Source organism: Dermochelys coriacea, chromosome 1 (genome assembly GCF_009764565.3).
Source record: "Dermochelys coriacea isolate rDerCor1 chromosome 1, rDerCor1.pri.v4, whole genome shotgun sequence".
Taxonomy (NCBI): Eukaryota; Metazoa; Chordata; order Testudines; family Dermochelyidae; genus Dermochelys; species Dermochelys coriacea.
In genome coordinates this window covers 229,693,740-229,798,493 of record NC_050068.2, presented here as the reverse complement: position 1 = coordinate 229,798,493, position 104,754 = coordinate 229,693,740, and the positions used below count along the sequence as shown (strand labels likewise).

Here is a 104,754-nt window from a genome sequence, read left to right as displayed (position 1 = left end):
TCCATCAGTCTAAAAATAAATTGTTTAAGATTGATTGAAGAAGCCTATATATTTTACAAAACTCAGTTCAATCATTGTAGCTTTAGTAATTCAAAAGCAAAATGCCCCTTATTCCTAATTTGCTCTTTGTTCAGTTCAGGGAAGGAGGCTAGATACTGATGTTCAAATTTTCAAATGTGTACAATTTAGATGCACACTTCTCCAACTGTAAATATGCAAGATAAAATTACGTGCGTGTATATAAGGTATGCCCACTGGCAACCCCACCTTGTATGTGTGTATGCGGTAATTTGTGTGTCTACACTGCACACTTGTGAAAATGCCTGTTTGAAAATATGGATCCTGTTCTTTTGTGTGCATGGGTGTGTTAATTATAAAACAATAAAATAATAACAAAAGCTTCTGAGTCCTGATAGCACTTGACTTAAATCTACCAGTTTTGCCTGAGATTGGGATTGTAGTTAAAAATAAATGGCAGTAACATGTGAAGTGAACTAGAAATATTTTTCACACATGAATATATGAAACAATACAAAATAAACTACAACCAAGGAAGAAAACAATGTGAGTATTAAGGTCTGCACTCAAGCCCAGATCCAAATAATACAGTGATATGCAGTTCTAAATTCACAGTTGCATTAGAAGTTATATATCACAGCTTATAGTTGGAGTGTTTCATATGATTTTTAAAATAATTATTCACACGATTTTATACTATTTTTGTGGAATATTAGTATATTAATTCTTAAGTCAAAATAAAATGAACTATCTTAGGTGCTTTTAATGCACCCCTTACTATTATATTATTTATAATAATTTCCATTTCAGGCCTGATCCTACTCCTGCTGAGGTTCATGGATTTCAGCGGGAGCAGAATTAGGCTCCTCCATAGCACCTTACTTCCAAAGATAAGCAAGCATGTTAATTAAACATCACAGCATCTTGAGAGAGAGCCTCTCTGTACCCAAGTGATTTGCTCAAGGTCATGCAGTGAGTGCCAGAGCTAAGGCAGGCCTCCAAAATCCTGACTTCCAGCCCCCTGCCAGACTCTCTAGGCAACTCTCCCTCCCCAAATCAGTATTGTGATAGGTTTGTTTGCTCTAGAGAACTACTGTGTCTGTATCTAACTTCAATGAGCAGTACAAATCAAAGCCCCATCCTCCTACCAAAAGTGTACACACAATTTACAAAACTATATTTTGTAAAGCTTTTAAACACAATTAGCCGCACTCTCCTTTATGCTCTGCCAAACTCACGGTTCCAGTGAGTCTTTCTTTTATTTCATGATACCTTTAAAAGTCTGTTTCTCTCTTTAATTAAATTATAGTGTCTTTGTTTATGGAAATGTTTATTCTCAGCTGCAGTGATTAAATATACAAACTTCCTCACTTTTCTCTATTTTTATACCACTTGAGGGTAGAATTCTCTGAGCCTGATTGGAGGTTTAAAAGGTCATGACTCCTGTTTCATCCATCTGTTTGGATACATCTACACATGCTAAAACACATGCTAAAACAGAATGTAGCTGTGGCAGTATGAATGGTGGGAGGGGCTAGCTGCCCCCAAGTGCTGTGCCCATCAGACACTAAATACATATGATGGCAGCTAGCTCCTTGTGCTGCTCATGATGTTGTGGCTACATTCTCTTTTTAAACATACTAGCTCAATGAGAATGTCTCCTCAAACTGAGAATCACACCCCCAGCTCAAAGTGTAGCTATACCCATCGTGTAACCCACTAGTGGTGTGTCACAGGTTCCCCCCAGAGCCCTGTCCACAGAGAATCTGAGGCCATTCCAGCCTCACTTTGTCTCTCTAGCACAAGCTGTAACAACTCATGCTTTTAGCTCTGGTGGCCTCAGGTTCAATCCTCAATGTTTTGGCCAAGGTGGCAGCCATCACATTAGCACAAAGAATAATGATAAAGAAAACTGTTTCCGTATGCGACCAAAAAACAAGAACAGTAAAATTACTAAGGAATATATAAAGGGGGCTAAACACTAGATAAAGTATGAGTTTTCAGCCACATTGAGAAAATTCCTCCAAAGAATATAAAAAGGTCAGGTACAATCAGAAACAAGATATCAAAATTCTCACTTATACATAAATATGTAGCCCATGTTATGGCAGAAGGATGTTTTTGTAAGAAAATGAAGAATAAGTTAAAATGGCATCCTTTTATTTCTTATTTATAATACTTTGCACCAAAGACCTCAAAGAACTTTACACACATTTATTACTAAATCCAGACTACTAATGCTGGCTGACATTTTTGTTCAATATTGTTTTCAATGAAAAATTACCATTTTTCATATAGAAAAACGTTGAATTTTTTTTTCCAAAATGTTGTGATCCCCCTCCCCCCACAAAAAAATTCAGTATTGCCAGTTCAAAGTGTTCATAAATGAGATTGGCTTAAAAATCATGAGATTTTTAAAAATAAGTTTTGGATTCTTTTTATTTACCTTCTTCATGGAGTAATAGTAATAGGATGAAATTTAATAGTGAGAAGTGTAAGGTTATGCATTTAGGGATTAATAACAAGAATTTTAGTTATAAGCTGGGGACACATCAATTAGAAGTAACGGAGGAGAAGAAGGACCTTGGGGTATTGTTTGATCAGACGATGGCTATGAGTCGCCAATGTGATATGGCCGTGAAAAAAGCTAATGCGGTCTTGGGATGCATCAGGAGAGGTATTTCCAGGAGAGATAAGGAGGTTTTAGTACCATTATACAAGGCACTGGTGAGACCTCACCTGGAATACTGTGTGCAGTTCTGGTCTCCCATGTTTAAGAAGGATGGAACAGGTACAGAGAAGGGCTACTAGGATGATCCGAGGAATGGAAAACTTGTCTTATGAAAGGAGACTCAAGGAGCTTGGCTTGTTTAGCCTAACTAAAAGAAGGTTGAGGGGAGATATGATTGCTCTCTATAAATATATCAGAGGGATAAATACAGGAGAGGGAGAGGAATTATTTCAGCTCAGTACCAATGTGGACACAAGAACAAATGGATATAAACTGGTCATTGGGAAGTTTAGACTTGAAATTAGATAAAGGTTCTAACCATCAGAGGCGAGAAGTTTTGGAATAGCCTTCCAAGGGAAGCAGTGGGGGCAAAAGACCTATCTGGCTTTAAGATTAAACTCGATAAATTTATGGAGGAGATGGTATGATGGGATAACATGATTCTGGTAATTAATTGATCTTTAAATATTCATGGTAAATAGGCCTAATGGCCTGTTAGATGGGGTTGGAACTGAGTTACCCAGGAAAGAATTTTCTGTAGTATCTGGCTGGTGAATCTTGCCCATATGCTCAGGGCTTAGCTGATCGCCATATTTGGGGTCGGGAAGGAATTTTCCTCCAGGGCAGATTGGAAGAGGCCCTGGAGGTTTTTCGCCTTCCTCTGTAGCATGCGTCACGGGTCACTTGCTGGAGGATTCTCTGCTCCTTGAAGTCTTTAAACCACAATTTGAGGACTTCAATAGCTCAGACATAGGTGAGAGGTTTTTCGCATGAGTGGATAGGTGAGATTCTGTGGCCTGCGTTGTGCAGGAGGTCAGACTAGATGATCATAATGGTCCCTTCTGACCTTAGTATCTATGAATCTATTTTGAGCTGTTTGAGTTGGCATTTTTAAGCTTCTCTCCACAAAGCAAGAAGTCTAGAAACTTATCATTTTAAAAATGAAAATTGAGATCATCATGTAATCACGTTTCCAAGAGCTGAGGCTTTTAAAAAGTGCAAGATATCGTAAAATTTGAGATACCATTACAAGATTTAGCAAAACTGAAGATTCTACCTATGAGGGCTGTTCCTCAGGGGGTGTAGAGCTACCATCAAAGCTCTCATGTCACCTTCCTTCCAAGCCACTGGTGTAGGAGGCATGGCTGAGGGATGGGACAGGACATGGATAGAGTGTCCTTCCCATACCCTGGTAATCTCTGGCTGCTAGAACATCCAGTTGGCGCTGTTGGTAGCTTGTGTCAATTTTCGCACCTCTCAGGCATGATTTTATTTACTAGGTGGACTTACGTGGTAGTTGGAGGTTCCCTCAATTGGGTCAGAGGGATATAATGGGCATCTTTGCTCCACCCCACTGACCACTAGCAGACAATCTAGCCCAAAATCCTTTTCCAGTTAACTCATTTAATAAATTGCCCAGTAACTTAGCAAATGATCAAAAGGACCAGTGTTGCTGGGTGAACTGGGTAACCATTATTCAGAAGTAATTAATAGTTTTTTTTATTTGGAAACAGTACTAAGTTCTTTTTTAATTCACTATATTTCTCTCTCCAGTGAATGCAGCCATGCCATTACAAGAAAGACTGCTTTGATGTTTACCTGAGCTAAAAGAATACTATTCCTCAATCTTACCATAGAAGACAAGTAATAATTAGAAAAAAAATACTGTGTGAAGAACAAATGATTAATAACAAAAACAGTATTGCATCTGTTGTTAAAATACTGAGATAAAATAAGACTAGACTTATACCATCCCAGTTTTCTTTACAAATGGCATGGATTTAAGACTTTGATTAATCTCTTATTTGGCTTTATCACTGGCTCTTTAAAGAATATTTTTGCCAGTTCATGTTCTGGAAAACAAGGATTTTTTTAAAAAATCCTGCCATAACAAAATTAAAACAACAAAGGTATTTCTGTATGCATCTTTTAATAATACAAGTATCAAACATATCAAATGTAATGTACTATCATGTATGCCTCTCTCCAGATGAAGACTTCAAAGGTTGTGCTTTGACATAGGGCAAGTTTGTTGGGGGCAGAGACAGGGGGAATATTTTTTGGAGAAGTAGCATGATCCAGAGGATAAAACACTGGACTGGGTGTCAGGAGACCTTGGTTCAGTTCCTGGCTCTGATATGTAATCAGACATTTTACCCTTCTCTGCCTCTGTTTCTCTCCTCCCACCCCTTTGCCTAGCTAGAATGTGAGCTCCCACAATGTGTATGCACAGCGCCTAGAGCAATGGAGCCCCAATCTTCTTTGAGGCCTCTAAGCACTACTACAATACAAATAAATAATAAAAATCTTATTCTGCACTCAACCCAGGGAGAATATCTCAAAAACCACTGTACGAGAATGCAAAACAACTCTTTACCCATTCCTTTTTTGTTCTGCCAAAACCACAAACAAAGCAAAAATAAAGGTAAAAATAGCTTTTAGCTTTACATTCCTATTAGAACTTTGATGGCAACCACAAACAATGGATTATATATATACACACTTTTCTTTCCAGCTAATAAAATAAACCATTCAATCCTTTTCAACAGACTATATATTCCAAACATATTTCATGTACATTTAAAATACTGGTTATTTCCCCAATCACATTAATTTCCTTTTTAAAAAGCTACAGTAAATAAACCTAATAGTACCTTGGAACTCCTATGGTACCTTTCATCCAAAGATCTCACAGCACTTACCACACATTTATTAATTTAGCATCACACCTGTAAGTAGTAGATTAGCATTACTATCTTTATTTTTCATGTAGGTAAGCTGAGGCACAGAATGGTTATATGACTTTTAACAAATCACTGGGAGTATTAACACTGATTTAAGAATGCATCATTGGTAGAGCTGGGCATAGAACTCTGGAGTCCTGACTCACAACCCCTTGCACAACACTGGCTTCCTTAGCAGGTTTATAGAATTTAAAAAATCAGGGTAAGGATAAGTGCTGTTGTTTTTTCACGTGCCAGTGTAGAGCTCTGGGAAGTAATGAAACAAAATTAAGCATAGGCATAAAGAAAAATGTTAATAATTAAACAAATTAAGGAAGCTATCAATTATCTCCTGTTACACACAGAGTTCAATATGAATTGTGTCTATAAAAATTCTCTGTTAAAGCAACACTTTAGAGAATTTTAATTCATAGTGTGAACTGTTTTCTGGCAAACAAAATTTGTTCAGTGAACGTGTGTTCTTTAAAGGTTTATTTTGTCACCTCTTCTTCTAGATTTACTATTATTGTAGTCTCTCAAAGGTCACAGTCAGGACCATCTCCCCACTGTGTTGGGCACTTCAGAAATTCATAGGAAGAGACAGTCCTTGCCCCAGAGAGCTTACACCTTATCCCTCCCACAAACTTGCCTCCTTCTTAAACCCAGTATTGGAAATGCTAATCTCTTTATTCTCCATATTTGGCCAAAGCTAGATCTGGAATTAATTATAGCCACTCGCAGTTAAATCCAAACAACATGAAGGTTACAATATATGAGTAGACCTTTGTTGTGTCTTACATTGGATCCTATTACTAGCTGTGAATTTTGATGTACTTACACTTTAACTCAAGCTTATAATTAGAAAATGGAAGGTTTTATAATGTAATTATCATTTCATGCAAATGACGGAAACTACTCAAATCTTTTTCCCTTCCGAAGAAATGCTCTTACTTATGGGGTTTTTTTCTTCTGTCGCTGAGCCCCTAGTTCATGACTTTGAAATGATTTACATCAAAGATACTTAATGATTCTTCCTATTTCCAGATACATTACCCTTGTACCCCTTTTACTTTGTGGTTTGAATAATGCCCAAGTTTCCACATCTGAAGTGAGTCTCATGTTTCTCTTTTCTTTTTGTTCAGTCTTTGTTTATAAAGTGCCCAAAATTATTGGCAAATTGATTCAAACCACATGAGCCCAGGAGAACCTTAACAGAGTGTCCAATTCCTGCATTTAGATATGCTATTAAGGCACCCACATTTCTAAATTGGACTCTCATGTATCAATTAGTATTTGTTGAGCACTGACAGTATGCTTCACTTTGTACAAAACAGAGGCAGAGATGAATTCCGTCATAAGAAACTTTTGTTCTAAAATTCTAGTTTCTTTCTAAATATATGCAACTATACTTTAAATTATATAGCACCGAGTTGCTGAAACCCTTTATTGTATCAACTGTTAGAAATTCTTGAGAGCATTTTGCACACAAAATTTTACGCATGCTAATAAGAAATACCAATTCCTTTGCATTTCTGTTATTTATTATTTCTGTAGGTGGTGTTCTAGACAAATAAAAAGACAGGTTTCTGCTCTAAGGATCTTGCACTCTGAGAACTTGATCCTGTAAATATTTATTAGCAAGCATAGGCTTACTTCCATGAGTAACTCCATTGAAGCAAGCACTATACCTAGTAGATTTAAAGTAGTGAAGACAAAGCACAGCCAAGGATGGCAAACAAAGTAAGATGGTGGGGGTTGGGAAACTGCAAGCATTGCAACTGTAGAAGAATATATACACATATTGTTAATTCCTTTTTTCTTTTGGAAGTACTCTACTTTAAAGGAGCAAAGTCCAGCAACAGAACAGAAGAAGCGGAGTGAATATTAGGAGAAGTTGTTGGAAGGCTAAAAGAAAGAAGTGTCTTGAGGAAGGATTTGAAGGCAAATAAGGTATGGCATGGGATCAAGGAGAATATTCTAGGCACAGGCGTGGTTTAAGAAAAGTTGCAGAGACCTGCAGAGGAGTGACAAGCCACACTGCTCTGGCAGAACACAGGGTGTGAGCTGGGGAATAACTCGGAGATGATATATAGGAAGGCACAGAGCTGGTATTGCTCTAAAGGTAAGAATGAAGAGTTTAAATACGATGTGGAATGAGATAAGAAGCCAATGCAGAGATTCAAAGGTGAGGTGTGGGTGATTGGAGGAGTAACACCACTGGAGTGATAGGCAAGAAAAAAGACATTTGCTGATATCACTGTGGATAGATTGGAGAGGAAAGATGCAAGAATCCTGAAGGTCAAAGAGGAGCAGGTTGTCATAGTTAAAGCAAGAGGTGAGCTGGGTAAGAACCAGTATTTTAGCAACAGAGATGAAGAAGAAAGGACTTACTGTGGAGATCTTCTAGAGAAATAAACAAAGATCTAGCAGCAGCAGGGATGTGGTGGGGAAAAGAAAAGGCAGTTCAGGCATGACATTCAAGTTGTGAGCCTGTATGGCTAGTTTGGTATCTATTTATCTGAGAGTCTCTCTGTCTGTGGGTTAATATCCTAATCGTGATCAGCAGAGGCATCTGTGCCACCTCAGGTTAAATGGGAGGAAGTAGTTGGTAGAGTGTTCTCTTTGACTTAGGGGTGCATTTGTCATAAAGATTTGTTAATCTTCTTTTAGGCATGACAAACCCCACCTTTGTTTGTGGTCACTTGGGGTTGGGGAAGGGTTGATTTGAGGGGTTTAAATGTAGGTAGATGGCCAGCTGCTTGAATTTGTGTATTGAATCCAGTAACCTGAATTTCTGTACTTATTGCTGCTATTTAAGGGATATGAAATTTGGTGCAATAAAATTCTACAGAAATTAATATGCAAACAAAAAGATGAGAGTGGTGGAACTATCAGCTTTGACAACAAAGGGAGACAGAGGCTTTTGGGGAAAAGTTGAAAATACCGAGTTCCATTTTAGCTCAATTTGGTATGAGCTGGTAACTAGACATCCAGCATGGAAGTTCAAACAAACAGTTATAGATGCTAGACTGATAGCAGAGGGAAAGGTCAGGGGAATGTGAGGTAGATATGGGAGCCATTGGTAAAGAGTTGGCAATTAAAGCCATGGGAGTGAATGAGGTAATCCAGTAAAAGAGCATATAGGAAAAACAGGAGGGAGACCAAGGACCCAGAGTGACACCTGGGATGGAGAGGAACCACTGAGTAAGAAGATAAAAGAGCATTCAGGAAGAAGGGACAATAATCAATCAAACCCAATACAAAGAAAGTCCAGGGAGGAGAGGGTCAAAGAGGAGTAAAATGCTGGCTCTTCTGAAGACTGCAGCAAGATCAGGGAGAATTAGCACAGAGAGCGAGCTCCTTGCTCTTGACCAGAAGCAGGACATTAGTAGGTCTCAGCAGAGTGGAGGGAATGGAAGCCATATTGCATAGGATATCTGAACTAGAGCAGTGAAAACTGAGGCAGGAAGAGCAGACTGCACGTTCAAGACACTTGGGACTGCAGAGGGAATGAAAGATAAAAGAGTGAAAAAGGTGGGAAGTGATAAGGTTGATGCAAAACCTAGATTAGAAAGGGGAACACATCAAAATAATAAGGGCTCATTTTTAGGTATAATTTGCAGCAATGTAAAAGCAACATTTGTCTGTAGAGCAATTCTTCAAACAAAAATAAAAGCCAAATCATATTCCCACCTTGCCCTCTCCCTTGAAGTTATTCATTTGTGAAACTATACAAGGTCAGGTATGAGAAAAGTGTAACGGTTAAAAACTGATGCACTGGGTTTGCTGTTAAAAGACATACAATTTTCAAGACTGTTAGGGTCATTCAGTATGTGTTGTAAGCATTTTCTCTTGTAGTACAATATAAATAACAATACCTTACCCACCCACATATAGTATGTTTAACATGTGTTGAAGACAAATTGATTCAGTAAATTCTCTTGTCATGGAAAATAGTGAGAACAACATGTTGATGACATTGAAACCATAAAAGATTATATTTTGAAATGTTCCAACATCTTTGGATGTTCTGTGATTAGTTCTGTGATTCTAACATCACTGGCATGAGATTCCTATTTTTCAAGCTTAATAGTATCCTCTTCCATGTTTTTTCTTACAATGTAAACAAAAATATTCCTATTTTGGACTTTTCTGTGTTGTCTATCCCAATTACACAACCTTACTGTGTGGAGTCCAGTTCTGCCTGTACCTATGTTTTTCCCCTGCCTACTTTAAGATGAAAAAAGCCATTCTTTTTGTGTCCAAAAATGAAAAAATATTTTCATCCCCAGAGTAGTCTTGCAGGCAAGTTACACATAAATACATAACACTAGCCTTGGTCTGAAAATGGGATCTTCCAATTTATGAAGGACAATCACTCACTAATACTGCCCCTCATACTTGGGAGGAGCTTCCCCCATGAACATCCACAAAACTACCTTATTGTCCTCCTTAAAACTCTTCTTTGCCATAATGCCTACAAAAAACCTGACAACAGCTAGAGAGTTAGTGTGATGAAACCACTGACTCTCATGCTGATCATTGTTGCCTTGTTCCTTGGTACTCCCCTATCTGTATCTACCTGCTGTCTCATCTTCTACTTACTTTTTAAGCTCATTGGGGCATGTTTTTGTTCTGTATTTGCCTAGCACCTAGAGCAATGGATCCTGATCCATGACTGAGGCTTCTAAGCAGTACCACAATACAACTAATAATAATACTAATGCCCTTGTTTATTTTAATAAGCCACAAAAGCAGTCTAGTAAGCCTGTATGTAGAGCTGTGAAAAACCCATTTAATTCAGTGTGAGTGGGTTTTGCAATCTTAAACCAGTGGATTTTTTTTGTACCCATCTGAACTCTGTTGGGTTCGCTTGGCATTTCAGATTCATATAGAACCAAAATTATAGGATCAACCTATATGAACCCTGGTGAGTTTTGTCACAATTGCTTTTTCAATCCTCAGCTATTCACTTTTCTTCTAGCAGGCCCCAGAACTCCCACCTCTTATCTTTGAAGTATTTTGAGAGAGTTCAGGTGGAGTGACTTCAATCCTTCTCCTGTTCCAACCTGTTCATAAAAGGACAGCTGCTCCATCCTTCTCCCTACCGCACAAACAGAAGTTCAGGGAACACAAAGTGGCTTGGCTTAGGGTTTTATTGTGGGCCTTCCATATAACTACATACCTGTGTAAGGAAAAGACATCCTGTGTAAGTCAAAGGGAGCTACTGAATGCTCAGCACTTTTCAAGATCAGGCAGCTGCCTCAATAGGAATTTAGGGCCCTGATTTTAGGCTTCTATTTTTTTTTTAAGTCTCTGCCTGTGTCAATAGTTAAGCCTTTAGCCTTCACATGTGCGGAAGCACTATGCAGACAGAATGAAAGTCATACAAAAAGCTGGAAGAAAAGCAGTACAAAGATTTTAAAGTTCTTGATTAAAATCCTGGCTGTCAATGGGAGCTTTGCTATTGAGCTCAATGGGGCCAGGATTTCAGAGTTTGAGTTGGAGCAATGAGCTGAGATAATCACTTGATAGGGATTAAATGCAACCATATGATACATGTAGCTTGGCACAACAACTTCTACAACTGCCAGAATGCAGTGGGATTGACTGGCCAGTTTCCTCTTCTGGTCTAGATGGTCTATGAGTTGTGAATGTGAACAGGGACAATATCTGGTGCTTCTAATGTATATTATTTTTAAAAAAATGTCTAAAAGACATGCCTGCTCATTTATTTAGGTCTTCTTAAAATATATCCTGTGCCCATAACGTATCTGCACTTACTATAGAGAGTGGCTGTGAGTTGATAGCCTCTACCAGGAATATGAAAGATCTGCCCTGTCTGGGGAAATTTGCCCGAGTTTTGTAGAGAGCTTATTTATTCCCAGACAGGTATTATTATTATTATTTTTTTAAAACACACATATAGGGTAAAATCCTGCTGGTGTATTGGGAGAGGTTCAAAGGAAGGATTCTCTTCCCTTTCTCTCCCACTGCACCCCACTCACATCCAACACAGCATTACCCTGATTACTGGAAGGGGGAGCTGGCTATCTCAGCTGGTGGTGTTCCACAGTTGTAATGGGAGCAGGTGGGGAGAGGGAAGGGCAAAAGGCAAAAGCAGTCAGCAGCTGCCTTTAGCAGCAGCTTCTAGGGGATTTAGAGGACCACAAGTTGCTCCTTTTTGGAGCAATAGTAAGAGTGCGACTAAATATGTTACCTGAATCATGCTACCACTATAATGGCTCCTAGTCCTTCTACTCAGCTGCTATCCCTCTCTACTTATCTTATTGTATGTCATGTTTCTACTTGTGTTAGCTAAGCGCCTCTGCCTGGGTACCTGTGGTTAAAGCAGGAGATTCTTAGGTCAGTGATTCTCAGACTAGTTCACAAAGCAACAGCATGTTTCAGAATAGCAGCCGTGTTAGTCTGTATCTGCAAAAAGAACAGGAATATTTGTGGCACCTTAGAGACTAACAAATTTATTAGAGCATAAGCTTTTGTGGGCTACAACCCACTTCATCGGATGCATAGAATGGAACATATAGTAAGAAGAGATATATATATATATATATATATATACACACATACAGATAAGTTGGAAGTTGCCATACAAACTGTGAGAGGCTAATTAGTTAAGATGAGCTATTATCAGCAGGAGAAAAAAAAACTTTTGTAGTGATAATCAAGATGGCCCATTGAGACAGTTGACAAGAAGGTGTGAGAATACTTAACATAGGGAAATAGATTCAATATGTGTAATGACCCAGCCACTCCAAGTCTCTATTCAAACCCAAGTTAATGGTATCTAGTTTGCATATTAATTCAAGTTCAGCAGTTTCTCTCCTTGGAGTCTGTTTTTGAAGCTTTTCTGTTGCAAAATTGCCACCCTTAAGTCTTTTACTGAGTGGCCAGAGAGGTTGAAGTGTTCTTCTACTAGTTTTTGAATGTTATGATTCCTGATGTCAGATTTGTGTCCATTTATTCTTTTGCATAGAGACTGTCTGGTTTGGCCAATGTACATGGCAGAGGGGCATTGCTGGCACATATCACATTGGTAGATGTGCAGGGGAACGAGCCCCTGATGGTGTGGCCAATGTGATTAGGTCCTGTGATGGTGTCACTTGAATAAATATGTGGACAGAGTTGGCATTGGGCTTTGTTGCAAGGATAGGTTCCTGGGTTAGTATTTTTGCTGTGTGGTTGCTGGAAAGTATTTGCTTCAGGTTGGGGGGCTGTCTGTAAGCGAGGACTGGTCTGTCTCCCAAGATCTGTGAGAGTGAGGGATCATTTTTCAGAATAGGTTGTAAATCTGTGATGATGCACTGGAGAGGTTTTAGTTGGGGGCTGAAGGTGACAGCTAGTGGCGTTCTGTTATTTTCTTTGTTGGGCCTGTCCTGTATTAGGTGACTTCTGGGTACTCTTCTGGCTCTGTCAATCTGCTTTTTCACTTCAGCAGGTGGGTATTGTAGTTGTAGGAATGCATGATAGAGATCTTGTAGATGTTTGTCTCTGTCTGAGGGATTGGAGCAAATGCGGTTGTATCTTAGAGCTTGGCTGTAGACAATGGATAGTGTGGTGTGTCCTGAATGGAAGCTGGAGGCATGTAGGTAAGTATAGCGGTCCGTAGGTTTCCGGTATAGGGTGGTGTTTATGTGACCATTGCTTATTAGCATAGTGGTGTCCAGGAAATGGACTGCTTGTGTGGATTGGTCTAGCCTGAGGTTGATGGTGGGATGGAAATTGTTGAAATCATGGTGGAATTCCTCAAGGGCTTCTTTTCCATGGGTCTAGATGATGAAGATGTCATCAATGTAATGCAAGTAGAGTAGGGGCATTAGGGGACGAGAGCTAAGGAAGCATTGTTCTAAGTCAACAGCAGGTGCCATAGAAAGCTCCTTTTGTCAAACTGATGAAGAACCTATCAGTCCTCAAGCAGCCATTCTTCTGTCTACATGTAGCCTACTCCAGAATTCTTAAAACAAGTTTTTTGTTTTTTTTTAAGTGAATGTGTAAAGCAAGGCTCACATACTATGGTCTGCATACCCTTTCTTGGGTTCCCCACAAATACACAAAATCACACAGCACATTCAACATTCCCTTCCTGGAATATTAACAAAACATCATTCAAATCTCCCAGCCCTCTTCCACAAATGCCACACTTTCTTTCTAAGACTCTCTCTTTCCTATGGTCTTTCCCAGCAGAGGTTTCTACTCCTGCTCCCTGCATGCACCTACCAGGAGTTCCACCTGAGTAGGACAATAGGCCTCCTCCATAGCCTGACCCTAGGCCTCTTCTCCATCCATGCAGGCTCCTTTTCACAGGAAGTGTCAACGTAGGGCTGCAATCAATCACTTGACTTGAGGCACTGGGAAATTTTATGACATGTATATTAAATTATATCTTGTGAAAAACAAAGGGCACAAGGATAAGAGGTATTTAAGATATTTTTGAAGCCTGATGTTGAGGTATCTGTTTATTATTATTTCAAAAAGTCTCCAACTACTCAGTTAACAACACTTCCCACTTATACAGTGCCTTTTATAGGAGGATCTCAAAAGGCCTTTACAATCACTGATTGATTCACAACGCCCGTGAAGTAGGGTATTATAATTATACCCATTTTACAGATGGTGGGGTGATAGGTAGAGATGTTAAGGTCAAAAATGGGTGGCCATTCTTGAAAATTTTGTCTTTAATGATTTGCCCAGAAAGTCACACAAATTAGTAGCAGAGCCATGAACAGAAGGGAGTAGTCTTAACTCAGCCTTTTGCTCTAATCTCAAGACAGGCATTCCCTTATCTGTGAGTTTCCTGGTCGTTATGGGTTAATATGACTATATTGTGTGCTTCTGTGGTTTAATTGTTATGGTATTAGGGTAAGTAAAATAAAGCTGCAGCATTTCTTTTGCCATATTAGTGCAGTTTAATTACATTTGGGAAAGGCGAAGAGGAGAGTGGGAGCTTGCCAGCATTAATGCTGTCTGTCATTCACAGCCCATTGATGACAAGGAGTTGAAAGCTTGGCAGTTACTCTCGTAATCAGCAACCTGGCTGATGACGAATGGAAAAGATTATGTGAACTATCCAAAAAGGGGCTGGGGGAAGTTCTCAAAAGAAAAAAACAAAAGAACAAAGGGGGAGGAGGGACCCAAATCCAACACTAAACCCTTTGTGTACACTTTACATGAAAGACACTTGACAAAATAGTTGTAGTATTCAATGAAAAATTCCATTAGAAACTATAGCTAATGTAGGACCCACATTCCTAAAAATACAAGTACAAATATTAACAGTTGTTTGTTGCTAAAAGTAATTTGGAAATATACATTTTTCCTAACTGAAGAATATATCTTATTGATGAAAAATACAACTTGCCAATAATACGGATGGTCTTGCCTCATTTTTATTTTTTCATTGCATTAGCAGAGGAATCTATAGAGCCTTTCAAAAATATAGCTCCTGGTTTTCTGAGATGAGAATGAATACTGTTATTTCCTTTCATTAATAATGACACAAAATAGGCAACCATCTGCTGCTCCGGGTACCTCTGACATTATGTTAAATAATACAAAAAGCCCACAGCAAAGCTCAAGAAAAACTCCAGCAAGACATAACCCCCTACAAAACCCCCTGGAGAGGATTTTCTCCACCAAAAGTCTGTGCCTGATTAATAATCACCCTCATCATACCTTTGTTTATGGTGTTTGTCTGGGTAAATGAGGAGAATAGATTCCACTGTGGTTGTGGTTTATCAGGTACAGTGGATGATTTGGGATTTTTCTGCTTCATTTGTCATAATCTAAGTGTAATAATACTTGGCCATCCCCTTTTACTGCACCTTGTAAAAATGTCAGCCACCTCTCACGTGCCACTTCTTGGCCTGGGTTGTCTTTGTGCCACCCTTCCTCAGTTTCTCCTCCACGCAAGCTTCTCAAATACTCCACAAAGGTTTACGTCCAGTAACACCACTGTTTCTTGGGATTTCATTTCTTACTTTATTTTTGAGTTTATTTTATGTTATCTTCCACTCCAACTCCAAGCTGGGCACAGTCCCTCCTCCCTGAAGGCCTGCCTTCCTTCTTACCCAGCACTCATTAGACTGGAGTTCAACCTTCTCCACAAGTCTCTGCTGCTATCTTCCCCTAGCTGACCCAAGGCCCTAGAAAGAGCTTCCTTACTCTCTTTAGTATTTGCAGGAACTATCACTACACATTTGTAGTGCCTTGTCTTTCCAATGCTTTTTCTTATCTACTATAGGCCTGACTAGGTCCCCTGACCTTCATTCTCCCTACCTGGAGTAGCAAGTTAAACTGTTCATAGGTGGACTGAGGCCCATCTCCCAGTAAGAGGCCAGTCATCCTGTGACACACCTCCATGATAAATATCGTGCTTGCTTGTTGGAGCTGCTGTCATGTAGTTACTACGGATACTGAGTATTCCAGACAACTTTATATAATTGTTCTGTGGGATCCTAGATGCATGCCATTCAAGTTGTAGCACAGATTATTTTTTCTTGTGCTTGGTTAGGCAGGAGGCCTTACAATACTCACAATTACTTTACCACGGTTACTTAGAAATAAGTGCCTGATTATGTATAATTTTTTTATGTAGATCATATGCTACTCAGATACCATGTCACCTGTTGTGTCTTGTACAATGCCAGAGACAGAATTGGAGCAGAAATAACACACAGGTTTTCAATAGTAACGATTAGCAGTTGAGGTCAATTTGATGTTTATGAGTGGATAATGTTGGTTGTGCCAGACTTTGTAAAGGGAAATTCTATATCATACAATGGAAGGGATATAATACTACTATCTACAGTTCATGGATACCTATTTAGAATCCAGTCTATCTGGGTCTTCACACTACATGGAGTATAAATACTAGGACAGATGGAACAGAAGTCCCATTAGTTGAAAAAGGCAGTCCAAGTTTTCAGTAGAGCAGCCTATGATAATAAGAATGAGGCGACTTCCAAATTTAGTGTATGGTATTGACTATATATTTATTATAACACTTTGCAAATATTTTATATACAAGAGATCTCCTTAGAAATTCTTGTGGAATATTTTAGCCACTCTGCAAACCCTTTTATAAATCTACCAGTATAAAAAAAATCCAGGGTAATCTTGCATATTCTTGTGACAGTGGTATTCTCCCGCTGCCTAGAAAACACTCCCTTAGTTACTATAAGATGGCGAGGGATATTCATTATGATTCACTGAAGGTTAATGTGATAAAAAGTTACAAAATACAGCCCCAGTTCTCAAAGTTGATGCACACAGATGGGTCCTGGTGCCTGCACTGAGCCTATCTGCATAGTTCAGCTTGCAGGACTGGGGAATACCAGTTTAGCAGTGAATAGGTAGATGTTTGAGATCATCAGACAAGGAAAATATTTTGGAAAAATGTTTGTGTCCATTTTCCATCAAAATCTCATTTTCATTGACATTTTCTGACCTGTTCTCTAGTACTTGCATTCTGCTTCAGTGAAACTAGGCAACGTTTCCAATCAATTTATTTAATGATCTGCTTGGAGTTTTCATTGCAAGACAGGTAAAATACTAAGCAAAGGAAGTCAGTAAGTCTCCCTATCTTGCAATGTGGGTACAAACCAGCTCAAAGGGACAACTGTTTCCTCATTCTGCCTCTCCACTGCTCCCCAAATGTGACTCTACAGATCTCAAAAGTCATGATTTTTCCATTCTCCATTTAGTGCTTTCCAAACATCCTCTTATGGAAAATCCCTACAGAATGTAATGGGGATGAAGTGAATAGGGTTCTATAGAATTTATTTTCAAAAAACAACATAAAATATATTCAGAATGACAGTTTCTAAATATTTCTTAGCTGTCCAATAGAATTCTATAGCAATTTGTGATTCTCTATTAAAATCTAAAGGCCAATACAAAAACAAAGAAAAGGTATTTAATCTAATATAAAATGATGTTAGAATTGTTCCCTATGGTCCCATCTGTTGCATCATTTCCTGCAAACATTACCTCATCTTAATCTCCCTCCATTTGCCTTCCTGTGCAATATGGGAAGGCCTTCATTAGTAGTAGTTTGGACAGGAGTTATACCAGGAGACTCCAGACATCACACCTTGCACAACAGGGAACTCTCATGTTTGCTGTCTGTTTCAGTTGTGTCTCCCTTTCTCCACACTGTGTCCTCAAGAAGCTAAGTCCTCTTTCTGCTGGCTCTTCTCCAGAATATGCCACTCCTGCCATCTGATTAGATTTGATCCCTACACTGGCTAATCACCATGGCATTAGACAGTGCCACGGGGGAGGGTTCTGCACATAAGCCACCACCAGCGAGCTCAGACAGAGAGACGACTAGAGCGTCTTCAGTTCAGTATCACCAGTCTTTAAATTGCAAGAGAATCCAGCAGCACGACTGGACAAAGACAGAAAAATTGCTCTGACATGGGATGTTCCACTCATTGTGGGGACAACTGAAAGGCAGCCAGAACATTTTGATCTACAGTTAAAAATTAGTTAGAAAATGCAGACTTGTTAACTCCCATCATCTCTTATTTTATGACTGACCCAAATCAAAATATTTTGAAGCTGGACTATGGTTTTGTTGACACGAAAGAATGATCCCATACACTCTTAAACAAAGGATGCAACTATAAGAATGCTGCTTTTGGTGGGACACAACTGAGAATACCAGTTCAGGACAAATTGCTTATAGCAGGGCAGTCACAGCCCCAGGCTGGTGGTTCTCCACCTCTAAGGCACACCAAACCAGCCAAACAGAGAGGACTTCGGTCTCAGCCCACTGGCTAACCATAAGTCATACAAGCAATTCCCTTAGAGACTCCAGTTTTCCAGTATCACCACCAGTGCCACTCATTATGGGGATGAATGGTTATGAAAACAATACCCCAGTAAAAGAAAAAAAGGTTCTCTCGATCCCGAAGGACCAAGCCCCAGACCCATGTCAATATAGAAGTGAGATCTTACCCACAAATCACGCTGTTGCCAATCCTTTAGAATCTAAAGGTTTATTTAGAGAAAGAAAGAAATATAAATGAGAGTTAAAACTGGTTAAATGGAATCAATTACATACAGTAATGGCAAAGTTCTTGGTTCAGGCTTGTAGCAGTGATAAAATAAACTGCAGGTTCAAATCAAGTCTCTGGAATACATCCACAGCTGGGATGGATCATTCAGTCCTTTGCTCAGAGCTTCAGTTTGCAGCAAGTTTCCTCCAGAAGTAAGAAGCAGGACTGAAGACAAAACGGAGGGGTTTCCAGGGTATTTTATATTCTTTGCCTTGTGGAAGAACACCCCTTTGTTCTTACTGTGGAAAATCGCAGCAGCAAGATGGTGTTTGGAGTCACATGGGCAAGTCACATGTCCATGCATGACTCAGTTTGCAGGCAGCAGCCATTGCTCACATAGTATCTTGAACATTCCCAGGAAGATTTCTTATGTGGATTGGAGTCTCCCAAGGTCCATTGTCAAGTGTTTCTTGATTGGGCACTCAATTTGAAAATTCCTTTCTCAAGAAGCTGACCAAATGCTTCACTAATGGTATTCACAAACACATTGAGATACAAGTACATAGCTAATATTCATAACTTCAGCTACAAAAATGGTACACACATACAGATAGCATAATTATAACCAGCAAATCATAACCTCTTCTAGGCACCTCACACAACAACCTTTGTACAATATTTGCTGCAAGTATATGACAGTGGTTGCAATAATGATCTATATGGTCACAGTTCATGTCAATAACATAACAGCAACAAAATATCGCTTTTTGTTTGGTTTTGATCCATTAAGTGTAAATATCTGGCAGATACCAAATCTGAAACTAGATATGACAGCAACATTACAGGGAGGGAGCTGGTTGGCAGAAGGGGATTATGTGGCTGAGGAAGGAAAAGAGATGTGCAGTCGGTAAAGGATTTAGGGATGTGGAAGTGGGTGGAGGGAGGGAGGGTAGCAGAACAGTGGTGGTTGCAGATCCCAGAAGCACCACTGGCTACCCACATTTGACTACAGACTGTCATTCATCACTATACTAATACTCCTGTATCCCATTCTGCAATGGCACGTTGGTGACAGAAGCCTGCATCCTTTGTTTACTTAATAAATATCCTTACTTATTATAATGCAATGAACTAAATAAAACTATTCATAAAATATTGTCAATTAACAAAACAGACAACCCAGCCAGAAAAAACAACTTTACAAAAATAAAGTGATGCACTGCTCCACCACTTCTCTCTCTATCCCTGCTGATCTTATGAACTTCTTGTTTTGCACAACTGTTTTCCTTTAGATAAGTACATCTTTCTGTATCATATGAAATTCTTCAGTTTTTGTCTTTTGCTGCATAAATAACATGTCCATATGTTGCAATTTCTGCTGTCAATAATAATTATTTAAAAATAGGATATAAAAGCTTCTCCACCTTCAAGGATCAATCTCTTTGCATAACCTAGGGCAATTGCAGTTCATTTTTAAAAAAGCTTTGTAGCCCCATGAATTAAATGAAAATCATATAGCAAATGTATATGTAAATGACTTATTGGGTAACAGATCAACCTAGAATATTTCTAGAGCTTTTGACCATAATTTTCTACTAGGATATTAATAATAGATAATGATACTTAGAACTTGTATAGAACTTTTTCTAAATATCTTAGTGTCTTTCAAAAAGTTACACATTACTCATATTTTACAGATGCGGAAATGGAGCAACCAAATACCCAAAGATTTTCAAAAATGGGTGTCTAAAGTTAGGTTTCAGAGTAGCAGCCGTGTTAGTCTGTATTCGTAAAAAGAAAAGGAGTACTTGTGGCACCTTAGAAACTAACAAATTTATTTGAGCATAAGCTCACAGCTCACTTCATCGGTTTTTCCACTGAATGCATCCAATCAAGAACTGAGCACCCAACAGTTCCCAGGACGGACTCAGCACTCTTGAAAATCAGCCCACTTCTTTACTTAGGAAGGAACTGTTTAAAAAATTTTAGCCCCAATATTTACTAATTATTCCCACATAGCTACCATACATCATTGCCCAGTAGGCCACATTTGAACCAGTGCACAGGTATCCAATGTATCCTTGGAGGGGTTTGAATTATTTCAGCTTAGAATTACAGGAGAATTTAAGAGTTATGAACACCTCAGGAATGGAGGTTGTTCATAACTCAGAAATATGCTATAGTTGTTCTTTCAAAAACTTACAACTGAACATTGACTTAATACAACTTTGAAACTTTACTATGCAGAAGAAAAATGCTGCTTTTAATCATCTTAATTTAAATGAAACAAGCACTGACAGTTTCTTTACCCTGTCAATTTTTCTTACCTTTCCCTTTATTTTTTAGTAGTTTACATTTAACACAGTACTGTACTGTATTTGAGGGTTTTTTTTTGTTTTGTTTGCTTGTTTGTTTTTGTCTCTGCTGCTACCTGATTGCATACTTCTGGTTCCAAATGAGGTGTATAATTGACTGGTCAATTCATAATTCCGAGTTTTTATTGTACTAGAACAGTAGTTCTCAAACTGTTGTACTGGTTACCCCTTTCACATAGCAAGCCTCTGTGTGCTACCCTCTCCCTTTTAAATTAAAAACACTTCTTTACATATTTAACACCACTATAAATGCTGGAGGCAAAGTGGGGATTGGGGTGGAGGCTGACAGCTCACGACCCCCCATGTAATAACCTCGTGACCCCCTAAGGGGTCCCAACCCCGTTTGAGAATCCCTGTACTAGAAGATTGTGTATCATAGCCCTTCATATGCTTATAATAATTAGTCGCATCCGATGAAGTGAGCTGTAGCTCACGAAAGCTTATGCTCTAATAAATTTGTTAGTCTCTAAGGTGCCACAAGTACTCCTTTTCTTTTCTCTCCTCTATGTATTCATTTAACTTTCATGCTCTCTAGCTATAATATCATATGATAGGATCATTAATATATCATAGTGTGTTCCTGGCCTGATTTTGAAATTAGCAGGAGCTGTGCATGTTTAGTACCTTTGAAAGCCATGGCACTAGCAGTTTGGGGCAGAGACCTTGTCTCATCTTGTTCAGTGGTGCTGTATAAATATTTTACATTTTGTATACCGTCTTTCCCCCACTAAGAACTGCTAAGTGCCTCTCAGGAGGCACCACTGAAACACAGTCACCCCTAAGGTGGCAAGATAGCAACTATTCTACTTGGCTCACCCCAGCAAAGGAGGGAAATTCTGGCCAAAGATACCAGGAGAAATCACAGTGTTCATATGCCTCTTACTTTTTTAAAATGTCATGAAAGGAACACTGGATATTTTTGCATTTGCCAGAGCTGATAGCAGGTACTTTTTAGCCTTGAATAAGTGTCAAATCATCATCCTAAAGCTGCACAAAGGGCATGTGTGCGGGAAGGTGGGGGAGCTCTATTCATTCCCTCTGAAGGGACTGGCCACTGTCGGAAGAGGATTCTGGGCAAGATGGATCATTGGTCTCACCCAGTATGGACGTTCTTATGGGCTCGGGTGGGAATCCTGACCCTAGTCAATGCCCAGGGACCACCCAGCGCAGGGTTGCAGGGAGAAGCAGGGCTCAGACAGTCTCAGCCTGGGACAGGACTGCTGAGAAAGTCCCCAACAACATAGACAGGTTTCAGAGTAGCAGCCGTGTTAGTCTGTATTCGCAAAAAGAAAAGGAGGACTTGTGGCACCTTAGAGACTAACAAATTTATTAGAGCATAAGCTTTCGTGATGTAAATTTGTTAGTCTCTAGGGTGCCACAAGTACTCCTTTTCTTTTTGCAACAACATAGAGAGGGTCAGGGGATTCCCACTCCCTAAGGCTCCCAAACCAGCCAGAGAGAGGGGCACTGGGACACAGAGGGTTCCCCTTCCCACCCCTAAAGCAGTGGCACCACGGAGCACCAGTGGTAGCTGCCCAGCTCCTGTGATCACCAAAAGCAGCCCAAGGTTAGGGGCCCCTCATGCAGGAGGGGGCCGGGTGCGGGGGCTGAGAGCCCTAAACCATCCCATCCCCGGGAGACCTCCCCACACCAGGTGGGAAGGGAGGGGGGCTCTGACTCTCCCTCCACCCAGAGCACTGGGGCCGAGCAGTGGCCACCCCCCAGTCTCCGGCGCTGCAGCGGGGAGAGGCGGGCTGGCGCGGGGCGCAGCCAGCGCGGGAAGGGAGGGAGGAATCCCCGGCCCCCCCCCCAAGGGGAAGCGGGGGAGGGGAGGCTGGGCTGCCGGAGAAGGAGACGGTGGCTCGCAAAACAATAATAATACAATAATAATAATAATAATAAATGCTGCCTCTTCACGGCAGCCCTGGTGGGGAGGGTAAGTCTCGGGGGGGGGCTCTCCCCTGCAGGGACGGGGGCGGATCCTTGCAGCCCCCTCTACGCGTGCGGCGCTGGGGGGGCTTCGCCGCAGCGCTCTTCCCCCTGGTGCAAGGCGGGTGGCCAGGGGCAGCCAGGCGCCAAGGCTCCGGCTCCCTCCGCGGGTGGGGAGCCGGGCTGGGGGGGGGGGCTCGGTGCGCCGCCGCGCGAGCGTCTGGAAACTCCCCCGCCGCCAAGCGCGTCAGGGGCTGGCTTCTCCCAACCAGGCTGCCCCGTGGGCTGCTCCGGGCTCCCTTCAAACAAACAAACATTTGCCCCAGAGCGAGCGCGGGAGGAGGCAGCCGGCCGCGGGGGCGGGGGCGGGGGCTCGGCGCTTCCCGGCCCGGGAGAGGAAGAGGAGGACGAAGAGGAGGGAAAGCAGCTGCAATCCTCTCGGCTCCCCTTCCCCTGCCTCGGCGCGGCTCTGCTGATGCTCGGCTGGTGGGAAGGGCCGGCTGAAGGTAAGGACTGGCACTCCGCGCGCCGAGAAGGGCTCGCTCGCTGCCTGGGTTGCCCGGGATCCAGAGGGGTTGCGAGGAGCCCTTCCCACCTGTGCTCCAGTCTCCTAATGTCACCTTGGAAGTTACTTTGTTTGCAGAGTTCCCGCGGAGGCTCCTCAGGGCAGCCTGGGCATTGCACCACCTCTCCTCTGGAGCCAGAGACGCTGGGGTGGGGCTGGACTTCGCTGGGGAGTGGCGCGTTGGGGGGGGGGGGCTTTCAGGGTCAGTCTCTTCACCCCCTTTTCAAATATCCCCAGCCGCCCGCGGCAGAACCCCCCAGATGTCACGGCAGTGCTCACTTTGTCCGTGCCCTCACCTTTGAGGGGCAAAACGAAGGGCTGGGGGAGGTTGAATGGTTTCCTTTGTGGTGGGAGAGGCTTTAGTGACCTTCCAAAGTTTTGTTCCAGCGGGAAGGCGTTCTCTAAGTTTTCCAGAAATTAGGCTGTTTCTGGCATCATCTATTCTGTTAGACGGTTGTGGTTTGGTATCCAATCTTACACACTATATTCTTGTATAAGCGGTGGGGGGGGGGGGAGACAGAAAAAATGGACAGTTGGAGATTTGGATGCTTAGCTACTTTAAACTTTTGAGGCTTTATTAATAACTGTATTTTATATGTTGCAATTGTACATAACTTTATTGATGAATATAGCATAGTCACTATAGGACACGGTGTATGTGTGGATTATATATAAAATTAAATCAGGAAAATAAAAAAAATGGTTTAAATAAATTGTACTGTCTCCTAAGGTTTAAAACATTCCATCACTGCTTGGCAAGATCGATAGTTGAAGATGCACTTGCTATGCACAATCCTGACTTCACTACGCCATAGTTAAAAGGGGTCTGCTAACGATTATACTATTAATATTCTTTTCCAACTTCAGTAAAAGTTAAATAAATGTAACAAGTGATTCATTTATAATATGGTCTAAAACTGTTTTTGGTATTGTGGATAAATCAGTAACTGCTCAAGATTATTAAACTATGAAAGTGGCTACTGCTGACATTTACTAACGGTATTTCCAAAAGATTTTACTATGTAGTTTAAATACAAGTTTGCATCCTAAATTTATGTACCCAAAATAGGCTTTTGACCCCTATGAGAAGAATATATCTTTTGAGAAAAGTATTTAAGGGGCCATTATATCCTGCAGTGGAGTACTAGCTTGTAATAAAACCCATGAATAATAAACTGTGTTTCATGGTGCCAGACACACTGGCAGTGTGTTGCATGCATAATACTTTTTGAATTGTTATTTTACATATGGATTTTCTTGGCATTCTTATATGTATTATAAATGCATTAATTGATGGGCACACATTAGTTATGCTGTAATTCAGCCATGGATTTATTGGGTATTATCTGGCTTTGCTGTTGTGATTTATTTCATTTGTCTCAGAGGGCAAAAAATCTTGATTGAGCACCCTTGTAATTTTTATCTTTCTGTGAATGTTCATTATATATACATACACCATTCCCTCGTTAGGTTTTATTAGAAGTAGAATAACCATTTTAAAAAATGCCTACATAAGTTCACACATAGAAAAATGCCCATTTTCAAGATATACAAATGTGATTGATAGATTAGAGCAAATCTATAATACATGTTTTAGAACCTTCCATTAAGATGCAATTTTAAAAATATTTGAAATGGTGTTATCTTATGAACATATGAAAATGCAATATGTGTATATAGTTGGCATTCTAGTCTTATTTACACAGGTTGTGCTTTTTTATTTAACTCTGAATGTTCAATGTGGGAGCTATTGGTATCAGTGTAAAGAGGGCTAGCGGTCTGAAAGCACACCACCTTTTTTGATGCTTCAGCCTCTTGAGAGAAATAGTTCCCCTAACAGTGTGGTTTTGTAGGAATATCTGTTGTGATACGCTGAGGAGTTTCTCTCAAAAGTTACAAAATAATTGTCTGCTCCTACTCCTGTGGAAATATTTGGGAACAGAATTGGGCTCTGTGTTCCAAATTGGACTCACCTGAGTAGTTCCACTGGTTTTGGCCCTCGTATTTCAGTAGAAGATACGGAGTTATGTGAAGAAGTCACTATGGGCACAGTTCTGCAACACTGAAGTCAATAGGAGTTTAGCCATTGAATTATACGGGAAAATGATTAAACTCTGTGATACCAGATTACTATTTAATCCATTTATCAAAACAGTTCCTGTTTTCAGACAGATGAATCAATAATAAATAGTAAACAAAGAAAAACTGTACTCCATTCATCAAAACAGGTCCTGTTTCCAGACAAAACAATAATAATTAGTGAACAAAGAAAAATAGTGTATAGTGAGAATTTTAATACTCAGAACATTAATAACAATGTTCATCCAAATTATTAGCAATAATAATAAAAAAGAAATCCATAAAGGCCATTTTCCAGACCTTGCTTTGACAGAAGCTAAGGATGAAGGGCCAGATTCAGAGGCGATACGTAAGGTAGTGTAAATGAGACTCCCTTACACATATTGTACTGATACTGGTGTCTGAACTGGAAGAGACAGAACGTGATTATGTTAAAGTAGGGTGAGGGCTACTTGCATGTTCTGGACCTTATACTGTTAGACTCTGAATGGAGTGCACACATGAATAGATTTGGGTGTAAGGATGTCTGACTGAGTGCAAGGGATGTGGTACCACTCTACATATTATTTCTGAATTTGATATGGAGTTTTTATGTTAACCCTCAATATTCTGGATTATGTCTATCAGAAATGTTAAGCATGCATCCGATGAAGTGAGCTGTAGCTCACGAAAGCTTATGCTCAACAAAATTTTTTAGTCTGTAAGGTGCCACAAGTACTCCTTTTCCTTTGCGGATACAGACTAACACGGCTGCTACTCTGAAACCAAGCATTTTTTTTGTGCATGTAGGAGAGGGAGTTCTCAAAGTTCATTTTCTCCGCTTTATTCCCTGTCAAAAGCCTATACTTTGGATCTAATGTTCTTCTAGGTAAAATAGTTGTGAATTTACTGCTTGTGAAAGATAAGAGTGGAAGTGGAGTCCTGCAACTGTTTCTGTGTAGAACAGATACAGTATGGACAGTAGCAGAACTGTTCTGCTAATGAATATCCAGCTGGTGCTGCAGGGACCACTTTAGAGGAGTAAAGGAGTTTATTCTTTGTCTATTCACTCCTTGACCTCCTTGTTCAAATTGTCAACAAATGTGTCAGATGTGATGTGTTACCAGAAGTTATGTTAGTACTACCAGCTAACCCTCACTATGTAACTTCCAGTAACAGCTAATCTGGAATGGATTCATTACACTGACTACATGTAAAATGCTTAATTTCCCCATTCAGTCACTGAAATCAGTGACTTCACTGGGAGCAGGATGGGCCCTTAATGTTCTTTCAACATACTCTATTGTATTTAATTAGATAGGTACTTATTAGAATTAATATGGTAAGGATGGGTCAGGATTTCCATTAAAATGCCTATTTTTAGGGTATTGGTCTGTATATTTCAACTGTAAATATTTGCTCTGATTGAAGCTTGTCTTGTATTTTTTTAGCTTATGAATTAATTATTATTAATAACAAGGTTACTGTCAATGGTATAAATATATTTTTAAAAGCTACATTTTCTGCAGAATCTGTCCTTCCTGACCTCCTACCCCAATTCCTTTTCTATAGACCTAGTCCAACTCCTCTTAAGGCCAATGAAAGTCTTACTATTCAGCCAGAGACTGAATCTAGCAGAGCAGCTGCAGAAGCAGTGGTCAACGGACACCGATATTTTCTACAGTTTTGACAGGATTTTCTCTGGTCTGTGCTGATTGGCTGTTTGCTCCAACCCCCTCCAGTTTCTTCACCTCAGTGTTACTCCATGCTTGCCCATCTTACCTTCCATCCCTTCCTTCCTTCTCACCTGCTCTGTCCCTGTAACCTCTCTCCCTTCCCCATGTCTTCTCTGTAACAGCTAATCCCTTCCTATCCGCTCCCCTTTCCCCAGACCCATGTAAAAGAACTAATGTGGCATTACTGACTAAGCTTTTTGGGGAAGGGACTGTTGACTGCTCTATGTTTGTACAGTGCCTAGCACAGTTGCCTAGTGCCAACCCCTGATCTGGGTTGGTTCCTAGCTAGAGCTATAATAAACATAATTATTATTAATAATACCAGTGACTTCAGTGGATGCCCAAACACACAAGTTCTACTTACTGGTTCTACAGTCATAAACTAACAAATTATTTTCTCAGAATTATATATAGCACCTGATCTTGAGAGTCCTTTCTTACATGAGTAACCCCATTAACTTCAGTGGGATTTGTCATTCCTCACTTGAGGAAGGAGTTGGGGGATTGGATTGCTACTCAGCCATGCTGGTACACATAAGGAATATACAAAACGGCCACCTAAATTTCAGCTTCAGTTTATTACACTTGTGTATGTGTATTAGAAATCAGTGCCCCAGCTCCGCTTCCTTAGATGCATTCACTGAGGATTTCCTTCATGCATAGCTCTCTCCTCTCTGACATGGAAGACAAGAAGGCTAAGCTGCATCTGCATCCTCCCCTCTCCTGTGGGCCTTATGGAGGGCACCATGTGAATCTGGAGTTTGTTCAGAGGGAAAGGGGGAGGATTGGGAGGAGCCCAGAAGCTAATACACATTTGGTCCAGCCCAAGGAGGCTTTCTGGAGAAGATAATATGGTCTGAGCCCATAATATATTTTCCCTGGTAGAAGTCCTGTAGTGCAGCTCCTGTGTAAACACAGGGTCTTTGTACAGATGGGTGTGGCTTCCAGCAGATCCCTGGGGATCTGACAAGTTTGGGGCTGATCCCATGGCTTTTTCTATAGGAAAATCCTAGTACCCCATTCCTTTCACCCCTAATAGGGATGATATGAGGGGATTTCTGTGGAGATTTCCTCCTTCCAAAGGTTTTACCACTGGAGGGGATGACCCTATCAGTACAGAGAAATGCTATGTTTTAAAAAAACGTTTCATTTTAGATTATTTAAAAAAAAATACTGCCAGCACCTTAGGTTATTAATCTGAGAATTTTAAAATTCTACTTTACTTTTTCCCATTTAAACTCTGTTCTTACTTTTTTGCATTTCACGTACTTTGACCAATAGAAATAGACTGGTCAGTTTTACTCTCTAATTCTCTTGCATGAACACAATGCTGCAGTGTTTGGGTTGTCAACACTGAATTTGAATGCTTAAATACAAACAAATGTAACTGAACACTTGAAAATTATAGCATTTCTATTAATAGTAGGCTTTGTAACATTCCTATCTTAATGTTGGTATGAGGGAGATAGGTGAAACTACCAGATAATGTCTCTTCAGTGGCTTATAGGTGCCATATTCTACCGTCAGATATGTGTGCACGACTTAGTGGAACAAGTTCTGCTTGCTTTACTCTTGTAAGTAGTCCCACTGAAGTCAGTTGTGTTACTTGTGTGAATAAGGCAAACAGGGTTTGGCCCATTGGGAATTGTATATATGTATGTTTAGAGGCCAGAATTTGCCCAATTGTGCATCATATAACCCACATGATGCAGTGTCTGGATGAAGACTATCAAAAGATGGCTGAGAACAGAGCTTTTCAACTGTGAGTTTAAACCAGACATTCCAAATATTAGTTTGTTGCATGAATGTTTTAACACTTGTAAATTTCTCAAATATAAAATATTTTGTTTTTTAAACGTACCTTAATTGCTGGATAAAATGACAAACCAAATTTCAGAGTGAAGTGTAGAATTAAATAATCACAGTACTAAACTGCTGATGCTTTCATGGCTTTTATATATGTACAGTTATTTTTTCTTTAAACTGGGTATTGACTTGGTTTATCATTTTTTTTAAATTCAGATCCTTAACTTCCAGTAATGATATCATGAAGTTTGATGAATATTAGGAGAGGAAAAAGAGATTTTTAAGAGTAATGGAAGAGCTTTGCAGCTTTTATGTATGTATATAAACTTTTTTTGACTAGATTTACTTACATAGATTAGCTACCACTAATTTATTTTGGGATTAATATAAATAACCTTAAACCAAAACTGTTTATTTTTCTGAAAAAGGACTTGGTTTATACTGTAAGAAAATGTGGCCACTTTAGTACTTTACTCAAGTATGATATGCTGGATACATTTAGTCAAGATCTAATGTAGGATTATAATAATTTATTTAGTCTCAATAAACGTCTTCTCTTTGCTCAGTACATTTGTGTGTGCAAACACTGTAATATTCTTATCTCCAAGATGTACTGGGTGCTCATGATATATTGTAAAATAGAGCCTCTTCAGGGTCTGAAGTGAAAAAAGAAGTATTATGTGCTGCATTTGTGTTTTTAGAATGAAAAGAATAAGTGAGCAAGTACTTGTGTACCCCAGGACATGATCCAGTAAGTTGTACTGTTAATAATTTAAAAATGAAACAAATTTTTGTAAAATGAAGAACAAGCAACTACAATTTTGTGGGTGTTGGAATAAGAGAATTAGAAAGCGCGATCATGTAGTTATAATTCAAAATGATACATACTAAAAGGTTTCTGAGCGGTAAACGTATTAAATCGGTATAGCTATTAGATTACTTAGGTGAAGTATTTTAATATTCAGTGTATTCTGACTGCATTCATCTTCCTTCCTTGTCTGCCTGTCTGTCCAAAGGACTGTCCAGAATTGTGGCATACAATAAGTAAAACATTTCTATTGATGAAATTCAGTAGAAATAGGCAAGGAGGTATAGTTTAAAAAGGAGATAGACTTTAATGTATCTTATTTCCTCCTTTTATATCTATTTACAATATGCATATAATCTTTTTTTGTGACAGTTTCACCCAACAATTGCTTCAGTGCTCTTTAAAACTAAAATAATGACAATACTTACTTGTATGTGTGATCAGTGGAGGAAAACTAATTTGAAGAAAATTAATTTCAGTAAAGGATTTTTTTTACCCAGTACATGACAGGTAGTTATAAGCAGCAAGACATAATATTGGGTTTTGGTTTTTTTTTAGGTAAGGGGAAAATAATTTGAATTTTTAAAAAATGGCTGAGGTAGTTAAAGTGAAATAAGAGGTCTCATTGAGTCACCAAAGCACATTTTTCCACATTATAAATCAGACATTATTCAAAGCAGTTCAGATCTGTGGAAACAAATTATGGGCTTGATGAGATGGTAAATCCTGCTAGATCATGAGGATGACATCACGCCAATAAACGATCAAAATCCACCATTGAGAAGTGATGTTTAAAAAGAGGGATGCTAGAGATCTATTTCAGTTAGACATGCTCCTGAATCAAAGGACTTTGAGTCTAAGGCCTGGCCTACACTTAAAATTTAGGTTGACATAGCTGTGATGCTCAGGGGAGTAAAAAATCCACACCCTGAGCAATGTAGCTATGCCAACCTAGCTGCCAGTGTAGGTAGAGTTAGGTCAATGGAAGAATGCTTTTGTCAACCTAGCTACCATAGGTTGGGGAGATGGTGTACCTGCACCCCTTCTGTTGGTGTACACTGCATCTACACCACAGGATAAAGCCAGCATAGCTACAGTTATATCCTAAGGGATCAGAGCATAGAAGTATATCCTCTGATTGACAGTTGAGGACTGTGAAACCTGTGATAGAGCAATTTCTAAATTATTACACTATACAACTTTTGTGCCATCTCATGACTTCTCAGTGGCATTCCCAGTGGAGAGAGATCCTTGTTACAAAAAATCACCATAATTAGTACCCTTCTTAGCAGTTACACCAAAGAGGTCATAGAATGAATGGGAATGGTGTCTGAACTACCCTTCTTACCCTCAATAAGGGGTCTCTCCAGGCAGGCTTGAGATACAAAGGTGATTCAGGGAAGCTTGCAGAGGACTTCAGTGTGCAAGGCTGTCACCCTGGCACCTTTCAGCAGCATTAAATTGACATCTTAAAAAGTTAATGGTGCCATTTAATGTAGTGCTTCTGTACCTAAAATGGGGTTAGGTTTCTAAATAGAACTTTTAGATCACTAATTCATAACATAGAAATCTTTGGGGAGCTTGCGGGGGGGGGGGGGGAACACCTTAAATGACACTACAGATTATAACTTAAATATCCCCGAGGAATCTATTTTCCTTTCAGCATTCTTTCTGAACTGTCATTGACACTAATGGCAGGTACATAATGCGTTCACATTGGGAAAAGTAGACTTTTAAGTGCATATTTCAGTGCTACACATTATAGTCTTAGTTCAGAAAATGTACATTTTAAAAAGTTACCTAAATATGCATTTATACAACAAACTACTGGCTCACAGGGAGCACTTGACGCCTAATGGTTCCAGAAGTACATTTGTACAGAACATGATCAGCCTCAACAGCTACCAGCCTCTAATGGCCATTTAATCAAGCTACCTTTGTTTTAAAGTCCATAAATAGGCTGAGAACATTTGATCTTTTATCTTAAGGTAAATTCAAACCAATCAGAAGAGACTGTTCAGTAGTCGTGATTTGCCAGCATTTTTGTCATTATTTGTCTTAGCAAATAAACAAACAAAACAAGAACATATTCCTTTGAAACAGTTTTTAATTGCAAACTTTCCTATAGAAGAACATCTATCCAGTTCCTGGTGGCAGAACTGAGAGCAGCAAAATGGTCCTATTTACCAGTTTGTCAGGATTATGTTAACATTATAAGTTGGGGGGAAACCTATTAGAGCATCCAGTCTATTTCTCACATTAAATGAAGTAGATTCATAGCTTCATAGATACTAAGGTCAGAAGGGACCATTCTGATCATCTAGTCCGACCTCCTGCACAGCGCAGGCCACAGAATCTCACCTACCCACTCCTGCGAAAAACCTCACCTATGTCTGAGCTATTGAAGTCCTTAAATCATGGTTTAAAGACTTCAAGGAGCAGAGACGCCTCCCTCAAGTCACCCATGCCCCATGCTACAGAACAAGGCGAAAAACCTCCAGGGCCTCTCCAATCTGCCCTGGAGGAAAATTCCTTCCCAACCCCAAATATGGCGATCAGCTAAACCCTGAGCATATGGGCAAGATTCACCAGCCAGATACTACAGAAAATTTTTTCCTGGGTAACTCAGATCTCATCCATCTAATATCCCATCTCAGGGGATTAGTCCTATTTACCCTGAATATTTAAAGATCAATTACTTACCAAAATCCCATTATCCCATCATACCATCTCCTCCGTAAACTTATCGAGTAGAATCTTAAAACCAGATAGATCTTTTGCCCCCACTGCTTCCCTTGGAAGGCTATTCCAAAACTTCACTCCTCTGGTGGTTAGAAACCTTCGTCTAATTTCAAGTCTAAACTTCCTGGTGGCCAGTTTATACCCATTTGTTCTTGTGTCCACATTGGTACTGAGCTGAAATAATTCCTCTCCCTCTCCTGTATTTATCCCTCTGATATATTTATAGAGAGCAATCATATCTCCCCTCAACCTTCTTTTAGTTAGGCTAAACAAGCCAAGCTCCTTAAGTCTCCTCTCATAAGACAAGTTTTCCATTCCTCGGATCATCCTAGTAGCCCTTCTCTGTACCTGCTCCAGTTTGAATTCATCCTTTTTAAACATGGGAGACCAGAACTGCACATAGTATTCTAGGGAAGGTCTCACCAGTGCCTTGTATAATGGTACTAAAACCTCCTTATCCCTACTGGAAATGCCTCTCCTGATGCATCCCAAAACCGCATTAGCTTTTTTCACAGCCATATCACATTGGCAGCTCATAGTCATCCTATGATCAACCAATACTCCAAGGTCCTTCTCCTCTTCCGTTACTTCTAATTGATGCGTCCCCAACTTATAACTAAAATTCTTGTTATTAATCCCTAAATGCATAACCTTACACTTCTCACTATTAAATTTCATCCTATTACTATTACTCCAGTTTACAAGGTCATCCAGATCCTCCTGTATAATATCCCGATCCTTCTCTGAATTGGCAATACCTCCGAGCTTTGTATCATCTGCAAACTTTATTAGCACACTCCCACTTCTTGTGCCAAGGTCAGTAATAAAAAGATTAAATAAGATTGGTCCCAAAACCGATCCCTGAGCAACTCCACTGGTAACCTCCCTCCAACCTGACAGTTCTCCTTTCAGTAGGACCCGTTGTAGTCTCCCCTTTAACCAATTCCTTATCCACCTTTTGATGTTCATATTGATCCCCATCTTCTCCAATTTAACTAATAATTCCCCATGTGGCACGGTATCAAATGCCTTACTGAAATCTAGGTAAATTAGATCCACTGCATTTCCTTTATCTAAAAAATCTGTTACTTTTTCAAAAAAGGAGATTAGGTTGGTTTGGCACGATCTACCTTTTGTAAAACCATGTTGTATTTTGTCCCATTTACCATTGACTTCAATGTCCTTAACTAATTTCTCCTTCAAAATTTTTTCCAGGACCTTGCATGCTACATATGTCAAACTAACTGGCCTGTAGTTACCCGGATCACTTTTTTTCCTTTCTTAAAAATAGGAACTATATTAGCAATTCTCCAATCATTCGGTACTACTCCTGAGTTTACAGATTCATTAAAAATTCTTGCTAATGGGCTTGCAATTTCAGGTGCCAATTCCTTTAATATTCTTGGATGGAGATTATCTGGGCCCCCCGATTTAGTCCCATTAAGCTGATTGAGTTTCGCTTCTACCTCAGATATGGTAATATCTACCTCCATATCCTCATTCCCATTTGTCATGCTACCATTATCCCTAAGATCCTCTTTAGCCTTATTAAAGACTGAGGCAAAGTATTTGTTTAGATATTGGGCCATACCTAGATTATCTTTAACCTCCACTCCATCCTCAGTGTTTAGCGGCCTCACTTCTTCTTTCTTAATTTTCTTCTTATTTATATGGCTATAGAACCTTTTGCTATTGGTTTTAATTCCCTTTGCAAGGTCCAACTCTACTCGACTTTTAGACTTAGTCTCACTTTATCCCTACATGTTCTGACCTCAATTAGGTAGCTTTCCTTGCTGATCTCTCCCATCTTCCACTCCCTGTATGGTTTCTGCTTCTTCTTAATCACCTCTCTAAGATGCTTGCTCATCCAGCTTGGTCTACAACTCCTTCCTATGAATTTTTTCCCCTTTCTTGGGATACAGGCTTCCGATAGCTTCTGCAGCTTTGATTTAAAGTAATCCCAGGCCTCCTCTACCTTTAGATCCATAAGTTCTTCAGTCCAATCCACTTCCCTAACTAATTTCCTTAATTTTTGAAAGTCAGCCCTTTTGAAATCAAAAACCCTAGTTGCAGATTTATTTTTGTTAATCCTTCCATTTAGTTTGAACTGCATTAGCTCATGATCACTTGAGCCAAGATTGTCCCCTACAACCATTTCTTCTATGAGGTCCTTGCTACTTCACCAAAATTAAATCTAAAATGGCATCCCCTCTAGTCGGTTCAGCAACTACTTGATGAAGGAATCCATCAGCTATCGCATCTAGGAAAATCTGAGCCCTATTATTATTACTAGCACTGGTCCTCCAGTCTATATCTGGGAAGTTAAAGTCTCCCATGATCATGCAGTTTCCATTAGTATTTACTTTATTAAAAACATTAAAAAGGGCTCTATCCATATCCAGATTAGATCCCGGAGGTCTATAGCACATCCCAAGCACTATTGTAGGAGAGGCTTTACTAGTTATCCTCCCCAATGTAATTTTTGCCCAGACGGACTCTGTCTTATCCATTGCATCGCTTCTTATTTCTTTACATTCTACCTCATCATTGATATACAATGCTACTCCACCACCTTTACCTTTGTTTCTGTCTTTCCTAAACAGCACATACCCTTCAAAGTAATTGTTTCTTTACTGATAGCACTAGATTCCTTTAATGCTGGACTATCTCCATCAACCCATCCCTTGTTTAAAACAAAAACATACTAGAGTATTTTATAATAATGGATTCAAATGCTACATCTTACAGTAATGTTACTGTGATAGTTGGCACTCTTACTGTAGAACACTCCGTTGCACTGGATTTTTCTAAAAATAAGGTTTTTGCTTCCTTATCTTAAGTAACTTGCTTCTATTCTTGAGACAAACTCAATGAGAGCAGTTTTGCCTGCGGTGCAGAGGAAGATTTGAACTCTTCACCAAGCGCTATTGAGTTTATTTACTCCATGTATTTGCACCATAAGCAGCAACACTGTATTACTGTACTATCTATCATGAACTCTCATACACTTCTTTAAGAGAATGTATTGTGTTTCTAAGCACCTCTTTCCCTGAAATATGTGGTTCACTCTTTTAAAGCTGCATGGAAATGCCTTCATCTCCTCTCCGTTTGTTACTGCACTTTCTTTCTCAATTGCATCTCCGAATCCCAGTTCTTCAGACTCTCCATGAACAAACTCTAGCCTACATCACATATCTTCTCTCTGTCTACACTGTTCCCACTCATCTACCACTGGGCTTGTCTCTCTTGCTCTTCACATTACCTCATTACTGTTGGTGCAAGAGCTGCAACTGCTCCTCTGCAGCTCTTATGATCTGGAATAGCCATCATATGTTTCTCTGCCTCATTGACTTCTTATGTATTTGCAAAGCTCATCTCACAATACATCTCTTCTTCACACTTTTATTTCTTAATTTCTATCGTCTGCTTATATTATTTTATTTTAACAACCTACCAGTAAATATTACTTAAAATGACAACTACTGTACTTAAGCCATGGTGGATTTGGATCCAGGCTCTTGTCCAGTAGCTGGGAAGGTTATGAGAATGTCTCAAAACAGATGTTTGTCATGGGATTGACAAAAAATAGGTGGTGGTGGGGACTGTCGCACAGAGAACAGAGTAAGTTAGTTGAGGAACAATGGACAGGGAAAGATAGGAATTGGAGGAAGAACAAAAGGCAGAAAAAGAATCAGAGTGGGGATGGGGGAAGGGAGATTAAAGTGAAATGTTGGTTTGCAGTGGAAAAAGTGAAGGAGAAAGAGGTTAAATTAAACAAAGGAAAGATAACTCATGCAAAAGATGGACTGGAATTATTTTGTTTGGTACCTATACAAGAGAATATTGGGATGACATTAAGAAAGGAAAATTTTAGGGCTGAAAAAAAAATCAGGAAAACGCCATACAATGAGTTCTGTAAGGCCCCAGTTCAGCAGGGGATTTAAGAATGTGCCTAATTTCAAGTAGATGAGTTGTCCCATTGCAGAATAATCTCCGAGTGGAAGTGGTGGAATTCCTATTGAAGGCAGTGGGAAAACATCCATTTAGTACAGTGGTTTTGGATCAGACCTTTGGGGACATTTAAAAGTAAACTGGATAAAGTCCTAGAAAAATAACTGTGCAGAGAACATTCCTACGCTGGTAAGAAGATGGATAGATCATTTAATAGAATCATAAATGTTGGAGATTGAAAAACAACTAACATCCAGGATTGTGATTTTTATTTTAATATTCATATTCATAAAATCTTTTTTACATTTCTCTGTATCTCCCTGGCAGCCATCCCATAGCTCCATAAGTCTGGGGGAAGAGAGTGGTTAGCATATTGTTGCTGTGGGGATTTGAGTCCTAGTGCTGTATGTTAGTAGTGTTGGGCATGTGATTTTAAAACTTACACGGTACAGCTGCAGGTAATTATTTTCCTACTGCATGTCACACCCTGTTTTGGGTTATGGGGGAAATTTCAAATTATTTTTAAAAAATCTTAAGGAATGTTGTAAAGGAAAATAAAGGGGAGTCAGTTTGGATAGCAGTCAGGCTGGAGGGAGACAGCTTGTTCTCTCAGTCACCAAGAATGTTAGCAGCCAGCCAGCCACTTATTCAGCAAGGCATCAAGAGAGTGAAAGGTAAGGATCAAAGACATTTGTGTATATTGCTGACAGTAGCTTCATCTGTTGAATTAATATTGTTAGTTATGTACTGTGGTTATATTGTTCTGATTTCTGTTTAGGACTAGTTGTTCATGTGATTGCTAGCTATTTTATTTTTAGATCCAGATCCAGCTTTTTGGTTCCCTTTCCTATCCTGGACAATTTGTATGTCTCCAGGGTGGACATTGTATGGCTGTCACTTGGTAGAGGGCTCAGTAGTGCTATGATAACATAATTTTTTCCTCTCAAGTGAGATATGCTGGCTTCTCATTTTCTGCCTGTTTACAGGGTGACCATCATGCTGAGTGTCTCTGGCTAGCATCCATGCAGGCTGGCTTAGTGCTGTGATTCACAGGCTCTCCCATGTGTGAAGACACTGGATCCTCACTTATGAAAACCCTTCTACAGTAAGTGCTATCAGAGCAGTATATTTGGTACACTGTTCTCAGTGTTTGGGAACAAAGTGTAACGAATTCTACCAAAAGCAGCTAACGTTAGTGGAATTAGCAAGTGCTATTGTCCACCTTGTCCAGCGAGGAGGAAGTAGTTAGTGCATCTAACTCGGAATGAGGATTCCTGGTGTCTAGGACTGGTTCTGCCAATGATTCTCTATGTGACCTTAGGTAAATCATTCAGGCCAGGATTTTCAAAAATAAGAGCCTAAAGTTAAGCATATTTAGTCATATTTTCAAAAGTTCTGAGCACCCAGCAGCTCTCACTAAGGTCAGTGGAGCTTTTGGATGCTCAGCAATTTTCAGGATCAGGCAGGTACTTAAATATTGATTTAGGAGCCCAACTTTAGGCTCCTAGTTTTGAAAATATTTGTCTCAGCCTCACTGTAACCTTGGGTTAGCCATTTGTAAAATGGGGGAAAAATTTTACACACCTCATCAGGGTCTGGTTGAAACTTAATGCTTTATAAAATATTGCAAGACCCTTTTGTAGACCCTTTGGAATTTCAAATTGCTAATTGTGCTGAATTTAATTCTAAAAATCACTATTTATATTAGTTGACTTCAAACAGATATCTGTTTATTCAGAGCAGCTGGTCCAAGATAAAATCTCTGACTTTGACATGCATGGTCCATATGAACTTCTTTGAAAATGCACCATTTTGCATACAATGCTTCTAGGTCAAGACGTCATATCTGCCATTTGAATCTTTTAGGGCTTGTCTATACTACTGGGACTATACTGGCAAGCTATGCTGCCATAACCCCATAGCGTAGGCATAGCCTACAGTGACAGGTAGCATTCTTCCATTGATCTAGTTGCATGTACACTAGGAGTTAGGCCCGCATAGCTATGGCACTCAGGTGTGTGGATTTTTCCTCTTCTTGGGCAAAGTAGCTAAGTCAACCTAAATTTTAAGTGTAGATCAGGCCTTATTTCTTAAGTCCAAAATGTGTACTCTGTTATTCTTACAAGGATCATTCTTCTCTTCCCTCTTCCTGCTTTCAAGCACTTCCATTCTGCTGCCTGTTCCATAACATGCACACAGCATCTGACAGTGTTTAAAATTCAAAATTTCCTTGGCTGTTTTTCTATTATTTCCTTACCAATTATTTCTAATGGAGTCAAGAAGAAATATGCTCTTTTTCTTAAATTCTCAGGCTATGTCCCTATGTCCCTGTAGGTTGGTAATGACAGCAAGTTATCATAATTTTACAGCCCATGTAATGAAATGAACTAAAGGTCTCATCCCAGTTTCACAGAAGACAAACTTCCACCTTACAAAAACTAATTCCAGATTTGGCACCCAGGTAGGCAGTCTTAATAGCTAGGCAAAGGACTGAGCGATTACAGACCGTGAACTGCCTTCCCATCATGTTTTTAGGTGGTTCCGTTAGAGTGGAACTGAGATACATTGACCATGTCTGTGAGATACTTGCAGAACCACTGCCCAGAGACTGCATATATTAAATGATAATTATTTTATAATGTAATATTTGTAAAATTAGTTCCTTTGAAGCAAAGTATTTTTTCAATAAGTAAACAAAAACTAACAATCTCATAAAAGAGCCTTACTTTTATTGTCAATTATGAAATAGTTTATTAAAACTGGGAGTAGGGGAGGAAGGGGATGGGATAGACAAAAAGCTAAATTAATTTACTTTCTGCTATTTTCAATGGTTACTTTTAGCATTTCAGTCAGTTTCACTTCCCAAACAATCATTGCTGTTGTTTTAGAGTTGGATACATTGTGAGGAGTATCCAAAATGGTTTCAATTGATTTTCTTTTTAAAACGTAATTAAAACATTTTTATTGGTATAAGGCTGTGAAACACCTCATTTTCCAATGAATCCTCTATCTGGGGCCTAAACTACCTCACAGTAGGATATGAAGTATGATAGGTGGAGCAGTAGCACTTTGAGCTTTCATATCTGGACTAGGAGACCCTTTAGAAATTACTACAAAATCAGGCATAATATAATGAAATGTGAATGGGAAACCCATTTTGATACCCATTTCTTAGTATCACTTGACCACACATACCTTTCATGAATGCCACAGCACTACTGAAAAACAGGCCTTAAACTGGTGATTTTTAATTAACTTAAAAATTTGTTGCATTTTAGTCATTCAGAGACAGTCAATTGAACATTTTTGAAGGGGGCTATGATATAAATATTCACTAATACAATGGCAGGGGGAGTAAATAATTGTGTTGACACAACCTTAAAATTGACATACCAATACTGCATGGTGCTAGATTTGTGTTTAAAAGTCTTAACTATTTGAACATGTTGTGCCATGTGTTCTTTTGCAAGTGTCCCTCCCCTGCAAACTCAGACTAAAATATATTCATCAAGTTACTGAGTTGGAAAGATTTGTAATGAGTTCTTTGCGCTGTAAGTGTTCCCCCACCCCCTTTAAATCTTCATCTGACATTAAATAAAGCAAATACAAAACAGATTAACTGTCAAACGGTTATGCTCCATCTCTTCAATCTTTTAGGCTTCAGAAGGGGAGCACGTTGATGAGGTAAGGAGACGACATGGTCTTCTTCCGTCGATGTAGAAAGATAGCACAGATTGTCTGAAAAAGCTGTACTGCACAGTGCAAGCATGGCTTTCGCCCAGTCGCACATTATGGCCGCTAGAAGGCATCAACACAGTAGACTCATAATTGAAGTGGATGAGTACAGCTCAAACCCCACACAGGCGTTCACGTTCTACAACATTAACCAGGGACGTTTTCAGCCCCCACATGTGCAAATGTAAGTATTATAGTTTTGTTATTGCTCTAACACAGCCTTCAGAATTGTTATTGCCTTGTCAATGTGGTATTTGATGGACCAGTCAGAGAACAATGGTTTGCTGTCTTTCTAATAATAATTACTGATACAATTCAGTCCATTGGGGAAGCATAGGTACTTTTTTAAAGGATAGAAGAGGAATCACTATGCAAGCACAATTTGGTCTTTATAAAAAGAAAAAAACAACAAGCAATGTAATTAATCTAAGAGGTTTCATATAGATAATATTTTCCACAGTTTTAGAAGCATTCATCAGCTTTGTGAACTCGTATTATCAACTTGCATCACATGTAAATAGCTGTTGAAATACCAAGACATTATTCAGAATAAACATTCTCCTGTTGCTTGGTTAGCTGTATTACCACTTTGTACTACCAAAAAGAAAAAAAAAAGACAGCAACAAATAAAATAGTGTGGGTACCCATCCAACAGCCTACTTTAATACCAGCATGTGAAAGATATGGAGTGTTTAAAGAGTAATTTAAAATAATGTTTGTTTTTGACTTTTTATATATAATGATGACATCAGTAAAGTTAACTGTTCTAAATGGTGATTTACTTTTAATGTCCAGTGTAGGATCATAATTACAAAATGAAACCTGCCATAAAGTTGAGAGCCAGAAGGAAGAGCAAACTGTTAAGCCATTACAAGTAAATTAAGTATATAAATCCATTGAAAAATATTTTATAGGAAATAAAAATGAACATATTTTATTCTATTATTTAAAAAGAGAATCGATCTTGTATTTTGATCAGAGAATTGATTTTCATTTAAAAAAAAACTTTTTACTTTAGCAGAACTGAATAAATTGGCTTAGTTTCATCCACTACATTTAATACATTTTGGTAATTTCTAAACATAGGGAATGAGCCATTTAAAAAAAAAACCATGAGTGGATAGTATGTATCTTTTCAGTGATATTTTACATGCAAATTGTAGTATAAATTGTACACTATAGAAAGGAAACCTAAAGGCTAATGTGGACACATGCCTGCATGTGGGTGGAGTTAGATTATGTAAACACCATTCTCTGGAGCAGGTTTTTGTTATATATGCCAATTACAATAGGGTCCTGACCCATAGCTGGGGCTTTTACGTAGTGTCCCAATACAAATAACAAATAAAACAAATATAATATCTGCGTCAGGGAACATCTTTTGTTTGCAGAGCTGGCAAATGGTAACAGAAAACAAAAACAAAAAAATTGATTCATAAATATTTTGGCAAACGGAAGTGCCAAGTTCAGATCTCTGAGATTTGTGGGCATATTATTCATTATTTGTGCATATTCAGACAGCCACTGGGCATTCATGAATACGTTTGCCAATCCCAAAAGTTGCATATATGTGTTTTCATCACAAAATTTGGGTTGGAAATTAGTTATTCATTTTTAGCCATTTGCTACTCATTATTCTCTTGTTTAATGTAGCAATCACCCAGCCAGTGAGTGAATACAATAGCATGTGACTTTGGTGATCCACCACACAACACGGTGCATACTCTAAAGGGAGCAGTTCACAAACAAGCCAGTCTCTGAAAATTGTTCCCCAAAAGTGTTCAACACGCATGAATAATTAATGCATTTGAAAAACGTTCATGCAAACCAGAAAATGGGCTAAGTTGTAACAAATAATATTTATAACAGTAGGTTGACCAACTCTATTTGTCTAGACAGTAGAAATCTTGAAGAATTTGTGTGAATATCTACAGTATTTATATTGTTCTTGGCTTTTACAAATTAACAGAATGGAGAGAAATGTAATCTTGCATCCCTTTTATGCCCATAAATATTATGAGTGAAATCCTGGCCCCATTGAAATCAATAGTAGCTGTTCCATTGACTTCAGCAGGGCCAGGATTTCACCTTATTAGTGACTTTTATGCTTCAAAATCCCTAGTTTAGTGATGTTGCAAGGAGTAACGAATAAACCCCATATAAACTTACCCCCAAACTTTCCATAAATGCTTTTCTCCTCAGTGCTTTTGGCTCTCCTCCAAAGGCTCTTCTGACTTCAATCTTACAGCTAGTATACGGTTTTTCTGGTGCTCAGTGCTGTCTTACACTCCCTGTCTTACCTTAACTACACTATCCAGGAGTATTCCCAACTTCTCACAGCATTTTCCTGGCTCCATCTTTCTTTCCTGTTCCTCTGTTGCGAGGTGCTTTGGATTGCCACAGTTGGCAAATGTATTTTATTATTACGATAATTGTCATCTACTGTTTGTTAAGCACTGATAATGCAATCAGAGCTGTAGAAGACATAAATCATGACAGTCGTCCCCTGAAGATTTAAGGTGTTGATCCTGGCTGTATGCAGGCAAACCTCTGCTTCTGTATGAAACCCCACTGAAGCCCTGTGTATATACCAACCTCCAGCAACAACTGTTGTCCTGAAATTTTAGCTTTGCTTTTCAATTTATATGCTATTAAAAAAAAACATAGACCATAAGGGCCTCATTCTTCTCTTTCCCTTACTCACAGTGCAAGCAGTTCATTGGACATCAATGGAGCTACTCAGAGCGTCAGGTGTTGCTCAAGGACATCAGTCTCAGGCCTTAAGAAATTGTGTCCTACAATACAATTAAATGTGTTTATGTGAAACCTGACATACTTTTGCACTGTTGTACTGCAAAAGCAATTCACACATCCTTAATGTGTGCATATTTTTGTGACGCTGTGATCTGTATTTCATTTATTTATCATATTTGTTTATATCCAATACATTTTTGGCCCTTTGTACAAGATTTTAAAGCAATACATACCTTGGCTGACCAGTCTGAATCAGGAAAATGCTTCCCACAAAATAAAGTTCTAAATTGTACACAAGGAAAAGCATACGTATTGTGTGCTGCATACCTTGCCGTTTTAAGTCTGTTGTGTTTTCATTCAACTTCAGAGGAGGACCATGTGAAATTTAGATTACTATTTGATGCACAAGTTACTGCTGTTCCCCTTGGCTTTGTTCCAGTGATAGGAGAGAGCGAAGAGGCATATTTAAGGGATGCACTTCATGAGCTACACTGAAAACCCAGCAATGTAAATTCATATCAGCACATTTTATTTATTTTGTACAAATACATGAGAACCCTGGGAAAGGTACATTATTTTTCTGGCTACCTTCTTCTGCAGTTGAGAAGTATCCATAATTTAAAACTGCATAATGGAGAGGTGCCCATATTGGAGAGTTAGGAATGGGGAGAGCAAAAGTTTGGAAGTCAGAGATATAAGATCTCAAGTTTCTGCTTTTATGCATGTTTCATGCTCCAACTTTTGGCCTCGCTTCTGGTCACTTTTTGTTGAAAAATTGACGAGGTGTAAAACTTTAGGAAGCTTGGGCTTAATACTTCCTGCTGTACAGCACTTGAATTAAATAGTTATTACTCCCTGGATTTAGTAAAGTGGAAAAAAAAACTTTTGAAAAGTTATGACTTTTGCTAGAACCTGCCCATAGATGTAATGATTTTTAAAAAGACATACCCGCCCCCCAAAAAGTATAGAAAAATAGTATAACAAAGAGAATTTGCTCATACATTAGCTTTTTAATCTGTTTTATAAGTGGTAAAGGATTTACCACTTATAATTTTTTTAAGTGTTGTTTAATCATTTGAACAGGACTCTCTCTATTCCTGGTTGTCTCGCTAACGTCTACCACTGACTACATGAACTTACCAGGTCACGTAACATCCATGCCTCAGTTTGCTCATCTGTAAAATGGATATAATTCTTATCTGTCCCATGTTGTGAAGATTAACTTATGTTTGTAAAACAATTTGAGATCCTCTGAAAGCTTTTCCCATAAACACCAACCTGTTAGCATTAATAATGCTAACATTATTAGGGGGGATATGGTAGAGGTATATAAAATCATGAGTGGTAAGGAGAAAGTGAATAAGGAAAAGTTATTTACTTGCTCCTGTAATACAAGAACTAGGGGCCACCAAATGAAATTAATGGGTAGCAGATTTAAAACCAATAAAAGGAAGTTCTTCACTCAGCGCACAGTCAATCTGTGGAACTCCTTGCCTGAGGAGGTTGTGAAGGCAAGGACTATAACAGGGTTTAAAAGAGAGCTGGATAAATTCATGGAGGTTAAGTCCATTAATGGCTATTAGCCAGGATGGGTAGGGAACATTGTCCCTAGCCTCTGTTTGTCAGAGGGTGAAGATGGATGGCAGGAGAGAGATCACTAGATCATTACCTGTTAGGTTCACTCCCTCTGGGGCACCTGGCATTGGCTGCTGTCGGTAGACAGGATACTGGGCTGGATGGACCTATGATCTAACCCAGTATGGCCATTCTTATGTTCTTATAATAATAAAGATCTATAACTTTAATTTTTCCTAATTAAATTTTTTAAATTGAGCCAGGAAAGAAGCAGATCAGATGGGGAAAGATCCAAATTATACATAACACTGAACTAAATTAATGTTCTAGTCATTTAAGACAAATGTTTACAAAACTAAATTAATATAAAACTATAATTCTCTTTGAGATTTTACTGATATTAATAAAGCTCTTGGATTTCTGTTTTTTTCCACCAAAATTACCCCCACTGAAATTGCAGCTATGGTACAGTTACACATACATACATCTATATATTGTAATGAAATGTGTTGAGGGTGAAGGAATTTAATGAGTTGCAAATAAGTATATTTCATGCAGCAGATTTGTTTTCTCTGCCTTCCTTACCTAAATCATGAGGAAGCGTCAAAAGTGGGTCAAATAATTTCTTTTCCTCAGTTTTGAGTCTTGAAATTGGGCACTATACAATGCAGCACCACTCCTTACTGCATCTGATTTACTTAGTATAATTAAGCCCAGAAAGTTACCACAATTGTCCTGACAATAGTATGGTTAGAATGTGCATTTGCAGCAGCTGTCAGTAGAGTTCTTATCGGCTGGTGCATTAACACACTGAACCATATCTCCAAAATGCTTTAATTAAATTTGTTGGAATTTTATAACCTGCAGAAAAAATATGATTTGGAAAAGGCATTTAAATGTATTTATATATGTGATAAAATGTTTCTCTCAGTATAGTGTGCAATCTTATTTAAACGATGAACACAGGATGGTATTCTTATTTTGAAATTGGAAATGCCTTTGTTTTATTTGTAAGTGTCTGAAATATGACAATAACATTGAAACAATCCCTTTTCTATAATCTCTTTCAACTAATACATGTACCCAGACAATATTTAAAGCATTATCATGTGAACTCCAAAATTCTTACACCTTCTATTAATTCTGTGAGTTTCTTCTAATAAGTGACTTTCACCACACAGATCCAGAATACGTCATCTTTAGTAACACTGAAAACTGTATTGGAATTGCAAAGTAAATACTAAAAAGGTTATATAGTCAACTCTATTTTATAACCTTCTCCTGATGCATTTCCCATAGGGTGGATCCTGTGCCCCATGATGCCCCCAAACCTCCAGGATATACCCGATTTGTCTGTATTTCTGACACTCACTCAAGAACTGATCCAATCCAAATGCCCTATGGAGATGTTTTAATACATGCTGGTGACTTCACTGAACTGGGACTTCCTAGCGAAGTTAAAAAATTCAATGAATGGTTAGGTAAGTATCAGATTAGCTGCCGTTTCGGAAGTAAACATGATTTAATGAATGTATCAACCCTCTCTGCCTCCTAGTAAAACATTGTGCACTCAGGAATGATGAATATTAATTTCTTTGTGTTTGAATGGTAATATTTAGAATTTGGATTTTTAAAAATATTGTGCTCTTTCCAGCTGAGCAAATGAGATTCACGTTATCATTCATCCATTCTGCCTTTCTACTCTTAAGCGGGGGAAAATGTACAATACACAACTTTTGGCATTAGCTGCAATTTAAGTCACTGGGCCTTTTATGATTTGCATAAGAACTCTTACGTACATTGTTATGACTTTCCCTCCCCATAAAAAGTTGTGGTGAGAAAAGCATTTGTCTGTTTAACCCCGGAGGCTGATAGTTTTTCTGTCTGAGGCTCAGCTGCACCGCAGCAATGAATTCCAAACAAAGCAAAACACGTGTCTGTGGTTGCTGTCTTGGATGTGGCAGACCAGATGTAGATGCCTTCTGTAGGCAACTGTTGGCATTGATCGCTGAAATTCTGTTCCACTGGGCAGGCAAGTGGTGATTTACGTGCACTTCTACAATGTTATGTATGTGCTTAAAAAAAAAATTACAGTGGAAATTGGAAAGAGTTCGCTGCTTCCAGAGAAAAATCATGGTCTGTGTTTTTGTTGTGCTGGTGCTCTGATTTAGCATAAACACGGATTTTTGTTTCTGATATTTGTTTATCAAAATTTTGTGGGTCGGGTGAGTGGCTTTAAAAAAATACATGCAATACACATTTTAAGGGGCTGTGCTTTTTTCTTTAATTTATATTTTCCTGTGTTTTCCTGTCTTCTTAACTACTTGCTATGGCATTTCCCACTTTGGAATTGGCTAGGAATCAGGCACAAAGCTGACAGTTAGAAGCACGGAGACTGAGATGCAATAAGAAAAATGTCAGGCTTTCTAGTTCAAAAAAATATTTACAAGCAAACCTGTACCCTAATTTTGGCAGGCTCATGCTAATAAATATTGATTTGACTCTGGAAGACCAATAATATGTCTAACAAAATAATTAAGAAAAAAAAAAGTTAACAATGCAGTAAGGTGGAAACATACACACAAAAGCATTGTCATTTGCAATGAAATCTGTAACAGTACCTTCCACTCAATCTTTCTGTGCCGAAGCATTACAGGACAATAGGACACTCTTACAACACTAAGCAATGTTCAATTCCACTCTGAGTCTTCACACTATATTGCAATAATATACAAACATTAGTGCACAAAAACTGTTCCAAACCCCATGGTTATCTGTTGTACACAAAATCAATATTTACCCAGTAGTGTGGAAGGGAAGCGATATTAGAGCATTGTTAGTCAGCAGAGAAAGGGACTGTATGTCTGAGTTGCTGCTGAGCTCCTGTCTACCTGATAGGCTGCCGGGCCTCCTACATGATACTACCCCAGCTGTGAACAGCAGAAGTCCTCAAGCTGAAATCCCCTCAGTTTATAGGTTATAGGTGAGGGAGTTGTTGGCAGGGCCTTCTTCATGATGGCCTCGTGAATGGAATTGTTTTTCTTCTTGCTCCAAAATAGTCTGAGAATTTGCTGATCCTTAAGGCTTGCTGCCAAGATGATCTCTCTGAATGGTCACTTGGAGAGGATTGAGGTGTGGGGGGCATGAGATTTCAAGTTATGGGTTTTTGTGGGGCTGGGTTGGTTGTTGGATTCCTAAGGAGTGGTGTCCTTTTGTATATGAGAATGTTTTGCTTGTTATGCTTGTAATAGTTGTTTGTTGTTGAAGGGACTGGTGTTGTTTTTTCTGGATTTATATTTTAAATCTTTGTCAAGCTGTCTAGAGCATTTGAATAGGTGGGTGTTTTTATGTGTTTAATTTAAATAAATAAATAAAATGAAAACTCATCCATTTTCTTTGAAAACCTGCTGTACTTTACCTTCCTTATTGACTAATGCATCTAGAACCATTAGAGCTTCTTCCTTTCCCCAGCCACCTCCTTCTCCTCTTCTCTTCCTCTTCCATCTTGCTAATTTCTTCCCCCCAAAAAATATAAAAAAATTGACACCATCTGGCAAGAGCATTCACCCTCTGACATCTTTCCTGCTCACTCCCAGACTGCATTCTCTCCTTCATCCTAGTCTCAGCTCTCCCTTTACCTTCATTCTCTCTATTTTGGCTCTATCCCCTCAGCCTTCAAACATATGACAGTTTCCTCTATCCTTAGAAAGCCTTCCCTTGCTCACCTGCTTTTCAAACTACAGCTCCGTGTCCCACCTTCTCTTCATGTCCACATTTCTTGTGTGCGATGCTGGCTGCCACTCTTCAATTTCTTCTCTCGTACTCTTTTGGATCCCCGGCATTCTGCCTATATCCTCCTCTCAGTCTTTCTGAGGTCACCTGACCAAATTCTGTGGCTGCTTCTCCATTTTCTCCACATCAAATTCAGGCTCTCTGTCTTTGATGTCAAGTATATTTTACTTTAAAAGCACTGACTTTAATAGAACTTAAGCTAATGCTGAAAGTTGAACATGTGCTTAGGTGCTATGCAAAATAGAGCAGACCTAAAGCCCTTTCTCTCTTTCTTCAAGCTTGTTTTTTTTCTTTTTCTGATACTGTTACCTCTGTTTTCCTCTCTTTGTCCCAGTCTCTTCCGTGAGCTCATTTTTCTTGAAACACTCTGAGCCCAAAGTGCATTTGGATTTCAGAAGGTTCCGAATTTGAAATACCGTGGATGGGGTCGTGGGGACACAAGACCATTGAGCTTTCGGATGCCATCATAAGGAATGGATTGGAAGAAGACTTGAGCATATGCTATATTTTCAGTATGCCCCACACACTGATGTCACTTTAAGCATTTGAAAATAATCCAGAGCCCTTCTGCCTAGATATTATTCATCAATATATAATGCAGGATGGTTAAGTTGGATCTTATCCTTGAATACTGGGGACATGCTGTGCTGTGGTTATCCCCTGCACTCAGTCTTCTCACTGTTTGTATTTTATTAATTTATTTTTATCTGGCACCCAAAATGCATGAGGTGTTTTATAGAACAAACACAAAAACATCGTCTTTGCCTGTAGTGCAGCCATCAGATTAGACATGCAACTCCCTCCCCCACCCCAACCATACATTCTTTAATGATAGTATTGGAAAAGATCTGTGTGGTTTGCTCCAGCCTGCATGAATATTTCCAAATGTTATATACTCCAAGGCTCTAGAGCACAACATGGTTCTGAGTTACACTTATGACATTTGAGCTAAATGTTCAATCTGACGCTCCAGTTCTACACCCACTTGTGTGACTGTGTATGTGGAGCATTGTACTCTTGTGTGTAGATGTAAAAGATTACTTAATTATGCTGCACATTTTCTAATGTTCCTAGCTTCATTATTTCTGAATGAAATTTCCTTAAATGTGTCAGAGGCTTTCTTCTTCTTTGAGGAATAAGTTCATGCCAAATTTGAAATAAAGCTTAGAGTTACAGTGCAAAAATGAAACACACCTGGAACATTTAATTGGTGACAACCACCATTTTATTCTTATTTTCAAATCGCAAAAATGGAGAAGCAGAATTTTATCAAACTTCTCAACACAAATTCACTTCAGGGCTGCGATTTCCCATATGAAATTTCACCACAAAGGGCCAAATTTTTCCCACTGAAAATTGACATCACCTGAAAATAGTTTTGGAATGAAAATGCCTATTTGAACAGAATTATACCAATATTCTACATTGCTATAATTATACACTGTTGATGATTGTTATAGCATTGCTATTTATATAAAAATCAGCTAATTTTGATCGCTAGTCAGTATCCCTGTTGTTTTAAGATACAAATCTTCGTCAAAGAAAACAATCTTAGTGTCAGGTCCTTTCTAAAATGGAAACTTCTGCAGTGATGGTAGATATTTTCCTTCTTGTTTTAACAGGTATATTTTAGGATGCAATAATATTCATATTTAAGACAGCTTTAAATGGTGGCAAAGAAGAAAGAAATTCATCTGTCCTGAGCAGCAAAAGAAATTAGAATTTACAAAGTGTAGTCTTGCCATTTTGACCATCAGTAATTATACTATTTTTATGTTAATGTAGAAACCCCTTGAAAGGGATGTTTAAGTTCTAATTATCTATTTACAAAAGAATGGCTTTGGAAAGGCAGTGAGAAACACTGAGCTGTATAGGGATTTAGAACAGATGTCATTTTAAAAAGACTAGGCATATAAAAAAAATAGTTGGTTTTCATTGCACTTCTTTAACAAACAGTGTCCCAGATTCTTGGCTACAACTGAGGAGCACACAGCATAGGTCAGGAGAGAAGGGTGCAAAGATGAATTTATAGTCTCTCACAGGTCTGGGCTGCCTGTGCTGGGCCAGTCCTTTGGCCTAACTTAGGGCAGCCTGAGGACTTCTGTAAATTACACTAGCTGCCAGTAGCCTCAAGAGCCAACAAGGCAGTTGGGGATCACCAGAGTGTAAGGAAGCTGAGCTAGATCACTTTCTTCCACCCACACCTCCTGTGCTGGCAGCGGGGAGCATATGATGTAGGTGCTGCTATATTAGAGGATCTCCCCCGCTATACTAGTCATCCTCCCAAGGCTGGCTGCACCAACTTAGGGCCATTTGTACCACTGCAGTTTGAAATGTGGGTCAGTGTCCATTCCACAGCTGTGGAATTGCTAAAGTCAAAATTATCATTCCTCCTGTTGTAGGAACTGCAGAATGACTCCTATTTCCATAATACCCCAATGGCATGGCTTCACCCCACCCCCTTTTGTCTAAAAATTAGTTCTATCATTACAAACTGTGGGTCTGATTCTGGCCTCATAAGTTTTACCCCAGTGTTTAACTGTTGGCTTTAGTGGAGTTTTTCTTGAAGGCAGTGAGGTCTGGAGGCATAAAGGCAGGATTGGGAGGCAAGAGGTCCAGAATCTAATTCTGACATGGCTGTGACCTTTGGCTAGAATTTTCACTAAGGGAGCTAGGCACCCAAATCCCATGCCGTAGGAACTGGGCACCTAACTCCGTTAGATCCCTTTGAAAATCACAGGCTCTGTCTTGTTCCCCATTTGTAAAATAGGGACAATAATACCTAGCCATATGCCTCACAGAGATGTTAATTAGTGACTGTTTATACAGTGCTTTGAACATATACCATAACACATTATACATAAATGTAAAACATTATTATTAGTGGTGTGCATATACTGACATAGTACCAACCCTTTTGTAGTCTTCCCATTGAGAAGATGAGCTGTTGGGGACACTGAGGATTATTTTGCAGGATCTGAATTGGAGACAGTATCAAATTGTGATGAAATCCCTGTAGTAAATGTGAAGTGATTATTTACTGTTACTTTTTTATACAGTTCTCTGTGTCCTGTCCTTTCATTGTCCCTCAGATATATACTTTATTTTAAAAGGTAAAAAAAAGTTACTGTAGAATTTTTTCATCCCCATTAAGAATTTTTAAGGTTGTTTTTTAATGGTAGAATCAGGAATAGAATTTCATACTGTAGCTTAAATATAAAGAAAATGCTCTTACAGACTAAAATTCATCCAGTGGCTTAGGGGCTGAACTATACTGCACAATGACTCCTGTACGTAGGAGGGCAGTGCATTGGTTCTGCATAGGCAGAGGTGGTTTAAAGCAGGAACCAAGGATCTGCAAATGAAGGTCCGAGACTGAAAGGCGGTCCATTTTCCGTTAGAAAGAAATTTGTTCAATTACTAAACATGTAACAGAATATCCTGGATTATATGCTTGAATATTAGCAGATTTTTTTTCTAACATATGTTCCTAGTTTTATTTATCTATATCAATGTATTTAAAGAATTCCCATTTTGCAAATACAGCAGTGAAAAATAGTGTATTTATTTGTTATTTTAGTGTTTGATTTAATTGCTGACTTTTATGTTGCAGAAATGGCTAGATCTAACAGTTTACAAATGACTTGAGGAGGAGCGTTGATTTACAATGTTGTTCAAGATTATACACCATATAAAAAAGTATGTTAATGTAAATTTCCCAGACATCAGCCAAGTGTTTAAACACAGAACTGTCAAAGAGATGCTAAAAAAGCAATCTGAGACTGTTATACAGTCTTTTTACTATATCACTCACTGCTATATTCTAAAAGGTTGAAATGAGAGGGGGGAACATTAAGTGGGCATTTATAGGATTGTCACTGCTTTTAGAGAATACTAAAAATTCTGCTTAGCACAATACCCAGAGACAAGCAAAGCACAGCTGCTGTTAGGAGTTTTCATATATCTTGTTGAAGTTGCATGGGGATGCAATTGTAAGTCTGTATGTTTTGTTAAATAAAGTGGGTAAATGGTAAAGACTCCTAACTTTTTAGTACAAGAGAAGTCTGGAGTGTAAAAGCTATGCATTTGCTTTTGGATTATTTGCAGTATTTTATCTAATTTAAGAAGCAAATGCATTGCCAAAGGATGATTCAACTTTAAATACTTATACAAAGTCCATTTACAGATAACTCTGAGACAGTGAAATAGAAAATGAAAGTCCAAGGGTTTTTTAGTATTTTCTGATATGCAGTCTGTATTTCAAGTGACAGTGAACCAGCACTTCAGGTAATTCTTTAAAAATGATCTTCCCTATAAAAGGGGCCCACTGTGGTTTGAAAATTGGGAATTGCTATAATAATTTTTTATTGGCACATAAAAATTTGAAGTTCAGTTGATTTCCTTAATTAGTAATCTACTGTAATGAAAGAAAGAAACAAAAATATTATTAGTTAATCAAATATATATACATACACATACAGTAGAACCTCAGAGTTACGAACACCAGAATTATGAACTGACCGGTCAACCATACACCTCCTTTGGAACTGGAAGTACATAATCAGGCAGCAGCAGAGACAAAAAAAAAAACAGCAAATACAGTATTGTATTAAATGTAAACTATTAATAAAAGGGAAAGTTTGAAAAAGATTTGACAAGGAAAGGAAACTGTTTCTTTGCTTGTTTCATTTAAATTGAAATGGTTAAAAGGAGCATTTTTCTTCTGCATAGTAAAGTTTCAAAGCTGTATTAAGTCAATGTTCAGTTGTAAACTTTTGAAAGAACAATCACAATGTTTTGTTCAGAGTTATGAATGTTTCAGAGTTACAAACAACCTCCATTCCTGAGGTGTTTGTAACTCTGAGGTTCTCTTCTATTACCAAGGCTATTATAAATTTTTTGCACTAAGCGAACAAAGAATAAGATACTTTTTGATGAACTTTTGCCAGAACTGAAAAACAAGTATTTACTTGAGACAATGTGTAAAGGTCATTTGGGGAGGTCGGGGGGGGTGACAGTTTTTTTCAGCTACACATGAATCAAATATGATCACCCAGATTTTTAAGTATCAAGTCCCAGTAGTCTAATAGGAAAGTTTGTGGTAATATCTGTTTATAAAAAGTTCTTCTCTTATAGAAACTGCTTGGCTTAGGTCCAGGCCAGTGTTCCTCCAACATATTTTTGTGTGTGCGGGGAAGGAAGAAATGAGAAACAGGGAGGAAAAGAGAGGGGAGGAGGGGAATAGGGAAGTGTTGAGTTCTTATCCCCACCATAAACCAGTGGCATTGCAAGTGGCTGAGGGAAAAGGAAGCATTGAGCCCCACCTTCCAGGGTGGGAGGCCCTGGAAGTGGCCTGGGGAGAAGATGCTCTAGAGCCCAGTAGCTGAAATTAGAACGGTTTGAAATTCAAAATTTCCATTTTACACAAAATTTCAACATTTCAGAATTTGTTTTAATTTCAAATTTGATTAAAACCAAATATTGTGGATATTTAGTTAACAGAAAATTCTGAAAAAAATTGTTTTGAAAATTTCATTTAAGAAAAAATTAAAAATTTAATTTCAAAACAAAATTTTGAATTTTTTCTTACATTTTTTCCCATGGGAAATTTGTCAGAAATTAATATAATTTCGCACACAAAAATTGGTTTAATTGAAACAGTATTTTCAGATGGAAAACCATTTTGATAAAGGCCATGTTTATACATACAGCACTGCAGCGGCGCAGCTGAATCAATATAACCTCACTGCTGCAGCACATGTGGTGAAGACGCTCTATGCTGACAGAAGAACAGTCTCCCATTGGCATTAAAAAAAAACACCTCCGTGAGAGGCAGAAGCTAAGTCAGCAGAAGCTCTTCCACTGACATTGCGCTGTGTGCACGAGCACTTATGTCGGTGTAATTTGTGTTGCTCGGGGGGGGCTAGTTTATTCACATCCCTGAGTGACATAAATTATGCCAACATAGGCTGTACTGTAGACATAGCCTAAAATTTTGTTACCAACTCTAGCTAGAATTTTCCCTGCATAGTATATTGTTTTCCAGCAGGGAGCAGCTATACATGTGCATCTTCGGGGGGAGTCTTTGGAAGTTTTGCAGACCAGAATAAGCAGTCATAAGAATATATAGTTTCCCAAAATTCCAGACTTCCTTCTTTTCCTTTAGCATTAAATACATCTGTAAGTCACACTGGACATGTGTATGTTACGTTATGGCATTCCTGAATGGCATATCTGTTTCTTATGTGCTCTCATATGCCTTATACTCTCAATGGGAGCTATAGTTTGTACTGCATCCATATGCAGAATTCCCATGAGAGCAGTGTATGGTCTCAAATTTGTTTGCACACACACAGCTAGCTCCCTTTCCATCCCAGGTCTGCTGCTTCCCTATTAGCAGAGCCAAACACTAATACCAATGTTTTTAAAAGCAACTAGGTATACAAGAAACTTTTACTGCACTAAGTAGAATGTATAAATTCTTCCTATTAAATTGCTTCTCTGCAGTGGAGTTATTCTGTTAAAGAGAGAGTATTTTCAATGACAATAACTTTTCAACTTGTTTTCCTCAAATGTTGCATCTCTGATTATGACATTAATATAAACTCATTTACATTAGTTATTGGTGAAAATAGTAAAAAGGCTGTGAAATGACATAATGAATCATGTTCTGCCCCATCGTGGGGGGATAGACTGGAGGACCTCTTGAAATCCTTTCCACCCCTATGTTGCTATGATTCATCAAAGCTTTTAAAATTTCAGAAAATTCCATGCAGAATTGTCAATATATTTAAGATAAATATTAATTTCTAAATGATCTGTTGGTCAAATGAGAAATAGTACTCATAACTTTAAATGAGAATTAGTCTAATTTTCAGCATTTCAGGTTTTTAAAAATTCTTTCTTTGTTGTTTTTCAGATAACCCTCGTATATAGTACATAACTACATAAAAATAACAGTGAAGGAAAATAACCGTGTAACAAGAAATCCATCCAAAGATTTTAGGGGCTTGCTTCAGGATAATCTAAGTACTAAACATATGTAGGCAAAAAAGTTGCTGATTTAATGTAATGGTTAATGTGTAAATATATTGCACGAGTGAGCTTTGATGTTTGCCAAGAGCTCAGACCTGCAGTATAGGGCATTCAAGAGGCACTCAGTACCTCGCAGGGTTGAGCTTATGTTGCCTGATTCTGTTCCTACTAAAATCAGTAGGCATTTTGCCATTGACTTCAAAGGTAGGAGCATCAGGCCCACAGGGCAGAGAAATTCGTACAGTGCTCCGAAAATAGCATAGGACTGAGAAAATCTCTGTATCTGCAGTAAACTGAGCACTGTTGTGTAGTGAGCATGATAAGATCAAGGCAGAAAAGAACCACAGTAATATAGAACCATATTCTGCAGCCCTGAGAATGGTCCAGTGCTTCTGTCTGTCACAAATTATATTCACATTCCTATGGATTCAACCCTAATCAATCAGATACAAATGAAGACCCTGATTTTTCAAAGACTTATGCATGCACTTAAATTTACACCCTGTGAGTAGTCAGTATGACAAGTTAAGCATGTTCATAAGTCTTTGCAGGATCAGGATTTAAAGATTTTGTTAGAAGGTAACAAAAATGTGGAGAAAAAAACTGCCAAAAATCAGCTATTTTTGCTGTTTTCTATACAATGGCCCTCTTAATTTAAGTGAAAAGAGGGTATGAAGGGTGCTGGGGCGGGGGGGAGAAGGGGGTGGAGATAAAAAGGGGGAATAGATTTAGCAAGTTCCAGCTTGGTATGGAATGAAAGAAACAAAGAAAGCTGAGCTGCAAACTCATCAAAAACAGAGCTGTTAATTGAAAAGCTGACAGACCTGTAACTACAGCAGAGATTCTGGCCGCCACTATAATAAATGTAACTGTACGTTTAGAGTAATTTGCTAATTTGCCTAAGTAACACCCACAGACAGCAACATGACATAAATACATTAGCGGAAGCAACAACTATAACCAGCTCATACAGATTCTTGGCTAGTAGATAGATGGATCAGATGAGCTGGAAAAGAGTTAGAAAATAGAATAGAAATGGAATTGTTAACAAAACTATGGCATGCAATTTTCTTCAGTATTTGTCAAAGGCAATGGTATTGCTGTATCATACTTGTGAATGCCTAGACATACTGTAATACTTATGTTACATTATCAGCCTGTGTGTGTATGTGATATATGGACATGTGTTAGACATTCTGCAGAATGTTAAGCGCTTCAAGAATTGGAAATAAAAATATTTTAATTTAAAAAAATGCTTAAAATAAGTAATTGACTCTCCAGCATTCATCATCTAAATGTACTAGAAAATCATAAATCAGAAAAGTGTTTCTGCTAAGGAATCTGCCATTGGGGAATTGCATTTATGGTCCACAGGAAAGAATTGAATATTGGTATAATATTAACATAAAAACAGAGTACAAAACTTATTTTTAATGTTAGCTCAGCATTCCAAAATGTACTGAAACGCAACATCCTGGTATCCTATTTTTAAATTTGCTGAAAAAAACAGGTAATACTAAGTGTAAATGCTGATTTTTCTTAAAAAATAAAATAAAATAAAATAAAAATCCTATTGGTAATGGGCTATTGACTCAGAGCCGAAGTTCAGTCAGAGCATGTCATCAGTATGATGTATAGCTGTGTTGGCTATGGGAGTTTGAACATGGTGAGCCTCCTCTGTATGTTTTCACTGCTGTTTCCTGCACTAAGGAGCAAATCCTGCTCCCAGTACTGTGGTTATGGAAGGCTATGCTGCAGAACGGGTACAGCTCTGCTGTTCAGGCTTGAAGAGTCGGCACATAAGGTGCTTGTGCCGTAGCTCTGTGGGACACTCAGCATATCACTGTGGAGTAAGAATGTATCATCTCATAGGTGAGGGGATGATGGATTTGCCATTGGTCATCAGGTAGTGCACTGTTTCTGGTCATCTTCCTCCCCCTCCCTGCTGACATAGGTCAGAGGCTGGTATTGCAGCCACGGAGCAGCTTCACTGTCAGTCCATGACCTGGAGGGGAAGAATCTTTCTATCTCTAATCTCTGAGGTGACGCTTTGTGTTCAGGAGTGGACTTGTGGCTAAGTGCTTGATTTCACCCAGTGCATCCACCCCACTTCAGTGCCTGTGTAGATAGGGCAAGCATATGGGATATGTTCTGCTGGGTACTCGTGTGCATTTGTGCTTACAGAGCACTCAGTGTCGCATTATTTTCTAGAGCCTCTTCTGTGTTTTGCCAGCATCCTTATATTGCTGGCGTGACTGTGCTGCCTGTGGGAGCCAGCTGAGGTCACTCAATCAGGGTGAACTGCAGACAGAATGGGGCAAACAAATCCCAAACGCTGGTGGATATTCCAATACTTAGATTTACCAAGCCAGCACAAAACAGCTTCTATAGCACCTCCCTGGTTACTCAGAAGTCCAAATAATGCAGTTCCCTAAAAGTATCCAGCCTCAGGCCTCCATCCAGACACACATGTCAAACATATGATGATAAATTCTGAAAATCTTATTTCATTATATAAAGAAAAGATTCTCCTGACCCCAAAGGACGAAGCCCCAGACCCAGGTCAAATAATAACTTAGATCTAACCCCAAATACACGCTTATAGTCAATTCTTATTGACTAAACTAAAATTTATGAAAAAAGAAGAGAGAGAGTGTGTCGGTTAAAAGATGAATGTACATACAGACTTGAGTTCAATTCCTGAGGTTCAGATACATAGCAGAGATGAGCTTGTAGTTGCCAAAAGTCCTTTTAGAAATAGTCCATAGGTGACAGTTCAATGTCCATATTCAGGGCGACTTCAGTCAGTGACTGGGGATCTCAATCCTTATGGCTTAAGGTTTCCCCCTCTTGAAACCCAAAGCAGATCTGAGATGAAGAAGGATCGTGTCCCAAGGTCTTTATACATTTCCAGCAGCCTTTTGGCCTGAGAATACAATAGGCTTGACTTTCCTTCTTCCAAACATCATGGCAATTAGCACAGGATAATTTATCCATTAAACAGTTTGGATACAGGTTATCACAACCTTCAAAGAGACATAGACAATAATAAATCCCATAAAGAAAAGGAGTACTTGTGGCACCTTAGAGACTAACAAATTTATTCGAGCATAAGCTTTCGTGAGCTACAGCTCATTTCTTTGGATGCATCATGAAAGCTCATGCTCAAATAAATTTGTTAGTCTCTAAGGTGCCACAAGTACTCCTTTTCTTTTTGCAAATACAGACTAACACGGCTGCTACTCTGAAATAAATCCCATGTGGATATATTTTATTCCTCAGTCCTACCCATGCCAACTTTTATGCCACTTTATTTAGATGTGGTGATTGGTATCACCCGTTACTTTTGCTCTGAATTGGGCTCGGAGTTATCAGTGAAGTTTTATATAATGTTACCTTGTCAGATTTTTGGGGGGATTAAAAACCACTAGGTTTTTGTGGATTTAGTTAACTACCATGCATTTGCAGTGAAGTCATTCCCCTTCCCTCCCCCCCACCGCCCAACCTACCTTCACTAGTACAAAAGCAATGTTAGGTCCTGCCCATATTCTGTCTGGAAGCAGCCTTATTCAATGTTTTCCTCTTCCTTATGTATCTTTTAGTCTCCTCTTTGTCCTCTGTAGACACATTCCGAAGGTTTGTGTTAGGGTCCCTCAGGTGATCCTTGCTTTCAAGTACAGGGTCCAGCTGATAATCACTTGGAGTCAGGTAGGAATTTTTCTGTTGTAGTGCTGCTGCTCAGGAGTTTGTGTGTGAGAGAGAGTTTGTGGGCAGAGGAATTAGGGATTCTTGCTGTCCTGTGGTATATACGGTAAGGATCAACACTCAGAGCTAGGATAATATTGAACACTCTTCACTGTGTATGATGAGTTCACTGCTTTGACTGTTATCTTGTTAGCATTCTTCATTTGCAAGCACTCACAAAATTTTCCTAGTAGGCAGAAGTTTTCTACGCTACATTGATCTTAGCTTTTTGCAATTTTATTGTTGCAGCTTTGAGGGTAAGTGGCCCCCTGTGGTTGTTTTAACCCCTTTCCCAAAACTTGGACAGAGGTTTGAAAATGGGTAGGGCTAAAGGCTATGGGGGAAGGCAAATCAGGCACAGATACAAAGGATCCCAATAGGTAAGTATGAGCCCTATCTTGGTTGAAGGTTTGGCTTCTGGAGTGTTGCAAAGGAGGTCTATTAGTCTGGCAGAAGCTTTGGACGTGTAAGGCGTCTTTACTATGAAATGATATTTAAGCACTAGCAGGTGGCAGGAAATTTAGAGGTGGTGTTTTTTTAATAAGGATTATGATCAGTGGCTTTTATACCCAAACATTTGTCTGAGAGTTTTATTGTAATCATGACAAGTGGAAGCTGTAACCAATGGTAAGTAAATACCATGCATAGGTGTGCATAATTTTTTTAAAAATATTAAATAGTTAAGGCAGAGTCATCACACTACTTCCATGTATATAAAGAGTCAAATTCTGCTATTGGAAAGGTGCATGTCACTACCATTGAAGTCAATGGTAGTTATGTTCACACATCTCAGGGCAGAATTTGGTTGTTTCAGATGTGTAAGAATGTTGTGTGGTACTGTTTTGTGTTTCTTGTTTCTTTTATTCAGTTTTCAGAAACTGAAATATAACTGAAGTTTGTTGTTGTTTTTCACTATTTTAGGTAGCCTGCCATATGAATACAAGATTGTGATAGCAGGAAATCATGAATTGACCTTTGACCAAGAGTTCATGGCAGACTTAATCAAGCAGGACTTTTACTATTTTCCCTCTGTGTCTAAGCTGAAACCAGAGAGCTATGAAAATGTGCAGTCTCTTCTAACAAATTGCATCTATCTTCAAGACTCTGAAGTGACGGTGAGGGGGTTCAGAATATATGGCTCTCCTTGGTAAGCAGCTCTTTAACATAAATAAATAAAATTATAGCATTGATTACTACCACACCAGCCATTTCATGCCCTTCAGTCATATTTGGATTAGTGTGTGAATAAAAGAGGAATAATCAGTTTTATAAACTTATTTTTTTGTAGCTCATTTTTCCTTTGGCAAAATGTCTGACTATAAGAGTATGTGGATCATTAAATCAATGAGACAAAGATAAGATAATGTATCCTTTAGACACTCATTCAAGAGCAAGCCATTTAAATATTCCATGTAGCTTTAACTTGGTATGTGGAAAGAATATACAATTTAACAAGTTTACATTATTACAGTTTAATTTGAGTGCATTGCAAATATGTCTTAAGTTTGTCCTTTGATATTGAAAGCTCACTATTTTAGATATATTGTCATTCAGTGAAGAGAATATATATTTCTCTTTTTCTCTCTCTTAGTTTACTATGAGCTGCTATCCCTCAGAATGTTGTTTTTCTTTTATATATTAATACTCTTCATCAAGATGCAGTTTAGTTTCTGGAATAATGTTGGCTTTTATAGTAACCCATCAGTGGCTAACCAGTATTTCACAGTTTTCCCTCTGCTGTACACTGAGGCCACTTGGAACTTTTTTGTGATTAAAAAGGAGAAAACTCTGGTCCAGTGGCTTCCAAAGGACTGGGCCTTACCACTTCATCTAAAGAAGAAATTCTCCATTAGGTTGCAGACTGAACTCTTCAGGGAGTCCCTCTGTGTCTCATTGGTGGATAAGTAAAATGAAGTTTGCTCTTCTGTTACTGAAGTTGTAAATCTGGTACATTTCATGAACACTGTATGCATATTTAAAGGAAATTAACATTCTATTTTAAAAGGTAGGTTTTCAGGGAATATGTTTTCTTCCTTTTGAAATCACATCAGGCTGGAATGTAGCAAACAAGTTGTCAGACCTGATACATATACCCTTTGTGGATTCTCACAGTGTGAATAAACTGTGAAATCTACTGGAAACTTTTTTTTTAATGAAAATTGGCATTTTCCCATTTCGTTGCTTGAGCTGGGTGTTAATTTTTCCCAAGCTTATTATTCTATATTTATCTATATTAAAATCTCATCCCACTTCAGTACGCCCATCTCTCCTGGCTTTCTAGATATTTCTTTATTTTCAACCTACCCACCTGCTGTGTTGAAGCTTAATTTAATCCTGAGTTTCCTGTACATTCAATCAATGTACAATTTATTTTGTTTTCCAAATTATTCAGGAAGATATAAAATTATTCAATCACAATGTAAAATTTTGGAGTATGCCACTTGCCACCTCTTCCCAGTTTGATATTTAAGTTTAAATACAGTAACTATGCTCTGTTTTCAGTGTGGCTGGCAATTTAGTATTTTCACTACAATAATCCTAATCAGTCATCATATTTTCAATGTTAGTATTAATTTTTCAGCAATAATGTACCAAAAGTCTCATTTAAAAGACATATCTATTTAAATTTAATTTATTTAAGTAGAGGCTCAAGGAAACCATTTGAACTTCCTGTACCTATGCAAATCCATGAAAGTCTCCTGGGGACATCTTTGCCTACCCACGAATATGAAATGTTACGGTTAAATTAAATCTATTATTTTCACTTGTCCACTAACCCTGTAATTTGGCTCAATTTCTGTGTGCTATCAGGTTTTTCTGGCTTGACTTGTTCTTTATGAATCTTTGGTGCTTCCCATTCATTCTGTTACTCTCTTCTAAGTACTTATTTACTAATTTATTCTAAAGATAGTTCTGAACTGTAGTGTTAGAACTGGATCAAAACTTCCTCATTGTTTGACAGTGTTGAGATCCAAGGAGTTGGTTCAGCTAAAGGATAAGCTGGCAAAATTTAACTGAAGATCTGTGCTGCCTTATAAAAAGGTCAGAGTTTCCTGATGGTGGAACTTCAGCCAGGAGGCTGGGTTACAGTGGGGCAAAGTGACCACAACCTCATTTTTGGGGACATGACAAAAATTCAAGTGCAACAGAGCATCAACAATTGGTGTTGCTGCCCAAAACGGGGCATAGCCCATGTGCCTAGGAGTCCTCTGATTCAATACCTGTCTGGAGACAAGTGGTGCAAGTAGATTTTAACTCTTACTGGTACAGTACTGACCCCCCTGTAATGGGGTGGCTGCCCCACTCCAGGAGAACAGGGGTTAAAAGCAGCCCTTGGAGAGGGCTGTGGCTGGGACCCAATTAAAAAAGGGATTAAGAGCAGCTGAGGGAGGCTGGCTGGCTAGCTGGCCCTACGTTTGGCCAGCTCCATCAGGGCACAGCTGGCCCTGATAAAAGGTTGGTGAGCCAGGAGAAGGGAGTCTCACTCCAGTCGTGGAGTGGGAAGGACCTAGCTGCCTAGGAGCACAGGGTGCCTGAAGCAGAGCAGTGCTGGGGAAGGGAAAGAGGAACCGGGGAGCTCCAGCCTGGAAACTCCCCAGGCTGAGGCTGTGTTAAAGGCCTAAGGAGGCACTGGGGCTACAGCGGCCAACCCCCTTGCCAGTGATGAGTGGCCATCACAGACTGCAGTTTGCCCCAGGGAAAGCGGGTTAGCTGATGACTGGCAGTAGCCACTGAGGCAAGGAACCAGTGCCCTGCACCAGCAGCTCCTCCGGCGCAGCTGTACCATCCCCAGCCCTGTCCTCTGGCAGGGCTGTACAGACAGGAGACACAGCTGCGTAGAAGGGCTGGGGGCGGTACAGCCATGCCAGAGGAGCAGCTGGCTTGAGGTGCTGACTCCTGGGAGCAGCAGCCCCACATTCTGCTCCTTTCACTGCTGCAGTTCAGCGGATACCAATTTCTATCCACGGGTATCCGCACAGGGCTATACAATTTAGTCTTGAAAATGTGTCTTAATGTCCTAACGGCGTACCTGACTGTACCAGCTTACTTGCAGCACTGCTGGAGACTCTCCCACTGTGAGAGTGCCCATGGAACTGTGATGGGAATTAAAGCTGCCCTCCCACACCCCACACTGCCTCGTTCCCATAGGAGTGACTCTCCTCTGGGAGCAAGGAGCTTTGCTGGCCAGGTGCTTCTTCTGTTGCAATATAAGCCTCACTGCACTAACTGCTGAATTAGACCCAATGTCTTGCTTATATTGTTTTGTTTTTGTTTGTTTGTTGTTTTTATGGAATGCTAATTACAGTTTCCATGCTGATATTCCAGTCAAGTAAAAATCACTCTTGATTACGCAACCAGAATGGCACATTCGGTAGAAACTAAACCAAACCAACCGCACAGTAAGCAGAGAAGCAGTGTGCGTTAAACTTGAACCATGTGTCTGGATTTCAAAAGTGATTAATTTAATGAGTAATAATTATGAATGTTAACTTTTAATTTAAACTTTATTCCTATTTTTAAACTTTATGCATTCAGACCTGGAACCTTTGTCACAGATTTTCTGGGAAATTAATCTCAATCCTTTTATACAAAATAGCAATTATGATCTCAAAAGAATGATAGGAGGCTAGTGAAAGCTTTCCTTGGATTTTTTTCTTGTCTTGCACCACAATACTCTATGTTCCTGATAGTCCCCAAAGTCCTCATTGATACCTTAAAATAGTTCCTAAAACTTTCCCGCAGAGCTCAACAAGAAAGCTGAGTAGTTTCTTGCTGAGTCTCCTAACACACTTTCTTTCAATAATGCCAGATCTTGAGATTATGTATATAAATTAGCTTTTAAAATGGTTTGGTTATCTCTCTCCTAATTAATGTTCCCATGTGCTGGTTAGGGATATATGTTGTCTAATTCTGAAAACCCCTCACAAGAAATCTTTATCAGTTATTATTCTGAATATAGATGGACTAAATTACTCATTTTTCATTCTACTTAATCTAATTGAAGGAGGCATTGCCTAGTGGTTAAGTGGGACTGAGTTTCAGTACTCTCCTGGGTTTCTGTTCCTGGCTCTATCACTGACCCTGTGCCTCCATTAGAACTAATCTAAAAATGAGTATAAATCACAGCGACCATACATCTCTGAGGTAGGTGAGGCTAATTCATGTTTGCAATGTACTCTGAGAACCTCAGATGTAAGATGCTAGAGAAATGCAGTTTTTTTGTTATTGTTTACATTATACATATCCTCCACTGTACAAGTTGAAGTTGGTTTAGTTACAAAGTAAAGCGTGAAAGCTGGATTGGTTTGTTTTTCTTGCTTGTGGCACCTTAGAGACTAACAAATTTATTAGAGCATAAGCTTTCGTGAGCTACAGCTCACTTCATCGGATGCATTTGGTGAAAAAAACAGAGGAGAGATATATAAATCTCTCCTCTGTTTTTTCCACCAAATGCATCCGATGAAGTGAGCTGTAGCTCACGAAAGCTTATGCTCTAATAAATTTGTTAGTCTCTAAGGTGCCACAAGTACTCCTTTTCTTTTTGCGAATACAGACTAACACGGCTGCTACTCTGAAACCTGTCTTTATCTTGCTTGTCTCCCAAAGCCTTTCAGCCAGTACCGCTTGTGGGTGGCTAATATTTTTAGTTGCACGTTTGTACTAATATCATCTGACCTCCAATATAATCTAAAAGACAATCACTTTGTCTAATTACAAAGAAAATAGAAAAGGAGTACTTGTGGCACCTTAGAGACTAACAAATTTATTAGAGCATAAGCTTTCGTGAGCTACAGCTCACTTCATCGGATGCATTTGGTGGAAAAAACAGAGGAGAGATTTATATACACACACACAGAGAACATGAAACAATGGGTTTATCATACACACTGTAAGGAGAGTGATCACTTAAGATAAGCCATCACCAACAGCAGGGGGGGGGAAGGAGGAAAACCTTTCATGGTGACAAGCAGGTAGGCTAATTCCAGCAGTTAACAAGAATATCAGAGGAACAGTGGGGGGTGGGGTGGGAGGGAGAAATACCATGGGGAAATAGTTTTACTTTGTATAATGACTCATCCACTCTCAGTCTCTATTCAAGCCTAAGTTAATTGTATCCAGTTTGCAAATTAATTCCAATTCAGCAGTCTCTCGTTGGAGTCTGTTTTTGAAGCTTTTTTGTTGAGGTATAGCCACTCTTAGGTCTGTGATCGAGTGACCAGAGAGATTGAAGTGTTCTCCAACGCCACTAGCCATCACCTTCAGCCCCCAACTAAAACCTCTCCAACGCATCATCAAGGATCTACAACCTATCCTGAAGGACGAGCCATCATTCTCACAGATCTTGGGAGACAGACCAGTCCTTGCTTACAGACAGCTCCCCAATCTGAAGCATATACTCACCAGCAACCACACACCACACAACAGAACCACTAACCCAGGAACCTATCCTTGCAACAAAGCCCGTTGCCAACTCTGTCCACATATCTATTCAGGGGATACCATCATAGGGCCTAATCACATCAGCCACACTATCAGAGGCTCGTTCACCTGCGCATCTACCAATGTGATATATGCCATCATGTGCCAGCAATGCCCCTCTGCCATGTACATTGGCCAAACTGGACAGTCTCTACGTAAAAGAATGAATGGACACAAATCAGACGTCAAGAATTATAACATTCAAAAACCAGTTGGAGAACACTTCAATCTCTCTGGTCACTCGATCACAGACCTAAGAGTGGCTATACTTCAACAAAAAAGCTTCAAAAACAGACTCCAACGAGAGACTGCTGAATTGGAATTAATTTGCAAACTGGATACAATTAACTTAGGCTTGAATAGAGACTGGGAATGGATGAGTCATTACACAAAGTAAAACTATTTCCCCATGGTATTTCTCCCTCCCACCCCACCCCCCACTGTTCCTCTGATATTCTTGTTAACTGCTGGAATTAGCCTACCTTGCTTGTCACCATGAAAGGTTTTCCTCCTTTCCCCCCCCCTGCTGCTGGTGATGACTTATCTTAAGTGATCACTCTCCTTACAGTGTGTATGATAAACCCATTGTTTCATGTTCTCTGTGTGTGTGTATATAAATCTCTCCTCTGTTTTTTCCACCAAATGCATCCGATAAAGTGAGCTGTAGCTCACGAAAGCTTATGCTCTAATAAATTTGTTAGTCTCTAAGGTGCCACAAGTACTCCTTTTCTTTTTGCGAATACAGACTAACACGGCTGCTACTCTGAAACTTACAAAGAAAATAAAACACTATCCTGCTCTCCTCAAAATTAGTGACAAAACTCCCATTGACTTCATGGTGCAAGATTGGGTTCTTAATCACTAACCCAAAATTTTAACACCCTTTGATATTCGATTATTGTGAATTATATTTAACAGGAAAAACATCTTGAAACAGATCATGACATAAAGTACAATAGTTACCATTAAAAAGTCAACATTTACCACACACTGATAATCTTAGAATAGGTAATAAGTGTGTGTCAGATGCCACTGGATATTGTTGACTTTTAAAAGGCTAGCATCAGAGATGTGAAAAAAGACTTTGCTTCTAACTTTAGTTAGAGAGTATTGTAAATCGGTAAATTTCAGAGTTATAAGATAGTATATGTTACATACTTTATTTCTGGCTATTTTGAGAAAGTTTAAACTAATTGCTAAATTAACCCAAATTGTTTAAGTATAAAACCTATGCGGTGATCCTTATGATTTCTGAAACTTTCAAAGGATGAAGTGGTTTTTTCAATGTTATATTTTTATTTTTTTTATTTAAGGACTCCAGCTATGGATCTAGACCTCATTGTGCTAGGCCGTATACAATCTTTAACAAAAAAATCCCTGTCCCAGAGACCTTGTGATTTTTGTGTCAGATAGGATACAGCAGGTGAACAACACAGATAAATGGGTTGGAGATATTGGGATGAGATAACAATAAAACAGTTTAGCATAAAAGCAGAACGTCTTCCTTGCATCATCAAACTGGAGTTCTCCTGAGTGTTACTCCTAGGAGGGTATTGCCCACTGAAACACATAACAGACCCAATCACTGAATGGGTACATTGAAACAATGAAACCTATTAAGAGCTATCTTAGAAAAGTCTGTGTGTGTGTCAGATCATAGATTACATATAAAAAATGTACTGTAAGGTGCTGGCTTGTCCCCAGCCCACAAGGGAGTGTCTGCCACAGCAAAAGGCTCTTTTGCAGGCAGTTTTATTTCTCAAACATGCACAAAAACCTGTCAAACATAGTTCCTCAGCCCATTGTGGACTGTGGCTCCCTGATGATTTTTTCCCTTTACCTCTCTCAATTTCTCATGTTTCAGGGCCCATGACAGGGTTAACTGAGCCTACCCTCCCAGGGCTCTGTCCCTGGATCCCCTTTCCCCCAGCAGGTTCCTACTGCCTCTTCTTCCAGGGCACTCTGCCAGCCACTCTCAGGGAATTTCTTGCTGTTCCTGCTCCCACTACCTGGCTTCTGGCCTGTCTCCACAGTGCCAAGGAACAGACAAGAAGAGTTCCAGGTCATGTATCTCTGCTCCTTTCCTGACTGCATCTCAGGTCTGACTCACCCATGCTCTGCCCAGGTGCCTTCTCTTATATGTGGGGGGTCAGCTGACCAGTCCTAGATGCACTGGCCACTTCCCTCGTAAAGGGCTGGTGCCACCCTGTGACACTTGCCTTTGCACAATTAATATTCTTTTAGTGTAAGTGCTCAAGTATTAGGAAATTCCAGAATTAAGGTTGCCTGAGCAACCTGTTTTCACCCCATTGTGTAGATGCATTATGTACTCCTGGGGGAATTTTGCACCACTGCAAATGCGCAGAATTCAAGTCCCCCACAATTTTTTTTTCTCTGCAGAAAATACATTCTTCTGGAGAGATGCTGCAGTTGTATGCCTTTTGCCCAACAGGGGCTGCCAACTCACTGGCAGTAGTAGCCAGCGGTCAGCTCTGTTACAGCACCCTGCCTGTGGGGCCAAGTGAGGAGGAACGGGATGGGGGAAGGACAGACGGAGCAGGTCACATGGGACTGCTGGGGGTGTCACAAACTGGGATTCAGAAGGGCTAGTGGGGGGGACAGACCGGGGCAGGGGCTGAATGGGAATAAGGGTGCAAGGCCACAGGGGGGCAGGAGGTAGCTGAATGGGGTGCAGGGATACATGGGGATTGAGGGGGTGCAGGGCTACCTGTTGGTGGGGGGGGTGGCTGAGTGGGGGGTGCAGGGACACATGGGGATGGGGCAGATGTGCCTGACTGAACGGGAGAGGCTGGGGTCATCCAGGATCTGCACGGGGGAGACTCCCCAACTCCCTAACAGTCCCTCCTCCCCCCAAAAAACATGTTCCATACTTCTCCCAACAGCCCTCCAGGTTCGCTCCCAGGCTCCTTCCCAGAAATTATTTCCCTCTTCCTCACCTCCTCCATTACCCGTGACTCCCCCAAGCCTTTGAATTGCTTCTGAAGGATGTGGGAAATAAGTTTCTGTTAGGGCTGTCAAGTGATTAAAAAAATTAATTGCACTGTTAAACAATAATTGAATGCCATTTAGTTAAGTATTTTTGGATGTTTTCTACATTTTCAAATATATTGATTTCAATTACAACACAGAATACAAAGTGTACAGTGCTCACTTTATATTTTTGATTACAAGTATTTGCATTGTAAAAAACAAAAGAAATAGTATTTTTCAATTCTCCTAACACGAGTAATATAGTGCAATCTCTCATGAAAGTTGAACTTACAAATGTAGAATTATGTACAAAAAATAACTACATTCAAAAATAAAACAATGTAAAAATTTAGAGCCTACAAGTTCACTCCGTCCTACTTCAGCCAATTGCTCAGAGAAACAAATTTAATTATTATTTGCAGGAGATAATGCTTCCCGCTTCTTGTTTACAAGGTCACCTGAAAGTGAGAACAGGTGTTCGCATGGCACTGTTGTAGCTGGCATCGCAAGATATTTACGTGCCAGTTGCGCTAAAGATTCATATGTCCCTTTATGCTTCAACCACTATTCCAGGGGACATGTGTCCATGCTGATGATGGGTTCTATTTGATAACAATCGAAAGCAGAGGGGACCGATGCATGTTCATTTTCATTATCTGAGTCAGATGCCACCAGCAGAAGGTTAGTTTTCTTTTTGGTGGTTCAGGTTCTGTAGTTTCCCCATCAGACTGTTGCTCTTTTAAGACTTCGGAAAGCATGCTCCACACCTCATTCCTCTCAGATTTTGGACCGCACTTCACATTCTTAAACCTTGGGTTGAGTGCTGTAGCTATTTTTAGAAATCTCACATTGGTACCTTCTTTGCATTTTGTCAAATCTGCTGTGAAAGTGTTCTTAAAATAAACAACATATGCTGGGTCATCATCCAAGACTGCTATAACATGAAATATATGGCAGAGTGTGGGTAAAACAGAGCAGGAGACATACAATTCTCCCCACAAAGAGTTCAGTCACAAATTTAAATAACACTTTTTTTTTTAATGAGCATCATCAGCATGGAAGCATGTCCTCTAGAATGGTGGCTGAAGTATGAAGGGGCATATGAATGTTTAACATATTTGGCATGTAAATACCTTTCAATGCCGGCTACAAAAGTGCCGTGCAAAGTCCTGTTCTCACTTTCAGGTGACATTGTAAATAAGAAGCAGGCAGCATTATCTCCCATAAAAGTGAACAAACTTGTTTGTCTTAGCAATTGGCTGAACAAGAAATAGAACTGAGTGGACTTGTAGGCTAAAGTTTTACATTGTTTTGTTTTTGAGTGCAGTTGTGCAACAACAAAAAATCTACATTTGTAAATTACACTTTCATGATAGAGTGCACTACAGTACTTGTCTGAGGTGAATTGAGAAACACTATCTTATTTTTACAGTGCAAATATTTGTAATAAAAATAATATAAAGTGAGCACTGTACACTTTGTATTCTGTATTGTAATAAAAATCAGTATATTTGAAAATGTAGAGAAACATCCAAAAATTTAATAAATTTCAGTTGGTATTCTATTGTTTAACAATGCAATTAATCACAATTAATTCTTTTGAGTTAATTGTGTGAGTTAACTGCAATTAAACAACAGCCCTAGTTTCTAGTATTGTAGTTCAAATGAATTATTACTCAAAGCTCTGTATTAATATGCCAAGTAAGGAAACTATTTGTCAAAAAACAGTTCCTGACTCTCTTTTGTTGTCTGTATTGTTATAGACATACTTACTGACAGGTATTTTGAAATAAATTACTGAAATAATTAAAACTGGTGTGATTATATTGTGGTGTTTTGACAAATATGCAGAATTTTGGAGAATTTAAAAATACTGTGTGCAGAATTTGTAACTTTTTGGTGCAGAATTTGTGATTTTTATTTGGCAAAGAATTCCCCCAGGAGTAATTATGATGCCATTTTTAATTAGATGATCACATACTATTTTTTTTCCTAGAGAGCCCCAGCTTCATTCAGTGCACAGGATAGATGATGATCACTGAGTGAAGTAGCTGTTTGGTATTTCTTTATATCTTCATCATTGTTGAGATTTGTGGCCCCTGCCTTATTTACCACACACCAAACAAACTCAACATTGAATACAGAATTTACTGGGTGTTTCTATGGCATTTGTCGCCATAGCATCTGAGTGTTTCAGAATCGTTAATTAATTTCTCTTCACAATGCCTTATATATACCCCATTTTTTAGATGGGAGAATCAGAGAAATTAGGGCCAAATTTTTCAAAAATGTCCACTAATTTCTGGTGCCTCAGTGATCAGGCACCGAACTTGAGACACTTAGGGTCCGATTGTTAAGAATACCTTTTTTATATACAATATATATGAACAAAGCTGTTTTACAGACATTAATTAATCCTCAGAATACCCTTGAGAGGTTGGTGTGTATGTACTATGTCCTTTTTACAGCGAGGTGAAACTGGTTTGTGCTGGGCTGGTATAAGAGGGAGCAGAGGCCTCCACCTGCATGGCCACTTTGTCAGTATCATCCTCTTCCCCGATATGATTCTTAAGTGGTGAGGAGGCCTTCCACTGGGTCTCATATCAGGAAAATGTTGCCCTTACTGTGTTTACTTGGATGAATTTCCTTGTCTCCGCCACAGAAGCACCATGTGGAAATAAACAGCTCCACTGGCGACTGTAGGTTTTCATATCAACATGAACAAATCTTGATCTACCCTTGCATGCATGATCTTGCATGTTGTTATAGCTGTTTCTCTACTGTACAGGATTGCAATGGTATGAGAGTGAAATGTGTCTTGAGCTAAATAGACCATAAATGAGGCTATGATTTAGTCACGGGTATTTTTAGTAAAAGTCATAGACAAGTCATGGGCAATAAATAAAAATTCACGGCCGTGACCTGTCCATGACTTATACTAAAAATACCTGATTAAATCTTGGGGGGCGAAGGAGCACTGGAGGGCCTTGGGGGGATGGGGAGCTGCTGCTGAGGGGGGGTGGTCCGATGGGGCCACTGCTGGGGGCAGGGTGCCCGGGAACGGCGGACCAGGGTCATAGACAGCGGCTGCTCTGGCTGGCCGGGGGACTGCTGCCCAGAGCCCATGGCTTCTCCAGCCGGGGAACTACTGCCCGGGGCTGCTCCGGTCAGCTGGCTGGGGACCACTGTCTGGGGCTGCGGACTGCAGCTGCTCCAACCGCCCTTGGACCACTGCTGTGGCTGTCCTGGGAGCCACCTGAGCAGCTGGCCCCAGAGCCAGCTGCTGGGGCAGCTGTGTGGTCAGCTACCCTGGCCCCTGCAGAGGTCGCAGAAAGTCATGGAATCCGTGACTTCCGTGACAGATACGGAGCCCTAACTATAAATAAAGTTTCCTGTTTTTAATAAGAGATTTCCTCTCTCTTCAGTGCCATCCCTTTCCTTAAAAGTGTGCCTATCCCTTGCAGAATACTTGTAATTTAGTTAAAGGTGCTTTTGTGGATTATATGGTGGTTTTTCCTTGAGAACACAATGGATGAGCACATCATTCTCTGTTCATGTATTGTATAATTAGTGGGTGAGTAGCATCAGACTGGAGATTGCCTGAATCAGTAATAATAGAATCAAAGACTCATAGAAATGTAGGGCTAGAAGGGACTCAGGAGGTTCTCTAGTCCTTCCTCTCTGTGCTGAGACAGGATTAAGTATCCTAAAGGACCTCTTCCTGCCCTTTCTGTCTCTCTTGCTCTTTCTCAAATCAGAAGCCATTTATAGATGAGAAGTGTTATGCCCATGCCCTCACTATTTCCACTACCCTGCCATTGCCACAATGCTGTGGTATAAAGCTTCCCCTAGACTAAAACCATACTGTTGTGGTCTGTGCGCAGCCTAAGTGCATGTTTCTCTCCTTTGGAAAACAGAGGATTTGACACACCTATCGGACCATTCATCACTGAGGTCCCACCTTTGGCAATATTTGATCGATCAGAAGAGGAGAAATGTCAAAAAACAACAACCCATAAACTAACAGCCGACAATACCACAAGCACGAAAACCTCAGAATGTCCCAGATCAATTGTGCAATGCTGTAGATGGGTCAAAGGAACATTTTTGTCCTCACCCAGACATGCAGCGTGGCAGAAAAGAGTTCTGTATGGCTGGGTCAGGACACATTTCCCTGTGGAAAATGGGGAGAAATTATTATTATGGAATGTGAGTGTTTCATTAGTCGGAATGAGATATTGCTCTGGATAGCTTGAAGCAGCCCTCAGCATGGGATTCTCTGCAGCACTGGTGACTTGAAGGCTGGATTTTTGCTTGCATAGGAATTGTTTGCAGGGGGCTATCCTTGTGAAATGATTCCTCATTTTCCTTTTGGCAGCATTTAAATTTTTCAAGTGTGTATTGTTCCCATCCCCTCCTGTATCCTTTTGTTCCAGGCCATCTGTAACTTCAGAAGCTTTCATTATCCCTGTGGGGAGGGTGGGAGGTGAAGGTTACTTTCCCCTAGGAAGTCCTTCACAAGCATTTGATCTGCAATGAGAGATGCCTATCCATTTTGGACTTCAATTTTTTGTTCTCTCCCCCAAGCCTCTAATGCATGTTGACTGGATAAGGCCACACCAATTTTCAGGAAGCAACACAGCCCTTGTACAATCTCCCACCAGTTCATGGGAAAGGATTTTTGTTCTGGTAATGGGCATTCAGTGGCACATAAATTAATAACCTGTAGGTCAAGTTCCTCTGCTGTGCTTAGTGTGGTGTGACTGATCCCTGCCATAAAACAGAGCAGTCTTCAGGCTGCTTTACTTTACATCAGCTGTCAGACTGGCACAAAAAACACCTTAACACAGGGGAAAAGCTGGCCACTAATGATCAAAATCCCTACTCCACTTCAGTATTTGTAATGTTGAATTTGCAATTCTTATCCTAACTGCTACTGTTCCTCTTGATTCAATTTACCTATGATGTAATATTGAGAGCCAAGTCCTGCTTGGCTTATTCAGGCTAACTATTTATTCCATTGTAGTCCTGAGTTTGTAGCTCTGATTGTTGTGTGGGACTCTGCTACATCCATTCAGGGAGGGGAATGGTAACTTTGGTTATACAGTTAGTAATCGTTTAGGTAAAAATGGCAATGTGACAAATTAGTCCAGCTTGCTTTTGCTTCACACCCTTCTGCAATGTGAGTCTCCATTTCGGTGCCTTCTGTCTTTCCTCTCCACCTTACCAAACACAGTTATCAAAGTTTTTCATTCCTCACTGGGCTCGGTCTCCAGTGGTAAAATAGTGTAACAAAGATTTATAGGTTCATTTCATGAGAGGGACGCACTTTCATTTTGCCAGTGATGAATCATCTAATGTTTGTTTTGCCAGACCTTGTACAAATCTTTAGTCACTGAGGTGCACATCAATTAAAATGAAATTGTATTAAAATCCAAGATTTACTCCATTTAACATACCATGTTAAATATTAGTCGTCTCCTCCTCCCTCTGTTGGGAGTATGGCTCACAGATATAGCAGCAGCAATATTAGACAGTAAATGTCAAACTCCTATTTCTAAAATTCAAACAAAATACTCAAATTGCTGTTCTGCCTCAAAGGGTCAGTCTACATTGCATCTGGAGCATGCCTGCCAGCCTGGGTAGACAGACACATGTGAGGTCTGCTTGAGCTAATGGGCTAAAAATACCCGTGTGGATGTTGCAGCTTGGGCAAGCTTCGGGAGGTGGGGAGTAGCCGACACCACCACCTATCCACATGGCTATATTTAGCTTGAGCGAAGCTGGGGCATATCTGTCTACCTGGCTGGGAGGCACGGTCCCAGCTGAGGCACAGACACACGCAAAGTGATCTGAGAAAACCTCTTTCCTGTATTTCTTTATGTTCTGTCTCTCCCACCCACACCCATGCGTAAATGGGCTCTCCATCCTGTGGACTGGGGCAGAATGGCACAGAAGCTGCTATACAAAAAAATGAGATTTTCATCTTATGTTACATCTCCCTTCCCCACCTTCAGTTCTTCAGCAGTTTAGAATGGGGTAATCAGAGGAGAATTACCTCTGTACTGTTACCTTTAGCAAAAAGAAAATTGTAATTTAAAATTCCTGCAGGTCTCAGTTTAATTAGGTTTTTATGCTAGTTGCATGTTTTAATGTCTAGCTCTGGCAGTGCCTGTTACAGGATGCTGGGTTTTGATAGCTCAAATATTTTTTTTTAAAAAGATGAATGTTCTGTGTTGTTAAAAGCCATGGGATTGGAGCGGTTTCTTAACCAATCCATTGGAGGTATGCAATATAATGAGTAATTTAGGCAAACTGACATGCTTCTTCAGGAAAATGAAAATCATGAGTGTGAATAATAGACTCCCCTAGTTATTGAAAATTGAGGCATATCATATATACTCGTGTTTTGGGGAAAGGTTTGACATCTTAAGCCTGATAAGGCTGTAGCATTATGCTAAGAATGCTGAAGATGTTTTGTTTCAGATGTTCAGTAAATGGAACATGTGACAGATGCATAAAGAATAGGAACATTTTTAGAAAAGAGAAAACAAAATTGATCATCCTGGTAAAAGATATTAATTGCAGTCTGGGGCAAGTAAAACCAGGTTTAATTGCAGCTGTTCTCAAACTGGGGTCTGCAAGGGTACTCCAGGGGGTCCACAAGTCATGTATGGGGCTGCTGGCCCCACTGATCAACTCCTCCCCCTCCCTCCCAGTGCCTCCTGCACACCGTTGAACAGGTGTTTAGCGGTGTGCAGGAGGCGGTGGGAGGGAGTGTAAGGAGCAGGGACAGGGTGTGCTTGGGGGAGGGGGCGGAAATAGGTGGGGAAGAGGAGCAGGGGGGGGGAGGGCCTTGGGGGTAGTGGTGGAGTGGGGGCTGAGCACCTCCAGGGAAAATTAGAAGCTGGTTTGGAGGTCCATGAAAAATTTTAAATCAAAATTGGAGTCCTCAAGTTGCTAAAGTTTGAGAACTGCTGTTTTAATGGAATGCTGGAGTGATTTTTTTTTCCTATTCTGTACTTATCAGAAACTATATTCCGTTTTTGGAAAGTGCTGTTTCTAAAAATGCTTAAAACCATAACACTATAGTTTAATTTGCAACATCTGGAAGATCATACGAATGGTACTTCCTGCAAAAATGATTTTGATGAGCTATTAAATTCAGATGTTCAGGTTTTTTCATATTGAATAACACTTGAAATGTAAAAGATTCTCAAATGGCAGAAAGCAAAACTTGAGAAGTGCTTGTAGCCTGTATTTATAACTGTGTAAACTAACAAGTTTTTGCCTGAATCTGTTTCTTTGGCTAACAGAATATTGCTTAAAATGAATTCATTTTGAGTAGCAAAACTTTTTGGAAAACCTTTTCATGATATCACTTGGAAATGTAGGAAATACAGGACCCATCCTACAAAAACTATGCACATGAGTTCCTTAACTGATGTGAGTAGTTCCACTGAACTCAGGATAGGATCCTTAATTTGTACTGTAGTATTCAGTCAAGTGACTGATGTACAATAGGAAAAATTGCTTTTATAGTGCTGGAAAAAGGAAGTAAAACAAAAATCATTACTCAAGATTAGTCTTCCATTACATGTTAAATGAACATAAATCGGGTATTGGCATATAGTTTTGATATACACTGTGATTGTATATGTGTAATACTGTACATACCATAGCCCACATATGTAATGGAGATAAATTGCAGAACCGTATGATAAATCGCTTTTATCATGCACTCTTGAGCACTTTAGCTGCACTCTGCCCACTATTATATTTCCCCAAGGATTTATTATAACAGTTCAAGCCTGTGGGAATACCTGCTATTTAGTTTTAATAAATATTTATTATGTGGGAATACCTGCCACAAGATATTTCCTCCCAAATAAGATTTCTCTCCAAAATTACATTAGTCCAAGGCTGAAGATGGGTAATACTCAATACTGGAACAGTGAAAAGAGTGAGTTAAACCATCTTGCAGATTACATACCCACATGTATCTGTATTATAGATAGGGATTGATGCTTCACTGTGCTGCACATTGTGGAGTCATTTACATGTGTGCAAAATGAGTTGAAATTGTTACAAATCTGAATGGTAGCATTTTATACCCACTTTACAGCTACAAATGACTGCACAAAGCGCAAGTCAGTGGAGAATTGTGTATATGTGTGTGTACATACTATCTATCTCTATATAGTTACATCATTTATAGTTATTTTCAGAGCATGTTTTGTGGGTGATAAAATTATTTTGTTTATTGTAATATCTTTGTCCACATTGGGTAACTTTAATATTCTGTAAGATTTTTCTATGAATTAAATTTGCATTTCCTTACCACAGTACAAATATCTTCAGTTTTAATTAAATTTGAGGATAGTAGAAAATATAGTACCCTGATTTAATTAGTTTAGGGGGGAAATATCCTTTCTTGGACAATAATTATTTGTATAGTGTATTTGGGCAAAGTAGTTCAATTTCAGTTCCTCAAAAGAAATAATTGACTCTTCAGATCCAGTAAACTAGTCCACTTTGGATTCAGCTAGTTTTTAATTTAAGACCGACAGAATAAGAGACCTGTAATTTCACTACAGGGAATGCTTCACTTTCACGCACTTCATAAACCACAAGAGTGAAACAGCAATACCCAAGAGCAGTTTTCTCTTTTCTTTTTCACATTTACTTAAAAGTTTAATTTTGTGAGCAAGAGCTGATTAAGTATTTTTATTTTTGCATTAACAAAAGAACTTCCATCTACCAATGGCCCATCTGCAGTCAGGTCTCCAGTCTCTGACAGCAGCTACTGCAGGATTTTCAGAGAAAGATGTAAACCCCCCACATAATGCCAGCCTTAATCTACTGTGCTTTGTCTTTAGTTGGGAACAGTGGAGCCCTTTGGCAATATTCCAAGTAAGGAAAACACAAACAGATAACTAGTTTGCAGACACACCACTCCTGGGAGCAGATCCTCAGCTGGTGTAAATTGTCTTAGCTCCACTGACTTTGATGGAGCTATAAAGATTTACCCTTTCTGAGGATTACTTCTAATTCACCACCACCACCGCCTTGTTCCCAACAGCTTGTATACATCTCCTTAGATTCAGGCACAATAGATGCACGCACTTGGTGACTAGATGGTAATTTTACAATCCATCCTAAGTAAAAGGCAGCGCTTAGCTGCACCACCCCATAAGCCCATCAAGGAACAAATTCTGATGCACCATATACCAATTCTTTCCCTGCTCCCCCTTGCTCTGCAGGAGGGGAATGTTAGTCCACCCCTTCCTATGCAGCCAATGAGCAGAGCAACAGTTTTATATTGTAACAGAGTGACTGTGCTGGCTGGGTCTGCCTGTGTGGGGCACATCCACAGACAGTCCCTAAAAGGTGTGGCTCCTCCAGAGAAGGATTCCTGACCCTGCAAGTAACCCTGAGAGGAAGGGCAGGGGAGGAGTGTTTTCTGCCGGGGGTGGGGGAGAAGATGAAGGTTTTTGGAGTCAGTAGCATCAGCCCCTGGAGGGGAACAGTAACGATTACATGTTCTTCTGTTACTGAGCTCATACCTGTGTCATCATTCTGGGGACTCTGCCTGCTTGTGCTAATACCCAAGAGCGAGACAACAATATCATAAAGCATCCTGTGGGGCTTTTAAAATCAATTTTTGATAACATTTAAATCCATTATTGTTAACAGCCTCTTCTCTGGCCGTGACATTAGAATATCTGAAGTTCTGTTGCAAAGCATTATGGGCCAGATCCTCACCTGGTTGGTATCACAAAGCTCCGCCAAATTGAATGGAACTGTCTGATTTACACCAGGTGAAGGACTTGCACATGTTTCTTTTTCAAAAGGATATGTCAGAATTCCCAGCCAGCTGAGCTGAACATCCTTGTGTACTTTATAATAATCTTATCTCAAGCCATAAGATGCAGGTATAGAAAGTTATTGTAGCAATGAGTTTACACTGCCGTAGTTAAGGGTGAATTTAAGATTCCAGGAAATTAACAGAACTGTTTTTAGTTCAGTTCAGGTGGAAACTTGGCACACCAGGTGTCAGCATAGGAGCCTTTTTTTTTAACAAGAAATAAGTTCAGCTGTTAAATTATACGTGTTAAAATAATATACTTTATACATATATAGACGGACTCGGTATTTATTGGTTTGGAAGCATTTTTGTGCTCATTTAACTCAAAATGGGTTTGACTTTTCTAAAAAAAAAAAAAAAAAAAATTGGCAGGGAGCAGGTCCATATGGTCTAATTGCTCCTGGAATTTTGAAAGAAATGTAAATCTGGTGAGATTTACATTTTTCTAAACTGAAAAGTGACTCCTATTCAGGCCTTTTTTGTGGATTTTGAATGCACTTAATCTTGTTTTGTCTTATTCTAAAGTCCATGAAAGTTTCACAAGTACTTTGAGCTTTATAGCCACAGAGGCTAATCTTTATTTGAGGTGACATTTCCTCTCTGTGGATAAAATTCACCCTTGTGACAGCGGCCAGCACAAGGCCTAGGCATTACTTAAATAAATGGGACTTAAGTAGTCATTTTATGGCCCTCTTCAAAGGGCTGAATTTCACCTTGTGATAGATGCCTCATTGAGCGCCCTCCCCTTTCACCAAAACAGAGTCTCTTCTTCAGCTCAGTTGCCACATAAAGGACAAGAGACTTCTTTAAAGAGACCCCAACCATACTCCATGAGACCTCCACATGGGGAAGGAGGCCATTTCTTTTAGCAGTGAAGAAAAAAATCTTTGGAAGGGTGAACTTTGATTTTGCCTTCCCTTGCTGATCTCATTCCTGCAGAGCTCCACACTTAAAACAAGATGGTAACTCCCAAGTGGACTGTGAGACCTCAAAAAATAGTTTTCAGAGTAGCAGCCGTGTTAGTCTGTATTCGCAAAAAGAAAAGGAGTACTTGTGGCACCATAGAGACTAACAAATTTATTTGAGCATAAGCTTTCCTGAGCTACAGCTCACTTCATCGGATGCATTTGGTGGAAAAAACAGAGGAGAGATTTATATACACACACACACAGAGAACATGAAACAATGGGTTTATCATACACACTGTAAGGAGAGTGATCACTTAAGATGAGCCATCACCAGCAGCGGGGGGGAGGGGGGAGAGGAAAACCTTTCATGGTGACAAGCAAGGTAGGCCATTTCCAGCAGTTAACAAGAACATCTGAGGAACAGTGGAGGGTGGGGTGGGGGGTAGAAATAACATGGGGAAATAATTTTACTTTGTGTAATGACTCATCCATTCCCAGTCTCTATTCAAGCCTAAATTAATTGTATCCAGTTTGCAAATTAATTCCACTTCAGCAGTCTCTCGTTGGAGTCTGTTTTTGAAGCTTTTTTGTTGAAGGATAGCCACCCTCAGGTCTGTAATCGAGTGACCGGAGAGACTGAAGTGTTCTCCGACTGGTTTTTGAAAGTTATAATTCTTGACGTCTGATTTGTGTCCATTTATTCTTTTACGTAGAGACTGTCCAGTTTGACCAATGCACATGGCAGAGGGGCATTGCTGGCACATGATGGCATATATCACATTGTAGATGCGCAGGTGAACGAGCCTCTGATAGTGTGGCTGATGTGTTTAGACCCTATGATGGTGTCCCCTGAATAGATATGTGGACAGAGTTGGCAACGGGCTTTGTTGCAAGGATAGGTTCCTGGGTTAGTGGTTCTGTTGTGTGGTGGGTTGGTTGCTGTGAGTATTTGCTTAAGGTTGGGGCGCTGTCTGTAGGCAAGGACTGGCATGTCTTCCCAAGATCTGTTAGATTAGATGCGTCGTCCTCAGGATAGGTGTAGATCCTTGGAGATGCGTTGGAGAGGTTTTGTTGGGGGCTGAAAGGTAGGCTGATGGCGTTCTGTTATGTTCTTTGTTGGGCCTGTCCTGTAGTAGGTGACTTCTGGGTACTCTTCTGGCTCTGTCAATCTGTTTCTTCACTTCAGCAGGTGGCTATTGTAGTTATAAGAATGCTTGATAGAGATCTTGTAGGTGTTTGTCTCTGTCTGAGGGGTTGGAGCAAATGCGGTTGTATATCGTAGAGCTTGGCTGTAGACAATGGATCGTGTGGTATGATCTGGATGAAAGCTAGAGGCATGTAGGTAGGAATAGAGGTCAGTAGGTTTCCGATATAGGGTGGTGATTATGTGACCATCGCGTATTAGCACCATAGTGTCCGGGAAGTGGATCTCTTGTGTGGACTGGTCCAGGCTGAGGTTGATGGTGGGATGGAAATTGTTGAAATCAGGGTGGAATTCCTCAAGAGCTTCTCTTCCATGGGTCCAGATGATGAAGATGTCATCAATGTAACGCAAGTAGAGTAGGGGCATTAGAGGATGAGAGCTGAGGAAGCGTTGTTCTAAGTCAGCCATAAAAATGTTGGCATACTACGGGGCCATGCGGGTACCCATCGCAGTGCCGCTGACTTGAAGGTATACATTGTCCCCAAATGTGAAATAGTTATGGGTGAGGACAAACTCACAAAGTTCAGCCACCAGGTTAGCAGTGACATTATCGGGGATACCGTTCGCGACGGCTTGTAGTCCATCTTTGTGTGGAGTGTTGGTGTAGAGGGCTTCTACATTCATAGTGGCTAGGATGGTGTTTTTAGGAAGATCACCAATGGATTGTAGTTTCCTCAGGAAGTCAATGGTGTTTCAAAGATAGCTGGGAGTGCTGGTAACGTAGGGCCTGAGGAGGGAGTCTACATAGCCAGACAATCCTGCTGTCAGGGTGCCAATGCCTGAGATGATGGGGCGTCCAGGATTTCCAGGTTTATGGATCTTGGGTAACAGATAGAATACCCCAGGTCGGGGTTCTAGGGGTGTGTCTATGTGGATTTGTTCTTGTGCTTTTTCAGGGAGTTTCTTGAGCAAATGCTGTAGTTTCTTTTGGTAACTCTCAGTGGGAACATCCTCTACAGCAAACAGGGAAAGATTAAGAATGAGCTCTCAAAACTGGATAATCTCATAAAGAACCAACCTTCCACACAAACTTCCTCATGGCTGGACTTTACAAAAACTAGACAAGCCATTTACAACACACACTTTGCTTCTCTACAAAAGAGAAAGGACACTAAACTATCTAAACTGCTACATGCCACAAGGGGCCACAACAGTGGTTCCCATAACCCACCCAGCAATATAGTTAATCTGTCCAACTATATTCTTAACCCAGCAGAAGAATCTGTCCTATCTTGGGGCCTCTTCTTTTGCCCCTCCACCCCCACGAACATGGTACAGTTCTGTGGTGACCTAGAATCCTATTTTCGACGTCTCCGACTCAAGGAATATTTCCAACACACCTCTGACCAACATATTAACCCACAGAGACCTTCCTACCAACGCTACAAAAAGAAGGATTCTGGGTGGACTCCTCCTGAAGGTCGAAACAGCAGACTGGACTTCTACATAGTGCTTCCACTGACGTGCATGGGCTGAAATTGTGGAAAATCAGCATGACTTGCCCCATAACCTCAGCCATGCAGAACACAGTGCCATCCACAGCCTCAGAAACAACTCTGACATCATAATCAAAAAGGCTGACAAAGGAGGTGCTATCGTCGTCATGAATAGGTCGGAATATGAACAAGAGGCTACTAGGCAGCTCTCCAACACCACTTTCTACAAGCCATTACCCTCTGATCCCACTGAGAGTTACCAAAAGAAACTACAGCATTTGCTCAAGAAATTCCCTGAAAAAGCACAAGAACAAATCTTCACAGACACACCCCTAGAACCCCAACCTGGGGTATTCTGTCTGCTACCCAAGATCCATAATCCTGGAAATCCTGGACCCCCATCATCTCAGGCATTGGCACCCTGACAGCAGGATTGTCTGGCTTGTAGACTCCCTCCTCAGGCCCTACATTACCAGCACTCCCAGCTATCTTCAAGACCCACCATTGACTTCCTGAGGAAACTACAATCCATTGATGATCTTCCTAAAAACACCATCCTAGCCACTATGAATGTAGAAGCCCTCTACAGCAACATTCCACACAAAGATGGACTACAAGCCGTCGCGAACGGTATCCCCGATAATGTCACTGCTAACCTGGTGGCTGAACTTTGTGACTTTGTCCTCACCCATAACTGTTACACATTTGGGGACAATGTATACCTTCAAATCAGCGGCACTGCGATGGGTACCCGCATGGCCCCACAGTATGCCAACATTTTTATGGCTGACTTAGAACAACGCTTCCTTAGCTCTTGTCCCCTAATGCCCCTACTCTACTTGTGCTACATTGATGACACCTTCATCATCTGGACCCCTGGAAAAGAAGCCCTTGAGGAATTCCACCCTGATTTCAACAATTTCCATCCCACCATCAACCTCAGCCTGGACCAGTCCACACAAGAGATCCACTTCCTGGACACTATGCTGCTAATACGCGATGGTCACATAATCACCACCCTATATCGGAAACCTACTGACCTCTATTCCTACCTACATGCCTCTAGCTTTCATCCAGATCACACCACATGATCCATTGTCTAGAGCCAAGCTCTACGATATAACTGCATTTGCTCCAACCCCTCAGACAGAGACAAACACCTACAAGATCTCTATCAAGCATTCTTACAACTACAATAGCCACCTGCTGAAGTGAAGAAACAGAGTGACAGAGCCAGAAGAGTACCCAGAAGTCACCTACTACAGGACAGGCCCAAAAGAACATAACAGAACGCCACTAGCCATCACCTTCAGCCCCCAACTAAAACCTCTCCAACGCATCATCAAGGATCTACAACTTATCCTGAAGGACGACGCATCACTCTCACAGATCTTGGGGGACAGGCCAGTCCTTGCTTACAGACAGCCCCCCAATCTGAAGCAAATACTCACCAGCAACCACACACCACGCAACAGAACCACTAACCCAGGAACCTATCCTTGCAACAAAGCCCGTTGCCAACTCTGTCCACATATCTATTCAGGGGACACCATCATAGGGTCTAAACACATCAGCCACACTATCAGAGGCTCGTTCACCTGCGCATCTACAATGTGATATATGCCATCATGTGCCAGCAATGCCCCTCTGCCATGTACATTGGTCAAACTGGACAGTCTCTACATAAAAGAATAAATGGACACAAATCAGACGTCAAGAATTATAACATTCAAAAACCAGTCGGAGAACACTTCAGTCTCTCCGGTCACTCGATTGCAGACCTGAGGGTGGCTATCCTTCAACAAAAAAACTTCAAAAACAGACTCCAACGAGAGACTGCTGAATTGGAATTAATTTGTAAACTGGATACAATTAATTTAGGCTTGAATAGAGACTGGGAATGGATGAGTCATTACACAAAGTAAAACTATTTCCCCATGTTATTTCTCTCCCCCACCCCACCTCCCACTGTTCCTCAGATGTTCTTGTTAACTGCTGGAAATGGCCTACCTTGCTTGTCACCATGAAAGGTTTTCCTTCTTCACCCCCCCCTCTTCCCCCCGTCCCCGCTGCTGGTGAGGGCTCATCTTAAGTGATCACTCTCCTTACAGTGTGTATGATAAAACCCATTGTTTCATGTTCTCTGTGTGTGTGTATAAATCTCCCCACTGTATTTTCCACCAAATGCATCCGATGAAGTGAGCTGTAGCTCAGGAAAGCTTACGCTCAAATAAATTTGTTAGTCTCTAAGGTGCCACAAGTACTCCTTTTCTTTTTGCGAATACAAACTAACACGGCTGCTACTCTGAAATTTCTCAGTACAATGAACTATTTTGTATACCCCTATCATCTCCCCTTTTATAGATCTCCTTTTAAATGTAAAGAGTCCCAGTCTTTTCAACTGATCTCATGTGCACATTTTTCTCTGTTTTCAGTCATTCTCGTCTCCCATCTCTGAACCCCATTTATTTCTATTTGCTAAACCCTGTTCAAGAAGGAAAGGAAGGAGTGAGAGCAGCAGAATAATAATGAATTTTTAAAAAAGCGGACTTTAACAAACTCAAAGAACTTGTACCTAAGGTCTCATAGGAAGAAAATCTAAGGGGAAGAAAGAGTTCAGTAGAGCTGGCAGTTTTGGAAGGAGACAATATTACAGGCATACTGCAAATTATCCCAGTGCAAAGGAAAGATAGGAAAAAGAGGCCAATATGGTTCTGTTATGTGATCTTTAATGACCTGAAAATCAAAAGGGAATCCTAGTGAAGTGAAATATGGAGTAATTGCTAAGGAGGAGTACAAAAATAATAACACAAGCATGAAGGGACAAAATCAGGAAGGCTAAGGCACAAAATGAGTTACACCTAATAAGGGACATAAAAGGCAATAAGAAGAGGCTCTTTAAATACCTTTGGAGCAAGAGAAAGATTAAGGAACTTGTTGGTCCTCTACTTAACAGGGAAGGAAGAGCTAATAACTGATGACATCAAGAAGGCTGAGGTACTTAATACCCATTTTATTTCAGTCTTCACTAAAAAGGTCAATGATGACCAGCTACTCAGCACAATATTAACAAAAAGGGAGAAGGAACACAAGCCAAAATAGGAGAAAGAACAGGTTAAAGAATATTTAGATAAGTTAGATGTATTGAAGTAGGCAGGGCTAATATTCATCCTGGGACTATTAAGGAACTATCTGAAGCAATCTCGGAACTGTTAGCAATTATCTTTTGGAATCCATGGATGATGGGTGTGGTCCTAGAGGACCAGAGAAGGGCAAACATAGTGCCTGTCTTGAAAAGGGGGAACAGAGAGGACTCAGGAAATTATAGACCAGTCAGCTTAACTTCAATACCTGGAAAGATAACTTATTCTAGTATTAAACAATCGGTTTGTAAGCACCTAGAGGATAATAGGGTTATAAGGAATAGCCACCATTGATTTGTCAAGAACAAATTGTGCCAAACTAACCTAATTTACTATTTTGGCAGGGTTACTGGCCTAGTGGAAAGGGGAAGCAGTATATGTCATGTATCTTGATTTTAGTAAGGCTTTTGACATTGTCCTACATACCATTCTCATAAGCAAACTAGGGAAATGCAGTCTAGATGAAATTACTATAAGGTGGGTGCACAACTGGTTGAAAACGATATTCAGAGAGCAGTTATCAATGGCTTACTGTCAGACTAGATGCGTGTATCTCGTGGGGTCCCTGGGTCTTGTGGTATTCAGCATTTTCGTTAATGACTGGGGAAATGTAGTAGAGAGAATGCTTATAAAATTTATGCATGAAACCAAGCTGGGAGGGGTTGGAAGCACTTTGGAGGACAGGTTTAGAATTCAAAACGACCTTGACAAATCAGAGAATTGATCTGAAACCAACAAGATAAAATTAAATAATGACAAGTGCAATCTACTACATATAGGAAAGAAAAATCAAATGCACGACTACAAACTAGGGCATAATTGGCTAGGCGGTAGTACTGCTGAAAAAGATAGTGAATCAAAAATTGAATGAATCAACATTGTGATGCAATTCCTAAATAGGCTATTATTATTCTGGGGTATGTTAAAAGGAGTATCATATGTAAGGCATGGGAGGTGATTGCTCTACTTTACTTGGCACTGGTTAGGCCTCAGCTGGAGTAGTGTGTGCAGTTCTGGGCACTACAATATAGGAGAGTTATGGACAAAGTGGACAGAGTCCAGAGGAGAGTAACAAAATGATTAAAGATTTAGAAAACCTGACCTAAGAGGAAAGGTTAAAAAAACAAGGCATGTTTAGTATTGAGAAAAGACAACTGAGGAGGGACCTGATAACATCTTGAAATACATTAAGGGCTGTTATAAAGAGGACTGTGATCAGTTGTCTCCGTGTCCACTGAAGGTAGGACAAGAAGTAATGGGCTTAATCTGCAGCAAGGGAGATTTAGGTTAGATATTAGGAAGTACTTTCTAACTACATGGAATAGCTTCCTGGGGAAGTAATGGAAGCCCCATTGCTCGGCACATTTACAATGAGACTAGACAAAATACTAAAAAATGTCCTGTTGGGAAAATCCTGCATGGGTTCCCGGGGGATGGACTTGATGGCCTGAAGCAGTCTTTTCCAGCTCTATCTTCTGTGATTCAGTTCTTAGCCTGTTGGCTGCAATTTTGGTAACAAGGATATTAATTGTACATCGTACACCCATATTCCTTGACTTGTACTTTTTGCCAGTATGGTTTGAGGCTTGTATGGGCCAATCTTTTAATGTTCAAGATATTCAGTTGTATAATTATATATAGGAGTGGAGCTGAATGGACTAACTTTGAGCAATTTGTTTTCCTAATGAGTTTCTGTATGAAGATGGCAAATACCTCCTTGTTCATTTACAACAGAGAAATACCAATTCTGCGCAGGGGATCAATCTGAGTAACACTTCACTGTGATCCTTTTAAATATATATCATAAGCAAAGAGAAAACTAGAGCAATCTCTTGCTTGAATGGGACACAAATGTCTGTCAGTCAAGAAGAGAGATCTTCATAGCACAAATTTTAGAACATTTTGTTGTTGCTTGTACGGTGTACTCAAGACACTATTCATTGATGAATAGTATTCTGCAATGGTAGAAAGCACAAGTGTCACTGTGAGGGGGTAGGACTCACTCCTGCGGCACCTCCTGCTGGTCATTGGGAATTAGCTCTTTTCCAGCCTGGAGCGCCCTCTGCAGGCCGGTGATCCACACAGCTCTGGCCCCCTGTGTCCCTCACAGACCCCGGTGCCCCTTTCTCTGGGGTTCTGCCCCCTGGCAAAACCCCCACACTCTGCCTCTGGGTCTCCCCTTCCTGGGGAACCCCCAACCCACTATCCCCACCTTGCCTCAGTATGGGCTACTGCCAATCATCACCTAGCCCCCACTCCCTGGGGCAGACTGCAGTGTAAAGGCCACTCATCATAGGCAAGGGGGTTCGGACCTGCTGCCTTCCTCTGCCTCCCAGTACCTCTATGGGCTTTGGACCAGGCCCTACAACCTGGGGAGTTGCCAGCCTGGAGCGCACCTGCTCCTTCCCCAGCACTGCACCACCCTCAGTACCCTGTCAGGCAGCCAGGCCCTGCTCTCTCCCAGCCTGGAGAGACTCTTTGGGCCTCTGGCTCACAGCCTTTTATATAGGCCAGCTGGGGCCTGACTGGGGCATGGCCCAGCTGGGGCTGCTTCCCCAATCAGCCAGCCACAGCCCTCTCCAGGGCTGCTTTTAACCCCTTCTATTTTAGGAGTGGGGTAGCCACCCTGCTACAGTCACCCATACATCTTTGTAGACACTGGGTCTGATCCTAAAACATACTCGTGTGAGTAGTCCCATTGAAGTCATTGAGACCAGTGGTGTAACTAACAGCCACAGATTTGGGCTTAATTGACTGCACATTCTTGATTAAGCTACTGCAGTAAAATTTGCCGTCCCCAATTTCTTAAAATGTACCAGCCCATCAGGAGTTAGGGGGTCATGCGATAAATTGGAATGTTTTTTTTAATTGCCTATTAATTCTGGATATGTTCACGTGTAACTGACCTGCAGTGATCGTGGTTTTTATGTTTAGCTAGTAAGTGTAGATGAAGGTAGTAATGGGTCCGTCTAGTTAAGCAGTTAAATGAAAGCCACAAAGAAACACATTTCAGTCTCTCACTTCTTCTGATGGGAGAATACATATATATTGCTTGGTTTGCCCACTCTGGTACCCTCTTTGTATATCCCCTACCCATTAATACATCTGCTAAGCAATTTGAGATGTATACCAGTGTAAGAACACAAACCCTCAATTCTCACATAAATTACAAGTCAGATCTACGTAATGCATCACAGCTGTGTACAGTAAATTACATGTAAAACTAAGTTATGCCCCATTTAAGTGACAGAAGAATAGAATAGAACACTCTAACTGCACTGTTCCTCTTTCCAATGGTGGTGAGTAAAAGAACAAACAGTGATAAATAGTTAAGGGAGTAATGTGTTTGACCAGTTTTTTAATGCCACTTTTCTCTGCTATTATGGTAACAGAAATGCACACTTCAAAAAAAACTAAAGTGCCAATGATAGCTAAGAAGATCATTTATAGGAGGCTAAAATGATTTAATTAGAGTTTATTTGAAGGTTACTGTAGGAGTGCAGAAAGATGTTAAGGGGTTAACCTATAAGAGATTACATTGTAGTCAGTGTTCTGTTAAAGTTTGAATTAATTTTTCCCATGGGTTTTTCACATTCTAATTTTCAACTAAATGAGACATCTGTTTCAGAAAAGGAAAATTTGCTATGGTTGTCATAGCAACCATCATTCTGTAAGAAAATTATTCCAATGGTTTCTTTAGAACAGAGACAGAAATTCGGTATAGAAAGCAACATCCAATTGCTAGCACAAATTTTGAGAATCCAGACATTTTTGTACGTAAGATGAGTTGACCTGTAAAACTTGTTCATGTGTTTTTAACATAAGCTTAATTGTGCAGTAAACATATTCACTTGCAATATACTTTTCTCCCTACAGCCTTATATGTAATCAGTCATTTTTCTGTCATAATAATAAAAGCCCTGAATTTCAATAAGATATTGAGAGACATATGCTATAAGAAGGCAAAACCTAAATCAAAGTACACTGTTAATCATGGGTAGTTGGTTCCTAACATGAAGTACATTAATGGTATAGGTGTTTAATTGCCAGATACATTTTTGCACCTTTCTTTTTTAGAACCAGCAGATTTTCCCCCTTAAGTATATTAATGTAAAATAGATCGTCATGTGAACTATTTTATAAAGAAGTTTTACTTTCACTGAATAAACACTAAGAAAAGTGATCCAAAAAAGCATCAGATCTTAACTCTATAACTTTGCTTCCACATTCTATGATGGTTGGAAATATTAAAGAAAGTTGTCTTTACATGATTTCCAGGTCAGACAGTTGTTGGTGTGTATATGGATAGTGTTTGTTTTTTTTTCTGCACAGAAACTTTGATGGCTGTTTCATATTAACATTTCACAAGAAGGGACTTGAGGATTTATAAAATCCCTCTGCACATAAAAATGATTTTACTTTTGTGTGGTTTGAGCATTGAAGTATATGAATTTATTTAATGTAAAGAGTACTAACATTATGCACTGAATCCTTTCATATTTTATCCAGAAATATTCGAGACATTTCTGTCATTCCTGGGATTGTCATAAAAGACAACATAATGGCAAATCACACAAGTTCTAACATTTCCTCGTCCCAAAAGAACAGCTCCAGCATGCATATCTCACCAAACCTTAATTCAAGCAAATATGCACTGCAGCCACAAAGCCAGAGAGGAAAGGGGAACAGTATTCCTTGTCTAAATAAGCTGTAGATCATGCTTATTCAGAATGAAAAACACGCTTAAAAAAAAGTGAGTATGTATATAATGGGCCTAGTAGAGACAGGCACACCACTGGGATTTTACACATATATATGTGATCCATAAGCCTACAGATTTCAGTGGGATCAACTAGACACTGTCAAGTTGTTTGACAGTTGAGGTGTTTTTTGTTTTTGTTTTTTTAAATGCTCCAGTATAGCTTTAAAATTTTTTCTATACTGATTTCTTACCTTTTCTCTTTGGCAAATATTGGTGTTTTTTTTTTTCTCTCCATTAATTTCTCAGGGAGCACAGCAGCTGTGTTACATTTTGCTTCCTGTTGCACCACACTCATTGATGATCTTTGAGGAACATGGGAATAGGAGGCCTGATCCAGTGCCCACTGAAGTCAGTGGAAAGACTCCCACTAACTCCAAAGGGTATTGGTTTGGGCCTGCGTGAGGAGGGGTGGGAGAAAAATGTCTCAGGAACATTTCAGGTCAGTTGGAAACTGAAGTGTGAATTGCCACATTTCTCCCTTTTTTTGTATTCGCTTTTTGCAAGTGAAGTTTTGTTCATATGAATGTGTGCAGAAAACAAGTTTTGAGCCTGCAGCTAAACATTATTTGTTGACTAAATAAAATGTGTGGAGTGTGAGACCAGAATACCCGCCATTTTAGGATTTCCTTTGTGGCGCTAGGGAAGGAAGACTATTGGCATTTGTGATTTGGACTGCAGCCTTTTTTTTTCTTTTTTTTTTTTTCTTTCTTTCTTTCTCCTCCCCCAAAGAAACCAGCCAAAACTCTGTAAGCTCTCTATGGTACTTGCATGGTCTCCATTACTGTAATAGATGAGCAGCTCACAATCCTTAATATATTTATCCTCACAACACTTCTATAAGGTAGGGAACTTATCATCGTCATCTTCACCAAGTTCACACAGGAACTCTGTGCCAGAGCAGGGAATTGAACCTGGGCTTCCAGTTAGTACCCTAACCACTGGAGCATCCTTATTCTCACTGGATAAATGAGATAGCCTTCATTTATAGAGGCAGTTGATTCCAGTCTTGTCACAGTTGGGGAAACTATGCAGGCTGTCTTCAAGGCAAGGGAGAGAGTGACTTAACATAAGGCAGCCAAATTGATCTTTACCTGTAAATAAGGCTGCATAGATCCCTGCTAGCTTATTCTGCAATAAGCCACTGAATAGATGCAGAGTTACCATCCCAGCAATGGGGGGTGAGAAGCCATGGACCTTAGAGTCACATGCTACTCTTCCTGGGGGACAGGAAAAAGCCTATAAGGAAAAAGCCGCTAAAAGGTAAAAGCTCATCAGAAAACTCTGATCCGAAACTCACTGTTCTATGCCTGATTCTCCCTTTGGTAGGTAGAGCTGCCCAGCCAACCCCTACCCTTCTTAGCATGTCTCCTAATGGAGCCTTGCTGCCATTAGTTTTCTTTCCTGCTCTCACCCTCCGTCTCCCACCACAGGGACTGGAATGATCTGAGAGAGAGAGATGCTGGTTACAGCTGCAACAGTAGTAACTTCCAGTTAGGTTTTCACACAAAAGCCTAACAGTTAGCCACGAGAACAGGCCGTGCAGATCCAGGATATGGACTCTTAGCTTGACACTTCCCTCAATCAATACTGCAGAGCCCCAATACTTTGGCTCTAGAGAAATTGGGCCTCTGACCAGTGGGAAGGAGGGGGAACTTCCCGCAGAAGCTCTACTTGTTAGAGGGGTCTTCTACTACAGTTTGCTTCCTCTTCTAGGATAGCCTGTGTCCCTTTATTTCTCTTAGCATGCCGTGTTTTTCAGTTGTTTTCAGCATACAGGTCTAACAGCATTCAGAAAGGAGATGTGAAAAATATATGATCATGAAGATTGCAGACAACGTGTTAATTTCTGAAGTGGTAGTCAAGCATCAGTAACGGAAGAGGAAGAATAATAGCTTCATGAGCATTCTCTTTTGTCTTTGCCATACACGATGCAAAGAGTAGTTCAGAGAATTTGTTTAAATGAAATCTCGCTTTTTCGTTTTGATGCAGTTAGGGAGTGGAAAGCTTTCTTCAACAAAGTAAGATCTGAAGGAGAACTCTGGTTGATGTGTAGATATTTATAAACACTAAGGCTGCAATTATCATAAACTTTATTCAATCACAGCACATTTGTTGTTCTCCATATATGGATATGGCCAGAACACCAATCAGTCAATTAAAAATAAATAAATTAATTAAATAAAAACCAACCCAAAACTAGCCCCGCATTTCATGACTTGTAGCATCACCAGCAAGTCATAATTTGCCACCGTGATATTACTATGAAGTATAGCTTTTTAATCAATGGGATTGCATACAAGAATTATATTCTGGCTGCCTCTGTTATAATCCCACCACTTACTAATGAGCTGTTCCATAAATAATGTGTTTTAAAAAACAACAACCCCTAAAATAAATTCTCATCGGCTACTAAATCTTGAATATGTAAAATTTTATGAACAATTAATGTGGTGGATGACAGAGGAAAATTGTACAGTATATATGAATTTAATAAACATGTTTGTTCTGGTGTGAGGCTTCCAAAGTTAACCAAACATAATACAGATTATGGCCACAACCCTGTAATTGGATCTGTATGTTTGTAGGGTTCTGCCTATGCCTATTCAATTGTAAGATCAGGGTCAAAGTGGGAATAAGGCCATGCTATAATATAATACACACACACACCCCAGAGTGGTGGTCCAATAGATAGAATGGAACTCCAGGTATAGTACTATGTAGGGTACTTCAGCTTCTACACTTGTTGCCTCTCAATCTGATTAGAAGAATGCAATAAATATTTTACAAGATACTGTCTGTTTAAACTGATAAGCTTGTTGATTTCCCATACATATTAAATAATTATGGTTGTATGCAGATATGTGTCATTGTACATAGGGGGAAGGAAAGTAATGCTATTTGTGTCCCGAAATTCCTTAACAGAACAGAATCCGTCTCCATTTTTTAATTAGATGACCAGTGCATATGAGTAGTATTGAAGACATTCTCCTCCTCTTTTGGCAGGCAACCTTGGTTTTATGGCTGGGGCTTTAATCTTCCACGAGGCCAAGCACTATTAGAGAAATGGAACCTTATTCCAGATGGAATAGATATTCTTATAACACATGGACCACCTCTTGGTAAGAAAACATTAACACTTTTAGTTACATATTTCAAATAATGATATAGTAACTGTGTGCTGTTTTCAGACACGGGGTGAAATCCTGGCCCCAGGGAACTCAAAAGCAAAGCTCCTCTGGATTGAATTGGGGCCAGGATTTCATCACAGGGTTTCTAATCACTATTGCCTAAACTCAGCGAGGGATGTGAAATATTTTGCCTTAATATACATTATAAAGAAACAATGGCCCTGATTCACTGATGCATCTAGCATTCCAGTTTCATGCCAATGTAACTCCACTGAAATCAATAGAGTTATACCAGTGTCAAAACTGGAGTGACACAGTGATGAATCAGGCCTAATATAGTTACACAATTTGGAGGTCTGATCCTGCGTTCCTTGCCCACTCAAAGCTTCCATTGAAATAACTGAGGAGAGTTGATTGGACAAGGAATGGAGGATCAGGCCCTAAGTTTTTACGTATTGTTTCCCCACCACCTTTTTAGGGTAGCATTCCCCTCCATCCAATATCCTGCATTGATTTCTCCCTTCTTTCATCATGAGTTGCCACCTCTGCTTTCTTCTCATGAACCCAAATGGCCACACTTATGTTGCCCATTCTTTAGAGAGGACCTGCAAACATGTGTAGGCCAACAAGAACCATTTTTACATTTTCATCTTACAAATATTAATGTGAGATAAAATATATCTTTATAGAAGTAGAGGGCTGCTTATGCTTCCTGATAATAGTTATCTGACCTTGATTATGGAAATAAAGTATTAACAGAAATCTTTTTGGCCCTGATTCAGAAAAGCATTTAAACACATGCTTAACTGTAAACACATAGCTCAAAACTCATTAATTTAATCATTTAATCATGATAAAGTAAAATTCATGCTTAAGTGCTCTGCTGAATTTGACTTTTAAACTTACTTAAAACTCCTTTCAGTCCACAATTTCACTAAGTGCTAAAATCCTCCCTCCTACCACTCTTTCCCCTTCTCTTTCAAAATTTTCATTTAGAGTATGTAAAGTGTTTTGTTTTTCACAGGAACAAAATGATTTTGCTTTAAGTGTTTCACTGAAGCTTTGTGGAAAGGGGTTTCTTCTTTGTAAACCTTTGTTCTCTCAATATGAATGTGTGTTTAATCCATTGCATAACCCACTTCCGGCCATCAGATTTATTCTGTATATGGACTTGGATCTTAAAAATTGGTAACAGCCATTCATCCCTTAGTGCTTGCAGGGCTGGAGCTGTTAGCCCTAAACATTTAGCAGAGGAAATAATCCAAAATCCCAAATGGATTGGTGGCCTAATGGTTAGTGTTGGATTTTTGGTGGATCCATTTATAAGTCCAAATAAAACAATTTAAAACATTTGAAATATTTTGACTTTTATTCTTAAACCCCCACACTTCCATCTGATTAGTCATGAAAAAACCTATTATTTGTCAATTCCAAAGAATGTCCACATATCCAGTGTTCGTAATTCACTTATCAACTAGTCTGAGTATTTATCCTATTTTGTTTTTTATCTTCAGCCATCTCCAGGCTTTTCTTAGAAATGTTGCATATTACTTTGCTTTATTTTCTTGGTGTCTTGTCTATATTAATGTATCTATGGACAGCTCATGTTCCGCTCTGAATGGTCTGGAACCCTTTTTTGTGAATCGGATCAAAATATTGCTCCACCTAATATGTTATTTACTTTTCTGCAGCAGCCACTCTGTGGCACTCCAAAGGAAAGGTGACAACCTTCTCAGCGTATTGCACCTAGCTATTTATTAGGCTGTGCATGGATGGATTAGAAACAGAATTCCTTTCTGACCTTCACAGGCAATTATTTTAACCTGGAAGTTGATTACTGTTATCCTGGTCTTAGACTGCATGACTACAAATGTTATTAATGATCATAAAAGTATCCAATGCTCTTGCAAATTCAGCCACACAATTTAGATGACTTCCTGTGACAGTATGACTAAAAAGCTGCAAAAAGTAGCATTTCCTTTTACTGGTTTTAAATGCATTTCCCTTTAATTTGCAGCTTCTGTTAGGTCACTGTCAGGTTTGCATGGGGTATTGACAAGTGACCCAGCAAGAGCTATTATTGCCATGTCTGCAGTGCCAGCAGTGATTCTCACGTTACATTAGGTTTAGAGACTCCTATAATAAGTGGTGTCTGTCTGTTTAATGACTCAGAGGACAACTACCCTCTTCTGTATGTGGTCCAAGAGAGTGTGCTGCCATGGGGCCTCTCAGGTTGAGTCCTGTTACTGATTATATCCCTCTCTTGAGCTAGTGCCTCATGAAATCATGTCCTTCTTTCTTGTCCCCTCTTCTTTTTCTCTTACCTGTAGGTCTTAATTCTGCCCACCATCTACTTTTCTCTTCTCCTTATTCATCCCCTCCCTGCAGCAGAACAAATACCTTCCTGATCAACTGATGTTACAGAACTACAGAGATAGATTGGTGGGATTTTAAAAGTGCCAAAGTGATTCAGGAGCACAAGTTCCATTGACTTTGAACAGAATTGGTGCTTCTGTGTCACTTAGGCACTTCTGAAAATCCTACTCAGAGTTACTATTCTTCATTATTTGTAGTGTGGTAGTGCCTAGATGCCACAATCAGGAATTGTGCTCCCCCGTGTGCCGGGCACCATACACAAATAATGAGAAGACAGTTCCCCAAGAGTTTACATTTATCTGCAGTCGTACTCAGCCGTGTTAATGAGGATATACCAAATATTCCTGTGTCACAATATATAGCAGTGTGAGAGACTCTTACCTTTGATTAGGTCATATTGGAAATATAGTAAATATACTATAGCAAAAATAAGTTTCTTTTGAATAGGTATTAATTTCATTTTTTAAAAAGTCAGTTTCCGAGCACGTAAAGAACTAAGTTCAGGATTCTTTGGCTTCTCATCAAGAATTCTTTCCTTTTCTTCCTTTCTTTCTTTTTCTTTTTTTTTTAAGTGGATTTCGTTAAGTCTTTATCTATAGCTGTCTGCGTGATTGTCTGTGACTAAGATTTATACTTTCCTGACAGTTGCAGAAACCTGTTTCAAATAACCAAACATAAAAAAAATCCCTAAAATGAACTCTAATTGTTAGCTAGGTATAATCAATTATTCTTAGTTTGTGTAGTCAGGTGTATATAATAAACAGCAAACATATGGGAAGGATTCAGAAGGGCGATAATGCATGTAAACAAAAACATGTTCAACATAAATAATGCTTAATTTAATGGAGAAGTTAATTTAATGAATTTTTTTGTAAAGTTTTTGAAGTGGAAATACCTTTGCCTTCATGTTCACCACAGACGTTTTGACAATTAAACTAAAAAGAAAAGGAGTACTTGTGGCACCTTAGAGACTAACAAATTTATTTGAGCATAAGCTTTCGTGAGCTACTGTAGCTCACGAAAGCTTATGCTCAAATAAATTTGTTAGTGAGCTGTAGCTCACGAAAGCTTATGCTCAAATAAATTTGTTAGTCTCTAAGGTGCCACAAGTACTCCTTTTCTTTTTGCGAATACAGACTAACACGGCTGCTACTCTGAAACCTGACAATTAACTGTTTCAAATAATTGAAATAACAAAAGCCTGGGTTATAATCTGTTTGGTATGAAAAAGAGATTGAACTGGATTCTGAAAGATACAATTTCTAAACTCACTTTGACGTGTTAAGGAACTGCTATTATTTCCTGGAATAAATTTTAAACGGCCATAGAGGACAAAAGTGACTAGCAGAGTCAAATATCAGAGTTTAATCAGGATCATCTGTGTCTGTAAATAAGCTGCATGCAACTGGATTTTCTGTGACGATCTATACATCAAGGACCTGGGATAACATTTTCAAAAGTACCCTTTCTCAAACAGGACTTAGCACTTAAAAGCCTAGATTCCATAGACTTTCAAGGAGACAGACTTCTTAGTGCCTTAGTCACTCTAAAAATGGGATTTTTGAACCTAAGTCATTTACGCATTTTAGAAAATGTTACCCTTAGTCACAAAACCTAAAATATACTGAGACCAATTTTTAAAAATAGGCACAGAAATGCAAACATGTGGGTTGTCCAAGTCTGCCTTTAGGTTGGTATATATCCATTTTGCATGCAGTGCACTCTTCCAACCAAGTGCTCCATTTCTGGTCTCATTGAAGTAAATGGCTTAACTCCTAGTTAGCCATGTTGGATCAGGCCCCCTGTATCATAATTTGAAAACTGAGTCTGGTGCGTGTAAGTCTCTGGCTCATTCCTATCCTCTCAGCCCTGTATATATGCAATATATCGCAACACCCTTCAAATGTACATGCAAACAGAAGGATAAATAAATCTAAAGAATAGTACAAAATTGTGTATGTTTTAGGTCTCCCAAATTGGAGTGGCAACATCTTATGATAGTGGCAGAGACTTGGCAGCACAAAACAATTAGATCATTCCAAACCAACAGAAATTAACTAAATTATTCCAATTTGCACTGCAGAGTAGTGTTTCCCTGCACAGCTCTGGACTCTTTGCTCTTCCATCTTTCACACAGATATACTGGAGATGATGTTTTCACTTGCAAACAGTCACACTTCAAGTGTCACATCCTGGTTAGGTTACACTAGTCGCTTTGAAGGGAAATGCCATGATTTAGTGAACAATTAGCATCCCTTCTGAAATTATGTTCGTTTAAAAATACAATTTGATGTCCAGACTAGGTATTTAGGTTTTCATTGTAAAAAAAACTTTAACAAAAACCCTGCATCCCATGCAACAGTCACAAATGCATGCCTCTGCAAAGGGGTCTGCAGAGACTTTGGGAGGAGGTACAGTGATCCTGGCAGTTGCATGAGACTTCCCAAAAGCAACGAGGTGAGGGCTGGATTATGGCCCCACTATCCTTTTGTGTTGGCCAGTAGAGATCAGCTGCTGAATGCTGGAGTTTCTGCCCTGGCATGTGCTCCCACAGGCTCTTCAGGAATTCAGACTGGCTCAGCCACAGTGCCGCCAGGGATTCCTGCTGCAGTGTGGTCTCTGCTTATTCCCCCACCTAATATGGGCCCATATTCAAAGCTGCCATAGTCCTGGATATTAAAAAAGAAGATAATTTTAATCAAATTTCCAGCCTCCAGCCCATGATCTGGAGCCAGATCCTTGTCCCATCAGGTCAATGGAAAGTCCCAATGACTTAACTGGGAGTTAGATCAGTCTCCTGGTGGTGCAGATGTGGGTACAGTTTTTAGTATCATTTTAACACTTTGGTGCCATTAATTAAAGAGTATTTTCAGTGCTCTCTGTTCAGATTTGCTGTTGCTTCTGCTTTCTGAAGTAGCTGATAGGACTGGTTAAAAAAAAAATCATTTTTTTTCATGTAAAATTGGGTTTTCAACTAAACAACTTTAACAAAGTGCCTGCTTTCCTTGAAATTTTTTGATTTTTTTCATACAGGCAAAACCAAAACTAAGAAATTGAAAACAATACCATTTTTGTTTTTTGTTTTTATTAAAAAGTCAACATTTTCTAGGGGGAAAGAAAAATATTTTTACAAGCAGCTGTAGTAGGCAATCATTTTAATGTATGAACATGAAAATATCTAACCCTCAGTGCCAGTATGTTTTGGATTAATAATTAGCAACACCAAAGTCATTACATAAGTTAAGATTAAAATATTCAGTGCTTAAAATTAGAACCTGAATCTTGATTTAAAAGCCTAAATGTGGGTTTAGAGGCCTAGGTTTAGGCACTTAGTTTTGAATATTCTGCTCTAAGCATCTTAAACTGTAGCAGGGATGGAGTGTTTGCCTTAAATAGAACAAATATGGTTAATTATTTTTTAATTTAAATCTCTTGCAAGGATCTTTCCTTTAAAAAGGAAATATTGGCAAGAATAACTCTAATCCCATCCCTTTGGATCAACTATTTTTTCATTCCTCAAATATTTTTGATTCCCCCTCCATTGAGCAATGAAGATGTTCATTTTAATAGATTATTCTGTGGCACATTAAAATCTAAGAAACTAAGACACATTAAAATCCAGGAATGGTTTTGCGTACTCCAGGTATAAAGTTTCACAGATAATGTGAGTCCTTTCTCTCTCCTTTTAAATCTATGTTTATTAATCTTTTTTCTTCTTCTTCAAAGGTTTTCTAGACTGGGTTCCTAAGAAAATGCAGAGGGTAGGGTGTGTTGAGCTGTTGAACACAGTCCAGAGACGAATACAGCCAAGGCTTCACGTTTTCGGACATATCCATGAAGGTCAGCAAGCTTGTCTCTCTGATTTTTAAAACCAACTGCGCCCAAGTCGTTACACAGTATGGCCAACCTTTTCAAACTTGAGTTGTTAAAGATAGGCACCTAAATTAATGGACACTTCTGAAAGTCAGGCCACTTGTTTAGGTGAATAAAATGCATATAAGTGTCTAACATCCAAGTTTGAATATTTGGGCCTCAGCATCTCTGTTTCAGTTTCCATATCTGTGAAATGGGGATTATACTACTGCTCCATGTGAGCTACTGATCCAGTTAGTTCAAAACAAGGGTAAAGGTCTACTAGGTGACTACAAGTTAGGATTGCGGGGTTCTATTTGTGGCTCCTTACTGAATTACTGTGTGACTTTGGGGAAATCTTGTAATCTCTTGGCATCTCCCTTTCTCTCTCTGTAAAATCCTTAGGGATTTCTAAGGTTTAATTACTGAGATCCTGGCTTAGAAGGGTCTAAATAAATACAAAGCTAAAATGAGGCTCCATAAAACTCTAGAGGTTCCTCCCACTCTTCATCCTAATACATGGTATATGCACAAATTATCTCCTCATCAGCGCGGTCAGGATTCCCCAGCAATCTGAGACACTAGTTTCTTCAGAGCATTTGTCTGAGTGTGTGTCTCAGAGCACTAGGGACTCATCTCACTGGCTCTGTGGGGGTAAGATTTTTTTTTTAACCAGGTTAAATGTTCAGTGCACAGACCCACCTAGGGTGTTCTGTCAACCATTTGGCTTTCAATTGGAAAAATGAATTCCCTTCTTATAAATCATTAAATGGGATCAGTCTTGCTCCCATTCAAGTCAATGGTAGTGGGATCATATTTACAATCAAAGAAAAGGGGAAAGAATACATCTTATGGTGTTTACTCATATCTTGCAACGTGTATGGCCTGGAGGTACAATCACTGCCGCCTATTCCTTGCAATGATAAGGCTCTCACTAGGTGATTTCTAAAGTGCTGTCAAATGCACAAAGTAAACAAATTGAATGCATAGAGAGAATGACTCCTCTCTAGATCTCTTTTAGGTACAGCAGTCTTAGAGGTTACTTATAAGACTGTGTGTGAACAATTTTCAGACAAAACTGTTTTAAAATTGACATTATCCCTTTAGTTTATTATAGGCCAAGTAAGTTTAAACTTGGCATAAGTGACCTGTTGTAAGCTCCTGTGAGGTAAATAGAGTTGCATCTGCTTACCCCATGTCTGCATTTGGCTCATCAAAGAAAAAACATTGACTCACAGAATGATAAATTATTTCAGTTACCACTGCAGTCGCAGTAAGTAGCAGAGTTAAGAGACAGGGAATTCTTGTAAACTATCATAATTCAGAAAAAACAAATGGGAAACTGCAAAGCCTGTTTTGCTGTGGAATGGTAAAACTCCTCAGAGAAGAATTCCCAAGTAAGTTCTCACAGACAGCCTCTGCAAACAAATGTGCTCTTTGCAAAGTGAGTGCATGGTATGAACAGATGATATCCTCCCCTGACTAAACACAGCTACATCTACAGCAGTCATCTACTAAATATCCAGGAGGAATAAAGAACTGACTGTTCCTCCCCACTTCCTCCTCTGAACTGCTGTTACTGCCAAAAATGCCTCACCTGTCACCATATTTGCTGCTGCTCCACCAGTCACAGTGACAGGCAGCCCTACAGTAACGTCATCTAAAATCCTACTTCCCATGCTCCTGCCAAGGTTCAGGGTGGTGGTGATACAGGTGTCTCCATATTAGGGTGGGAAGGAATGAAAAGTGCAATATTATAAATCATGCACAAAAATTAACATTTTAGCAACCGGATACCATGGTGATCGGGTGTTTTAAAAACATGGAGAAGGAGAGAGAACATTCTGAAACTTCCCCTAGCAATGTTAACTGTGCAATTCAAATTTATGTTCTGTGGTTCATGTTTCACAACAATCGACTGTTCTGTGGCAAATCACAAATGATTGGGAGAAATCTCTGTGACAGGAAGCTGACAGTTTTCATCCTTGCTAAAGTCCTCTTCTTGTAAGGTTTTCCATGAGCAGTTTGTTGGACCCACAGTTTGTAGCATTAAGTGTGTTGGCTTTTTAAACAAAATAAAAAAATCTGCAGTTATTTCATGGAGTTCCTGAACCAAGAGAGCGTACATAGGTCTGACGCAATCCCCATTGAAGTCTATGAAGGTATATCTACACTGCAGCAGGGGGCAAGCCTCCCCACCCAACTAGACAGACTCACACTAACTTGGCTTGAGCTAGCACACTAAAAATAGTGTGGATGATGTGGCTGCAGTGGACACTTAACCAGTCAAGCGAGCTCAGACTCAGGCCATCACTGCCTGAGCTGCAGCAGCGACACTGCTTTGTTTAGTGTACTAACTTGAGCCCCACTAGTGCAACTGTTTACCCAGCTCGCTCCCAGCTGCTGTGTAGACATGCCATGGGAGTGTTGCCATTGACTTCAATGGGAGCTCAATCAGGCACTTAAGTAACTGCATATACATGCCTAGAACTTCTCTGGTGTATTTAAGTGTACACCAACACACATTGGATCCAATCAAGTTCCCACTGAAGTGATTTGGAATGTCACCATTAACTTCACTGGCAGTAGGATAGAGCCCATTAAAGACAGTTTCTAGTGAGCACAGAGTTTTCACATATTCAAACCTTTAAATCAAACCCAGTTTTTTCATGCTAAGCCATGGTATACCTATATCCATGCCAAGTTGCAGATTTCATGCTTCTGCTGGGTTTGCTGAAGCCCAGTTGATTTTTTTTTATTTTCATAAGTGATTAGAATTCTTTTATAATGGAAAAAATATGTTCACTTTTCCATATGTCCAAAAATGTCTGAAGGGATTTCACTCAACATTTCTTTAAAAAATAAATAAATAAATAACAATCTTTGAGCAGAAACCAAGCCTAGGAAATATCAGCCCCAAAAGTTGATGGTTTTGGTAAGTTCTGAATGTGAGATTTCCAACAAATCAGGGATTTGAGTGTGTTAAAAGCCTGAAATACAGTCTAGCTCCCACCCTCTTCAAAAACTGGAGAGAGAATATTTTTTAAAACTGATTTTCAAAGAGAAATATTGAAGTTATTAAACTTTTTTGTGAAGACTTCACATTTCAGTGGCTATAATCTCACACTATGTGTACACTCTGGAGAGTCTTTGGCTTTCTTTTACAATCTAAAAGGGTGCTCAGATTCTTCTGTTACACAAGTATTACTACTACTCTCATGGAAGCTTCACTAGTATGACAGAAAGCATAATATGGCCCTGTTAAATCCTTGAGAGTATGGATGTAGAACTATTCAGTGCCACTTCATTTGTGGCACTATATAAGTGAATAATAGTAGTAACTAGAACTTGTTTTCTTTGTAGGCTATGGGGTAATGGCTGATGGAACTACTACCTATGTGAATGCATCAGTGTGCACAGTGAATTACCAGCCTCTCAATCCACCTATAGTTATTGACTTACCTACTCCAAGGAACACATGATTGTTATAGGAATTTAATGATGTACCCATCACACAAGCAGTTTTCTATTGCTGACTAAGAAACATGATAAAGAACTTTTCAATGAAGAAGCGAAGACCCTTTATTTTTTTTCTTTTAATTCTTCACAACCAAATTTGAGTGATGAAAATGAATGGGAAGCAAAGACATTTTAGTGCAAATATCTGCCAGAAGCTGATTAAGCATCAAATTTAAAATCTCAGCATTAAAATACTTGTGAATACACAAAAGTGAATGCATTTCACATATATATCGAGTAGGGAGTTGGGATTTTTTTTTATCAACCATATATTGAACTTATTAAAAGTATAAAGTTTTTTCAAAGGCGTGTTTCTTAAAGAATGTTTACAGTTTAAACGTGAATGTTTAGACTAGGATCTAACCATTTAAAACATTTTCCAATGACTATTTGGTAAAAATCAAATGATGTTGATATTTTTGCTGAATAATATGGCAAATATGAAAAGAGTCTACACAAGTACTGCGTTGAACCAGTTAAAAAAAGCCAGTTGTTGTTGCAAATCCTTCTGAAGTCTGTGCCCTTGCATGCTTTCAAAGCCAAGGTGGAAGAAGGTCCTAATCACTGTTCTGTAATGCAGTCGCAACACATCTGGCATTACAGATGGAAGGGGAAATGGTGCGTACTGCCAGTGTGTGGTAAACAGCTGAATGTTCTAGAAAGGAGATGATGTTAAATGCAGTACAAACTCAGGCATTTGTAAGCTCTGAAAAATGTCATTTCCCATTTTTTTTTAAAAAGTTCCATGTGGTTTAACATGAGAGCTGATCTGTGATTGGATTTAAAATAAAATAGGAAACCTGTGATGTTCAGACGTAGTTTTAAAAGGTAGCCTAGCGGGACTGTTCGGTTTAAAGAACTGGGTAAAGGGATGGACAGCGGTATCATAAGGCCACTGCTTTGAATCTGGCCCAGGTTGAGAATGATTAAAAGTCTGAGCTAATTTATCCCTGGGTTAATGCCCCTGACTTTGATGGAGTTACCCCAAGGATGAGTTTTATAGAATATCAGGGTTGGAAGGGACCTCAGGAGGTCATCCCCAATCCCCTGCACAAAGCAGGACCAACACCAACTAAATCATCCCAGCCAGGGCTTTGTCGAGCCTGACTTTAAAAACCTCTAAAAGAGGAGATTCCACCACCTCCCTAGGTAACGCATTCCAGTGCTTCACCACCCTCCTAGTGAAAAAGTTTTTCCTAATATCCAACCTAAACCTCCCCCACTGCAACTTGAGACCATTACTCCTTGGCCCTTTACTTTCTAATAGTTGTTCAGCAGCATAGGTGAAATGAGTGGCAAGCTCACTGCAGTTCGTCCAGCACAGGTGTCCACATCACAAGCCCCATCCTTGCTATTTGCCCCCTTGTGGACAGTGTTAGTAGATACAAAGGACTAAATGAGCCCAGGAGACTGAAATCTTTTCTAACCCCCTATATACAGCCCATGCAGATGTGAGAACTAGCACTGCTCATGCTCCGCGTCCATGGATTCACAGAGGAGTTGAGTCGGCAGAGTTTTCATTCCAGCACTTTACACTAGCCCGACAATTCACTTTAAAAAGCAAACCATGAAGTATTTTAACCCCCAAAATATGCCCTAAAGGAAAAGTGGCCTCTGTCCTGCCCTAACCCAATTTCTCCAACTTCCAAGAAAGCAAAAGGAGACCTCTTGCCTTAACTGCCATTATCTAGGTATGATACTTTGGATATGGATTTTCAGAATTGTGGTACTAACAGGATCTATGTGTTAAATAACCTTCACACACATTAGGCAAAGCTCATGGGTGAGACATTCGGACACTGATGCTAGAGAAAAAAAAAACCATGCATGTACCCAGTGCATTTGCAGAGCCCACATTTTCCCACACAGATTATGTAATTGTGCATGTTAGTGCTCTTTTGCACACACACTTGCTCAATATGAAGACATGAATGTGAGCTTTGGATGTAGCAGCTGTATGTGCTATATTTGCATGCACAACTAGGGCC

General features: G+C 39.6%; 1 protein-coding gene across 3 annotated transcripts; it reads left to right on the top strand.

Annotated features, from left to right (window-relative positions):
• Positions 1-22,841: 22,841 nt before the first annotated feature.
• Positions 22,842-104,100, top strand: MPPED1 (metallophosphoesterase domain containing 1). 3 transcript variants are annotated; one of them, XM_038416240.2, is made up of 9 exons: positions 22,890-23,304; positions 29,180-29,276; positions 37,451-37,569; positions 40,122-40,383; positions 45,828-46,009; positions 60,021-60,246; positions 92,895-93,010; positions 99,122-99,235; positions 102,611-104,100. In XM_038416240.2, the coding sequence occupies exons 4-9, from the start codon at positions 40,232-40,234 to the stop codon at positions 102,727-102,729; spliced, it is 909 nt and encodes a 302-aa protein (XP_038272168.1). In that variant the 5' UTR covers positions 22,890-23,304; positions 29,180-29,276; positions 37,451-37,569; positions 40,122-40,231; the 3' UTR covers positions 102,730-104,100. The 3 variants fall into 3 exon arrangements, with proteins under 3 accessions (XP_038272159.1, XP_038272168.1, XP_043371606.1); XM_038416231.2 differs by lacking the exon at positions 29,180-29,276 and having other exon boundaries at positions 22,842-23,304; XM_043515671.1 differs by lacking the exons at positions 22,890-23,304; positions 29,180-29,276 and adding an exon at positions 37,032-37,138.
• Positions 104,101-104,754: the final 654 nt, after the last annotated feature.

Excerpts from the sequence above, each read along its gene's own strand:
- MPPED1 (XM_038416231.2), top strand. The coding sequence starts at position 40,232 with ATGGCTTTCGCCCAGTCGCACATTATGGCCGCTAGAAGGCATCAACAC. Across the intron at positions 40,384-45,827 it reads CAGCCCCCACATGTGCAAAT|GGTGGATCCTGTGCCCCATG; the intron begins GTAAGTATTATA and ends CATTTCCCATAG. Across the intron at positions 60,247-92,894 it reads AGAATATATGGCTCTCCTTG|GCAACCTTGGTTTTATGGCT; the intron begins GTAAGCAGCTCT and ends CTCTTTTGGCAG.